This window comes from Lepidochelys olivacea, assembly GCF_965140295.1.
Source record: "Lepidochelys olivacea isolate rLepOli2 genome assembly, chromosome: 5".
NCBI lineage: Eukaryota > Metazoa > Chordata > Testudines > Cheloniidae > Lepidochelys > Lepidochelys olivacea.
The window spans coordinates 121,834,548-121,978,224 of NC_140415.1; the positions used below are offsets into that span (position 1 = coordinate 121,834,548).

General features: G+C 44.4%; 1 protein-coding gene across 7 annotated transcripts; it reads right to left on the reverse strand.

The window, feature by feature from the left end:
- Positions 1-15,784: 15,784 nt before the first annotated feature.
- On the reverse strand, positions 15,785-121,197 carry SUSD1 (sushi domain containing 1). Of its 7 annotated transcripts, none has more exons than XM_084628425.1 (21): positions 120,990-121,197; positions 109,468-109,599; positions 107,935-108,090; positions 107,018-107,170; positions 103,445-103,624; positions 97,712-97,891; positions 95,994-96,173; positions 93,270-93,449; positions 79,840-79,934; positions 78,155-78,341; positions 77,009-77,103; positions 76,609-76,795; positions 74,765-74,859; positions 72,697-72,886; positions 57,030-57,124; positions 54,468-54,654; positions 39,391-39,484; positions 37,902-38,151; positions 34,617-34,656; positions 25,654-25,747; positions 15,785-16,993 (listed from the first exon to the last, which is right to left on the reverse strand). In XM_084628425.1, exons 1-21 carry the CDS (start codon positions 121,120-121,122, stop codon positions 16,873-16,875), a joined length of 3,024 nt encoding a protein of 1,007 aa, XP_084484551.1. In that variant the 5' UTR covers positions 121,123-121,197; the 3' UTR covers positions 15,785-16,872. The 7 variants fall into 7 exon arrangements, 6 of the variants coding, with proteins under 6 accessions (XP_084484551.1, XP_084484550.1, XP_084484553.1 ...); XM_084628424.1 differs by having other exon boundaries at positions 15,785-17,008; positions 120,990-121,195; XM_084628427.1 differs by lacking the exon at positions 103,445-103,624 and having other exon boundaries at positions 15,785-17,008; positions 120,990-121,195.
- Between the last annotated feature and the right edge of the window lie 22,480 nt (positions 121,198-143,677).

The window sequence follows — 143,677 nt, forward strand, 5'->3', positions numbered from 1 at the left end:
CACTAGGGCTTCCAGGGTTGTTACCACCATTGGTAGCAATGTTGGGAAACGTTTGCAAGGCTACAAACAAGGGCTGCTTTGCAAGCAGTGAGGGAACCCCCCAGAGCTGAACCAACTGGCCCATAAACTCCCAGGAAAACACTCATCTTTGTTTTCCAAGCCTCTGGGAAGGAAGACCCTAACCATTCTGGTTGCCATTTCACCTGTTGCTGTGGTTCCTGTGACGGTTGTGGCTTTCTCTTGCCAGCAAAGGGCAGCTGCCTCATACTAAATGAACTTGCTGGGGGTCTCCGAAGGAGAGGATTTTTTTTCTTCTGCTGAGCCTCTTCTTTGCTTTAAACGATGCTTGCAACTGCCAGTAGCAAAACCGAGCAGGTCTCTGTTTCTTGATGGCACAATACCCAGGCTCCTCTCCCAAATGCAATTCATTACAAACCATGGGACTCAACATACACCCACATTTAGCTCCGGCCCACAACAATGTGCTACACTCTTGTTTGTCTGTTAATTTATTTCTGCTAAACCTTGCGGTTTTCAAAAGGCACCTAATGGATTCAGGAGCAAAGTCAATGGGGCTTTTGCTCCTCAACCCATTAGCAGATTTTGAAAATTTTCCTCCATCATAATGACAGATCAGCAAATGTTGCTTAGGACATGAATGCCAAATCTTGAAACCTGAGATTATTAAAAACCAACACGTGTGCAAAACAGATTCCTCTATCATCATCATCCAAAGCTTCTTCCTCCTCTCCTTGTCAATCGGGTCTCCTATTTGGGATTTTGGCTCCCATCTGAAAGCCAGGGGTCACTGATTTAGGCTTTGGCAGGTTGCGAGCTCTGTGAACAGGAATGACCCTGCTCTTGGCTCCATGTCCCAGGTGCTGATCCTTAGGTTAAAGCCTTGTTGGAAAAGCTTATCTCAAAATCCAATAGTGGGTGAAGTCCTGCCTGGCAATATGGCTCAAACCGGATAAATGGACTGCAAGGATCATCATCCCAGAGCAGGGGGTTCATGGGCGACAGGTAAACTGACAAGAAAACGCCATCGAGAAATGCCAGGACTAAGTAAAAGGCAACTTCCATTTGTCAGTTAGACTTATGAAAGATACATCCTTGTCTCCAAGGTCATGTGTATGCACAGGGGCAAATGTATATACAGATCCCAAGCATGCTGGGGGGAAGGAAGATAAAGACTCAAAGCCAGGCTGTGGGAAGTGTCTCATCTTTCCACCTCCTGTGTTTCTTTTTTCAGTGTAAAAGCTCTTTGGAACTGAAGTTTTCCTGGTGAATGACAGGAGATTCCTAGGTTTGAGAGAGAGAGAGAGCACACATGTATTTGTATACACATGTCCTCATGCAGCTGTGCATATAAATATATGGCTCTTCTGCAACTCAATAAATCTTATTTTAAATCCCAAAGGAGCATAGGAAAGCACAAGGACCAGAGCAGGGGCTGCCAAAGACCTTATATGCCTCTCTGACTGGGAGACCTTCTGAATATGAAATGTACCATGGCGCATGGGTTTAATCTATGAAAAGCTAGATTCCCCACACAGCCTGCTGTCGCTACAATGGATAGGAGAGTGGAGGGACACAGCCAGGAGTTATGATGGGATGTTTACTGCATTGTTAAGGGGACAAGGGAAAGAATAAAAAAGTCAGCATAAAATGGACAAACTGGATAAAGAAGTGAGAATTGGAAAGTCTGAACCAATTATAGTGATTTCTGCTCTGAGATGGCAGGGGGAATTGATCCTACAGTTCTTAGGACTCCCTTTATAAGGTGCAATTCCCTACTGGTTAGTAGCCATATTTGTAACAGCTGCAACCTTTGAGGAACGCGAACCCTGAAACTGGGATTTTTCCCAGGTTACTCATTGCTCATGAAAAGGCATCAAAGGTTTGCTGGTGACAATAATTGCAGGCCTTGGGATTTAAATTATACACAACAAAATTAATGACCAACTGTGACAGCCAGGAGCTTGGTGTTTCCGAATCCAGCAGAAGCTGCAGGTCTCTGATGAAGTTTCAGAGTTGGTATCTGAGAACTCAGTATTGGAAATAGAATGATGGGCACAGACTGCCTCATTCTAAACATGGCACAAAGAGAGGAAAGAAAATGGCCCTGTGGCTTTCTTTGCCTTTATGATGCATAAAGAGGACCTGAAAGGTTATTCACACACACGCACTTGTTTTTTTAACCTTAGAAATACTCAGAACGTCGAGCAAGTTTTGCTGGAGGTCTTTTTTGGAGGCTCCAGAGACTGTGTGAAATTTTCAGAAACTCTCAGCATTGGCCTAACTCTGCTCCCATTTCTGACAATGGAAGTTTTACCGTTAACTTCAACGGGAGCAGAGCTGGGCCAATGAGAATGACTTCGAAAATCCCACACTAAGTACTCTCTCCGGCCTGGTCTACACCCAGATTTCACATCAGCGTAAACATTACAAGTGGGATGTGATTTTTTTAACTGATACATTTATACCAGTGTGGATGCAGTTTTATTGGTATAAAGCTGCTCATAATGTATAGCTTACTATGCTCGCATCAGCACCTCTATACAGGCATACCAGTCTACACTCCAGGGATTGTACCACTGTAACTATAATTAGTGAAGGTGGCACAACTTGTGTGTCAACAAGCCCTGACCTTTTAAGGGGCCGGGTGTTTGATTCTCTTACAAATGAGTTTTTCTTCCAACTGTTCGTTCAGCTGTTTGAGTTAAATAGGTGATACAAAAACAAGCTAAAAGAAAGAGCATTTAAACAGGCTGAATAAAAATCATGTCCTCTCTCAGTTAATCAGGTTTCACTTCCACGATGTCATTAACCTGCCAGTTTTCCAATTGCCCATAGAGTCTTCCAGGAAAAACAGAAAATAGGGTAGGACAGAGTCTGAATTCCTAATTTAAAAAAACAAACAAAAAAAACAGTTGAGCTCCTCTCTGACCCCCTTAAAACAAAACAAAAAACACTTTAGATCTTCTGTATATGCCACAGAGACGAAAAAAGGCACACATTAATTTTTCCCTCTTTGCAGGTCTCCTTTAAGAGTCTACAGTAAAAGCAAATTCTGACAACAAGATCATTTTGCTTTCCTGATGACTTGTCTGAACACTGTCTTGCTTTGGAGTTAACATCACTAGCATTAGTACATAGTTTCACTGTATTCTGATTTATGTGTATTGGACTGCAATGGCAGGACCGTCTTGTTTATCCATGTGAGTTCTGAGAGACTTGGTTTTTAAACCTGGGGTGTGTGCTTTCATTGGAACTGCTGGACCAACACGTCACTTTATGGTTCCTGAACTGGGTTCACCTTGCAGCAGTGCATGGTATAGAAATGGTATTTCCGCTTCATCTTCCATCAGGCTGAGGCAGCAAGGCCATAGATAAACTCGTGCCTCTAGGGAAACATGAGGTCTGTCTGGATTTCTGACTTGCAGCTCAATGTGAGAACCAGATTTGGCCTCTGAACTCTGCCGAGGGGGTGAGCTACATAAGCAAATCTTCAGCTGGTGCAAACGGCTGAATAGCTCGGTTGACTTCCTGCTTCTCTGTCCTAAAGACTCTCCACAGGGAACTGGTCCCTCAACAGTGTCCATCTACGGACTCTCAACAAACGCAGCTCTCAGCCATCGCCAGGGTATGTGAGAGAACCAAATGCTATTGCAGCCATAGAAGGATTTATGGATTATATCCAACACCTTGAATTGCCCTGTGCACTGCTAAATCCTCTTTTAATCCTTTGGGACTTTGTGTCATTGCCCATTGCTTTATCAGCAAATGCACATTTCCTGCTACATTTGGTATTGTTTTCCTTCCCACTCCATTGAGATTGTCTATTGTAATGTGAAAGGCATAGCCTCTGAGAATTGTTTAGATGTTGATGCGGTCAGATTTGAGACCTGGTGCAAGTGGGAACACTTGTATTAACAAGCTGCACCTAATTATTCAGGGCCTGAATTTACCTTATAATTTGTATTTTGTTTTCTTGTTAACCTCTGAGAGGTGGATTAATAAAATGTTACTTCTCATTTCCAGAACATCCCTCTCCTTTGATTCACCAGTTTTCTGAGTCTGGAAAGCCATCGGTGTGTTACACCCCCTTGTTTATCTATGATAGTTTTCATAAATCAATAAAATGTAACTGAAAATTAAGAGAAAAATTGTTCTCAAATAATTTGCATCTGAATGCAAAGGATGGACTGCTATACCGCTGAAAGAGTTTCAGATAAAACAGTGAGAAAGTGCTAACACAGGGGGAACTGTTTACACAACAGTCAGTCCAATAATACAAATGTACTCAAGGGACTTTGCTCTTGCAAAACCTTATGCATGCGCTTAACGTTAGCACCTCCACAAGTAAGAGTTTGCAGGACTTTAGAGAGAGATTATTTCAACTGTTTCAAATTTCAAAGATACAGGCCAATATTTTCAAAAGCGATGAGTTATTTTGGATGCCCCAACCGGAGACAACTTAAAAAGGAGCCTGATTTGCATAGAGCAGATGCTTGGGCCTTTCTGCAAATCAGGCCCCCTTAAAGTGTCAGGCTGGACACCCAAAAACGGAGGCACCCAAAATCACACGTCACTTTCTAAAATCATAGACATTAGACATATGGCTGAGCAAATCCTAATCTTCCTGGATATAGAGCCTTCAACTGATATAGAAAGGTGTACTTTGGATCCGATTAAATACATTTCCCAAGAGAAACTAGAAGCAGTTATTCAATAGCAAGCCAAGTTATATGGCTAAGACGTTGGGAGTAAGTGAAAGCATCTTTATGCAGAATCTGTAGTAGCAAAAACTGGCCTGGGTGGAAAGGTTTTCACTACCGTGCTAATTTAGTATCGACTGGGACTCATTTCTAGATCTGTGCTGTGGTGTGCTGGCTTTTAGGGGCTTAAGATTAAAATTGCATTACTCCTAGAGTTAGAATGGGATTGTCACTTGTTGAGGGAATCTACCAAATATTATTTTTGTGTGAAGTGGTTGTGTGTATACAGGATATTGCCTATTTTCAAACTATGGAATAGACTTTTTAAATCAATAAAATCTCATGCAAATGGAACATTTCAGCTACAGTGTGAATTTAGGACTTGTCTACACAGGGACACCCAGGAAAATTAATCCAAATTAACTAAAAGGTGTGAATATCAAGTGGATTAGTTAAACTGCATTAAACTCCTGTTGCAGTAATGCTTCCAGTACAAGAATGCCTCATTATTACATTAGATATTTGTCATGCTTCACCACTGATGTTTTGGTTTTCCATTGCAAAATACCCAAAGCCTGTAACTAATAAGCAAAAATGTGTTTAAATATTTCAGACTGTTTGACTCATTCATATTGCAACAATTATTGGCAAAGATGCGGTATGAAGAAATCCTTCATTCCTGCACAGTATTCCCAAAAGACCCAGCAGAAATGCACAATAGATCTGATCTGACGTGGGGGTTGCAAATCAAATGCAACATGAGATACCCCGTTTGGTCTTTTAGTAACACTGCTGGGTTTACTATGGAGTGCGTCTTTAAGGGGAGGTGGGAGCAGAAACTGCATCTTCTGGCGGCAACCAGATGCATCACAGATACCCATTAGAAAACAGTGTTCCTTTGATTACTAAACTACAACATGGCAGAGTGGACTGATCACACAACTGGAGGACAGGAATCCTCTCAACTTCTAATTGTGGCTCTTCATTTTGCTGTGTGTTCTTGGGCAAGTCACCTAGGCTGGGATTCAAAGGAGCCCAAGGAAATACGGTGCCTTTATTTTCCACATCTGCAAAGTGCAGCTGATATTACTAATCTACCTCACACTGGTTTTGTGAAAGCTAATTAACGTTTGCACAGACCTTCATATTTTCAAAGAACTTCACAAGCATTAAGGGCCAAATTCTACTCTTATGTATCCCTCTAATTCTCATATACTTCACTATTATAATTAGATACCACAGTGAAATAGGAACATCTGGAACATCACAGGTAAAAAGAAACCTTCAACCTTCAGAAATCTGAACTTGGGGGACGACTATTACAGAGCGGTTCTCACTGAATTCTCAAACCTATTTCAGTAGCCAGCAAACAAATGGAACAGGAGCAGCAGCTTCCTAAACAAGCCACAGAACAACCTCTGCTAACAAAGGCTCCCCCTTGCCTGAAAGGTTACGTCTCCTAATGTCCATCAATGACCTGAGAACTCCCTCCAATATTGCAAACCTCAGTTATCAGAATTGATTTTAAGTCCAACCAAAACTACAACATATAGGTAAATAATGGCCGAATTAATGAATTCCGTGCATAAGTATTGGGAAATATTCATAACGTTAACTTTTTTAGTGCTGTTGTGTTTAATATCTCAGTGCAAGTGCATGATGTGTCCTGTCTCTCTCAGGGTATTTGTCTTAAGTAAAAATATAATGGTTGATTTTCATCTGGTGTAAGTTAGCAACATTCTGTTGACTTAAATGGAATAATACTGATTTTACACTGAGAATCTGGCCCAGAATTGTAAGAAAAACTTTTCTAAAGACACGAAGATACGGAGCAGAGGCTTATATTATACAGCACTGAAATCCTGCATTTACAGGAAAGTTACTTGAAATCCTGGGACAAGTTTGCCTACATTTAGTACCAATTTTGTTACAATTAAAAAAAACTCTTGCAAAGTAAATAGCATGTAACCAGGATGGTAGTAAAATATTGATGTGGTGTTAAATGCAATCTGATCATATCCAGACCTTCTAAATGCAGTTTATGTTCTCTGTTGTTTTAATCACATAAAAGGATTGGTGCATCTGTTTGTCTCTGTGGCATCTGGTATACTGGGGAAGTATTGAAATATTGCTGAAGCATAATTTTGCCGTCCATTGGCAGATTTTCTTAATTGCCATTCACTTGCATCACAGACAGGGTTGGTTCAGGTTTTATTTATGCTTGTGTGTGTGTTTCAGGCAATTGAAAAGGAATTGTAAATTTCACATCTGGCATTAAAATGCCTACGATGACTTTGTATTGGTGGCACATTAGAAACACACTGCAGAATGGAATTTCATATGGTTTGTTGATTGGCTATAAACTTGTTTAAAAGGCAAATCAGAGAATTTGATAAAGTATAGCCTGATCTTTGGATTTTGGGAAAGGTTTATAAGATTGATTGATGCTGATTTATGCCCCCCTGTCTGGTCCCCCAGGCCACTCTTCTCATTCAGGTTTCTCCTTGGGGCTCATCTCCTCCATAGTGCCCACAACAGGAAAATCATCTCTGATATAAACCATCATAAAAATCAAAACATCCTGGAGTAAGTTACAAGGAGATGTTCAAAGGCATGAAGTGAAATCCAGTGAAGTCAGGTGTCCAAAGCCCATTTGTGCCTTTGAAAATCTCCCCCGGAATCACCACGTGCTCGCCCCCCAACCCAAATGACCATGATCTTGTTGCTTTACCCTTCCTTACCCAATCCCATCTGCACTTGTCATTTCCATGTCTAACATTAGATGGTCCCTGCCCCAAGGGGTTTACAGCCTCTCTGTGCTGTGTGTTGCCTAGCACACCTTTGGGCACCTGTACAATAATAAGATGGGGATAACAGCACAATGTATTTCAGATTTGTGTTTTTCCCCCAAAATTAAATCACCAGGGGATATAAAGTATGAACAACTGCAGCTGAAATGTTTAGACTATGCTGCCTTGGACTTAGAAAGTCCCAGTAAAAAGTCCCCTTTGCTTGCTCAGTTTAGAACCTGCATGAAACATTTACTGAAAACAAGTAACATGAATTTGGAAAGTAGGTCTGGCCCAGAGAGTGACTGTTTGTTCATGATGGTGCAAGGTGCCAAATTTCATAACCCTAAAAAGGGAACCCCTTGGCCTGTCTCCAGATGGGTACTGCATGAGTGGTGTTAGCACAAGCTTCCTCCTCACACTCCACCAACCCGGTTCTGGAAGGACCATCAGAGCAAAGCGGCTATTTCCATTTCCGTGTTGTTCCGAGCATCACAGCTCACGTTGCCAAGAAGGGTGCCAATGGTGTAGGTGGTTTTTGTGATGCAGACACCTGCTCCTGTCCAGCAGGAAGAACAGTGAAGTCACCAACTAATTTCATGGAGTCTGTTCAGATGCCTTCCAAAGATGAGGTTGCCTTTGAAAACTGTCTGAGCATCATACCACATTTAGGTTAATCATAAATGGTATGGCACAGAGACTTTTATAATTTCCCAGCAATGCCGTGACCAGGAATACAGTAGAACCTCAGAGTTACGAACACCTTGGGAATGGAGGTTTGTAATTCTGAACAAAATGTTACAGTTGTTCTTTCAAAAGTTCACAGCTTTGAAACTTTACTATGCAGAAGAAAAATGCTGCCGTTAGCCATCTTCATTTAAATGAAACAAGCACAGAAACAGTTTCCTTACTTTGTCAAATCTTTTTTTAAAATTTCTCCTTATTTTTTAGTAATTAATGTTTAACACAGCACTATACTGTATTTACTTTTTGTTTGTTTGTTTCTGGTGCTGCCTGATTGCGTACTTCCAGTTCCAAATGAGGCTTGTGGTTGACCAGTCAGTTCGTAACTCTGGTGTTCTTAACTCTGACATTCTACTGTAGAAAGATTTCTAGCTAGGGCAGAGTTCATAATCCCAGAATTATCTGTACCTCTGCCTTGAGCAACCCAGCCTTGAGCTCCCATCCAGACAGCCAAGTCAAATAAGGTGAGGATTACTGAAAGTCTTGTTCATCATGTGTAAAGTTCTACCAATCCCAAGGGATTGGACACATTGCCCACCAGGTCAAGGAATATTTCAGATCTTACCCACACACATGCTTTGCAGCCAATTCTTATTAATTAAACTAAGTTTTATTAAAAAGAAAAGAGAGAGTACTGTGATTAAAAGATCATTAGACATAGTAATATAAATAAAGTTTGTAGGTCAGTTTCATAGTAGAGACAGTGAGCTGCCAAGTTGCAAAAAGTTCTTTCCAAAATCAGTTCTTCAGGTTATAGTCCAAATAGGCAGTCCATATAAATTATTCCATGAGAAACAGCAGGGTAATCCAGACTGGTACTGGCGACCTCAATCATGTGACTCAAGCATCTCCCGTCCACACTTAAGCAGATCTGAGATGTAGGACTGGGACCCTAGAGTTCTTTTACAGATCTCTGGCACGCTACTATAGCATCTTGACAGTACTCAACACAGCAGACATTTCTTGAATGAAGAAGAGGTAAATCACATCGTTGCTTTGGAGTAAAAATCCCTGTTTCCTGTGTATACACAGGTAAACTAAACTATCCGTTCAAACTATCAAGGTATTTCAATAGGGCACAGATAATTTAAGCTGAAGGTAATGTAAGTAATATTATTTTCTGCAAGATCTTACATCTTTGACCTTAAGGTTGACTGACCCATCCACAAGCATACTATAAGGTAATTAAGACATGAAAGTGAATGAGCATCCACAAGCTAATGTGGTTGCATGGTTAACATCTAATGAGATTCAAGTAAACACATATGAATGCAATTAGTTCTAATTCTCTAACACAGGTTTGCATTTCAAAGCTTTAAGTCTGTCTAGCATGGCGTTGTTAGCTATTTATAAGGAATGGCCCTAATGACCATTTATCTACTTTTCTAATATGGCTTTAAAAGTTGAATTTGGGTCATTTAGCCTGCTAGTTGTTTGCCCCTTTCTGCTCAGTGTCACAGGCAGCAAATTACACTGAAACTTATGGAAACTGTACCCTGGCATCTGTTATGGTGGGGTGTTGGGTGTTACTGCAGTAGTCTAGATTTGGGGGATATTGATGTAACTCATAAGACTTTATACCATTTTTTACTATCTCCACTAATTCTAGTCACCAAGATAATGCCTAACTTGAATTTAGAGACAGGGCTGAATTAATCCTCCAGTGCACAAATTTGAGGGGAGTTTGAACTCTGAAATTGGATTTGAATTTTGGTGGCTGTCTCTGAAACAAAGTAACGCAAAAACTCTGCAGCTGCTTGTGGGATACCTGTGGGTGAAATCTGCCAGGCATGCTGTCACACACCAGGGCTTCTCAAACTTCCTTGGTTTTTAATAAAAAAAAAAAAAAAAAACCAAAAAACCAGGTGACCCACTGTATCACACTGTTCTTTGCTGTTGCACAGGATTATGGGATTTTGATCATGACAAGAAACAAGGGGTGTGTTTTGGGTGCTGGGGCTTGTGGATGCCAGTGGAGGATGGTGAGGGGAGTAAACCTAGCCTGATGTGTTGGAGAGAGCATGCTGGCTGCTTAGATGACATGTGGTTGAGGAATTAATGGTTGTGGGATAGAGGGGCTGTCTGGCTGCTGGAATTGGGGAGAGTTGTTGGTTGCTGTGTGGAGGGCTACTGGCATAGGGGTCAGGAACTTATGCTGGAGCTCAGCTAGAGTCCACTCTATACATTATGGCCCAAGGTGAGAATGGAAGCCAGGAAATCTCAAGATCTGGTACAGAGACAAACAATGTCTCTTGGATAATGCTTGTGTAAAGCAGAGGTTAGCTGAAAACCCATGCTTCCCAAGACATCATAGAACGTACTTACTTCCACAACTTTCCACCGATGTAAACCTCCTTTTCCTCAGAATGCAGTATCTTTAACCGGCAAAGCTGTATTTAGTAGTAGCACCCCAAGTATAGCTGAGACCTTCCAGACTTTTCTATGTCTCTGAATTGTTGGCTCTGTTACACCTATAATAAAGAAACCCAACTCACAGGCATGCCAGTGAGTTATGGCAGAAAGTATTAAACTTGAATCACTGAGTTATGATCTGACATTTAGTCACAATAGCTCACATCAATGCTAAAGTTTTACAACAGCCCACACGAGATGCCTCTCACATAGAGAAGACAGAAATAAGGTAACAGGGTAACTACAAACCATTTGTTATTTGCAGCTTATGACGAAGAGGCAATACCTTATTTAAAATACTCTTGCAGTGATGCAAGCATATGCACTGCAGCTATACCAAGCATCTTCTTAAAACACGGTAATGGAGTTTTAGAAAGGAGTGTTGTAATCAGGGTGATCTCAATGGGCTTTAATCTAATTGGGATCCAAGATTATAGCACATGGCCTTAATGAATAGGAGAGTGGAGCTCATATCCTGAGTATCAGATCAAGAGATTAATTTAAAAAGATGTGGCAAAAAAAAACATTAAGCATTAAACATTGGCAAAAGATAGTGAAGAACCGATGGGAACCACAGCACTGTGGCATATGGAATTATTTCAGGGCTATCTTTGGGGCTATCATTTCCTTTTTTAAAAATACCAAATATTCAGCTAAAACTACTTAATTGGAAGGTTAAAGATCAAATTTCTGATTAAATATTTGTCAGTGTAAGAGCACAAACCCACTTAATGGAAGCCTAATTGAGCTAGCCTTCAGCTATCATTAGCACCTTACCCAGATCAGACTTGCTTCACTCAGCGTGGCTATTTTTACAACACACAGAAGAGTAAATATGTTGACTCCAGATTCACATGACTGTATCTGGCAGACAATGGTCCTTCTCGGTGGACCTTTTTCAAACTTATTTTTAGTATGTATCTCATCATTTATTTTATATTTTGGCTAAGCAGAATTAAATATAATTTTTCAGGTTTAAAAGGTTAAGAAAACTTTAGAGCAATTTAAAAATGTTCATGAAAGAAATTCTCCAAAATCAGAAGGGATTTATGAATGTATGGAAAACTGTCCAACAAGGACAAGGGCTAAATTTTGATCTTATTTATCTGCCCCCCCCCCGCCCCTCCAAGTTTAGGTGAAGTTTCAGTAGAACAGAAGTGAGAAGCATTTACAGGAATGAAGAACCGTTGCTCTATCCACCAAAGGAGCTTTATAAAATTCTTGCCAGCTCCAAGTAATTTCTTTTCGGCATACAAGTAAAACAACATTTGTTTTCTCATTATCTAGCCTCATGGTAAAAGACAGATGAGCAGATTTTGTACTTGGTCTAGGAAATGGTCATGCCAGTTATGCAAAGCTGAATTAAAGAGCACATTGCTTCCATCTGATAGACGTTTTAACCTTTGCTATAGTGACTGAAAATTATTTTAGTGTGTCTGGTTGATTTTACCCCTCATACTTCTACAAAAGGGTAATGTGTGGCTATTCCCTTTGAGATTCGCCACCAGATGCATGGACAGGTGCCAGTCAATAAACCTGTCTCCCCTTGGGAAGCCCCAATGCCACCCAAGGGCAGGGTAGCGGAACCCACTAGGTGAAAGAAATGTCCCCAGAGTAGTGGATGAGCCACACTATTGGGACCACATCCATCTTGAAAAGGCGCAATTGTGCACATGATAAGGTGGGTGCTTCCTTCAACTCAAAGTGGGGTTCTGGCTAGAAGCTGCAGCAGGCCTGTTCGAATGGTCTTGACCTTTGTCTTGCAGTTGGAGTTCTGTAGTCCCTGCTGACAGAAAATGTGGAGGGCCTATGGCAACCCCTTCCTTCTTTGTTTTGCCTCAGCGTACATGTGGAAGGTCTGTGCTGGATGATCACTCGTCCTGGTGGGGAAGGACCCAGGTGTTCGGTAGCAGCTCAGATGTCCAAGCAGCCCTATTTAGGGGTGGCCTGCTTACCCCAATTCCGGGAAGGCTGTAGAAAAGGTGGCTAAAAAGCTCCCTTCCAACTTCTTCATCTTACCTCACGTGTCTGGAACAACAAGCTGCTAACCCTGAACACAAAGGTGTCTGTTTATGAGGCTTGTCTCCTAAGTACCCTCCTTTCCTGCTGTGAAACTCCAAGCAGGAGTGGAGACTGAACAGCTTCCACCTTTGCTATCTCAGAAAAATCCTTGAAGTCACTTGGGACCAATGGATCACAAACAACAAGATCCTTGAGAGAACTGGCCTGCAGACTATGCAGGCTACGCTGGATACTCCCAGGCTTCGCTGGCAGGGACACATGGAGCATATGCCTCAAGATCCTCCGCCGAAGGCTGTGCTTTATGGCCAACCCAAGGACTGCCAGCAATGCAGACGAAGGACAAAACTCCGATACAAGGTCAAGCAAGGTCTCAGGAAATTCAGCATTCCCACTGACAACTGGGAGAGCTCTGCCCACAACTCGTCAGTCTGGAGAAGCTGGGTGAAGGCTGGTGCAGTTATCACGGAGAGTCATCAGAGAGCCCAGGCTGAGGCCCGCAGGCGAGCCAGGAAGCAGTGTGTGCTCCAATCTCCATCTGGCAAGTGGACCTGTAGCCACTGTGGGAAGGTCTGCCACTCGCGCATTAGGCTCTTCTCTCACACTACTGTCAAGCACCATTGATTGACTGACTTTGTCGTATTTCCTTTCATCTGTCACAATGTTGGATGGCTATACATACAAAAGGGCAAAAACCATGAGATTTTTCCTTCTTTCAACAGATATTCTATGGATGGAACATGCTTCCAGCCTTGTTGCACTCTGGTTATTAGCAGGAGTAACAGGCCCCAATCCTGTGAATTGCTATGTTCCCACTTCTGCAGTAAGAAGTCATGATGATTTCAGGCTGTGCGGCACCTTACATGACCAAGCCTATAGAAACTGGTTTATTCCTCGATTATAAATATTTACCATTTGCATGACAGTAGTGCCTCATCAACAGATCAGGGCCCCATTGTGCTATGTACTGTTCAAACACAACGTGAGAGACAGTCCCTGCCTTGAACTGTTTAAACTTTAAATAGACAGAGAGGTGACATGACTTGTCCAAAGTCACATGGGAGGCTAGTGGCAGGTCTCCTGATTCCCAGTCCAGTGCCCTATCCACTGGACCATACTGCCTCTATGTTCCTGATTCTGCACCAATGAAGTCAATGTTAATTTATCTGTTGACTTCAACAGAAGGATGCACGGTTTTTTTCACAGTGCACTCCGGGTCTTTTGGGAGCCTAATCTGTGACAGGCTGTTCCGTGAACTCCCACTGACTTCACTATGAGTTATGGATGCTCCAGCACCTCCCACAGGATTGGGACCATGGTGAAACAAAGCAGAATTTATACACATACTTTATGTAGTATATATTTTCATTCATTTTGTTCTTAATTATCTTCAGTAATGGAAAAGATCTCTAGGGTTTGAGTTAAATTTAAACAAAATGCAAAATGAAGTAACAATAATGCAACAAGAATAATTAAGCTCTTCTGTTCTTAATTAGTGAAGGAACAAATTACCAGCTCCTAATCTGTGGCACAGTAAAGGAGTTCTTATTGAGTTGCTGATGGTTGGAGACTTGTTACTATAAGGGCAGATTTTGAAATGTTTAGAGATCTTTAGTTAAAAAGGTGCTACCAAAGTATTGCTATTGCAGGTGTGAACTGATCTGAAAATGTTTACTGCTGGGGGAATTCTGCACCACTGCACATGCACAGAATTTATGTCACCCGCAGATTTCTTTGCTTCCCCACAGAAAAATGACTTTCTGACGGGGAAGCAAAGGGAAGCCACAATAGCCGTCATGCGACCCTCCCCAGCAATATGTTTTGGGGGCCCAGGGCAGCCAGCAGAGAAGTAAATCACTGTGGGACAGGGGGTGGGACTGGGGAAGACCTGGCTGGTGGCTCCTACCCTGCCCTGGGCTCAGTTGTTAGTCGTGGCTGGGCTGGGGAGGACTGGACTTCCTCTTCCCCTGCACGGCATCCGGGGCCAGGTCAGACCCACCCCCAGATTTCTCCCCCAGCTGCAGGATACTCTGCAAACTCCCTCTCCCTACACCCATCACTCCTTAGCTGCAAGGGGAGGGATCCCTGTACAGGGAACTACTCCCCCATCCGTCCAGCCCCCGTGCATCTAGACCCCCTCATGCCCAGATCCTCCCACAGAGCCTCATCCCACATGCACTTAGAACCCACTCCCATGAGCCCCATTTCCTCTGCGCCTGGACCCCCCACTGAACCCCCCATACCCAGACCCCTGCCAAGCTTTATCCCCCCATACCCAGACATTCCCCCCGCTGAGCTCCAACCACTTTCACATTGATCCCCCTGCAGAGTCCCATTACCATTGCACCCAGAACCCCCCCAACAAGCCTCTGCACATCCAGATCTCCCCCACACCCAGATTCTCCACTGAGCTGCCCGCACCCAGCTTGCCCCACACAGAACCCTCTCAACCCACACCTGAATCCCCCCACACTAAACCCATCCACACTAGGATCCTGTCTTGCTGAGCCTGCCTGCTCACACCTGGTGCATGTGGCATGGAGGGGCAGGGCCCTGGGGTGTTTCTGGGGCAGGCCTGATCTTTGTGCTGTATCAGGATTGGGTGCTGAGTCCATGTCCTGGGGTCGGGAGCTGCATAGTGATCTCCCATCTTTGTGCAGCCAGTGGCCTGTGCTCCCCAATGCCATGCTGGAGCCTCCACATTTATTTGACAAATAAAATTTGCAGAATTTTAAAATATTTTGCCCAGAATTTTTAATTTTTTGGCGCAGAATGCCCGCAGGAGTAGAAAATGCACCACTATCCACAAGCTGAGAATAAAAAGGTTCCCATGTCATTTTCAATTGCAGTTTGCCTCAGCCAGTAGCAACAGACTCCTGAAGTCTGTAATACTTTACATTTTAAAATAACCTCTTTTAGTGCTAAAAAACAGCACAAGCAAAATTGGAGATAGTGTGACTAAACATAAAACAACCTGCAAAGAATGGCCAGAAACATATGAAAACAAACAAAAAGATTAATGTACACCCTGATACAGAGTACGGAAGCAAACATCAACCAAAAACAGTCATAACTTGGAAAAACAAGACAACACAGGGCTAAAAACCAAGATCTTTTTATTTCACTAGTTAGCATGATTTTGCTATCATTCTGGAGTGACTACTGAACAGGAACTGAAGTAAAACCAAAAGTACTTGAAACTTTCTTATACAGGAAAAATTCACTAATCCTGAACACATCGCAGCAAATTGGCTAATTTTATCCATATCAGGTTACATTAACCAGATGTTACATTAAACAACATGTGATCTTCATGATTCTCCACAGCTGTAAATTATGACAGAAGTGTAGACATGAAATAAATTATAGCTGAAGGCATGTAGCTCCTTATTTAAAAAAACCCCACAAACCAGTAACGTTGCCCGGTTGATTAGCACACTGCACTTATGTCAATGTTTTATAGGTGCATGCAGCATTTTGTAGGCTATTTGCAGTCATCCATAAAACCTCCTGAACACACCTGTTTGGTCACACACATTTAAGCGCAACTATTCAACTCTAGAACACTTTAAAGCTTTTTACTGAAGCTAAACTTACTTTTAATTGATTGAGCTTTCTATTTGGTCATGCAACAGCTGCTTTTTGGTTTTATCTTGTGGGGGATGGGGCTAGTGTTCTCTCACTAAAACAGATTATGGACCTAATTCATTTTCAGATACCAATTTGCTCCTTGAGTAATCCCATTGAAATCAATGGGACCATTCATGGAGTAAAGTTTACTCATTGGAAGGGTATCAGAACACTGTCTGGCCTTAAAAGAATTTTGTTCTTTCATTTGAACTATATATTACTAACTACAACAACATGCTCCAAGACAGCTGTTATACCAGGAACCCACATTTCTAGGAGGGTTAAAAGCCTTTGGCCTGTACCTAGAGGCTTGGAAATGTCCTTGTGTGTTTTTTCTGACATACACACCTTGGTGAAAGTCCTAAACTGCGCTAAAAGTAATGAAGAAAAATCAAGGAATGTCTGAGCGTCTCACTTTCCACTTCAAACGCCACCTGTTCATGTAGTCGTTGGTGTAGGGTGTGCAGATACAGTAAATGGCAGTGCAGTATTGATGTAACAAACAGATTCTAGATTCTCTCTCCTTCTGTCTTCCAGGCAAATGGGGGATGAATGCATTACAGAAGAGACACACTTTCAATCTCTAGGAAAGATGATGCAATCCCCACTCCTGCAGCATCCATGGTAGTCTCATAGGATACTCCTTTGGCCAGTGCAGCTGGAGGTACCTGAACTGTGCTGTGGAGATAAGAACTGGTGAGGGAGAAAGGAAAAAAAAATCTAGGTAAACAAATATGCAAATAAGAATTGAAGCACAGAACTTACAGGAGAACTAGTTTCTATTTAGAAGATAAACAGGCAAGAAGGTTTCTATACAGCTCTGAAGATGGGAGGCACTATATAAATGCTAAACTTTCCTACTATTGCATAGTATTAGAAGGAGCGTACTCTAAGCGTGGAAATGTCCTGTAAAGAGCACGGCCCTAGTTTAGCCTTGGCACCGACAGAGCTCAGGTACAAATCCAGCTTACAGGAGTGCTGCAGTCTTGCCACTGAACGTCTATGTCCGTATGGGAAGCCCAATGTCAGGAGTGAGTAACAGATGGAGGTGAGGGAAGTACAGGAAATTCTATTAAGCAAATTTGGGCGAATGCATATTTTAAAGTTATTTTTGAAAAAATAAGGTATATATTCTCTATGGCTGTAAAACACCCCAGAGTTCAAGGTCTCTTCCTGAGCCAGATTTGGAAAGCATTTACTGCCACGGGTGAGAAGTTATTCAGATGAACAGCCCCAGTCAAGTCAATAAGCAGCTTTCAATATGAATTCAAAACCTGGTCCGCTGTCATTCGGTCATTCAGACACCCAAGCCACTCAGCACTTACATGATGATGCTGGCCTACATTAAAAGGGAGCTCTCTCTGGTGTTAGAAGCCACAGAAATAATAACCCAACTGGTGGGATTCCCTCTGACACCATTTCCAGAACCCCTTGTCCAGTTCTGGGAGAACACTTCAGTTCCACTCTGGATTTAGTCACTCGGGTTCCTTTATTTGGCACACAGCAAAGTTATGCTGAGTTGATCAGACTCAAGGGGGATAGGTATACGGGGTACCACACATCCAAATTTACACAAACTCTTCCTTTATGTATATTTACACATCAAATTGCATTTGCAATTCTTTACACCACACACATTTTTGGCTTGGCTTGGTTACTTGCAGCCTGTACAGCATGCTCTGTCCATGTGCTGTTCACATGTTATATTCTGTGTTTATCTTGCCAACAGTCCCTAACATCCAGGTGTTGCTGCTTATTTTAGCTAGCACAGACATCCTCACTCCAGCATATTGTTTGTCAAGCCCCTGTTTACAACTTAACCTTCCTACAAATAACCTTCTCAATTACACCCACTAAGAAATGACGCAAGTTACTTATGTCAAGCCAGGCCTACACCAACATCAAATGAAGGCTAGCGACAGAAAAAAAAAATCACACAAAACGCTCATTTGCTATATGAAATTAGCCAGCCCTGGTATGCTTTCACTGCTTCTATTGCTGCACGGACAGCAAAATACAAGGGTTACAGCTGTGGCAGACTCTCTCTGCCTCAAGCTGACCTGCTCCGTCTTAGCAGAGAGGAAGGACCAAGCATTCGACGGCAATTGTTGAAAAAACGATTACCTGCCTTTCGTAACTGTTGTTCTTCGAGATGTGTTGCTCGTGTCCATTCCATTCTAGGTGTCTGCGCGGCCATCGGAGATTTTTCCCTTAGTGGTCCCCGTAGGGCCAGCTGTGGTGCCCTCTAGCCTGCTGCATTCACACCGCGGTTTATCAGGCACCGCCGACCCACGCCCTCTCAGTTCCTTCTTGCCGACAACCCCAAGAGAGGGGCAGGAGGGTGGGTAATGGAATGGAGATGAGCCACACATCGTGAAGAACAGTTACGAAAGGTAGGTAACCGTTTTTCCTTCTTCGAGTGCTTGCTCATGTCGATTCCATTCGAGGTGGTTCGCGAGCCACATCAATGGAGGCGGCCTCGGAGTTCACCGTCACGCAGCTTGCAGCACAGCTCTGCCGAAGCCGGCGTCGTCTCCCGCCCGCTGGGTCAGCGCATAGGGCGACGCGAACGTATGGACCGAGGACTAGGTGGCGGCCTCTAGTGCAATGAGCCGTCATGATCACTGGCGGGGGCACTGTTGCCAACTCGTAGCAATGGCAGATGCACGCCGTGAGTCAAGACAAAATTCTCTGGGCAGACACCACGCAGCCCTTCATCCTGTCCACGACAGCAACGAACGATTGCGTTGACTTACGGAACGGCCATATTCTATCGACGCAGAAGGCCAGCGCCCGTCTGACGTCCAGCATATGCAGCCTGCACTCCTGCCGGATGTGGGTGCATCTGGACCTTGTCCTTGTAGAAGACCATATAAGGTGGCTCTGACGTGAGTGCCCTGATCTCGGACACCTGCCGGGCCGACGTTATAGCGACCGAGGAGGACACCTTCCAGGAAAGGAACAGGAGGGAGCAGGAAGCTAGGGGTTCAAAAGGAGGGCCCATGAGCTTTGACAGCACCAGATTCAGGCCCTATGGGGGAACTGGGTCTCGGGTTGAGGCGCTCTAGCCTGTTCAGGAACCACACTGTCCTGGGATGGGCAAAGACTGACTTGCCATGAAACGGAGAGTGGAACACAGAAATGGCAGCCAGGTGTACCTTGACTGAAGACAGCGACAAGCCCTGGAGCTTCAGATGCAGCAAATAGTCCAGGATGTCCTGCAGCGAGGCCTCCTCAGGAAGAACGCTTTTGTCCAAGGTCCAACATGCGAAGCGCTTCCACTTTGCCACCTAGGTGGCCCTGGTGGAAAACTTCCTGCAGCCCAGCAGGACCTGTTGGACTGTCGCGGAGCACTCCCGCTCGTCCGTGCTTAGCCACGGAGCACCCATGCCGTCAGGTGCAGCAGATTGCTGTGGTTCTGGGATAGCAGATCCAGTCAGAGAGGTAACTGCAGTGGGTCGGCCACTGAAAAAGACTCAGCAGCATGCCAAACCAGAGCTGGCAAGGCCGCACCGGGGCTATGAAAATGACCAATGCTTTGTCTTGCTTCACCATTAGCAGGACTCTGTGGATAAGCGGCACCGGCGGGAAGGCGAACAGCAGCGTTCCTGACCACAGGATCAGGAAGTCGTCTGACAGGGAACCCTTGTCCCTGCTGTATGGGGAACAGAACATGCCTTGATGCAAACAGGTCCACCTGGGGGGGTTCCCCACCGTTGGAAGATCAGGCTGCCCACCTCTGGATGGAGGGACCACTCGTGGTGAGAGGAGAAGGCCCTACTGAGGCGATCTGCCAGGACGTTTCTGGCTCCAGGTAGGTGAGCGGCCACCAGGTGGATGGCGTTCTGCACACAAAGGTCCCAGAGGCTGAGTGCCTCTTGACACAGGGCCGAGGACCTGGTGCCGCCCTGCCTGTTGATATAATACATCGTGGCTGTGTTGTCTGTGAGGATCTGCTCCACCTTGCCTTTCAGGTGGGGGCAAAAACGCCTGGCAGGCCAGGCGCATCACCTTGAGCTCTCTGACATTGATCTGAAGAGTTATGTCTTGCTGCATTCAGTGACCTGGGGGGCTGAGCTCGCCCAGGTGGGCTCCCCAGCCCAGATCGGACACGTCCGAGACCAGGGTGAGCAACAGTGATGGGGACACAAAGGGAACTCCCCGCAGCACTGACTTGGGGTCTAGCCACCAGTTCAAGGATGAGAGGACGCAGTCCAGCACCGTGACCATTCGGTCCAGGGGCTGCCTGCTGGGAAGGTAGACCGTTGCCAGCAACGTTTGCAGGGGTCATAGATGAAGCCAGGCATGCCTGACCACGTATGTGCACGCTGCCATGTGGCCCATCAGGTGCAGGCAAGTGTGGGCTGTGGTGATCGGATGTCTCTTCATGTGAGCTCACATGGAATCAAGAACCACACCGATAGACTCTATGCACTGGACCGGCATTAACGTGGACTTTTCTGTGTCTATTAACAGGCCCAGATCATGCAGGTGCAGCGTACCAGATTGAGACCTCTCTGCACCTGTCCCAGAGACCTGCCCTTGATGAGCCAGTCGTCGAGATATGGAAAGATCTGGACCCCCGCGACATCTGAGATAAGCAGCTACCAGTGCCACACATTCCGTGAACATCCTGGGGGCCGAGGACAGGCCAAAAGGTAGCGCCGGGAACTGGAAGTGGTGCCCTGCCACGATGAAACACAGGAACCGTCTGTGTCCTGGGAATATGTATACATGGAAGTAAGCATCCTTTAAGTCGAGAACCGCGTACCAGTCCCCCGGATCCAGAGAGGGGATAATGGAGGCCGGGGAGGTCATTCAGAACTTCAACTTCTTGAGAGACCTGTTGAGGCCATGCAGGTCCAGGATGGATCTGAGGCCCCCCTTGGCCTTGGGGATTAGGAAGTATTGGGAGTAGAATCCTCTGCCTTTCATGTCCCGAGGAACTGCCTCTACAGCCCCCAACTGCAGGAGTTTGTCGACCTCCTGGACCAGGAGTTGCTCGTGAGAAGGGTCCCTGAAAAGGGACGGGGAAGCAGGGGGGCGGGAATGAGGGGTACCCAAAAACTGCAGTGTTTCGCCCCAAGCTACTATGTCCAGGACCCAGCGGTCTGAGGTAAGCCGCGACCAGACTGAGCGGTACAGAGAAAAGGCGGTTGAGGAAAGGATGGGCAGGATCTGTCCGGATGACTGGGGCATCGCTCTTGAACGCACCCTCAAAACGATCGCTTTTAGTCCCCAAGGTTCTTAGCAGGTCCGGGCTGGGCTGGCGAGTGAGAGGAAGTAGGGCGGCGATGGCTAAACCCAGCAGTGTCCCTTCTCCTTGCAGATCCCTGCTGGGCTTGCCAAGGCCGCGATGGGGGCGGAGGCCAGAATGGTTTTCTGGCAGACTGCAGGGTGTGCATGCCCAACCAGCGAAGGGTAGCCTGAATGTGCATCTCCTGGGAGAGGCCTGCTGTTTGGAGCCAAGAGCTGCGTCACATAACCACTGCCGATGCGACCACCCTTGCTGCCGAGTCTGCCACATCCCATGCCATTTGCAGGGAGCATCTGGCTACAGCTGTACCTTCCTCTACCAGAGTGCCAAACCCCTGAGCCTGACCCTGAGGAAGGGAGTCCTGGACCTTCTGGAGGCTCTCCCAGAGGTTAAAATTATAGCAGCCCAGCAGGGACTGATGGTTCGTCACCAGGAATTGTAAACTGGCTGTTGAATACATTTTTCTGCCAAATATATCAAGTTTTTTGGCTTCTTTGTTCTTGGGGCAGAGGCGGTGGGGACCCGCTTGTCCTAATCGTTGGCCGCCAACACCACCAGCAAGCCTGGGGGAGAGTGGGTATACAGGTACTCAAAACCTCTGGCCGGCACAAAGTACTTTTTCTTGGCCCATTTCAGGGTGGGCGGGATGGAGGATGGGATCTGCCACAGATCCTTAGCAATCTTAAGGACCCCGTCATGTACAGGTAGGGCAATCTGGGCAGGTGTGGAAGCAGAGATGACATTGAAAAGGGTGACCTCCTGCTTCGCCATCTCCTGTACTTCCAGGCCCAAGTTCTTAGCCACCCGCCTGAGAAGGGCTTGATGTTCCTTAAAGTTACCCAGGGGGCTGGCCCTGGAAGGTCCTGCAACCGACTCATCCAGGGAAGAGGCCGTGGCTGCTGGTGGAGGTGCTGAGGGCTTGGCAGCCGCTGGAGAGGGAGGTTTGGGTGTGGGCACTGGATCCTCCACCCTGACCTCAGAGCGAGCTTCCAGTACTGGGTCCGTGGGGCCGTCGATCTCTGCTCCGAAGTGGCTACTGAAGCGTGCTGCAAAGGGGGCATTGCCATCACCAGAATGCCCCATGCTCCCCAATACAGCCTCTGTGTTGGCCACTGGCCTTGCTGCCACTGCGGTACTGTGGACGGCAGAGAAGTTTCTGGTGCCCAATCCCGTTGTGGAGACTGAGGCGATGGGCTGAATTGGGCCTCCATGCCAGAGGAACCACCCTCCAGCAACCAGGCAGGAGCCGTCAATGCCTGGGTTTGCTTGCTGGTCATGGCTACTGGCGAGTGCCAGGAAGTAAGTGACCAGGAGTACGTGACCAACGGCTATTCTGAGGAGAATGGTCCCAGTGCCGGGGAGATTGGTGTCGGGGGGAATGATGCCACAGAGACCGGTAACACAAGGGGGAGGAGTCCCACAGCGCCGGCAACCCAGACCGACACCTAGACGCAGATCGGGAAGAGGGAGAACGATGTCAGTCATAATATGGGAAGCGTCAACCCCGAACTGGGGAATAACGTCTCAGTGGCCGGGGAGAGAGTTTGGGCAACTTATGACATGGTTGTGACCTGCCACAGGATTGCTTATCCAGCGACTGATGGCTCTCCCCACCCCTGCAGGGATCTTAACGGCTGGCTTGCCCTCTCAGGGAGCCTTAGCCTGGTCCTGTGCACCAGAGACATCACTGGAGCAGGTGGAGACCTGTGCTCTCTCTGCGCCTGGGCTTGGGATGACAACAGTGTAGGCAGGATCGTGGGTCCCATACCACCCACCAGAGCCAGTGACAGACCTTTAAGAGGGCTAATAGCCCCAGTCGCAGAGGCACGCTCGCGCTGCTCCAGAGAAAGCTGGCAGGCAGGCCCGGGTCCTCTACCAGATGACCCCTGGGCCTTCTTGCTCAGTGCCAGCGAGCGCTTCTTCACCTCCGGAGACAGGCTGCGCACGGAGGCTGAAGTACTTGGGCTCGGAAGCCGGGCAGAGAGTGGACTACAACAGGAGGACCCTGAGGCGAACGTCCGTCTCCTTCTGGGTGCGAGGCCGAAAGTTCTTACAGATCCGGCAATGCGCCTTGATGTGTGACTCGCTCAAGCACTTAAGGCAGCTGTCGTGGGGGTCACTCACAGGCATAGGCCTGCCACAGACAGAGCAGGGCTTAAACCTGGGAGCTCTGGGCATGCCTCATTTGTGGCAAAGTCCTTGCTGGGACCTTAGCTATCGGTCAACTAGCATTTAACAACTACTTAACACTAACAACAATCAAACAGAGGCCCGAAGGCCTGAAGTCCAATGGAAGAAACCGCTAGCTCTTGCCAAGCAAGAAAGGCACTCTGATGACCACCACGGGGGTAAGAAGGAACTGAGAGGGCATGTGCCGGCGGCATCTGATATACCGTGGCATGAGCACGGCAGGCTGGAGGGCACCACAGCTGGCCCTACGGGTACCTCTAAGGCAAAAATCTCTGACAGCGTGCCCACCTAGAATGGAATCAACATAAGCAAGCACTCAAAGTAGAAACTTCGTTACTGTGCCCAATCCTAGTGTTTGATTTTCTCCCAGGAGATAGACAATGTAGTAGACAGATACTTACAAAAAGTAGGGATATTTGGTACCCATGAACATGGGGACTGTTATACCCAGAGGTGGGGAGGGTATCCAGGACAGAAGGGATATGGGGTTTCCACTCTCTGTCCCTCTCAGACATTCCTTTGGGAAAGGGCCAGCCTCAACCTCTGCCAGGGGCCTCACAAAAACAGGCTGCTCAGGGAACGTCAGGGGAGTCTCCAGCTCCCTTGACCTACTCTGGTCCACTGCCCCGGTGGAGAGACACCTGCTGACTCCTCGTTCTGCCTCAACACCGCTTGGGTTGACTCTCTGCTGCAAGTGGCCCCGCTGTCAGAAGGCAGCACAGATCCTGGAAATGATTCTAGCCCAGTTTACCTGGAAGATTGGTTTAGGCCCAACACCCTTTTCCAAAAACATTAAAAAACCTGCAGTGAAGTTCATCATAATGCTTTGCTGCCAAGGGAACGTAGCTATCGCTTTTCTCCTGAAATACTGCCAAGAGCACAGCCAGGCTTTGGAACCTTTGCTGTGGAATTTAGATCATAAGAATCTAATTAAAACGTAGCCAACCCCAAATAATCCCTCTCCCTTCTGCTCCCCATCTCTTTATGAAATGAAATTCTCTCTCATGCCATTCTATTTCTGAATGCCAAATAAGCAGCTTAATTGATCAGAGCGCTGTATCTCACCACACAGAAATTGCCGGCAACTGGCCTCTCATGTGATACGTAAGTGAGAAGAATGGCAAATTCCAGAGAGAAAAAGGTTTGGGCAAAGATATATTTAGAGCTACAATTAAATTTTTATTAAGGAGCATTTTATCCATAAACCTCCCCCTGCCCCACAGGATTACAGAACAAAATAATGTGTTTTGCCTTGGAAGAAGGGCAGTTTTAACGCTACTGTACCTGCATGAAAGCCCATCTCCAGCCCATGTTCCAAGCAACCACTTTAACAATCTCCCAAGATTTTACCATAATTTTTGTTCAACCTTTCATTACAGGCCCACCTCTAATAAGCAACTGAGTTTTACTATTCCTTTGGATGGTTCCTTACAACAAAATCAGGATGTTTTTAATGGTGACGGCTGTAGGTGTACCAATAGGCCATAGGTATGGAAGGGGCAGCAGTGTTTCCATGAAGCATGGCTACTTCATTCTCAGAACAGCACCATTTATCTATCCGCCATTCAGCTGACACTGCTCTGATCTTAATCTTTGATGAGAACTGCTTTCCCATTCCCTCTTCTAGTTAGATGAAACCCCATTTTTGCTGATGCTCCCCGCAAAACTTTGAGGATAAACAGGCTTGGGCTTGTACTTTATCAGCTAGTCTGTTCAATGAAAGGATCTCTCACAGCACAGGGAAGGTGGGGAACTCCTCATGTAGCTTCTCACCCCCTGATAAGCCCTAAACAAAGGAGGCTGGTTGAGAAAGACTGGTTGATAAACAAAACATGTAACCCCTCCCCGCCAAAAGAGCTACAAATTTAAGTTAATAGTTAACGTAACATACCGTGCTGCCAAGAAGGACAAGAACAGTATAAGGCAGATAGCAGTGACTGACCCTAATCCAGCAAGAGTCATATGTTGCAGAGTGGGTGATAAATCTGAAAAGAAAACATCAAACAGTTCAAGACAACAAATACCAAAAATGTTACCATGGTGCAGCAGTGTCTTGTGATTCACTACCTAAATCAAAGTTAAACTCTTACTCTGGATTTATTGCTCCATCAAACTGTAATTGAGCTGAACATCCAATGGCCAGCAGCCAGCTGAAGAAATTAGATTAATGGTATATTTCTCAAAAGAGATTACATTTTCCTGTCTATTACTTTCCTGCTCTCCACCTCCCCTTTTTTTAAAGCTTTTGACAGTCAAAGTAAATCAAGATCCTTTTCCTCTAACATCATCATCTGTTTCAGTCAAAGTCATAAGACTAGGGTGGCTCTGGTGCTAATAACCAATCCGTCATCAAATGGCTCAACTCCTCTCTTCCAAATTCTTGCAATCTGGGTACTATTTCCTTTTTTAGGATGGTAACTACAGCAATATGAACACCTCGGAATCACACCTGGGGAGAACAGACTGCTGCAGCATATGAAGAAATCCCTCAAATATTTGTGTTCCTGAGAACTGGGAGAGGAGGGTAAACTAAAAATGGTATGTGTCTGAGGAGAAGAGGAATGAATAATCTGCATATAAATACATAAATGACTGGCCTGCAAAGTTTTCAGTCAGGATAAGAGTAAGCCATTTCCCCACCATGGTATTTCAGAAGAAAGAAGTGTGAAGGAGCGGTCATTTGTTACCAAACTTTTCAGGAGTCAACTCTGTCCAAATGATGCAAATAACTCTTTGCTCTGACTGCATGAGCCACTTCTTATTTTCTAGACATGCACAAGAAACAACAATATGCACCTCATGAATTATGGCCCTGGTGCTGAAAACACTTAGGTGTAGGAATAATTTTATGCACATTCGCAGTTCCATTTACTCACATGTGTGACTGCAAGGTCAGGGTCTGCAGTCATAGTGTTTACTTGTAGTCATGGAAAATAACTACCAGTGATAATTTCAGAATCAGGGTTTTAAGATCTTATGTGCAGTATTTGATCAGCCTCCATACATGTTCAATTTTGGTCAGAACTTAAGAAAATACATAAACCTTTACTTCATCACAAACCAGTTTTCATATATAAAAATCAAAAATCCATGGAACAGACTAACACGACAAAAAAAAAAATCTTTTCACCCCTTTGTATTATTATATTTTAGTTAAAATCACTACATTCTGATTTGATTCAGACCACTTTTAATTATAAGGCTGGAAGCCTATTTCCATCATTACTCTAGCACTCTTTATTACAGCAATTTATCGGATGATAATCAAAGCCTCACTAGAAGGCCTCTGCCAGAGAGAAATCTGGTCTAAATAGCCGTGGTTTTATTGAATGTCTAGATCTTCCTCTGTTTTGCAAATGGAATGAAGAAGCACTCCTTAAAGAACTCAGCTTCTCAAAAATTCTCACAGCCTTTCAAGTTGTACAAGATCCAGGAAGGCCATGGAAGACTGACCTATCTAGGGGGAAGTGGAGTCAGAGTGGAAATACAAGCCCCATTCCCACACCCATCTTCCAATTCTCCTTTGCCCCCTCCCAAAGAGAAAAATCCAGCTGCACGCCAGAGGGTTGTAGCAGTATTCTAGGAGTGGACAGAAGACAGAGATATGAGAAAGGGGTAGTTTTCTGTGGTTGCATAGGTATTTTTAGGATTTAGCAGGAACCAGATTTCCATGTCATGGGAAATTCCACAATTTCAAAAAACTGTCCCCATTGTGAAATAGTAGAAAAAGAAGCCATTCTGAAATTTCCCATGAAACAAAATTTAAAAAAAAAAAAAAAGTTTTGGTAGCAGCATTTTGTTTTGATCTTAATCTTTTAAAAATTAATATTTTAATGTAAAAATCTATTAATTTAATTTCAAAAAGTTTGTTTAGAAACAAACAAATAGAAACATTCCAGTCAAAAACGGGACGTTTCAATGTTGCTGAAACACTTCATTTTAGGTTTTTTCCCCTAAACAAAATTATCAAAACAAGACAGGTTTTTCTACACATTTTGATTAACACAGAATTTTTCATCAAAAAACCTTTTTGGTGCAAAAGCTTCTGCTATCTCTAGTTATTTTGCAGCTCTTACCAACAGGAAAAATACTCTTTCGAAAAACAGGCAGCCGCCACAGCTGCCATATCCCTGAAGCTGGCTGAGTTTCTGAGAGCCAGAACTGCAGAGGCTATTGCTGGCCTGCAGAGGATCTTAAGCCCTGGTCTACACTAGGACTTTAGGTCGAATTTAGCAGCGTTAAATCGATTTAAACCTGCACCCGTCCACACAATGAAGCCCTTTATTTCGACTTAAAGGGCTCTTAAAATCGATTTCCTTACTCCACCCCTGACAAGTGGATTAGCGCTTAAATCGACGTTGCCGGCTCGAATTTGGGGTACTGTGGACACAATTCGATGGTATTGGCCTCCGGGAGCTATCCCAGAGTGCTCCATTCTGACCGCTCTGGACAGCAGTCTCAACTCAGATGCACTGGCCAGGTAGACAGGAAAAGAACCGCGAACTTTTGAATCTCATTTCCTGTTTGGCCAGCGTGGCAAGCTGCAGGTGACCATGCAGAGCTCATCAGCACAGGTGACCATGATGGAGTCCCAGAATCGCAAAAGAGCTCCAGCATGGACCGAATGGGAGGTACGGGATCTGATCGCTGTTTGGGGAGAGGAATCCGTGCTATCAGAACTCCGTTCCAGTTTTCGAAATGCCAAAACCTTTGTCAAAATCTCCCAGGGCATGAAGGACAGAGGCCATAACAGGGACCCGAAGCAGTGCCGCGTGAAACTGAAGGAGCTGAGGCAAGCCTACCAGAAAACCAGAGAGGCGAACAGCCGCTCTGGGTCAGAGCCCCAAACATGCCGCTTCTATGATGAGCTGCATGCCATTTTAGTGGGTTCAGCCACCACTACCCCAGCCGTGTTGTTTGACTCCTTCAATGGAGATGGAGGCAATACGGAAGTAGGTTTTGGGGACGAAGAAGATGATGAGGAGGAGGAGGTTGTAGATACCTCACAGCAAGCAAGCGGAGAAACCGGTTTTCCCGACAGCCAGGAACTGTTTCTCACCCTAGACCTGGAGCCAGTACCCCCCGAACCCACCCAAGGCTGCCTCCTGGACCCAGCAGGCGGAGAAGGGACCTCTGGTGAGTGTACCTTTTAAAATGCTATACATGGTTTAAAAGCAAGCATGTGAAAGGATTACTTTGCCCTGGCATTTGCGGTTCTCCTAGATGTAGTCCTAAAGCCTTTGCAAAAGGTTTCTGGGGAGGGCAGCCTTATTTCGTCCTTCATGGTAGGACACTTTACCACTCCAGGCCAGTAACACGTACTTGGGAATCACTGTAGAACAAAGCATTGCAGTGTATGTTTGCTGGCATTCAACCAAAATCCGTTCTTTATCTCTCTGTGTTATCCTCAGGAGAGTGAGATATAATTCATGGTCACCTGGTTGAAATAGAGTGCTTTTCTTCAGGGGATACTCAGAGGAGCCCATTCCTGCTGGGCTGTTTGCCTGTGGTTAACAGAAATGTTCCCCGCTGTTTGCCACAGGGAGGGGGGAAGGTTGAGGGGGTAGTCACGCGGTGGGAGGAGGCAAAATGCGACCTTGTAACGAAAGCACATGTGCTATGTATGTAATGTTAACAGCAAGGTTTACCCTGAAAGAGTGTAGCGACTGTTTTATAAAATGTGTCTTTTTAAATACCGCTGTCCCTTTTTTTTTCTCCACCAGCTGCATGTGTTTCAATGATCACAGGATCTTCTCCTTCCCAGAGGCTAGTGAAGCTTAGAAAGAAAAAAAAACGCACTCGCGATGAAATGTTCTCCGAGCTCATGCTGTCCTCCCACACTGACAGAGCACAGACGAATGCGTGGAGGCAAATAATGTCAGAGTGCAGGAAAGCACAAAATGACCGGGAGGAGAGGTGGCGGGCTGAAGAGAGTAAGTGGCGGGCTGAAGACAGGGCTGAAGCTCAAATGTGGCGGCAGCGTGATGAGAGGAGGCAGGATTCAATGCTGAGGCTGCTGCAGGACCAAACCAGTATGCTCCAGTGTATGGTTGAGCTGCAGCAAAGGCAGCTGGAGCACAGACTGCCACTGTTGCCCCTCTGTAACCAACCGCCCTCCTCCCCAAGTTCCATAGCCTCCACACCCAGACGCCCAAGAACGCGGTGGGGGGGCCTCCGGCCAACCAGCCACTCCACCACAGAGGATTGCCCAAAAAAAAGAAGGCTGTCATTCAATAAATTTTAAAGTTGTAAACTTTTAAAGTGCTGTGCTTAAAGTGCTGTGTGGCATTTTCCTTCCCTCCTCCACCACCCCTCCTGGGATACCTTGGTAGTCATCTCCCTATTTGTGTGATGAATGAATAACGAATGCATGACTGTGAAGCAGCAATGACTTTATTGCCTCTGCAAGCAATGATTAAAGGGAGGAGGGGAGGGTGGTTAGCTTACAGGGAAGTAGAGTGAACCAAGGGGCGGGGGGTTTCATCAAGGAGAAACAAACAGAACTTTCACACCATAGCCTGGCCAGTCATGAAACTGGTTTTCAAAGCTTCTCTGATGCGTACCGCGCCCTCCTGTGCTCTTCTAACCGCCCTGGTGTCTGGCTGCGCGTAACCAGCAGCCAGGCGATTTGCCTCAGCCTCCCACCCCGCCATAAACGTCTCCCCCTTACTCTCACAGATATTGTGGAGCACACAGCAAGCAGTAATAACAGTGGGAATATTGGTTTCGCTGAGGTCTAAGCGAGTCAGTAAACTGCGCCAGCGCGCCTTTAAACGTCCAAATGCACATTCTACCACCAGTCTGCACTTGCTCAGCCTGTAGTTGAACAGCTCCTGACTACTGTCCAGGCTGCCTGTGTACGGCTTCATGAGCCATGGCGTTAAGGGGTAGGCTGGGACCCCAAGGATAAATATAGGCATTTCAACATCCCCAACAGTTATTTTCTGGTCTGGGAATAAAGTCCCTTCCTGCAGCTTTTGAAACAGACCAGAGTTCCTGAAGATGCGAGCATCATGCACCTTTCCCGGCCATCCCACGTTGATGTTGGTGAAACGTCCCTTGTGATCCACCAGAGCTTGCAGCACTATCGAAAAGTACCCCTTGCGGTTTATGTACTCGGCGGCTTGGTGCTCCGGTGCCAAGATAGGGATATGGGTTCCATCTATAGCCCCACCACAGTTAGGGAATCCCATTGCAGCAAAGCCATCCACTATGATCTGCACATTTCCCAGGGTCACTACCCTTGATATCAGCAGATCTTTGATTGCGTGGGCTACTTGCATCACAGCAGCCCCAACAGTAGATTTGCCCACTCCAAATTGATTCCCAACTGACCGGTAGCTGTCTGGTGTTGCAAGCTTCCACAGGACTATCGCCACTCGCTTCTCAACTGTGAGGGCTGCTCTCATCTTGGTATTCATGCGCTTCAGGGCAGGGGAAAGCAAGTCACAAAGTTCCATGAAAGTGCCCCTACGCATGCGAAAGTTTCGCAGCCACTGGGAATCGTCCCAGACCTGCAACACTATGCGGTCCCACCAGTCTGTGCTTGTTTCCCGAGCCCAGAATCGGCGTTCCACAGCATGAACCTGCCCCATTAGCACCATGATGCATGCATTGTCAGGGCCCATGCTTTCAGAGAAATCTGTGTCCATGTCCTGATCACTCACGGGACCGCGCTGACGTCGCCTCCTTGCCCGGTATCGCGTTGCCATGTTCTGGTGCTGCATATACTGCTGGATAATGCGTGTGGTGGTTAATGTGCTCCTAATTGCCAAAATGAGCTCAGCGGCCTCCATGCTTGCCTTGGTATGGCGTCCGCACAGAAAAAAGGCGCGGAACGATTGTCTGCCGTTGCTCTGACGGAGGGAGGGGCGACTGACGACACGGCTTACAGGGTTGGCTTCAGGGAGCTAAAATCAACAAAGGGTGTGCCTGTACATCAAGGAATATTTCAGGCAGGACTGCACGGAGGGTTCCAATAAGAAATGGTGCACCTAAGTTATCGTTGTTATTGGAACAAGGAGGTTAGCCTGGCCTCTGATTGATACATGGCTAGATTTACCTCGCTGCACCTTCTCTGTGAGTGACTGCAGTGTGATCTAGACAAGGGAGGAGGCAAATGAGTACAAAACAAATCTGGTCTATTTCTTGTTCTGACCCACTCCATCTATCTTTTACATCTTTGCCTGGCAGCAGACGGTGCAGAAGGACTGCATGCCATCCACATCTCATGGCTGCTCAGCAGAAGATGGTACAGTACGACTGCTAGCCATCTTCATCTCTTGCCTGCCTGGCATAAGATGGTACAATACGACTGCTAGCAATCCTCATCTCTTGCCTGCCTGGCAGAAGATGGTACAGTACGACTGCTAGCAGTCCGTATCGCCTGCCCGCTCACCATAAGACGGTTCAATAGGACTGCAGGACTAAAGAGAATGACCTGGTCAAGTCACTCCAAATTTAGTCCCTGCGCCCATGTCTGCCCAGGCGCTCCCAGCCGACGTGGCCAGGAGCACCTCGGACACGACGAGGACGACTACCAATCGTATTGCACCGTCTGCTGCCAGAAGGCAATGGGTTGCTGCTACTGTGCAGCAAAGCCGTACCGCGTCTGCCAGCACCCAGGAGACATAGGGTGACGGTTACCTGAGCTGGCTCCATGCTTGCCGTGGTATGGCGTCTGCACAGGTAACTCAGGAAAAAAGGCGCGAAATGTTGTCTGCCCTTGCTTTCACGGAGGGAGGGAGGGAACGGGGGCCTGACGATATGTACCCAGAACCACCCGCGACAATGTTTTAGCCTCATCAGGCATTGGGATCTCAACCCAGAATTCCAATGGGCAGCGGAGACTGCGGGAACTGTGGGATAGCTACCCACAGTGCAACGCTCCGGAAGTCGACGCTTGCCTCGGTACTGTGGAAGCGCTCCACCGAGTTAATGCACTTAATGCACTTAGAGCATTTTCTGTGGGGACACACACACTCGAATATATAAAACCGATTTCTAAAAAACCGACTTCTATAAATTCGACCTAATTTCGTAGTGTAGACATACCCTAAGTGTGGCAAGAAAGAATTCCTTCAAGAAGAGAAGTGAGAAAAGGTAAAAGTGTCCAAGACAAAAACAAACAAACAAACATATGATGCCCCTGAAAATACAGTATTTTTAGAAATAGAATCATTGTGAAGGGGCCTGACTAAAAGGAAGAAAATGGAAATTTTATCCTGTCTAAAAATTGGGTTTTAGCAGTGTCACTCCAGCAATGAGAGAAGAGCTCTGTGTAAGCTCAAAAGCTTGTCTCTCTCACCAGCAGAAGTCCAATAAAAGATATTACCTCACCCACTTTGTCTCTCTAATATCCGGGGACCAACATGGCTACAACTCTGCATTCTCCAGCAATAATTCTGTCTTACTAGGTACTGACAGACCAAAACCACCAGTCAGAATTTTTGGGATATTTCTGCCTCTTAGATTCTACTCTACACCAGGCATAAAAGCTTTCATACTTCACAAAATATAGTTTTCCCTGGACAAAGTACACCAGAGAAGAATGAGAATTCCAGAGCTTTAGCGACTCATTTAGTTAAATAATTTGTCTGCATTAAAATTCCCTGATTAATCTTCTACCAAGAAGGCAAGTGAGGAACTCAAATCCTCCTCCCTCAATTTCAGAGCGAGAGAAGGAAGAAACAAGTTTGCTTTGCTTTTCTGAATTCCTTTTACCCAAAGAGATTTCTCGTTTGGAGAATCCAGAGACAAGTAAGTATTCTTTTATTTTCTTTGCTTTTCTCCTTAACAGCACTGGCTGCTTGAGACGCAACAGACAAGAAACAGCCATATCATCAAGTAGCTGGAGGAGGAGGCCTGAATCTCCTCAGGGCAGAGACTGCTTTTACAGGCACTCAAACAACAGGTGATGCCAGTCACCATCTCTCCGTAGCATTTGCTACTAGCCTGCCCTTTCATTCCTGGGAGATAGGACTATGAGGATAATTTCCTTGTTTCATACTTTAACATAAACTGGAGAAACAGGCCAGTTCAGCAGTAACTGTACTGGAGAAACAGTAATTGAAGGGTTCAGACATTTTGAAGAGCAGAAAATACACTATTTTATGTTTCTTGTTTGGTGTTTTCATTTTCACCAGTTTGTTCAATGCACTAATGTTGTCCAACATAGCCCACCCGTATAGCTGCTGAGAATTCCAGCAATGTTCTCCCCATCTATTGGCCTGAGTAGGAGGTCAGTAGATTGGAGCAGCTGGAGCAGGCCCATTTGTAAAATGTTTATGGCCTGTCGCGACCCAGTAAATAGTCTGAGGGTGAAGGTCCTGGGGTGGTTTTGGTTGGGCCCGGCCCCCCCCCCCCAAGCTGGCTGGGCTTGGCTCTCTGCTTCAGGCGATGGAGCCTCCAGGTTGCAGCGCCACGCAGATTTGGCCCCGCCCCCCTGACTGGACCAAATTTGTGTGAGTGGAGTTGTGATCTGGCTCATGGGGTTGCATTGCCACTCACTCAACTTTGGCCTACTTGGACTCCCATCATCATCATGATGGCTGGGCCAAACCTGAGTGGCGCTAGGACCCCAGAGTTTGCAGTGCCTGGAGAAGGGAGGTGAGCCCAGCCAGCCCTGTGGGACAGCAGCTGCCACACGACCCTTTGAAACATTCTGGCAACCCAATTTTGCGTCCTGACCCAGAAGTTGAGAAACCCTGATCTAACCTTTGTAATGCTCCACTGGACTTCATTGCTAGCAGGGAATTAAACAAAAGCCACAGAAATTGTTAGTTTTATGCCAAGATATAGCCAGGCAATGCAACGACAACTTCTGTTTTCTCATTAGATGAAAAACTGCCTTACCTTCAATTTGTGCCCAAACTGCACAAGATTGTGTCCTCACCTGGAAGGGAAAACATAACCAGTGTCACTATTTTCCCAGGAGATGTATTTTATCAACAAGCCTACACCATCAGCAAAGGCATTCAGACAAGAAACATTTAAATGTATTACAGTGGGAATGGATTCCTATGGTTTTGCTAGATCACCAAGCTTTCCTGAGAAGGCTCCAGGCTATAAAGATAAGATTAAAGAGAAAGGTTTGAGGAAAGTCTAGCTCTCATCTTTTGGACAGAAAAGAATGGATACCTAAAAACCCTACAGGGCGAGGGCTATAAAGTTGCATGGTTAAGCTTTCAAAAAGTTGGGAAATACCAAAGTTAGCGTTGCATTTGCAGTCTTAACTCTGCCCCCTATTCGCATATACAGATTCCTATACAGTGTTTAATTACATGGTCACTCACTGTGTCTCGAATAATATAGTACACAGTGTTTTCTCCACCCTTGAATACATATTTAGCACCTTAAAATTTTTAAAGAAACTTTAATACAGTACTTACACTAGTTTAATTTTCACAATGATCCAAACTATCATTATGGACAGACTTTTTATAAATTCTTATTTAATCAGTTTTCCTCTTTTTTGATGTGTTCTCGTTTCTGTTTTCTTTTTCTGCATCTCACACCCTCAAACATACATATACATTTTAAGTATAGTACTGCTCTATGGTGTATACTTAATATGAAGTATGTTATATTGGCATGGTTTAACATGTACTTTACATATAAATGACTTACATGGACTCTGGTATTTACATATATTTTATTGAAGGTTTTAGACAAAAAAGTATACTATTGCAGTGGATAAATGGTATGTTATCATGTAATTAAAGACTAAGTCATGATGCATCTGCACAAAGGGACAATCTTCGTTTGGGGCTTTATTTTGAGCTTCTATACAACCTCAATGATACTTAATATAGTCTTTGCTATGGGATTTTCTAGCTGTTTAAAAGGATAAAAGATAGGGTAAAGAATGAACAAAAACAGACCTACAGGACTTCGCTCTGTCTGAGGCAACCTCCCCTAATATCATGCACCTAACAAGGTCCCCTGGGATTGAGCCAAGAGATCCCAATGGAGTCCTTGCTTCAGCCTACCTACTGCCCTTTTCACTATGTAGATAAGTCAGTCATGCACACACAGACAGCGTAGCCTTCCACAGCTGTGCACTTTCCATGTCTAGGAGAGAAAACACGAGCAATGTACTGTACATGCGCGCACACCATGACTTTTCCAAGACCAGTTGGCAGAACAGTTAAAGGCATTTTCCCCTCAATTAGGGTTCCTTATTTTCCAAATTTCAACTTTCTACCCCTAGCCATTTTGATGCCTGTGCTACATACTACAAAATACTCTAACTGGAAAACCAAATTTACCTCCCTCCCTCGCAGACTTACTGTGGCTTTATTACATATTCACTCCACAAATGCTGAATGATGAAACTGGGGTTGTAGGCGGCTTTATTTATGCTAAAGAAATGAATCCCACATCATTTTAAGCTCCAAGCACTATTATTTTCGAAGTATCTTTCATTTTGGGCCTTGGCAGGTTGAGAGGTATGGAATCCATAAAGCAATCAGTGGAGACTGAAACAGGCACCAGATGGGTTGGAGCTAATTAAATAACACCACTCTCTCACTGAGGAGACATCCAGGGATGGACAATTTGTTCTGCTTAATGGAGGTTTTCATGATAGTGCCAGGCAATCTGTAGCTATTTCCCAAGCCCCCTCTCTCTCCAGAATTCCCACTTCTCACCTGCCAAATTTATCATTAGGAAAAATGATACTCATCCATTATCTCAGCTTTCCTAGCTCCTTCCCTGATGCTCTCCCAGCTCCTTCCCTGATGCTCTCCCAGCATTCCCTGTTGCGGATCAGGCGGCATGACATTTGGCTAGTGTAAGTGGATGTCCCTCACAGTTCCCTCAGTCTTTCGCATTTCACTCAGCTTGTACAGGTGCATACGTTGCAATTTTATTAAAAGCCATTTTCATTTTTTGGTTCTCATTTGTACAATGCTATGGGGCTTGGGTTTCCAGAACTGTAGGAGAATATTTAAAGGTGACCTGCAAAAGGAAAAGAATGGGATTGTACCCTTTTTGGTTACTTTATGATGTATAAAGAAGACGTGAAAGTTCTGTTTTGTGAAACTTCAGGTCATGTATTACCCGGAATACTCTATGGCCTGGTCTACACTAAAAAAATTACCCATTGCTGACATCCGTTGTCAGGAACAAGTAATTTGTCTAGTGTAGACCAGGTGTATGATGCTGAAATGACGACTCCACAAGAACAATAATGTGGAAGTTGAGCAATTTAGGAATTTAGTCACATTATTTAAAATTCTTTGGTCTGGTGTTTGCTTATAACTATTTAATATAAAGTGAGCGCTGTACTCTTTGTACTCTGTGTTGTAATTGAAATCAATATATTTGAAAATGTAGAAAAACATCGACAAATATTCATAATAAATGTCAATTCGTATTTTATTATTAACACTGCGATTAAAACTGCGATTAATCACAAATAATTTTTTTAATCTTGTGATTAATTTTTTAAATCGCTTGACAGCCCTATTTAACTACAATGACTAATAAATAAAGGCTTCCTTCTCCTCAAATGTTAAAAATTCAACAATCCTGCCCCTTCAATAAAGGTATGAGTGTCAATATACACCCTCTCAATAAGTCTTCCCGCAAAACCAGGGGTGCCCAGAGTTGACATCCCCTGTTATTTATAAGGCTAAAATGCAAATAAAACAAAAAACTCCATTAAAGAAGGTCTGGTTATCTTGTAGTGTCACTTGGAAGAACAGAATACCTTAGAGTAAAAGCACTTGACTCAAAAGAAAGAATCATATGTTGATGTTGAGTGACTTTCAGATACTAACACTCCCTATGGCTAAATTATGGCCTCTGTAAATTATAGGCACCTGTAATTACCTACGAATCAGTGGGGTTTGTGCACCCATCCATTAAGGCAGAAGTTGGCACTAAATCCCTAATCCTTTCCTTTGTTTATATTTCAGCATCCAGAATCGCTTCTGCATTACAATTACTGCAAGCAATTAAAATGTCTACTTCAGGACCTTTCAATTTAAGTTTTATATCATCAACTTCTTGTCTCTGACAATATCATCAAAACAGAACAAAAAACTGAAAATGTTCCCTGGTTTTCCAATCAAAACTTCTTTCATTCAACAAAGACTCAGAGAAAAGTTTTTTTTTTAAAAAAATACCCATTACCTTATTCCATTGGCTTATAATTCTCAGTACCACACAGTAATCTTTCCCCTGCTTTAAGGGAGCATTATAGAATGCCCCATAGTAATGTCGGTCTCCAAGAGAGATCAGCATGTTGTCAGCAACATCCTTGGCCAGGAATTCAGCTGCCACATAACCCTCAGTGGCATTGCTAAAGAAAGTCACAGCAGCCAGGGAATCACAAGTAAATGTGCTTTGCAAGGCCAAGGGAAGCACAATCACTTGATAAAAACTAGAATGAAACAGAAAAGCAACCATCAGCATTCATTTGCATGCACTAAACACCAGAGATAAATCATATTTGCATTTAGTTCTTTATATATTTTGGCCCTTTGTTTAATAGTTTTCAAATCACTAACATCTCAGGTGAACTCTTTCCATGTGTGGGTGAAATAGTTCCCTTTATATATGTGCTATTTATTGCCTTTGTTTAAAACAGACTATACATGCCTATTATAAGGCTGATTTTCCAAATTGCACACACAGATTTAACATGATTGCGCATGCTAATTTAGTATTTTCATATGAGAATTGCCAACTATGAATCTCTACAAACTGCCTGTTTGCTCAATTCATCCAACGCACAACTTTCTCCTTGAAGCCAAAGTGGAGCTGAAAGATATTATCAACCTATGAAAAACTATTTGTTCCTGATTTCCCAGAAAGATGCTGTTTCCAGTATCAAGAAAGTGATGAGAGCTCCCATCTATTGGACTTTAATTGGAAACTTGCCCTTTGAGTTCACTAAAAGTTCAGAGTGTGATGTCCTCCCATAAAAAAGAGCAACTCTCAGAGTACATGTACTGTACTGTTGCTACACTATCCTTTGGCTCCTGCACTAGGTTTTCGCTTCCAAATATTTCCTGCTTTACTGTAACGTGAGTTCCAGTAACTCGTCTCTCTCATTTCCCAGGCACTTACCACCAGACGTCAGCAGAGTTAAAACTCACTACTCCAAAGAGTATTTATCATTTTTGGTACCCATAAATTAATATGGTGTTGCTGTTTATCAGGATTTGGAGAAAAGACCTTTTTCAACTTCCTCTTGGTTTTCTCTAGTAACTAACTCTAGTAACTGGTTTTCTCTAGTAACTAGAGAATTTCCTGCTAGCTGCATAATGTGGTCTGCACATAAAAATTATAAACTGCTCTTAGTTACACCAATGAATATCTGGGGTAGCTCCACTGAGCCAATGAAGTTACACCAGCATAAATTCAGAGTAATTGAGGACAGAATTGTGGTCCAAAAAGGAGAGATTAAACTGAAGCAAAACTCCAGATCTGAACAATCACAAACTACAGTGAAGATGGGACCTGGATTCAAACATTGTGGTTTGGTCCCACCTCTAATAAAATTATCTAATTGAATACAGTCTAAAATAAACAAACATCTAAATGATCAGTACTTTAAAAATATATTTTGAGAGAATCAGGAGCATGTAAGGAAGGACAGAAAAAAAACAACACAGACCTGATAGGTCCATTTCTATCTTCTGCTTTCCGTAGGCTGAGCGCTGGCACAGGACCGTGTACTGTTACAAACTCTATTTCTGGGAATGGAGGATCTAAAAAGCAAACAGTATCAGTACTTTAGAAAAGTTTGAGGAATAATCCAAGTCTGAGGGTAGTAAGCGTTTTCTCACACAGCACAGTAACTAAAATGCTAACCCTAAAAGCTAGAGCTGTGCTTTAGAATCAAATCTGAACACAAGATACCTTAAAATGTACAGACGACGTTTTTGGTTAACAAATATTGGAGATGGTTTTTATTTCGATCGAACTGCATATCAGCAGGCTCAACCTAAGAAAGCCAATATGTGCGATCTGAACCTTACTTTTTGTAGACCTTGAATGCCTCCGTCAAATATTTTAAAGCTGTCATCAGAGACTTTCAGCAAGTGCTTCCCTGAACTTTCAAGAGCCCCCTCGAATCCTGGAGAACTCAGAGGGAGGAAAATAAATGCTGTTGCAGTGGCTTTCTTTGATTCCTATTTTGTACCCTCACCTTCCTCTGACATTCAGCACAGTCAAGAGAAGCTTTAATTCAGTTTTCTGCCTGGAGAAAATATTCAGGATTTTTATATTTTTTTAATCCTAGTCAGAATGCACAAGGCCTAAAATGTCTAACCAATCTGAGCTTTGTATTAAATTTCAGATGGGCAGTGTAAAGGGAAAAACAGCTTTAGGGCACTTACCAGTACCTGCCAGGCCTAGCATGTGGCTTGAAGAGTTGCAAATCTGCAAGCCACAAGTGCCTTTAAAGTTGGGGTCTTTGCCACATTGGGCAACTGGTCAGACTGCCCTAATAAGATGTAAAGCCGCAACAATCCAAAATTTAAAATTAGTTTCATTCTCACCCCAGGAAACAGGAGGACTCTATGATGAAGTTCTTCCATATGCAGTATTTGGCAGCCAGGACATTAAGAAAAATGCACGTTGCCAGAACGTTAATGCGTGCCAAAAATAAGTCAACTACCATGCCTGCAGATCATCAAAATTTAACAATCCCTGTGGGAAAAATAAAGCCTTCAGACCACCTTCATAAAGTCGGCAACAATAGCAGCACCTAATGCAGAGCAGCCATTGTGTGGGAAAATTCCTGATCAAGAGTGAAAAGCTGCCACCCCAAATTCAGCGGTTTGCCATTAACATCTATCCCTCTTGGTCTTCAGGTAAATTACTATAAAAACAAACATTCTCCCAGGATTACAGGCCACCAGTTTGAAGCAGTATCCTTCAAACTTCACAGTGACACAAACCTAAAAGTGCCAGTATCTACCCGTCTTCAACTAAACCCCGCTCCAAATACCCCTCTCAGAATCAGTGCTGGGTAGGCCAGGAATTTGGTACTTTACCATGGGTTTCATTTTTATGGCAAGAATATTTGAGCTGGGTCACAGTGTTAGCTGAAAGCCAAAATATAGCAGACAGAACATGTAATAGCATTGCAAGTGAAATAGGAAAACAGCACAGATCTTGAGGCTATACCTCCTGGAAATGACAAGATGGGACACTTGTCCACATCACGTTCAATGGTTTTGGAAGACTCCGCATTCGCACTGTGGCAAATCCTTGATTCCCCATTTGTGCATCAGGTGCACACATCTTCCATGTAATGTCCTAATATGGTTGATGGTCATCCACTATCTTCGGCAGAGCAAGAAACCAGGTCGTTCAACGGTGCGATCATCTACAAGGTGCTTGTTGTTTATGTCAGAGCCTGCCCATTGTATCCGCCAGGGGTTTTCTGAGTTGAAGCTGGGTGACAGAAGAGCTTCTCCAAGCACCCAGAATGGCCAGCAGGATTTAAGGCAAGCGCAAGATGGGTGAACAAAGCTATCATGGAGTGGGAGTTTTGGATTAGCAAGAATTGTCTTGTACTAGTGCAACATAGCCATCTCTCACCAGATAATTGGAGAAAGTATGTTTGCGAGGACTAGAATCCAAGGCAGCGGTGTGGCCTTCAGGGTGCCACTTACAAGTCTCAGAGCCACATTTAGTTGGATGTCGTTGAGGTCTGTGTGCGAGCTTCTTCCCCAAACCGGTGCATAGCTCTCTGCCATGGAATAAACTAAAGCCAGCGTTGCTGTCCATACCATTTGAGCACCACAGCCCCAGCTCAAACTTGCTAGCTTTTGGATGATATTGATGCGACTCACCTGTTTGTTCTCAAGTAGATATTTCACACAGGAATGGCCTGAATTTTTAAAAAACATTAAGATTCCTAATTTACTTGTCCCTGGTTTAAATCTCAGAGACCTCTGACTTTTTACAGACACAGTTTACAACTGAAGCCTTAGGACTGCACAGACTATTCACTACACGTGTGATGAACAGTGTCACTTTCAGTAGGAATCCTTAAGGTCTTTCTGATTAGCTGATCTTTTGCACTCCACCAATACTATATGACTAGGACAGCACTGTAATTTACTTTACTATACATACTACAGTCATAATGACTCAATTTAAAAAGATATTATTTTCTTTATGTCTCTTTTTAAATATGCCTCTATTTAAAATGAACATATGCGTATGGCCAGTCAATCATTTAGCTTACCACCCTTTTAGAAATCCTTCATTTGGTGCACTAGAGCAGCCCTGTTTGAGTTTCTCTGCTTTTCTAGAAGCCATTCTCTGCTGATGATAATGCTTTAAAAATAGTGATGCCCCTGAGCAACAAGGTTTGCATCCAGATGGTATCTTTTCTCAAGTTCAGGGAAGTCAAATCAAGGGTTCTAGTTCAGACAATTCTCTGCTGAAATAATGCCATTTTCCTAACTGACATTTCTTGAAAACACATTGTTTGCAAATGTTTATCACAGAATCATAGAATATTAGGGTTGGAAGAGACCTCAGAATGTTAACTAGTCCAACCCCCTGCTCAAAGCAAGACCAACACCAACTAAATTATCCCAGCCAGGGCTTTGTCAAGCAGGCCTTAAAAACCTCTAAGGATAGAGATTCCACCACCTCCCTAGGTAACCCATTCCAGTGTTTCACCACCCTCCTAGGGAAATAGTGTTTCCTAATATCCAACCTAGACCTCCCCCATTGCAACTTGAGACCATTGCTTCTCGAGACCATTGCCACCACTGAGAACAGCAGAGCTCCATCCTCTTTGGAAGCCCCCTTCAGGAGTTGAAGGCTGCTATCAAATCCCCCCTCACTCTTCTCTTCTGCAGACTAAACAAGCCAAGTTCCCTGAGCCTTTCCTCATAAGTCACATGCCCCAGCCCCCAATCGTTTTTGCTGCCCTCCTCTGGACTCTCTCCAGTTTGTCCACAGCCGTTCTGTACTTGGGGGACCAAAACTGGACACAATAGTCCAGGTGTGGCCTCACCAGTGCTGAAGAGAGGGGAATAATCACTTCCCTCGATCTGCTGGCAACATTCCTACTAATACAGCCCAATATGCCATTGGCCTTCTTGGCAACAAGGTCACACTGCTGACTCATATCCAGCTTCTTGTTCACTGTAATCCCCAGGTCCATTTCTGCAGAACTGCTGCTTAGCCAGTCAGTCCCCAGCCTGTAGCGGTGCATGGGATTCTTCCTTCCTAAGTGCAGGACTCTGCACTTGTCCTTGTTGAACCTCATCAGATTTCTTTTGGCCCAATCTTCCTATTTGTTTAGTCACTCTGGACCCTATCCCTACACTCCAGCGTATCTACCTCTCCCCGCATCTTAGTGTCATCCGCAAACTTGCTGAGGGTGCAATCCATCCCGTCATCCAGATCATTAATAAAGATGTTGTACAAAACCAGCCCCAGGACTGATCCCTGGGGTACTCCGCTTGATACCAGCTGCCAACTAGACATCGAGATGTTGAGCCCTATCTGTTGAGCCCGACAATCTAGCCAGCTTTCTATCCACCTTATAGTCCATTCAACCAATCCATACTTCTTTAACTTGCTAGCAAGGATACCATGGGAGACTTTATCAACAGCTTTGCTAAAGTCGAGAAATATCACAACCACCGCTTTTCCCATATCCACAGAGCCAATTATCTCATCACAGAAGACAATCAGGTTGGTCAGACGTGACTTGACCTTGGTGAATCCATGTTGACTGTTCCTGATCACCTTCCTCTCCTCCAAGTGTTTCAAAATGGAGAGCTTCTCCCACAAGTGAGGGGAAAAATCACAGATTTTGCAATCACTGGTTGCAAATTTTTTTTAAAATTGAAAATCAAGACCGGAAAATCATTTGCATAACAAATGCAGGGGTCCCATGTGTGAAACGCTGGGTAAGGCAGGGTTAGGCTGTGGAGACCTTAAAAGTGAAGACAAGTAGTTTGTGTCTGATGCAGACAAGAAGGTGAAGCCGGTGGAAAGGTGCAAGAGGGAAGAGATGTAATCAAAGTCACAAGTCAGGAAAATGCTCCAGGCAGCAGAATTTGTCAAGGCCAGAGAAGACACCATTGAAGCAGTTGAGACATGAAAGTTTTTGATTCCAATGACATCTCTGGTGACCAGATGAGAGTTTTAGTTGTGCGGACAGAGAGGAAAGGTCATATCTTAAGAGATGTTATGCAGGAAGAAATGCAAAGATTTAGGTGTGGCCTGGAAGTGGAGATCTAGAGAGGGCCAAGTGAAAGAAAATGCCCAGGCTATGGGCCCAGGCAAAAGGGAGGATGGTGATGGTGTCCTGGAGGACTGGAGAGAATGATTAAGAGTTCTGCTTTGGCCAGGTTGTGTTTAAGATGAAGGTTGGACATCCATGGGGAGATGTCAGAAAAATAAACTGAGATTTTGGTTCGGCCAGGGGGAGACAGGTCAGGCATGCAGAAGTAAATCTTCAAGTTATCAGCATAATGGTGGCAGCTGGAGTTGTATTTGTGAATGTGACTGCCCAGAGACAGGATATAAAAGGAGAAATGGAAGGGGCCAAAAAAAGAGACCTGTAGAAATCCCAAAATTCACTGGAAGGAGATTAAGTTTATATATAGAGGAAGGATTTCACATACAACCTCTCATAGACAATTGCATTGGGCTAGTTTATGGCGCCGATCCTGTCAACAGTTACCCTTGTGCCTAAATTTTATTCATGCAAGCAGTCCCATTATCTTCAATAGGGCTACTCACATATATAAAATTAAATACATCACACATAAATATTTGCAAGATTGGAGACTAAATTCCTGTCACATAAAAACATACATTTATATTACTGGCTGTCATCAATCCCCCTGTCTGCTTCACTGAAACAGAAAATCATTTCTCTGTAATTCTTGTTGTAACTCATCACCCCCTTTAGGTCTGTCAGGATAGCAGAAATATCAGGGAATATCCACAGTAAATCCACATGTCTCCTACAGTCCCTTCCTCCCTCAGTGGAAGGCGGAAATTTTTAACATTTGAAAAAAGAAAAAGAAATGAAAGATCCCCCAACCACGAGGGGAGTTAGGTGAGTTAGCCTAACTTTATTCCTACTTGCACATGAACGGAACAATGGTAAGCTGTTTTATTTTCCCCTAAGGTTATGGAATTCCATTTGGGATGCAATGTGTGACAAAAACCCAGAATGAGAGGGGCACCACAAAACTATTCATGGAGGAAACATAATGCTGTGGAATTCATTCCCTTAGGGCAAATAACTCTTTCTAGACCTTCAGTTTCATGATTATTCATTTCTGATGTAAATAATTTTTAATAAGAAGAGTGAGGGGTCACTACCTTTGTGTGCCTCGGTCTTCACAGACAAGGTCAGCTCCCAGACTGCTGCGCTGGGCAGCACAGTATGGGGGGAGCTGAGAAGCCCTCAGTGGTGAAAGAACAGGTTAAGGACTATTTAGAAAAGCTGGACATGCGCAAGTCCATGGGGCCAGATGCAATGCATCCTAGGGTGCTAAGGGAGTTGGCTGATGTGATTGCAGAGCCATTGGGCTTATTTAGTCTGCAGAAGAGAAGAGTGAGGGGGGGATTTGATAGCAGCCTTCAATTACCTGAAGGGGGGTTCCAAAGAGGATGGAACTCGGCTGTTCTCAGTGGTGGCAGATGACAGAACAAGGAGCAGTGGTCTCAAGTTGCAATGGGGGAGGTCTCGGTTGGATATTAGGAAAAACTATTTCCCTAGGAGGGTGGTGAAGCACTGGAATGGGTTACCTAGGGAGGTGGTGGAATCTCCATCATTAGAGGTTTTTAAGGCCCGTTTTGACAAAGCCTGGGATGATTTAGTTGGAGTTAGTTCTGCTTTGAGCCGGGGGTTGGACTAGATGACCTCCTGAGGTCTCTTCCAACCCTAATCTTCTATGATGCATATCCTTGCTGTGGCTTATTCATTTAAGACCAGTATTTATTAAATTCTTCCTAGCCATTTCTCAAATGCCAGTGAGTGTTTATTAAAAAAAAAAAAAAAAAAAAGACATTTCTTCAATTCAGAAATAGTCAGCGACAATGTTTTACCTAGGATATCTTCTTCACGAATGATCTATAAAAGAGAAGAACACATTTGGGACTATACACCATCAGTAACTCTGACAGAGAAATAAGAAACAGTACAACCTTAATAGCCCTTTTTGGGGAGGGGTAATGGAGGGGAGCAGGAGAAACAGTCACAAACTGTCCTTCTTGCCAAAACACAGAAAGCTCACATCACCAATCTTTTAATATTGATTGGGCAATGACTGCTCTACCATTTCTCATGACTCAGGCTCCTATCTTATGTGAGCACATGGTAAGAACTCTTATGCAAGCTGGGAAGGCAGAAAAGGCAGCCTAAGGAGGACACTGCTGGGAATATGAAAGGAACAGAATTTCAATGCTCTATGAACCACTCAATAGAACATCTTTACTGGCCAGGAGACAAGAACAATCACATGCTCATCACAGAATTATTTAAAAAGGAATCTGCTTGCCAGGCTGACTGTGGTAAGGAAAGTAGCAAGCTGCTGAATTCCAATTTTTGTGTAAACACACATCCCATTATGGGCATAATGAATCATCTCATTCAGGATATCTGAAGCCAGGGTAGGTTTCCTGACAGACATTCATCAACGCTGTAGATTCTCTCTCTTTTTTCTGTCTGAGCACAAAGCAACCTTTCATTAATAGGGAACTATACGGCACAGGTTCACACTAAATACGCTCTCTACCCTTATTAATTTCCTCCATAGAGGAACATGGTCACCATGGAATGATGTGCCTCTGTAAGAGGGCATCTAGCATTACAGAATCTATGGGCCGGGTCCTCAACTGCAGTAAACTGGAGTAGCTCTATTGAAGTTAATGAGGTATGGGAATTTATACCAGCTGAAGTTGTGATCCTATGTTCTGAAATGTAAATCCATGACTCACCAGGAACATTTGTTAACTGTGGGTAAATTGAGGGCCATACCTTCATAGTCCTGGTCTACAGTAGTACTTTAGGTCGAATTTAGCAGCGTTAAATCTATGTAAACCTGCACCCGTCCACACGATGAAGCCCTTTATTTCGATTTAAAGGACTCTTAAAATCGATTTCCTTACTCCACCCCTGACAAGTGGATTAGCGCTTAAATCGGCCTTGCCAGGTTGAATTTGGGGTACTGTGGACACAATTCGACGGTATTGGCCTCCGGGAGCTATCCCAGAGTGCTCCATTCTGACCGCTCTGGACAGCACTCTCAACTCAGATGCACTGGCCAGGTAGACAGGAAAAGAACTGCGAACTTTTGAATCTCATTTCCTGTTTGGCCAGCGTGGCTAGCTGCAGGTGACCATGCAGAGCTCATCAGCAGAGGTGACCATGATGGAGTCCCAGAATCGCAAAAGAGCTCCAGCATGGACTGAACGGGAGGTACGGGATCTGAACGCTGTATGGGGAGAGGAATCCGTGCTATCAGAACTCCGTTCCAGTTTTCGAAATGCCAAAACCTTTGTCAAAATCTCCCAGGGCATGAAGGACAGAGGCCATAACAGGGACCCGAAGCAGTGCCGCATGAAACTTAAGGAACTGAGGCAAGCCTACCAGAAAACCAGAGAGGCGAACGGCCGCTCCGGGTCAGAGCCCCAAACATGCCGCTTCTATGATGAGCTGCATGCCATTTTAGGGGGTTCAGCCACCACTACCCCAGCCGTGTTGTTTGACGCCTTCAATGGAGATGGAGGCAACACAGAAGCAGGTTTTGGGGATGAAGAAGATGATGATGATGGTTGTAGATAGCTCACAGCAAGCAAGCAGAGAAACCGCTTTTCCCGACCTCCGGTGAGTGTACCTTTTAAAATACTATACATGGTTTAAAGCAAGCATGTGAAAGGATTACTTTGCCCTGGCATTCGCGGCTCTCCTGGATGTACTCCCAAAGCCTTTGCAAAAGGTTTCTGGGGAGGGCAGCCTTATTGTGTCCTTCGTGGTAGGACACTTTACCACTCCAGGCCAGTAATACATACTCGGGAATCATTGTACAACAAAGCATTGCAGTGTATGTTTGCTGGCGTTCAAACAACATCCATTCTTTATCTCTCTGTGTTATCCTCAGGAGAGTGAGATATCATTCATGGTCACCTGATTGAAATAGGGTGCTTTTCTTCAGGGGAGACTCAGAGGAGCCCGTTCCTGGTGGGCTGTTTGCCTGTGGCTGAACAGAAACGTTCCCCGCTGTTAGCCACGGGGAGCGGGTAGGGTTGAAGGGGTAGCCACGCGGTGGCGGGAGGCAAAATGCGACCTTGTAATGAAAGCACATGTGCTATGTATGTAATGTTAACAGCAAGGTTTACCCTGAAAGAGTGTAGCCACTGTTTTATAAAATGTGTCTTTTTAAATACCGCTGTCCCTTTTTTTTTCTCCACCAGCTGCATGTGTTTCAATGATCACAGGATCTTCTCCTTCCCAGAGGCTAGTGAAGATTAGAAAGAAAAAAAAAAACGCACTCGTGATGAAATGTTCTCTGAGCTCATGCTGTCCTCCCACACTGACAGAGCACAGACGAATGCGTGGAGGCAAATAATGTCAGAGTGCAGGAAAGCACAAAACGACCGGGAGGAGAGGTGGCGGGCTGAAGAGAGTAAGTGGCGGGCTGAAGACAGGGCTGAAGCTCAAATGTGGCGGCAGCGTGATGAGAGGAGGCACGATTCAATGCTGAGGCTGCTGGAGGACCAAACCAGTATGCTCCAGTGTATGGCTGAGCTGCAGCAAAGGCAGCTGGAGCACAGACTGCCACTACAGCCCCTGTGTAACCAACCGCCCTCCTCCCCAAGTTCCATAGCCTCCACACCCAGACGCCCAAGAACGCGGTGGGGGGGGCCACCGGCCAACCAGCCACTCCGCCACAGAGGAGTGCCCAAAAAAAAGAAGGCTGGCATTCAATAAATTTTAAAGTTGTACACTTTTAAAGTGCTGTGTGGCATTTTCCTTCCCTCCTCCACCACCCCTCCTGGGCTACCTTGGTAGTCATCCCCCTATTTGTGTGATGAATGAATAAAGAATGCATGAATGTGAAGCAACAATGACTTTATTGCCTCTGCAAGTGGTGATCGAAGGGAGGAGGGGAGGGTGGTTAGCTTACAGGGAAGTAGAGTGAACCAAGGGGCAGGGGGTTTCATCAAGGAGAAACAAACAGAACTTTCACACCGTAGCGTGGCCAGTCATGAAACTGGTTTTCAAAGCTTCTCTGATGCGTACTGCGCCCTCCTGTGCTCTTCTAACCGCCCTGGTGTCTGGCTGCGCGTAACCAGCAGCCAGGCGATTTGCCTCAACCTCCCACCCCGTCATAAACGTCTCCCCCTTACTCTCACAGATATTGTGGAGCGCACAGCAAGCAGTAATAACAGTGGGAATATTGGTTTCGCTGAGGTCTAAGCGAGTCAGTAAACTGCGCCAGCGCGCCTTTAAACGTCCAAATGCACATTCTACCACCAGTCTGCACTTGCTCAGCCTGTAGTTGAACAGCTCCTGACTACTGTCCAGGCTGCCTATGTACGGCTTCATGAGCCATGGCATTAAGGGGTAGGCTGGGTCCCCAAGGATACATATAGGCATTTCAACATCCCCAACAGTTATTTTCTGGTCTGGGAATAAAGTCCCTTCCTGCAGCTTTTGAAACAGACCAGAGTTCCTGAAGATGCGAGCATCATGTACCTTTCCTGGCCATCCCACGTTGATGTTGGTGAAATGTCCCTTGTGATCCACCAGAGCTTGCAGCACTATTGAAAAGTACCCCTTGCGGTTTATGTACTCGCCGGCTTGGTGCTCCGGTGCCAAGATAGGGATATGGGTTCCGTCTATGGCCCCACCACAGTTAGGGAATCCCATTGCAGCAAAGCCATCCACTATGACCTGCACGTTTCCCAGGGTCACTACCCTTGATATCAGCAGATCTTTGATTGCGTGGGCTACTTGCATCGCAGCAGCCCCCACAGTAGATTTGCCCACTCCAAATTGATTCCCAACTGACCAATAGCTGTCTGGCGTTGCAAGCTTCCACAGGGCTATCGCTACTCGCTTCTCAACTGTGAGGGCTGCTCTCATTTTGGTATTCATGCACTTCAGGGCAGGGGAAAGCAAGTCACAAAGTTCCATGAAAGTGCCCTTACGCATGTGAAAGTTTCGCAGCCACTGGGAATTGTCCCAGACCTGCAACACTATGCGGTCCCACCAGCCTGTGCTTGTTTCCCGAGCCCAGAATCGGCGTTCCACAGCATGAACCTGCCCCATTAGCACCATGATGCATGCATTGTCAGGGCCCATGCTTTGAGAGAAATCTGTGTCCATGTCCTGATCACTCACGGGACCGCGCTGACGTCGCCTCCTCGCCTGGTATTGCTCTGCCAGGTTCTGGTGCTGCATATACTGCTGGATAATGCGTGTGGTGTTTAATGTGCTCCTAATTGCCAAAGTGAGCTGAGCGGCCTCCATGCTTGTCTTGGTATGGCGTCCGCACAGAAAAAAGGCGCAGAACGATTGTCTGCTGTTGCTCTGACAGAGGGAGGAGCGACTGACGACACGGCTTACAGGGTTGGCTTCAGGGAGCTAAAATCAACAAAGGGGGTGGCTTTACATCAAGGAGTATTTCAGGCAGGACTTCACGGAGGGTTCCAATAAGAAATGGTGCACCTAAGTTATTGTTCTTATTGGAACAAGGAGGTTAGTCTGGCCTCTGATTGATACATGGCTAGATTTACCTCGCTGCACCTTCTCTGTGAGTGACTGCAGTGTGACCTAGAGGAATGAGTCCCCTAGACGGGGGAGGGAGGGGAAGCAAATGAGTACAAAACAAATCTGGTCTATTTCTTGTTTTGATCCACTCCATCTATCTTTTACATCTTTGGCTGGCAGCAGATGGTGCAGAAGGACTGCATGCCATCCACATCTCATGGCTGCCCAGCAGAAGATGATGCAATAGGACTGCTAGCAATCCATATCGCCTGCCTGCTCACCATAAGACGGTTCAATAGGACTGACTGCAGGACTAAAGAGAATGACCTGGTCAAGTCATTCCAAATTTAGTCCCTGCGCCCATGTCTGCCCAGGCGCTCCTGGCCGACGTGGCCAGGAGCACCTCGAACATGATGATGATGGCTACCAGTCGTACTGTACTGTCTGCTGCCACAAGGCAAGTGGTTGATGCTGCTGTGTAGCAATGCAGTACCATGTCTGCCAGCACCCAGGAGACATAGGGTGACGGTTACCTGAGCAGGCTCCATGCTTGCTGTGGTATGGCGTCTGCACAGGTAACTCAGGAAAAAAGGCGCGAAACGATTGTCTGCCCTTGCTTTCACGGAGGGGGGGAGGGAACAGGGGCTTGATGATATGTACCCAGAACCACCCGCGACAATGTTTTAGCCCCATCAGGCATTGGGATCTCAACCCAGAATTCCAATGGGCAGCGGAGACTGCGGGAACTGTGGGATAGCTACCCACAGTGCAACACTCCGGAAGTCTACTCTTGCCTCGGTACTGTGGAAGCACTCCGCCGAGTTAATGCACTTAATGCACTTAGAGCATTTTCTGTGGGGACACACACACTCCAATATATAAAACCGATTTCTAAAAAACCGACTTCTATAAATTCGACCTAATTCCGTAGTGTAGACATACCCTTACACTTCCCCCAAAGAGATCAGCACGCAACCTCAAGCAGCTATATCACCCGATAACAAAGGTTAGGCCAGTTACAGTACATCCGCAGTAAAACATTTGTTTCAGTCTTTCAGCTTCCTTAGAGCATTTGATCTTCTGAAGTATCTTACATTTATATAGGACTTTTGATCCCAAAGGGCCACAAAGCACTTTAACAAGCTTAAAGTGGCATACAAATTAGGATAACTCCACCACCACCAAAGTACAGCCATCTGAGGGCTTGTCTACATTACTGGCCGGATTGATGGGCAGCAATCAATCCAGTAGGGGTCAATTTATCATGTCTAGTACAGTTTTATTAATCCTAAATTCTGTAATTTTATAAAATTTAAATGTGGGAGGTAAATCGAAAGTGACTCAAACCCCATTACTCTTATAAAAAAGTGAAATGGGCCTTTTAATGAGATCTTGCTTGATAAGCAGACAGGACCAAATTTTTATGCCTCTCCACCAAATACCTACAGCCCTGTGCGAATACAAATTTATATCTGTAACCATAGAATCATAGAATATCAGGGTTGGAAGGGACCCCAGAAGGTCATCTAGTCCAACCCCCTGCTCAAAGCAGGACCAATTCCCAGTTAAATCATCCCTGCCAGGGCTTTGTCAAGCCTGACCTTAAAAACCTCTAAGGAAGGAGATTCTACCACCTCCCTAGGTAACGCATTCCAGTGTTTCACCACCCTCTTAGTGAAAAAGTTTTTCCTAATATCCAATCTAAACCTCCCCCACTGCAACTTGAGACCATTACTCCTCGTTCTGTCATCTGCTACCATTGAGAACAGTCTAGAGCCATCCTCTTTGGAACCCCCTTTCAGGTAGTTGAAAGCAGCTATCAAATCCCCCCTCATTCTTCTCTTCTGCAGACTAAACAATCCCAGTTCCCTCAGCCTCTCCTCATAAGTCATGTGTTCCAGTCCCCTAATCATTTTTGTTGCCCTTCGCTGGACTCTCTCCAATTTATCCACATCCTTCTTGAAGTGTGGGGCCCAAAACTGGACACAGTACTCCAGATGAGGCCTCACCAATGTCGAATAGAGGGGAACGATCACGTCCCTCAATCTGCTCGCTATGCCCCTACTTATACAGCCCAAAATGCCATTGGCCTTCTTGGCAACAAGGGCACACTGTTGACTCACATCCAGCTTCTCGTCCACTGTCACCCCTAGGTCCTTTTCCGCAGAACTGCTGCCTAGCCATTCGGTCCCTAGTCTGTAGCTGTGCATTGGGTTCTTCCGTCCCAAGTGCAGGACCCTGCACTTATCCTTATTGAACCTCATCAGATTTCTTTTGGCCCAATCCTCCAATTTGTCTAGGTCTTTCTGTATCCTATCCCTCCCCTCCAGCGTATCTACCACTCCTCCCAGTTTAGTATCATCCGCAAATTTGCTGAGAGTGCAATCCACACCATCCTCCAGATCATTTATGAAGATATTAAACAAAACCGGCCCCAGGACCGACCCTTGGGGTACTCCACTTGATACTGGCTGCCAACTAGATATGGAGCCATTGATCACTACCCGTTGAGCCCGACAATCTAGCCAGCTAGATTGATAGATAGATATCCATTTGTATCCACACAGGGCTCTACAGATACCTCACCCAGGACTATGCTGGCGCATTTATTCAGTACTAACTCAGCTCAAAGAGAAGCATGCCAGGTACCAAATCATCAACACCACCTCATGCAGCACCTGCTAGAAAGTATTCCGTACAGGTCTTCTGAACAAGTAATGAACTGCTCCACTCTTGCATAGCCTGTGAACTCTTACAGGGTGACAATGTAAAGTGGAATGCCTACAGGTTATAACTGTGGGTATTCAAAAGCATCTCAAGCAATCAAATTCCAGGATATGCTTTGTTTTAAAAAGACACATGAACAGATACAACAATTCACTACTTCTGAATGACAGCTAGGCAATTTCCAAGCAAAAAATCGTCCAATAATTGCTGTACTTCGCTAAAGTGATCCAGAACACTGTGTGCCTTACACAAGAACTTTCGCACTCAAGGAAGAGATTTTTTCCCCCCTTCTATGACATCTTAAAAGCTAAGATTTACTATTAATAAAGTACTGAAGTATTAATGATTTGGAAAATACCACATAAACAACTCCCTAGTTCTTCATTGGGCATCCAGCAGATAAACAGCTGCACCTAGTGGCTGAACATAGTTACAAAATTCAAAGAGCTTGCTAGGTTTCATCTGTCTGCTGCCAACACCAAAGCTAGTGTTTCACCGTGTTGTTGGTATTTTTAAATCTAACCCAGAAGCTTTTCAGCATAGAAACAGTACAAAAATGTCCTAATTTAAACCAGTTTAACTGGAATCAAAATGAGCTCAAAGGCTGAAGATTTTTATTAGAGCAGTTTTCTTTATGGAACAAAAATTCTGGAAGCAAATGACAATTAAAATAAAAGCATAACATGCTCTTTCTCCTCCTCTACCAACCATGCCATTTTTCTGGAATACCTTTTAATGTCACCATTGGTAGCACTAACTGTCTGTGGTACTCATAGAGCACCTGTTACCATAGTATGAGTACCTCACAATCTTTCAACCCCTGTGAGGCAGGGCAGTGCCATTATCCCCATTGTACAGATAGGGAAGTGAGGCACACAGAGACTAAGTGACTTGCCCAAGGTCATACAGGAAGTCTATGGCAGAGCAGGGGATTGAACTAGGTCTCCAGAGTTCCAGGCTAGAGTCCCAATCACTGGCCCATCCTTCCTCTCCAGTTACCCTGTGATGCTGAACTGACATTTAAAAACACATGACAGCCATTGTCCCGATGCTTTGGGATTTGCTGACTCAACAAGAAACAGCATGAAATCTGTAACAATTAGATTACCGTTTTTGAGCACAAGGCAGGAGTTTTTCAACAATCTACACTGAGACACTAAGTTCAAATCAGTTGTCAATATTACCATTTAGGCGAAGCACTCACACTCAAGTGGTCATCTTGTTAAAAAAAAACAAACAGCAGGACGTACCAATAATTGGAGTTGTCATGGAAACTAACACAGAAAGATCCAAAGCTGCCGTGGAAATATTCACAGTGTAATTGGTGCCTGGGTGCAAATCAAGACACACCTCTGGAGTCTGTCCGTAAATGGTGAGGTTAAAGGCCCTTTCATGAAAGAATTCCTTCTGATACCAACGTCGACCTTGTATGTGAAACTGTAATGAAACAATCACAGTGCTGAAAATGGAAGGCTTTGACACTTCGTCTGGGTTCAATTTGTGGGATTCTCTAACTAAACCATTCATCATAAACTTTATGAAGTAGTAATTGACCATATCCTTGTTGAAAATCTACATGTGCATACAAACATACTGTATTAAATTTGTTGAGCGTTACTATAATCAAAACATTTCCAGGTTTTATGAAGACACATCATGCTTGTGGCTAAACTTTAACAACGCTATAACAAAGCTAGTTCTTGCACTTCGTTTCTCTCCCCCCTCGTCCTCTTTTTTTTTTTTTTTTTTGGTAAAGGAAGCCCAGCCCCAAACCGGTTGTTTGCCAGCCAACAGAAACCAGCAGCCTACTCATGTATCTTCATTGCAGAAACAGTACATTTACAAAAGCGAACCCACGTGCATGCTGTGCAGTTATCACTTGATCCTGAAAGGTGTTCATTACTATCAAATCCTACTGAAGTCAACATAAGAACAGCCGTACTGGGTCAGACCAATGGTCCATCTATCCCACTACCCTGTCTTCTGACAGTGGCCACTGCCAGGTGCTTCAGAGGGAATGAACAGAACAGGGCAATCATTGCGTGATCCATCCCATCATCCCCTCCCAGCTTCTGACAGTCAGAGGCTAGGGACACTCAGATCATGTGGTTGCACCGCTGACCACCTTGGCTAATAGCCAATGATTGACCTACCCTTGAAGAACTAATCTAATTTTCTTTTGAACTCTGTGCCTTCACAACATCCCCTGGCAACAAGTTCCACAGGGTGACTGTGCATTGCGAGAAGAAGTATTTCCTTTTGTTTGTTTTAAACCTGTTGCCTGTTAGTTTCATTGGACGACCCCTGATTCTTGTGTTATGAGAAGGAGTAAATAACACTTCCTTATTCACTTTCTCCATACCAGTCAAGATTTTATAGATCGCTATGATATCCTAAGTGGAAAAGTCCCCCAGTCTTTTTAATCCCTCCTCATACGGAAGCTGTTCCATACCCGTAATCATTTTTCAGAGTAGCAGCCGGGTTAGTCTGTATTCGCAAAAAGAAAAGGAGTCCTTGTGGCACCTTAGAGACTAACCAATTTATCTGAGCATAAGCTTTCGTGAGCTACAGCTCACTTTATCGGATGCATAAAGTGGAATGTGTGTATATATAAAATCTGCTCACTGTACTTTCCACTTTATGCATCCGATGAAGTGAGCTGTAGCTCACGAAAGCTTATGCTCAAATAAATTGGTTAGTCTCTAAGGTGCCACAAGTACTCCTTTTCTTTTCTAATCATTTTTGTTGCTCTTCTCTGTGCTTTTTGCAGTTCTAATATATCCTTTTTTAGATGGGGTGATCAGAACTGCATGCAGTATTCAAGGTATGGGCGTACCTGGATTTAAATAGAAGCATTATGACATTTTCTGTTTTATTATCTATCCCTTTCCTAATGGTTCCTAAAATGGTTAGCTTTTTTGACTGCTGGTGCACATTGAGAGGATTTTTTCAAAGAACTATCCACGATTGCAAGATCTCTTTCCTGAGTGGTAATAGCCAATTTGAACCCTCTTTTTTTGGATGCGTAGTTGGGATTATGTTTTCTAATTGGCACAACTTGGCATTTATCAACATTGAATTTCATCTGCAATTTTATTGCCCAGTCACCCAGTTTTGAGAGATCCCTTTGTAATTCTTCGCAGTCTGCTTTGGACTGAACTATATTGAGTAATTTTGTATCGTCTGCAAAATTTGCCACTTCTCTCTCCTTCCAGATCATTTATGAATATGTTGAACAGCACTGGTCCCAGTACAGAACCCTGGGGGGACACCACTATTTACCTCTCTCTCCCCTGAAAATTGGCCATTTATTCCTACCCTTTGTTTCCTGTCTTTTAACCAGTTACTGATCCATGAGAGGATCTTCCCCTTTTCCTTTGCGTGCTTAGTTTGCTTAAGAGCCATTGGTGAGGGACCTTGCCAAAGGCTCTCTGAAAGTCCAAGTATGCTACATCCACATGAAATGAGAATGCCCAGTCCCTCACAGAACCAAGTTATAGACAGCTGGGCTTGTACGTATGCTTGTAGTCATGCGTATTTTCCACTGCTCTGGTCTCAAATAGTCGTAATGTTAATAACTCCAAAGAAACAATTTCACACCTATCAATTCTCAGTTATTTGAGTAAGAAAAAAACAGACTGCATGCTCTGTTTAATTCTCACAGGCCGTCCCTCAGCTAGAGGGATGCAATAAACTCTGGATAATTTCTAACTGCGGGAAACTTTAGATAAAAGCAGCCAGTCCCGGGCCCACCACAGACAGCTTCAGTGGAGGTTCCACAGTGGAGGATACACAAAATATGTATCACTTACTGAATAGATTTCTTTCCTATCAGCGCCCCTTATGCTTCGCCTCCATGTCAAGCAGGTGTCGTTAAGTATCCGCATATTACTGAAGGCTTCCTTTACTGCAGAGAGAGTGAGACAGGGGAAAGCCTCATAACTAAAAACATTTTAAAAAAATCTTCCTGTAACATTATTGATCATGACTGGCTTTAAATGATAAGGTCTGAGTCTGTTTTTACTTTAGAGGATCCAGTGTTATTAGGAGGGAGTGGAACCTCATTCCTTTTTGAGTGCCCAAATATTGTAAATCAGGTATAAAATTTTTAAATGAAATTACAGTTATAAAAAAACCAAACATAGTACTAAAGGGAATTTTAAAGCCTCCCCACAAATTAAGGTAAACTTCAGATGCCTAAGGTCCAGGAGAGGATGCACTTTTAGAAGGGCGACTTGGCTCTCTCCTTTTACAATCAAAATAATAGCGGTAAGCAACAGCTTTGGGGAAACAGCGTTTTCCACTCATCAAATATTTCTGTTTTAAAACCTGCTCCCTGCTACGTACAGGCCAAAAAGACACAGACAATAGGAGCAGTTCTCATCAAACCAGTAGTAGGGAAGGATGGGCACCTGGCTTCTTGTCAAATTACACCAGGGCTTTTGTGGCACTTCCAAAAGGAATCGCTATTGACAGTGGTAAATTCTATGTGTGTTACTGCAGAGCTGAAAGTGCCAATTGGCTGTTGCTGTGGTACAAGTGCATTGGTTGCTGGAGATACCTTCCCAGAGGAGCAATGCGGTAGGTACTGGAGTGCAATGGGTATTTTGCTTTCAGCTCATCTCAACTCTTTGCACCACTAATGCAGATGACAAACATTATGAGCCAGATTTTCAAGACTGCTCATCACTCACAAGTGGGGTCATATTTTCAAAAGTGCTCAGTACCCAACTATGCCCAGTATTCCCACATCTTAAAAACCTGGCCACTTGTGCAAGTGCCTAAGTGAGAGCTGATGGGTGATAAGCAATTTTGAAAATCTGGCTTTACATTTTCATAAAATGTGGAGTTGGGGGCAGAGATTCCTCAAACTACTTATATTCCAAAAAAGCCTCTTCCTTTCCGTGAATAAACAAAATATTAAACATCAAATGTTTCAGGCTTTGATGAGCCAAAAACAACATACACAAACTTTGTTTAGGAACTAAGACCTACCTTTCCACTGAAAGAACAGTAGTATTCATATAGGTTACATTCCTCAAAAACAGTATCTCAAAAACACTTAGCACATGGAGTATCAGCTTATCAGGAAGGTATTTTAAAATATTCATTACTTCACAATCACACTCAAAAACACTTAGATTTCTGAGGGTACCATTTGGACAAACAAGGGCAAAGAAATTCCGATACAGTATCCTTAGTGTATACAGTTATGCTTAGCCATTGCAGCACATCCACAATGAAAAAAAATGGTGCACCATTGCAATTCTTAAGCATAAAGATGTGCGTGAAGGGAACAACGCCAGTCGCAGTAGAACCTCAGAGTTACGAACACCTCGGGAATGGAGGTGGTTTGTAACTCTGAACAAAACGTTATGGGGGTTCTTTCAAAAGTTTACAACTGAACATTGACTTAATACAGCTTTGAAATTTTACTATTGTGACAGGGTCCGGCCGGATGGCTACAGGAGAGTGATAGAAGGCTGATATATTAGCCCCAGGTTAAGTAGGTCCCTGTTCCCTGGGTAAGGTAACAGGGAAGGTGGTTTGTTTTTTTTTTGAAACAGAAAAGAATTTTATTTGTAACACTTACAAAGAATTACCAAAGAAACAAAACAAACTATGCAACAAAACAACGCGAACAGAAGGTATAACACAGCAGCTTTCAGGAGGAAGAAGTGTTCAGGCTAGCCTGGGCCCAGAGCGGGGGGGCTTCCTCGACACTTGTGGTCTTCCACCCTCCTGAGTTACCTGGTGGCCTAGAGCGGAGGGGCTTCCTCGACACTCGTGGTCTTCCACCCCCTCGAGTTACCTAGTGCCGCGCCCAGTGTCACCAATTATCCCTCTTCTGAGAGTGCCCGGCAAGATGGGCACGGCTGCGGGGTGGGCGGTTTACGGGTGGGGGGGGTAGACACCCATGTATTATAGGACCCCTCCTAGATGACAGTAATGATGGTATCCACAGCGGCAACGGCTGGGGCTGGCGTCTCTCGCTCTTCCCCTCAATCAAAGGGTCAGACAGAGGGAACCGGACGGGGTCACCGAGCAGAAAACCCCGGACAGCGCCCACCGCTCCTCGAAGGCGTCAAGGGAGTCTGTGGACGCAGACCAGAGGAACTCCGCCCGGATACGTGAATGTACTAAGGATCGGAAAAAGGCCCTACAATCGCAGGACGCTTCATGGGCCAACCTCCCCTCTCTGGTTTTATAGATGCCTATTTTAGCCAAGGCTAGGAGGAGGTTAACCAGGAGGTCTCGTGATTTTGTGGGGCCACGGATGGGGAGTGTATAGATAAAAAGGTGAGGGGAGAAATGAAGCCAAAAGCGCAATAGAATATTTGTGAGGAGCCGGAAAAGGGGCTGCAATCTGGCACACTCTAGATATATGTGCGCCAGGGTTTCCCTCATATTACAAAAAGGGCAAGTATCCAGGATGGGGGTAAACCGTGTCAGAAACACGCCCGTGCTCACAGCTCCGTGAAGGAGCCGCCAACTGATGTCCCCGATGGGCCTCAGGACCAAGGTGGAATACAGGCTGGCCCACCGAGGTTGCTCACCCTCCAAGGGTGGCAGGAGGTCCCGCCACTTTGTATCAGGGTGGGACACCAGGGTGTGGGCGTGAAGGGTGTGAAGCGTGAGTGTGTATAAATAATTCCGTGGTGCGATTTGAAAACTGACCGTCTGCAGTTCATGCAGCCGGCTTGCAGTGAAAGGGTGAGGGGTTTGTTGGGATCGGCAGGGTATGGGCCCAATGGAAAGGTCCAGCGGGCCTGGGGTAGAGGATGGGCGGGGTGCGCCCTCGCGCAAGGCTCGGTTGACATAAGCCCGAGCAGCGGGGGTCAAGGCGGCCTTCACCTCCTGACGTACGCGCCGGGGGGTACGAGGGCTGGAGAGCCCCATGCGCCGAGTGAGCGTCAGGGGATCCAGCCAGTCTCTCCGATCGTAGTCCAGGAGGTCTCCGACCCTCGTGACTTCCGCCAGGACCAACCTCTGGCGCACCGAGCGGGACTCCGCCACCTGCACACGGAGTTGGGGATTGTGTAGCAGGGGCTCCGTGAGGAGATCTGCTCCCACGGTGGCCGCCACGGACCTGGTCGTTAGAAACAGTTTCCAGGTCCGGAGGAGGTCCTGGTAGAAGACCGGCAGCCCAGAGAGGTCTCGCGGAAAACCTCTCAGACAAAGATAAAAGAGCTGTCGGTCGTATCGGAGCCCTTGGAAGCGGTGCAGGAAGGACCTGCACTATAAAGGAGCCTCTGAGGGCCTGGAGGCGGAAAACGCGGACCTGAGTGTACAGACACTTCAGGCCCTGCCCTCCTTCCTTCAGGGGTAAATGAAGAACTCCAACAGGGGCCCAGTGCATTCCTGACCAAAAGAACACTAGAATCAATCTCCAGAGGTGGGTCAGGAAACCCGGGGCCGGGGCCAGGGTGTTGAGCCGGTACCAGAGCATGGACAGGACTAGTTGGTTAAGCACCAGTGCCTTCCCTCGGAGGGAGAAACATCGGAGTAGCCTCGTCCATTTCCGGATCCGCTCTATCACCCCGCCCTCTAAATTTTGCCAGTTCTCCGGCGGGGAAGGGTGCGTGGCGGAAAGGTAAACGCCGAGATAGAGCAGTGGACCCGCACTCCACCGGATGGTCTGAAGTGCGGGTGGGAGGGAGCTTACCTGCCGCCAGTCCCCCACCGCCAAGCCAAAGCTCTTGACCCAGTTGACTCGGGCAGAGGAGGCTGCCAAATAGATGGCCTTGCATGCCTCCACTCGCGCCAAGTCGCCCGGGTCCTGGACCACGAGGAGTACGTCATCGGCGTACGCCGACAGGACCAGCCGCAGCTCCGGCTCCCGCAGCACCAACCCTGTCAACCTCCTGCAGAGGAGACAGAGGAAAGGCTCGATCGCCAGAGCGTACAGCTGGCCCAAGAGGGGGCACCCCTGCCGCACTTCTCGCCCAAAGCTGACCGGTTCGGTCAGGGTCCAGTTGAGCCTAACCAAACACTCCGCGGAGGCGTACAGCACCCGGAGAAAACTCGCAAACTGAGGTCCGAATCCAAACGCCTGCAGAGTGCTCAGGAGGTACCCATGGTCTACTCTATCGAACGCCTTCTCCTGATCAAGAGACAGGAGGGCAAACGACAGACCATCTCTCCGCCCAAGTTCCAAAAAGTCTCGGGCTAGAAATAGGTTGTCAAAAATGCTGCAACCCGGGACAGTATAGGTCTGGGCGGATCACGTCTGCCATCACAGACCCTAGCCGCAGCGAGATTGCTTTCGCTATGATTTTGTAATCCGTGCTAAGGAGTGAGACGGGACGCCAGTTTCGTAAATCACGGAGGTCCCTCTTCTTCGGCAACAAGGCGAGCACTGCTCGCCTGCACGACAGAGGGAGGACCCCGCTCTCCAAGGACCCAGCCCAGACAGTGACTAGGTCTGGGCTGAGGATGTCCCAGAACGCGCGGTAAAACTCCACGGTCAGCCCGTCCATGCCCGGAGATTATTGGTGGGCATGCGACGGAGGGCTTCCGAGAACTCGGCCAGGGTGAGAGGGAGCTCTAGCTGGTCTCGGTCGCCCATGCTGACTGTGGGGAGTTCCTCCCAGAGCACCCCACAAGCTCCAGGATCGGTCGGATCCGGGAAGAAAAGGCTTGTGTGTAGAAGTCACGGGCCCTCCCACACATCTCCTCCGGATCCGTGAGGGGGGTTCCGTCTTCCGCAAGAAGGCAGGTGACATGTTTCTTGGCTCCCCCTCGTTTTCTCCAGGGCATAGAAGAAGCGGGAGCCGCGGTCCATCTCCCGAAGAAGGCGGATGCAGGACCGAACAAAGGCACCTCGGGCCCGGTGGTCCTCAAGGGCCCGGAGCTCCTCCCGCTTCTCCCGGCACGCTCCGCAGAGGGACGGGTCCTCGGGATCGGCGGCCAGGCGCCTCTCCATCTCTAAGACCTCCCGTTCCAACTGCTCTATCGCCGCATTTCTCCGTCGGCTGGTGCTCCGGGTGTAGTCACGGCAGAAGAGCTTGGCGCGCACCCTCCCGAGATCCCACCATCGCCGCACCGAGGGAAAGGCACGCCACTGCTCTCGCCAGGCCAGCCAAAACTCCCGGAAGGACGTCACGAAGCTCTCGTCCTCCAACAGGCTGTTGTTAAAGTGCCAATAGGCCGGCCCCGGTCTCTCTGCATGGAGGGAGACCGTTATGGTGGCTAAATGATGGTCGGAGAATGGGGCCGGCCAAATGGTGGAGGAGTGGGCCTGTGAAAGATGGAAACGGGATAAGTAAATACGGTCCAACCAAGAGTGGTGTGACCGATGGGCCTCCACCCGGACAAAGGTGAACGTGGAAGTGTCATCTGGGTGATGGTCACGTCAGACATCCACTAGGGAGTGATGTTTGACTATTCCTCGGAGAACGTTCGCGGTGGCTGGGCTTGGCTCGGCCCCTGAGCGGTCCCGTTCCTCGAGGGTGGTGTTAAAGTCTCCTCCCAGGACCAGGCACTCGTGCGAATCTAGGGTGCTGAGGAAGTCGGACACCCGCTGATAGAATTGTGGCCACTTTGGGCTCGTTTGCGGGGCATAAATGTTAACAAGGTTGACCACGAGCCCCTCCATACGGACTCGAAGGTGCAGCAGGTGGCCCGGCACAGCCTCAGTGACCCCTAGCACCTCGGGCCATAGGGTGGGGGAGAACAGGGTCACCACTCCAGCTTGCCAAGTCGTGAAGTGGCTAAAGTATACTCCGTCCCCCCACTTCAGCCGCCACCTGTCCTCGACGGTCGGGTCCGTATGGGTCTCCTGCAGGAAAGCTACAGAGTACCCCCCCTTCCCGAAGGTAAGAGAGCACCTGGGACCTGCGGAGAACCATTCTACAGCCCCTGGTGTTCAAGGTTGCAATAATAAGAGGCGTCATGCGGAGGGCTGGGGGGGTGGGGGTTTCTTATTGGTGGGGGTGTTCGTGGCCCCTGGTGGGTTGCGCAGCAACTCGTGACCCATCCCGTGGATGAGTAGATCTTTTCGGAAGCTGCAGGCCCGCTCGTAGGCCGCAGCACCACGCTTTCCTTGCCCCCTGCCCTCCTTTATAAGGGCCCTTGTGGCCTGAAGAATTTGATCAAAGTCCCCCCATAGCTGAAGAGCCAGCTGTACCCTATTGCGGGCGCCACGGGTGTGTTCTAGGAACTTCCGTAGTGCATGCCGCAGTTCATGGGGAGGTGGGGTTACGATTTCCAGGGTGTTCCCTGGTGGGGCTCTTAATGCAGCCTCATGGTCCGCTAAGGTGGGTAGGCAGGGTGCAGACCATCGACAGGGCATCTGACAGGCTGGGGTTATTAAATCCATTTGACGCCTTGGGGTGGAAGGGGATGACGGGGGAAAAATTGCAACTCCTAATGGGTCGGGTGGTATCCAGGCAGAAGGAGCTTCCTCAGGGGTCTCGGAGGGGAGGGGCTCTCGTGGAGGGGGGATTTTGCCCTCCAATGCCAGTCTGTCTTCCCCTCCCGACACCAGCGGATGGATCTCACTCATGGCCGTAGCGGAAGGCTCGATATCAGTGCTTCCCTTCCTGGTCTTCCGGGGGGCTTCCGCATCGGATGGGTGCAGCAGAGCTCGAGCCTTTCACTTGCCTCGCTTCCCCTGGACTAGGGTCCAGCCCTCCATAGCGTCGTCTGGGGGTTGGTTAGCAGGGGTCGTGTCGGGGGGCGAAGGCGATGGTTCAGGGGTTCGGGGGGGTGACGGTGAGGCAGCATGAGGGGTGGGGGGTTCTCCTTGGGGCGGGCCTTCTCCTATACCCGGTAATATCTTTACCACACCCTCCTCCATAGGCTCTGCCGAGTTGGTAGTAGCAAGGGTGGGACTCCCTTGCTCGCCTGGGCGTTGTAGGGAAGGTGTGTCTTGGGCCCAGATGGGAGCAGCGGCGGGTCGAGTAGGAGGAGAGTTGGTTTCAGGTGCCGGGCGTCCAGGGGCGTTGGCAACGACGGGGCCGATGTCCTGCCGGGTCTCGGGTGCCCCTCCCCCCTGGGCCAAAGGGCAGTCTCTGTGGACATGCCCCACTGAGTGGCAGAGGTAGCACCGGGCCTCTCCCGTGGAGTAGTAGACCCGATAGCGGACTCCTTGGTAAGGGACTAGGAAGGACCCCTCGAGCGCCTCTCCATCACGCGCCGCCGGCGGTGGTAGAAGGTGCACTTGTCGGCGAAACGAGAGGACATGACGGAGGGTGGGGTCCTTGCAGCCCAACGGGAGAGGGCTGATGACAGAGACAAGTTTCCCCAGCGTGGAGAGAGCGGGTAACAGGGCGGCATTGGGTAGAAAGGGAGGGACGGAGGTGAGGACGAGGCGAACGCCCAGGTCTTCTAGCGGCTCTAGGGGGACAAAACCCCCCCCACCGCCAGGCCCTTCTCCACCGCCTCCTGGGCGGCAGCCTCCGAACCTAAGAAAAAAACGACCTTCCCATACATTTTGGAGGCCGCCACAATAGCCGTGGGTCCTACCACCTTCGCCAGCACCTGCACGTACGTCTCCATGTGGGGCGAGGCGGGCACCAGGAGGCAACGGACACCGTGCCTCCTGGTCAAGGTGGGGAAAGGGGCCCTGGCCGCTGGTGGTGATAGCGGAGGCAGTGGGTGGGCGAGATGATGAGGCGGCAGGCGGGGGGAGCCTGCCATTGCCTGGGCATACGTCCTGGGGACCGGGGGTGGGACGTTCGCAGAGCTGGTGGAGGGAACAGCAGGGAGGGACGCCATGGTCGATGATGAGGCCACAGCGGTGGGGGCAGCCCCTGCCATGGAGGGCCTAGTGGTTTTAGCGGGGCCCTTTCCTTTCTTCCCGCCCTGGCCTTTCCGGCCAACTGGAGGGGGGTTCCTAGAGTCTGGGGGGGGCGGTGGACGTAGCAGCGGCAGTAATCGCCCCGGTGCCTCCTGCTGCCGGTGCCCCAGCGGGGGCAGTGGCAGGTGTTTTGACAGTGGGGGGGTGGGGGAGGGCTTAGGGGCTGGGCAGGGGGGTAGGTGAGGGAGGGACAACTGATGTTGTTGACCGCTATCGGGTCTCATTCCCCGCCCTTGTGAGCGGGGAGAGACGGGGAGATACCAAAAGGAGGAGGGGGGAGGGGGAAATAGATTAACCGCTCCTCCCTGCTGGGCTGCAGGCGGGGAGGGGGGGTACCAAATGGATTGGACTGGAAGAGGGGGAAAAACAAAAATCGGGGTCCGGTAATAGGGGCAAACTGTGGAATAAACAATCCGGGGTGGGGGGGTGTGGACCCACGCACGTTTGTCCAAAGAGTCTCGTTTGGTCGGCTGTTATGTCCGGTCCGAAAGGCAAAGTTCAAAGCAAACAGCTGGATTCGAAGGCAGATGGCAGGTTGCCAGCAGGGATGGATGGCGGGGGGCCGTGACAGTTGTAATAATGTTGGGGGGGGGCACCGATGGATCGGGGGGCATCTCCGTGCCACATCCCCTGTGCCACCACAAACGCAATTAAACCACAGTCAAACTCCCCCCCACTAGAGTATAATTCAAAAAAATTACTCAGTCTTACGGCCCCCTCCACGATGATTTGTAGCTTCCCTGGGTGGTTTCTCTGCTCTCCAGCTTGTTGGCTGTGTACCAAGGCTTCCGGCAGGCCGAGAATGTTGCAGAGATAAGAAGAAGAAATTCCAGGCTGACAGCAAAACGGCTGGGTCCGGGGGCTCCACTCCCCCCTCCAGGTAGCAGGTCGGCAATCTTCCCTCCCTCCTCTGGGGATTTCAGCTAAGGCAAATAACTGCGCCCGAGAGCAGGTGTGTGGGGGGGTGCTGGCGGCAAGTTGGCAGCCGACCAGCACTCAACGGCAGCAAAGAAAAACGGCAAAAAAACAAAACAAAACAAAAAAGCGTCTGGCCCAGTCGGGGGGAGGGGGGGCGAGGACACTAAGGCAGGGTGAAAAAGTAAGAAACATCCAGGCCAGGGAGCTTTAGGAAAGAATAGAAAGCAGATAGCTGAGGAGCAAGCGAGTGAGGTCCCGTTTCCCAACAGGGAAGGTTCCAGAACAATCAGGAACTTTCTGGAAACAATTAAGACAGACAGGCTGATTAGAACACCTGCAGCCAATCAAGAAGCTGCTAGAATCAATTAAGGCAGGCTAATCAGGGCACCGGGGTTTAAAAAGGAGCTCACTTCAGTTTGAGGTGCACGTGTGAGGAGCTGGGAGCAAGAGGCTCTAGGAGCCGAGAGTGAGAACGCGGACTGTTGGAGGACTGAGGTGTACAAGCATTATCAGACACCAGGAGGAAGGTCCTATGGTGAGGATAAAGAAGGTGTTGGGAGGAGGCCAGGGGGAAGTAGCCCAGGGAGTTGTAGCTGTCACACAGCTGTTCCAAGAGGCACCCTAGACCGCTGCATTCCACAGGGCGCTAGGCTGGAACCCGGAGTAGAGGGCAGGCCCGGGTTCCCTCCAAATCCTCCCAACTCCTGGTCAGACGCAGGAGGAGTCAACCTGGACTGTGAATTCAGAAAAACGGCCAAGCTGACAGCTGCCGTGAATCTCCAAGGCAAGCAAATCCGCCAATAAGTGCAAGACCCACCAAGGTAGAGGAGGAACTTTGTCACACTCTGAAGAAGAAAATAGCTGCTTTTAACCATTTTAATATAAATGAAACAAGCACAGAACCAGTTTTCTTACCTTGTCAAAAAAAATTTAAAACATTCCCTTTATATTTTTGGTAGTCTACGCTTAACACAGTACTGTACTGTATTTGCTTTTTTTCCCCCTTCTGCTGCTGCCTGATTGCAAACTTGCAGTTCCAAATGAGATGTGTGATTGACTGGTCAGTTCATAACTCTGGTGTTCATAACTCTGAGGTCCTACTGTACCTCCCTTTTGATTACTTATGCCAGGCAGCTTAAAAATATGGCAATAATGTGTGGGTGTACACAAATTTATTGATGTTCAAGTACCACACAAGGTATTTTTGGCCATTTCTGCTACACCCTCAGAAGCTTCTGTTACATCTTTCAGCACACAGGTTAGCTGAATGGGACAAAGAACAATCTAATTCCACAGTGTCCCCAACTGCTGATAGAGAGAAGCCATTGCATAACCACCTGTCCCAGACCTGAGAAAATGTGCAGGAGGGAAAACACATGAGGCTCTTCCCTCCACCCGGCTGCTAAAGATGGCTGAGTGTAACCTCCCTAGAAATAGAGCAGCAGACAAGCTAAATGTTTAATGAGGCCAAAGCATCACAAATTGGTTATCTGGCTTTAGAACACCACTCCCGCTCCAACCCATGACTGATGAACGGCTGCCAGAGAACAGCTCATCCCTCATTAAATATAAGGATATTATCAGCAATGCTCATCTCACTACAGGACTGCATATGGTTGAGCAGCAAAGAGCACTTCCACAAGCAGGCAGATAATCAGTGCAGGGCATGGAAACCAACGAGCTCTCAGCCACAAATTGAAATTATGCCAGTTGGTCTCCCTATACCAGTCCTGCCTAAATCAGAGCCCAAACCTGAGGGGAAGCAGTTTTGCTGAGTCTTTCAGAAAGGCACTGGTACTTGCCACAGCTGTCAGTACACTCCCGAGTCCAGCAAGGGCAGGTGAGAGCACAAGAGAACGTGCTCTCAGGAAAAAAGGGCATCTTTTCTGAGTTCAGTATTACTCGTGGGATGCTATATCTCAGGGGTGGCCAACCTGTGGCTCCGGAGCCACATGTGGCTCTTCAGAAGTTTATATGCGGCTCCTTGTATAGGCACCGACTATACCCTTCCCCTTTCCCGCCCCCCAGAGCCTCCTGCACGCCACAAAACAGCTGATCAGGAGGTGCGGGGAGGGTGGGGGAGGCGCTGATTGGCGGGGCTGCTGGTGGCTGGGAGGCAGTGGGTGTGGGGAGCTGATGTGGAGGACTGCTGTCATATTACTGTGGCTCTTTGGCAATGTACATTGGTAAATTCTGGCTCCTTCTCAGGCTCAGGTTGGCCACCCCTGCTGTATCTGATAATTTCAAGGGGAAAGGGTCCTATTCTGACTAATTATTCCAAATAATTAACTCTTCTAGTTCTCTTGGAAATGCTAACAGATTTAACACAACCAGAAGACAAGTATACATATGTGGGCTTTCTAGGTGATTTCAGGTCTTACAAAAGTTGTAGGAGTTACTTGCAGGCCACATACCTCCAAACCATGGTGCTAAAAAGCTAAAATCCAGTAGGAATTAGTCACTGTTCATTTTGTCAGTTCTCTCCTTTTCCAAACCAACCTCCCTACTAGAAACCATAACCCTAAAAGCCCCAGGGGGAAGGTCAGGTTATACAGTACCTCTCAGACTCAAACAGATAATCAAGAGAGAAAGGACAAAGGACTGAGTAGACATGGATTCTCTATTCCCAGCTTTGCCATTGACTTGAGTCATTTATTTGCTCAGTGCCACAGTTTCCCCCTCTAAAATTGAAAATAATGCTGCTCACCTTGCAGGCATTGTATTAGTAGGTTAATGTCTGCAAAGCACTTTGAGCTCCTCAGATGGAAGGCGCTATAAAACTATTATCTAACGGATCCTGAATGTTATGAGATGGTTCTGCTGCTCACCTAAAAGTGACAGCAAAGCAGTTTTCTGCCTGCTCCCACTGTATCCCAAGGGATCTGAGATGCTTGGCTTCTCCTTTGAGCCTATATCATATTAGGATATGGCCATACTCAAGTTTCACATGTAGCCTTTGAAACTTTCAGATTTGTGGGCAGGGTAATGGCTTATGATTAGGCTTTCTGCTGGGGGATGCGTCCCCATAGCTGAGTTCATGCATCCACACCACCACATTTATACTGGGGCAGCCTTGACTTTTGGGAACTCATTTTTGTATCTGTACAACAGGACTTTCACCTTGGCATTTCAGGGCTAACTCTTCCCAGATGTCCAGTTGTACATGGACGCTTCTGGAGGCCTAGATTTCAGCACATATTTCATCAGTGTCTGGAACACTCAAGGGATGGCTTGTGCTCTGGATTGCACAGGGCTTCATTCAATGTATTATTTTTCTGGAATATTTTTCCCATTCCAGTGTCCATTTAATTATTTTTCCCCTTGAGACTGGAGTGGAGGAAATACCCAGGAGACTAAAAGGACGGTCTTTTAGAGGGCTAGACTATCATCCATACCATCAACCATGGAACAGTTCCCCCTACAGCATGATAAAGGTTTCATGGTCAAAAAGCCAATTAAGGGTATGTACACCCAGCACTCAGGAATGAACATCACCCTCTGCTTTTCACACACTAGCCAGTATCATGGCTACCTTTTACAAGGTAACAGGGTAACAAACTCTGCCACCAAGGACCTTCTTGGCTGCATGGATTCCTTTGCATCCTGCAGAGTTAGATAACTGTCTGCTGGGCCAACTTCCCACTTGCTTGTTGCCCCTGAAAGACCTCAGCCCCTGCCTAATGGTTTCCATTTGCACCTCTGTTTTTCAAAAACATGTCAGTGCATTCTGGGATCCCCTGGCATAAGGTGTCCAGTAACACATCCTGTCCAACTACTACTTTCAAAGATTACCACCCACAGTTCCCCTCAAGTGAAGGGTCTCTTGCCTCTCCATGTGGACACAACTCGAGTCACTCAATACCAGCACCTGGCTTTACTGTGCACTTCAGGATTAAATATTTCCATATTGGTGAGCTAAGTCTTCTACTCTTACTAGACTCCTGGATAGCAAGTTTCAGGCCTTGAGAAGATGGCAGCTTGCTTACTTTCAGATCCATGTTAAGCTTGAAAGGAAATCCGTGCTCCAATGCAAGCTTGTGTCCCCTCCTTACTGAGTTTTGTTTTAAATGCTCTTGTGTCTGCCTTCATCTCTCTTGTTCTTCCCCAACAATATGGTTCACAGGTATTTCGGTGTCATCTGCACCCTTATATCTGGCTATATGGTTCCGGCACCATAATATTGTGGATACAAATATGCAGTTGGAAAAACCCATGGTTTTCAATTCCACTACCATGGAACAAGACATGGCTCAACTGATCTAGGCATGAAAGATGATCATCTTATGTTCCTTGCTTACAGGCATTACAGTGCATTTTGATGTAAACATTGTGCACATTGCTATCTGATTAGACACTGCAGCTGGACTGATCTGGTGAAAGGCAACTGGTCTAAATTCAGGCGTTTATTCCTGTCATCAGGCTCATCTGGCCAACAGTGAGGATAAAGTTCAGGGCCATCACACATGGGTTGCTTGGCTTGTTGCATCCCAAAAGTTTGCACCTCTTGGACCTATTGACTGGGCTGGGGTCTACTGGATAGGAAGACCAGTTAAGCACAAAGTTAGTAGTATCTGTGGTGGTTGATCCCGACTGCAGGATGAAGTACTTCCCTCCCATGCCGCTAAAAAGGTTTTTAATCAGTTGGAGAAGCAAGGCTGGGATCTGGTGGGTGTGACCCCATCTCATAGACTTGGCACCAATCCACCGTCCCCATGCTGATAGGGGTCAGCCTATGGGAATTCCCATTTCCTCAGGGTGAGATAGGGCTACAGCTTTGCTTAGCAGCCTGTTGGGAGTGAAGGCCTGATCAGGAGATCCTATATGTGACTGGAAACATTCATTATTGTGAGCACAGAAATTCAGGGGAGGCCAGTAACTGCATTAAAAGTATCTCTCCAAAAACAAGACGGGGGGGGGGAGCCTGATAACAGTCTTCCAATATGTTAAGGGCTGTTATAAAAAGAACTGTGATCAATTGTTCTCTATGACTACTGAATGTAGGGGAAGAAGTAATGGGCTTATTCTTCAGCAAGGGAGACTTAAAAAGTTTTTCCTAATGTCTAACCTAACTATAAGGGTAGTTAAACACTGGATAGGTTACTGAGGGAGGCTGTGGAATCCCCATCATTGGAGGTTTTTAGGAACAAGTTGGACAAACACCCATTAGGGGATGGTCTAGGTTTACTTGGTCCTGCCTCAGTGCAGTGGGCTGGATTTGATCACCTCATGGTCTCTTCCAGCCCTACATTTCTAGATTCCATGATTCCCCCACTTCCCTTTCAAGACAGATGCCTTGTACACCTTTCCTTTGGGGATTATTTTATTTCATTAATGAAATTAAGGCCTTTTTCACCAATTTAAACACTAACACTCAAGTCTGTCCTCACGGACATCGGTCTCCAGCAGCAAGACAAAACATGATGTTCAAACAGCTATTTTTTAAAAGGCTTCAGCTCTCTCCAGAGCAGCTTCAAAAGGACTGCTGATGAGGAGAGAGTAAGATGTGAAATTCAGCTTAAAATAACAAAAAATGTTCAACATTTTACCCTGATTTCTTTTTTTGCACTCTGATTGGTATAGTCATATGATGGAAGCCGACATGGCAAACAAGTTCCAAGCTCTGAGCTATAAGGTCATGGCCAGAAAATTTTGGTACATCTGCACAGGGATAAAAGACCCATGGCACGGCCGCAGCTGGCCCAGGTCAGCTGACTCAAGCTCATGAGCTCAGGCAGTGGGTCTAAAAATTGCTGTGTGGATATTCGGGCTTGGGATGGACCCTAAGCTTTGGGACCCTCCATCCTCACAACCCTAAGTCAGCTGACCCAGGCCAGCCATGGGGTTTTTATTGCATGGCCTTTTGCTGTGTAGGCATGGCCAGTTGGCAGGTTTCAATCTTTCCACCTTATTTTCTCTTTTCTAAAGATCAAGTGGGGGCACAAGGTATGTTTCTTTATGGGCTTGTCTATGTTGTGCATTAGACGACACCAGAGAGGTATAAATTCTCGTATGCACTAGCATATTCTGCACTAACTGGCCTGTGTATTTGTGCACACTAAAAAGTTCCCGAGCGTGCACTGATGTAGTCTGTAGGGAACTCTTAGTGCACACCAGCAGGGTCCACATGGGCCAGTTAGCGTGCAGCACATTGTGTGTGCTAGAATTTACTCTCCTCTGGTGTGGGTTATTGCATCATATAGACAAGCCCCACATCTGCAGAAAGTCTTGGAAGCTTACAAATACTAAAGCCTTCTGAGTTTGCACTGTCCCTCCCCCCACCACACAAATATTTCTCCAAGAGTTAGGTGTGTTAATGCAACAGGCTAAACTTTCCTGTTTCAGTCTCTTGGTGAAAAGGAATGATCCTGTGATTAAAACACAGAGCAAGGAGTAAGGAGATCTCTTCATTATTTTCCAAGTGTTTTGATGCCCCTGATTACACAGTGTTTTATAAGTGCCATGTATGTTCAATAGTAATTATTTACATCAGAAGCACAAGGTTGTAAAGAGTGTGATTTTTGTTCATGGATTTAATCTCATTTAATTTTAAGCTTCCTGGACCATTCACATTTCATTTTAATTTTAGTCTTTGTCCAACATTTGCACCTCACATTTGGGCCTCAAGAGTTTGAGAGGTACAATGTATGAGAAAGCAAGAGAAAATGTTTTCTGATCCACCTAGGGTCCAAAAAATGAAATGAGACTCGCACACTGACTTACTTCTATGAGTTATAAAGGTTCCAAAGCATCATACCTACCTTCTGTCTTAATTGCTATAGTAATTAGGGCTGAGGTCCCCTTAGAGGATGCTGTAGTAATGTTCACCATGTAGTTAGCACCGTAGTTCAGCTCTAAACACACCTCTGGAGTCTCTTCACCTGTTGTGAAGTTAAATATCATTTCACGAGAGAATTCCTTCTGGTACCATCTTCGTCCCAATATACGAAACTGTTGTGGGATTTTTTTTAAAAAATTAGATGATTAAATTAGCAGTGGAATTCCAAAATTTAGAATGCTGGTTCACTAAAGTCACGGCAGCCTACTTATCTCTGCTTTAATGGGACAGAAGTATGTGCTGAAGAGCTTTGCTGAGCAGAGAGGGTTGACTCAGAGCCTTAATTTGTTCCCACCTACTGAAACTATTATTAAAATAATTAGCACTTGTCCTAGGCACTACCACAATACAAATCAGAATAAGCCACTCTCCACCAATGCTAACGCTATTATATCTGCTGTTAATTTTCCTGTACTTTTGCATATTTTTCTCCGCGGTCCACAAAAGCATCAACAGTTGGTGAACAACAGTGAACTAGAAGCTTCCATCTCATCTGACCTGCCTGGTGCAGTGAAATGAATGGCCAGGGTTTGTTTGAGATTAGGGCATGGATGAGGGTGATCTGATGGAGACTCAACATAGACAAGACTGCAGACCCTGTTACGCTTAACTATGCCTTTGTCACCTCCAGACTAAACTACTAAGAAGTGCTCTAAATGAAGCTGTTTGGAAGCTGAATTTAGTGCAAAATGGAACTGCTCAGTTACGTGCAGGAAGCACATTATCCCAGTGGTCTTTAGTTTGCACTCACTGCCTATTACCTGTTCAGTACAGATTCAAGGAATTGGTTTGGACCTGTAAAACCCTGATTTCAGGCAAGACTACTTTGTACACTGCCTCTTCCCCACCTCAGTTGTGAGCAACAAATGCATTCAAGCTAATGGTTCTTGTGGTGTATAAGAGAGGAGGATAGTGGCAGGTCATTTTCCAGGAATGGTCCCCAACTTTGGGATTTATTCCCAGTCTGGTCTGCTAGAGCTGGGAATTTTTAACCATCTGAACATGCTGTAAAAGTCAACTTTTTCTCTGGGCTTTTCACTGGGATATCACCATTGCCTGAATGTGGGAATTATCAGCATCGAATTATTAGTTTAAATTATCCAGGTTGGGCAATTCATTTCTATGCCTTTATATTTCACATTTTATTCTTATTTTTGCATATTTAAATATTTACAGAAGTACCTAGAGCTAAAGACAGGCCCTTTCAAAAAGTCACATAAATAAAATGAATCACACTAAAACAAGTTCTTTAGATTAATCTATTGAACTGGATGAGAGGTTTCAGTATATTCCTTCATTGCTCAAAACAAAAGTTCCCAACATCCGTGTGGGGCAGGAAATATGATCTGGTGCTCAGAGCCATGGACTGTGAATTAGAAGACATGGGTTCTGTTCCTGGCTCTGCCACAAATTTGTTGTGTGACCTTAGACAAGCCACTTTGCCTCTCAGTGACTTCAATGAGACGTAAGCATGTGTATAAGTGCTCTGCTGAATATGGATAATTTCCTGAACCAGAGCCTTAATTTCTTCCCACTTACTAAAATGATCAAAATTATTGTCATATGTTTGTACAGCTCCTAGCACAATGGGGCCCTGGTCCATGACTGGGTCCCCTAGGCACTTCTGCAACACAAAATATACAACAAACGACTCTCTCCCAACACTGTAGTATCTAACGGTACTATACCTGCTGTTAATTTCCCTGTAGCTTTTCATATTTCAACAGAGGTGTGCTCAAGCATTAGGGCCTCAGTCAAAGTTTGGTGAACCCTTTACCCAACCTGATGACGGGGATGTATTTTTTCCCCTCAGTCATTTACCCAGCCTCACTGAAAGTGCTATATGGTTCTTACTAGAATGAAAGAGCAATTTACCCTTTATTCAACACTATAGCAGACCCAGCTAAACAAATCTTCAAAACTGTTCAACTGCCCAGATTAGTTCCAAAATTCCCCCTCACATGCACACACAGAAATTGTGTCTCACTTACTGTGTATGTTTCCTTTGTCCCAGCTCTTGCAACTTTTCTCTGCCACTTCACGCAGGTTTCATTAAATATGGACACATTGCTGAGCAATTCCTCTTCTGCATGCAGAAAAAGAAACACCGAAGGGAAATTTCTGCTGTTATCTTTACAATAAGCTCTAAGTACCATTCATCTCACCCTCTCTAATGTGCTCTGTGATGTGCCGCTTACAAGGGATAAAATAGGGCATGCAAAAATAGAAGGGATGTTTTAATTCCACTCTGTAGACTCCTGAAGTTATGAATATGAGATCAAAGTGAAGGAGCAAGTACAGCTCTAGAGATTATTTTGCTGAGTACCAATCTGGCACAGAATGCCATGAATAATGAAAACAAAAACAAAGCTAGTTAGGTTTTGGTTTTTAGTGTATGACAGTTTCACTTCCACTGGCTGGAAAGTCCTGAAAAAGGACATGAAAGTCTATTCGTATCACAAGAAGACGACACTACTTCTATCTAGGCATTTACACCATGCTCATCTAAATGGCATCTTGTTTTAGGATTCTCCATTCACACTTGATCCTTCTTATATTGGTGGCCAATCCAGTATGAACAGGCTTTGGGAAGAAGTCTAGTTCTGCCTTGAGCACTCCGGCTAGTGCAGTATGTATGCCATTTGCATACTATGCTGGAATGAGCAAGTGTTTCTATATTCAGGGTAACGCACTTCACTAATGTGTGGGTGTACATGTAACAACACTGTCCTCTAGAAGCTGGAAAGCAAGAACAAATGTGTCTGATCTATAACTACTGACACCCACCAGAGAGATGCTCTCTGAGCTCAAGCTGCAGAGTGACTATTTTTGGATCTCACAAGACTGACTGGTTTATGGATCTTTAAATTGGTGTATGAAGCAGCTCTACAATATGAGGACTGCATCAGTTAACACAAATTATATGGCAATAAAAAAGGGAAACTGGATTAGGAAATGGTGCATTCCCAACGAACATTTGCAAAAAGGGAAAAAAAGAGGCCTATGAAACTTTAAAGAAAACAACTTTTAAGAAATCACTTTAGGAAGGTTCACAGGATGATGTCTAGACTTGAAACAGTGCTTGCGGTCTGGGTTCATTCATTCTTGATTGTTTTTTAAAGCATCCTTTTTATCTTTCTTCCCACAAGGCTATATACTTAGTGACGCGTTGTTATTAACAGTCACACTTCTACAGCATTGTAAATTCACAGGATATTTTGCATATCATGTAAAAAGAGATGTTTTATACCCCAAAGAAAATGCAAATCAAAAAGAACAAATCTTCCAGTACTTTGTCAAGCAAATCTCTCACGGCTGTCAATGGGCATTTTGCCAGAATACAGACCATACGGTATTTATCCCTGATTTAGACAAGACAATTAGATATCCTCTTAATGCCCCTGCACATCTTCCAATAACTCTGATGAGTTTTGAGAAGGAGCAATAAGAGAGGAACTTACTCCCTTAACGTGAATATTTAAGACTGATTGTCTCCTAGATTTGCTCCTCTACATGTCTTCTTCAAACCTCAAATGTGTCTCATTGGAACAGTCAGAATTCAAACCAAGTAAGCCTGTTATTATACACAGTCACTGCTCTAGAAACTTAACCTACTACTCTTATTATTATAATTTATTTGTATGATTATGGCACCTAGGAGCCCCAGGACCAGGACTCCCTTGTGATCGGTGCTGTACAAACACAGAACTAAAGTCAGTCTCTGCCCCCGAAGAGTTTACAATTCAAGTAAAAGACAAGAAACACCTGATGCATACCAGACAGGCGGAAGAGTACAAGGGAACAATGAGACAATGTTCAGGAGAACAGCACTTACCAGTTGCTGGGAGCGTTATGGGGATTTGTAACACAAGCTTGGTAGATGCCTCAGTGATAGTCAGAGTGTAGTTTACACCCAGCGGGAGAGGCAGGCACACCTCTGGGTTCTCTTCCTCTGTGGTGAAGTTAATCATCGTTTCATGGGAGGACTTCAACAAGTATCCCTGTTGTTCCTGTATGTGAAACTATCACAGAAATAAACCAAACAAACTTTCAATAAGATCCTCAGAAAAACTCAGAGCTTCACACAGCTGTTTAAAAATCACGTCAAATTACTAACTTTTTTCACAGCAATTTTTTTTTTTTTTTTTAGGATTATTAAAACTTCCACTAAAATCTTTCAGCCCAAACCTTATTTTTCTTTCCAGCTATTAATAAAAATTACATGTCTCACTCACGAGGTAGGTTTCCTTCACCCCAATTCTTCCAGAACGTCTCCTCCATTTCAAACAGGTATCATTAAATACTGAAACATTGCCGAATCCTTCCTCTTCTACAGAACAGAAGAAAAGAAAAAGTCATAGGCTCTCAAAAAACATTGCCCCTACACCGAGGTACAATTCCTCCTTATTGCATTTAAAAGCTAAACTGATGTTCTTGTTGTTTATAATTGATTATTTGCAGTAGCAGTTAGAAGCTCCTCTGTGCTATGCATGGTACTAACTAACACACTATACGAGGGCGCTCCTGCACTGAAGAGATGACAATCCAAACAGACAAGACAGATGAAGGGCCGGAGGGGAAAGTGAAGCTCTAAGCAGCAAAGTAACAAGGTCACACAGCAGGTCAATGGCAGGGCTGGGTCCCAGACCTGCACTCTCTCCAGTGGGTCACGTTGCCTCTATAGTCTCTAAATGTTCCCCTCAGACCTGTATGGTGGATTTCAACTCTGATATTCTGCTCTGGTTTTATGCACTTATGTCTCACTATTAAGAATAGGAGAGCCAAGTACACACAGAGAGAACAATGTTGGACCCAAACTACACCTTGCTATTCTAAGTTATTTTTTTTCCCTTAAATGAATTGCATTTTATCTTGTTTTTTAAAATCTTTTTAAAAATATATGTTTATACCAGAAAATATTTTCCAGTAGTATCATCTTCTGCATTCGTATTTGCATTCAATGTACAGTTACCAATACAAAAACACGGCAAGTTTCATTTAAGCAATAAAACACACCACAGACAATGTATTTCTGTACACCTCGGATGATGCCCAACAGTGGAAAACTGAAGTTCTGACCATATACCTCTTGGTCCCTCCCACACAGCTTCCCTCCAGCAACTAACTGGCCTGACCATATCTCATGGTCCTTCCTTTCAAGGCCTACTTGGCCTGACCATACTTTATGGTCCTTCTCTCCAGCAACCATGTCATCTAGATTCCTCTAGAGCTTTGAATCCAGTAAATGCGTTACTCCCCACATTGGCAATCCCTCACCCACTTGACTACAGCCAGAATGAATCAGCCACATGAGCATATTTACTTTGAGCTGCCTTCCCTTAACGCTAACAGCTAGGTATATCAAACAGCATGCCACTAACCAACTGTCTTGATTGTGACAGTGACTGGTCTTGAGGGCTCAGGAGACACTACAGTGATGTTCACAGTGTAGTTCATGCCTGCCTGTAGGTCTAGACACAGCTCTGGAGTCTCTTCCTCTGCTGTGAAGTTAAACACTGCTTCATGAAAAAATGCCTCCTGATGCCATCTTCGCCCTTGTATGTGAAACTTTTGAAGGAAAAGAAAGCCAACATTTCAGTTCTATAGCACTTGCTGTGTATTTTATGAATGAGAGTATTGCAGTCAGCATGTGTGTTTTCTGTAACGCCATGCAACCACCAGCATATTCTCTCATATTATCATCTCTCGCCATCCTATCACCTTACCCTATGCAATGCAAATCTCTACTCCACCAACAAGCCCCTACTCTACTCATGGATTCGATTCTGTATTTGCAACTACATTCGTCTTGGCGTATTGATTGCTTTTTTATTACGTTAATCCATTTGTTCCTTATATTCTGTTGCATTAACCATTGTGCAACCCTGTTAACAGATTCTCTGCTATTTTCATTAAGTTGTTGCTCTATTCTCTATCATTTTCACACTGACATGAACCTGCTGGCCTGTTACCAGACACTGTGTGGACACGCAAGGCAAAATTCAGCCAGCAGGACTCTGGAGAAAGGGAGCCGGAGTCCATCTGGGAGCAAGAGCTAGAGGCAACAGCCTGGAGCTGACCGTGGAGAGAAGGCCAAGCAGTTTAGGGACTGGCGGGTTGACAGCTGATCTCAGAAGCAGCCTATCACTGGTAAGGGGGCCACCAGTGGTAGCAGTGGATGGTGGATAACCAGGAGTGGGCTGTGGGGATGGACCTGAGCAAGATTACAGGAGCTGGATAAAAGGACTGAACTCTGGCTGGGGGGGATCTGCAGGCTAGTGCATGATTATCTCTGGCAGAGGGGCGACCTGGGGGGAGATTTCCTGAACTAGGCTTGAGGAGCACCAACTTGATGCTCCTGTACTGCACTGCCCTTAGGGGCTTGACTGGGACCTGTTGTGTGTTACAAATAAAAAATGACAAATGTATCTTAAAGCCAGGAGTAACTGCACTGTTTATCTATGGCAAAAAATAATAATAATAATAAAAAGCACATATAAGGCAAAAAATAAAGTCTGCAAGTGTTTACTGAAACCCACCAAAGCCTAATACCTGAAGCACTTGGCGCACCTATGGCTCTTGCACTGAGTGTGTGGTATACCCAGAACACTACCAAACCCCTCAGGGACCGGGTGTCGCAGCACTCAAAATGACTCCCTATGTTGGGGTCCATTACAGTATGTTTGTTGCCATATTAATTCATTGGCTTCTGCTTCACAGGAGTCCTCCTGCTGCAAACGTTTCAGTAACTTCACCAAATAATTACTGCCAGAACTCCCATCAAATAATTACGGACTTTGAAGGCCACACTTTCAAGGGGCCCTCTAACACTGGAGCCACTCATTCTCTGCCTGTGGAGTTTCCGCCCATCTGATCTCCTTTCATCACTGCACTCAAATGAGCACAAAAAGGACACTTTTTGGAAGGAGGAAATAGCGCAAACTGGGGACTACGTGGGAGGAAGTCAACAGAATGCAGTGTGGAAAATACCATTTTCAGCCAAACTGCCAATGTACCAAGGGATAGTCCTGTAATGGAGAAACCCCGATCATCCTGTCTTGCTTACCAAATACACCATCTTCAAGTTGGTTTCTCTAGTGCTCCTTCTCCACTTCACACAGGTTTGATTAAATATAGACACATTCCCAATGGCTGCCTTCACTGTAGGGGGAAGAGGGAAAATGAAAGTCATGCTAGATAAACTGAAAAGATACAGAAATAACAAATAACCAAAGTTAATATACACTACATTTGGAACCTCACCACATTAATTACCAGTGGTGTGTACTGAGGACATGGGAAACTAGCTCAGAAATACAAGCATTTGGGTAAAGAAAATCTCATCATCACAGGGAAAAAAGGCAGGTTAGAAAAAGATAAGTGAAATCAGTCTATAATAATCTACATAGAGAACCAAGGTATAAAAAGAACCATTAATGCAATTCACATTAAGCAAGACATGTATTTAGGGGTAATATGTTCTCCCATCCCTAGTGATGCATAGCCCTGAAACTGAGAGTTTAGGATGGGACCTTTTTCCTCCCTTAAATTCAGATTAGATCTTTGCATGGGGATGCTGTGAAGGCCAAAACTAGAACTGGGTTTAAAAAAACAAAAAGTTCATGGAGGCTAGGTCCATCAATGGCTATTAGTCAAGACAGTCAGGAAAACAACCCCATGCACTGAATGTCCCTAAGCCTCTGACTGCCAGATGCTGGGACTGGATTACGGGGACTGGATCACTCAAATTGCCCTGTTTTGTTCATTCCCTCTGAAACATCTGGAATCAGCCACTGTCGGAAGACAGGTTTCAGAGTAGCAGCCGTGTTAGTCTGTATCCACAAAAAGAAAAGGAGGACTTGTGGCACCTTAGAGACTAACAAATAAATCTGTTAGTCTCTAAGGTGCCACAAGTCCTCCTTTTCTTTTTGTCGGAAGACAGGATACTGAGCTAGACACACCACTGGTCTGACCCAGTATGGTCATTCTTATGTTATGTTATCATTGAGCCACACTTCGCTTAGATCATCCAGCATTGAGTTCCACAGGTTAGTTATTCACCGTGTAGTAAAGTGTTTCCTTTTAATTGTTTGCTGCCATTTCACAAAGAATAATTAATTATTTTATTTAAAAAAATGAAATTCCCTGTATTTTAAAGATGCTGGGATGACAGCCCAGGAAATAGTAGTCCTCTCTTTAAGCCACAGACTGGCCTGAGCATAGGACAGCATGAGCAGCAGTAATGCAAGTTTCCCCACCAGTATACTCTTCCCCCCAATAACTCTATAACTAAGGTTATGTCTACACTACAAAATTAGGTCAATTTTATAGAAGTCGATTTTTAGAATTTGATTTTATACAGTTGATTGTGTATGTCCACACTAAGAGCATTAAGTCGGTGGCATGCATCCTCACTACTGTGGCTAGCATCGACTTACGGAGCGGTGCACTGTGGGTAGCTATCCCACAGTTCCCGCAGTCTCCGCTGCCCATTGGAATTCTGAGTTAAGCTCCCAATGCCTGATGGGGAAAAAACCTTGTCACGGATGGTTTTGGGTACATGTCAGTCAGTCACCCCTCCCTCCATGAAAGCAACGGCAAACAATCTTTTCGTGCCTTTTTTCATGGGTTACCCATGCAGACGCCATACCATGGCAAGCATGGAGCCCTCTCAGCTCACCGTCACCACTGCTGTTGCAGCAGACAGTGCAATAGGACTGATAGCCATCCTCGTCGGACATGTAGCTTGGCCATCTTCTCTGCCCAGCTCCTAGCAACTTCCAGGGCATGGTATACGGCTCCACTGCTTCTGCTGCAACTCTGCTCTCCTGTGAGCTAGAGGCTTCTGCCTCAGGCTGCTCTCCCAGCCAGCAGCACCGCGCGATCGCGCCTACCCCTTGCTCCCATGGCTCATGAAGCCTGGACTTTAGTAAGGAGCAGTACAACTATAGGCTGAGCAAGTGCAGAATGGTGGTAGAATGTGCATTTGGACATTTAAAAGCGCGCTGGCGCTGTTAGTCAGACCTCAGTGCAACCAACATTCCCATTGTTATTGCTGCTTGCTGTGTGCTCCATAATATCTGTGAGAGTAAGGGGGAAAACGTTTATGGTGGGGTGGGAGGTTGAGGCAAATTGCCTGGCATCCGATTTTGAGCAGCCAGACACCAGGGCAATTAGAAGACCACAGCAAGGCGCGCTGCGCATCAGAGAGACTTTGAAAACCAGTTTCATGACTGGCCAGGCTTCGGTGCGACAGTTGTTTGTATTTCTCCTTGATGCAAACCCACCCCCTTTGTTGATTTTAATTCCCTGTAAGTCAACCACCCTCCCCCCTTCGAAATAAAGTAACTATTGTTTTGAACCCATGCATTCTTTCTTTATTAATTAAAAAAAATGAGATAACTGACAAGGTAGCCCCGGTGGGGTGGGGGAGGAGGGAAGGACAAGGCCACATTGCTTATTGAAGCCACACTAAAAATCAAACTGTTCGAGTGACAGCCTTCTGTTGCTTGGGGCCATCCTCTGGAGTGGAGTGGCTGGGTGCCCGGAGCCTCCCCCCCGCCGCGTTCTTGGGCATCTGGGTGAGGAGGCTATGGAACATGGGGAGGAGGGTTGGCAGTTATACAGGGGTCTGTGCTCTTGTTGGCTTTCCTGCAGCTCCAACAGACCCTTCATCATGTCCATTTGCTCCAACAGACACTTCATCATGTCCATTTGCTACCCATTAGCCTCAGCATCACGTCCTGCCTCTGTTCTTCGTGCTCACTTAATTATTTCCTGGCCTCTGCCACTGAATGCCTCCATGCATTAAGCTGTGCCATATCAGTGCGAGAGGACTGCATGAGCTCAGAAAACATGTCATCGCGAGTGCATTTTTTTCGCCTTCTAATCTGCGATAACCTCAGGGACGGAGATGATAGGGGGAGCGCAGAAACATTCTACGCGCTACGATTCTGGGGGGACTGCATGGTCCACCTGTGCTGCTGAGTTTGCCACGCTGACCAAACAGGAAATTAAATACGAAAGTTCCCGGGGCTTTTCCTGTGTATCTGGCTAGTGCATCGGAGTTCAAAGTGCTGTCCAGAGCAGTCACAATGGAGCAGTCTGGGATAGCTTCCGGAGGCCAATACCGTTGATTTGCGTCCGCACTACCCCAAATTCGACCCAGCAAGGTCAATTTTACTGCTATTCCGCTCGTCGGGCAGGAGTACAGAAGTCAATTTTAAGAGCCCTTTAAGTCGACAGAATGGGGTTGGTTGCGTGGACGCAGTCATTTTTAAATCTACCTAACGTGGCTAAATTTGACCTAACCCTGTAGTGTAGACCAGGGCTAAGATGGAACAGCAATTTAGTCTCCATGCCTATTCAAGCTTTGGCCTCTTTGCTAAATTGGAGACAAATTTGTCATTCCATGCATTGCAAGGAGCATATCAATCCAAGCAGCAAATCTTGGTCACTACCAACCTCAGCCAGGCTCAAACCAGTGATTTAGAGCTGAAAGGTTCTGCATCCCATTACTACAGATGGTCCAGAATTGGACCCACTTAGCTGAACGTCCGTTGCCCAACTCCTAGCCCCAGATTTAGAGGTTCAGATAGATGGGTACTGAGATCCTAAGTCCATACCTGGTTTTTGTTTTGACGAAGTAGTTCCCTGAGCCGTGCAGTCCCCTCAATACATTCTTTTATAATTTTGTACATCCCCTTGTTTCTCTCTTATGCAAGAGCTTAAACACAAGTGTCTGAATAGCCTTTATTATACCAATTTGTTATTTTTATATTCCTCTACTAAATCTCCTCATCCATTTCTTCTTTTCAGATTAAATAATCCCTTCTTTTAAAATCTCTCCTTGTATAGAAGTTACTGCTTTTGTCTGCTCTGAAAACACCCAACCCATTAGCCACGGTCATTTCCCTTTATTGAGCGTTTTCTATTTGTGATGTCTTTTTTAGATAAGGTGACTGAAATTCTCTGAAAAACTAACCAAACATTAGGCAGGAAACCTTTTTATGTAGCTGTATTCAAGTATAATTTTATCCAAAAGATCATAACAAGCCATAGAAAATCCAACCCCTATTCTAATTCAGCAATAAATAACCAAATTGTATATGCTTTCAAAAGACAGTATTTTTCATCTCTTTCTCTTGTATACTGCAGGTGCTCTCTTAATGGCCATCTTGTTTCTGTGCAACTATACAAGAACTGATGTTTAATCAGTGTAAGAAATATACTATCCAGTACCATGCGATACGAAGGCATCTACTCTCTTGTCTAATGTACACTAGGTATGTACTGTGATTAATAAACATAGCTGGCTGTAGCATGTAAGTAAGGACTGAACATGCTTAATATCCACTTCAACTCAAGACTCCCATATGAAATAGGAGAAGTTGAAAGGAATTATTTCCTTTAGTTTAAGAAAAGGAACTTGAACTTGTCCTTAATGTAGAAGGCCACCGGATGACACTGTTGTTCCATAAAATTCAAGTTCAAAAGCAAAGCTGGTACTGTAAACCTCTTAATATCTACTGCATCCAGCCCAACATCCACCTCAAGTGGAAGATTTCGGAAAACAGGAGGTAAAGGGATGGGGACCAGGGCAAGGGCATGGAGGGAAGTGCTGGAGGAGTCAGCGGTCATGAGAGAATGCAGGAAGAGGGAAAAGAGGGGAAGTGTCACAAAGGCTGGTAAAAGTCAGGGAAGGGAGCTGGTGGGAAGAGATAAGAGGGAGAAAAACAAAAGGAAAGAGAAAAATGACCTGAAGATGAAATTGGGAGCTAGAAGAAAAAAAATGGGGTGAGAACAAGAGAAACAAAGAAGGAAATGACTCTAAGGCTAGGATCTTATCTATTCATTTTCCAGCACTTATTAAATTCTCTGGCAGAAAGCAGAGAGCTCACTTTAAACCAGCGCACAGGGAGGAACTTTCATACCGAATATGGTCAACCCAGGCATAGGTGCTGGAACTAGGAGTGCTGCCACACCCATGGGTGGTGGGTGGAGCTTCCAGCTCCGCCCCTTTCACCCATGCCCTCCTCATGGCTGGAGCCACGAGACCCCCTGCCTCCCCTCCCACGGCCAGACCCCAAGCCTCCTGCCCCCGCCGCCCAGAGGAGCCCCAGGCTGGACCAGCCGAAGCCCGAGCCGCCCCTGTCCGGAGAAGCCCGGGGCTGGCTGCAGTCTTGGCATGCCTCCCCTCCCTGGACCCAACCCACCCACTGCCCAGGGGAAAAGCATCTGTAGAAGACGTTTTGATATGCCCCAGGCAGGTTCTGGGGTGGCTGAGGAGGCGGCATGTGCTACTCAGCCACCCCGGAACTTGCATGGGGCATAATAAAGCAAAAACTTCGCCGCCAAACCCCACAACTGGACCCAAACCCCGCTGAGCCTCCTCTGGCCTATTATACCTGCCACCCATGGCCGCATCCTCTGGCTTGAAGTGGTTTCCATCATACACAGGGTTTACAATTTGGTTCAATGGCTCTCAGCACCCCCACTATACGAACTGTTCCAGCACCCCTGAACGCAGTGGAAAGGCTGAGTCTTCAGACAGATAAACGTCCACATTGTCTGGGCACATCAGCATTCTCTCCACTCGCCTACTTTCAACTCAAACACTACCCGCACCTACAGGGCAAGTATAGTGCCAGTGTAACCACCTCAGCTGCCATGCTCTAAAACAGGGGTTCTCAAACTGTGGGTCGGGACCCCAAAGTGGGTTGCAACCCCACCAGGGCGGGTGTTAGCTCTGGGCCCCAGCAAGTCTGAAGCCCATGCCCAAACCGTACCACCCATTGCTCTGGCCCCACAGCCTGGGGTGGCAGGGCTCAGGGGGGCTCAGTCTTCAGCCCCCCCTCCTGGAGTTGTGTAGTAATTTTTGTTGTCAGAAGGGGGTCATGGTGCAATGAAGTTTGAGAACCACTGCTCTAAGGGGACCACTTTTATAGCTGAGGGTAGTTCAGTTTCCCTGATCAATGCAATCCTTGAGTTCTCTGCCTGCTAAGACCATCAATGACACTGCCAACTGGTGCCATTCATAGTGACTGATGGTTTTGTGATGCAGAGAACAGTCTACCAGGAACATACCTAAGACCACCAGCTCCTTTCATATGTGTCACCAACCAGCCCTCAGATGGTAGCGACTTAGGGCCATGACTGACCTGAGCCAGATCAGAATCTGTGGCTTAGCGGTAAAAGATTCTGTAGCCCATTGCAGCCAGAAACACCTGCACAAAACAAACTCCACTTCCATTACATTCCCTTCTAAAAAATAGCTAAAAGAACATCCATACACTCAATTCACGCATAAAGACAGCTTTCCCTCAGCCACTTCCACACATTCACAGGATTTAGGACAGAGAGGAAAAACAAATACTTTCTTCTCCTTTTCTTCTCTTTTGCTTTTTTCATTGCAGCAACATATGCAAATGATACACAACAGATGCTATCTGCTACTACCTTGTAGAACACACGTTCAGGAAAGATAATCAGAATTACAGAAAACAGTGTTTCAGTGATAGCATCTATCCAAGCTTTTCTAATGCACCTATTACCATAGAACCTAGACACTTTCTTCTCCATAGTTCTCTCCTCTTTTATGGAGTGGGCGGTGTTTATGGACAGTATTTATTTGACAAGGATACAGCCTATATATTCTCCATAACTTTTTATAGTATATTATGGGAAGTGTTTATGAGCATTTTCATGTTTAATTAATTATTGCTTATAAAGTTTCAACAGAACCCTAACTATGAAGCTGCAAGGGGACTTCCACAATTCAGCTTAACTTCTCCCTCCACAAACTAAATGTGCAGATAGCTCACAGACAAATTGCAAAGTTATAGGCAGTCATGTAGGAAGGAACAGAGGGAGAGCTAATGATTTACTACTTCCTTCAGTCTAAAAACGTTACCAGGATACAACAGGGGCAAAGTAATTCATAGGTTGGAGCAAAGTGACCAAAAACAGGAGTAGGAGATGCAATTGTGATCATGTTCACAATGGAAAGATATATTAATTATACAAAAAGTAATGGCGTCAGAATGGACTGGATTAGGTGGGCTGGATTAGGTGGATTAGGTGGGCCTACCATGCCTGGCCTCCCCCCACCTGAAAGAGATTTCTGAATTAAGAATTGATATCTGCAATCAGAAATTCTGTAATTATTAACTTGGTTTCAAACATAAAAAGCTAAAGTAGCCTGCTGAACAAAAAGATAAGACTGTTTTGTTTTTTGTTATAGCTGGATCCTATCTCTTTGATCTAAGAAACAATGGCTCCTATAAACGCAGATTCCACCTGTGATTTTCCAGGCCACTAAAGAAGTTATCAGATTATCAACTGTCTGGATTTAATGTTTCACATTAGCCCTTTATGAGAACTTGGACCAATCAGATCCTTTTAATCTCTCACTATTATTATTCTAAGTGTTTGACGGGGGTCGGACTCCCAGAAAGCTGGGGGTGTCGAATCAGTGCCCTCAGGTCTGAGCGACACCTTTTCTAATTAGATTCCGTACTGATGAGGATGAATTATTTACACACAGCTGGGACTAAAAATTAGGTGTGCAGCAAGAGGCTCACAGAAGCATCTGAATAGGAATATGGAAAACTAACCCCTTCGTTGTGGGTTAGAAACCGCTGACAACAGCCTTGCGAAATTGTCATGAAAATAGACCACATTTACACACCAGCCCTTTGCTATAATGATAGAGGCAAACATACAATTAGTGATATTTTACTCAGTCTTTAAAATGTAACTCACCCTGTGACCAGGAATAGACATAGCAGATATTTAAGGATTCCAGCAGTCAGGCAAACCCGCAGGTGAGAATGGTGAGAGTAGCTGGGCTGTTAGGGTGCAGCGGGGAGGCCGGGGGAGAGAACACCTACCTGCAGTTTAAGAGGGTGTAGGCTTACAGCTAGGACCAAAGACTTTGCCTGGCTACCAGGGAGCATGTGAGGCCATCAAAAGTGGGTACACAGGAGGAAACTGTGAGGGAAGGAAAGCCTGGTTCAGGGATCAAAGAAGATTCTGATGGTGTCCTATTGCGGGAAGTGACACAGTTAGTGAAGCTGTCTCTGTTGGAAGGGAAAATCCAAGGTAAAATGCTGATTATGTTTGACAGATTCCAAAATGGATGACTCATAGGTGATACACAGGCATGGCCACACCAACAGGACAACGCGCTTTTGTCAAATCATAGCAGCCCCTTGCTCTGGCAGGGACAAAGGTTTTTATTTAAGAAACAACCCGTACAAATGAAATGCTTTGTCTCTCTGTTTGAATTCTCACTATTGATAACGCCGGTTAAAGTTTTCCCATTAAAAAAGAGGGTTTAGTAAAAATGTTCACAGGGAAATGTGATTTTTGTCAACATGTTTCAACTTCACATTGTGAAATTTCATAACAAAACAAAAATTTCTGTTCACTTTGAAATTTTTGTTTTAGTTTTCAAAAACTAAAACATTTTTGAAATTTCAAACATTTGTTTTTCCCTTTCTCCCCCTTTTTTGCCACTGAATAGACTAGAAGGAATTATGTCTAGGATTGATTTTTATATGAATCTTTTCCTTTTATATCCTTTTCCCTTTTCTTACTTTGTAACTTTTCTAAACTTCCTCAAATCTGATCATGCTTTCTGCCCTCTACGTGGATACGAGTGTTTTTTCCCCGTGGCAATGTGTCTGTTCCCTTCCGGCACAGTGTTTTATCCTACGTACAATACAGATAGCATGAAATATTTTTCCCTGAAAGGATCCATCAGACAACTACCCTCTCTCCTGCAAATCCTTCAAAACAAATTTTTGTTTCAATGCCTACAAGAAATGGCATTATTATGTGGCATTTGGTTGCAGCTCATATTTATTTATGTAATAAAACATTTTAAAAAAGAAAAAATATATTTGTTCATAATAATCCCTATATTCTGAGAAATATGCCCTTCTACTCCTCCCTTTGTATGTTGGCTTAGATTGCAAGTTCTCTGTGGCAAGGCCCAATTTCATCTCTGTGTTTGTGCAGTGCCTTGCACAACAGTCCTGAGGCAGGAGTCTATGGGTGATATACCAATATATATTTATCTCTCGTGTATCTGTTTTACTCCCATTCCTGTAATATCTGAGCTTCTCATAAGCTTTAGTGTATTCATCATCACTGCTTCCCCGTAAGGTAAGGAAGTGCTATGATCCCATTTTATAGATTGGAAACTGAGGCACAGAGAGGCTAAGTAATATGTCCAAGATCACAAAGGGAGTCTCTGGCCAAGCAAGGAACTGACCTCAGGTCTCTAAAGTTCCAGGCTAACACCCTAACCACTGGGCCATCCTTTCTTTCAACATTCCAGACGCAAAGGGCCTGTGCCCTGCTTACTGTCCTACGAGACTATGCCACTATTTTGAAACGTTTTGTCACAAAGTTGCAGTGAAACAATCTGAGGTGCACCTTAAAAGAGACCATTAAAAGGACAGTCAGCTCAAAACTCACATCACTATTATTACCATCAACATCCTAGAGCTCTAAAAATCACAAGAGCAAAGAACAAACTGTATTTCCTCTAGTTTTTCAGTTCACTGTCTGCGCTCCGCAACGCTTTGCATATGGCGATTTTCTCCTCTGTGTTACTAGTCAGATTTACTTCCTAGTAGCAGGACCTCAGCTTTTTTATGCACTGCTCTGGGAGCCCACACGCACACTTTCCCCTGTACAAGAACAATGAATGTAACAGTGCAGCCAAGGATTCATAGATTTTCATAGATTCTGTCTCAGAGGTTGCTTGCTTTACTGCCAACCAATTACTTCTCATTTTATATACAACTGTTTAATTTATGAATTTCTAAGTAATATAATATTAATCGTTGTCAAATGAAATGTCTAGCGTTTTGAGACCTACTGATGAAAAGCACCTATGTAAGGGCTAACTATCAATCATCGTTATTATTAAAATTCTGATAAGATCTTATTTTTAGTGGACACTTCACTTAGATTTTGTTTTCTCTGGATAAAGACAAGTAAATTGATTAAGATGGGAGGAATCCATAATTTTTGGATTTATACAAATATCAAATAGTAATGATCAGTACCAGTCTAAGTCCCCCCTAAGCTGCACCGCCGCAAAGCACACTATCAAGGGCCACACAGACAGGGAGAGGCATCCCTCCCCTGGCCCAGCCCAGCCCAAACTGCCACAGCCAGGCAGAGGCACCCTTCCCTCGGCCCGGCACAGCCCAGCCCTGCCGCGGCTGTGGAGAGGCGGCCCTCCCCCAAGCTGCTGCGGCGAGAGAGAGCTGGAGGGAATCCACTCTCCCCACAGCAATGCTGGGGCAGCCTGCACCCCAAACCCCTCATCCCCAACCCCACCCCAGAGCCCCCACCCCCAGCTGGACCACTCACCCCCACACACTTTAACCCTCTTCCCAAACCCTGAGCCCCCTCCCACACCCCAAACCCGTCATCACCGGTCCCACCCCAGAGCCTTCACCCCCAGCCAGAACCATCACCCCCCCCTTGCACCCCAACCCTCTGTCCCAGCCCTGAGCCCCCTCCTACACTCCAATCCCCTCACCTCCATATTGGTGCACATAAACAAAATACACATGCATGTAAAAAATTAGAGGGAACACTGGTACCAGCAGATGCCAAATATGGTCTCTGGATATTCATAACAGCTATCTAGGAGAGAGAGATGCAGGAGTTCTCTGGGACCAGGGTGAAGGGAGACGGCCAGACCAGAAGGCGTTATGGGGGCGTGTCTTGGTATTGTGACCAGGGTTGCAGAAAGGATATGGTAGCATACCAGGTCTCTGGTGAGCAAGTGACAGGAAGCAATGTAATGGAAAGTCTCTGGGGCTGGGACCGGGGTAGCAGGAGGGAACGAAGGAGTGGTATGAAACAGAATGGCAGGAGGGGGGATTCTGAGAACAAGATCATGAGTAGGACCCTACCCAATTCACGGCCATGAAAAATGTATCAGGGACTGTGAAATCTGGTCTTTTTTGTGCTTTTTACCCTATATTATACAGATTTCATGGGGCACACCAGCATTTCTCAGACTGGAGGTCCTGACCCAAAAGGGAGTTGCAGGAGGGTCACAAGGTTATTTTGGGCGGGGGGTGGTCACAGTATTGCCACCCTTACTTCTGTGCTGCCTTCAGAGCTGGGCTGACGGAGTGCAGCAGCTGTTGGCTGGGCACCCAGCTCTGAAGGCAGCACCCCGCCAGCAGCAGCACAGAAGTGAGGGTGTCAACACTATAACATGTCACCCTTACTTCTGCGCTGCTGCTGGTGACAGCTCTGCCTTCAGAGCTGGGATCCCGGCAGCAGCCGCCGCTCTCCAGTTGCCCAGCTCTGAAGGCAGCAGCACTGAAGTAAGAGTAGCAGTACCTCAACCCCCATCCCTACAATAACCTCCTTTTTGGGTCAGGAGCCCCACAATTACAACACCGTGAAATTTTAGATTTAAATAGCTGAAATCATGAAATTTATGATTTTTAAAATCTTATGACCGTGAAATTGACCAAAATAGACTGTGAATTCGGCAGGGCCTTAATCATGAGTGAACTCAGCAGCTGATGGTAAGTCACTGGGTGCATGGGCAGGGGGGCAGGACCCCCCTCCCTCCAACCACTCCCTCCCAATTCTTCCCCAAGTCTGGAAAAGAACAATAGGAACAGAAGGGACACCTCTTCACAACACACGCACACACACCCTCTCCTCTCCACAAAATGCGTGTGCACACACACCCCTCCACAAACCCTTTTACAGAGATTGGAAACAAATACTAATTTTAAAAAGGAGTAACGGAGCAGTTCCATTCTCACTTCGCTTGCAAACTGGGACGACGTTTAACTTCGGCTGCTTGTAACAAATTCAGCGGGTTAAAAATATCCCATTTTTGATTGTCCAAAAAAGCAAAAGGTGAAAGCAGCACTGTGAAGCCCAGCTGAAAGCCGGAGCCATGCAAAGAAGAGGGTGACTGTGCATCCGGAGAGGATGTCCAAGGAGACTGGAAACAAAGTATGCTGGGTGACTTAAACATGGTGGTACATTTCTAACACACATACACACTGTGAATGAAAATGCTTTCTACTCTGTTCCTTCTTGCTCTTTTACTTTTTAAATATTGGTCATCAATCAATGAAAGAGAAAAACAAAGCATTTTAAGTTTTAGTTTAAAATATCCAATGGGTCCTTTCCCCACCCTTCACAAAAGATACATTTTTAGGGCCCTTTGTTTTCAGTTTTTATTTGATGTAATTTTTCCCGGGAATGTATCAGTGTTTATTACCACAACAACAAAAACAGTGCAAAACACTATTAATAATTTTTCTGGCTAAATATTGGGGTTTATTTTGGTGGACAGAAAGATAGGAGAAAAAAGCATCCAGTAAATTAATGCTCTGAATTCCGTTCATCAATGTGGTTTGCTGCGGAACTAAAACCGAACTCAAAACACAACGCCACCTCTGAGTTTAAGAAAACAATAGATCTTTAATCTCCAAATAATACTTTTCATTTAAACAAACAGTTTACTGTTGGAGACTTAGAACTATTAGCCTATAAATATTTACATTTAATAATTGGGCCACACCATTTGCAGCGCATACCCTCAACTTCATCCTTTTCTCCTGTTTATGTTTTTTTAAAACTTTCGAATACTTCCTCGTGTTCTGAAATGTATTCTGACGCAGATTTTCATTTTCTTTCTATTTGAGTGTGTCAAATCTTTAAATCATTATCTGCTAACAGCTTGAAATGTGTATGTGGTGGGGGTGAGATTCATCAGTACGTTCAGATGCACACGCACTTCAGTGCTTGTGTGCGGACCTGTTTGTTTATTGTGTCTAATCTTCTAGACTAATACACAGCCTTACTTCAAAGGCAGCTTTGCGTATACACAGACTAATGTATTACTGTCATACATGTATCTCATGTAACATATTGTATTTTCCTAATAAAACAAGTTATATTTTTATATATTTGAATGATACCAAAATAGAGTGAAAATCAGAAAAAGCAATAATATTTTTTGTAAAACCCGGGAATTTTTTGGTAAAAACTGTTTAAACTGAAAACAAAGGGGCTTATACATTTCATAGTGTTAATAACACTACATGACATGCATTATTATACTGTACCATTTTCTTGTATGGTTTAAAGTAATGCATCTGAGATATGCAAGTATGGATCAATACACTTTCTGTTCTACCTTATAGCAGCTAGAGTGCAACAAAAGAATCTGTGGAACCCTCTCAACAAGAAGGAAACAGATTGGTGAGGGTGTTATTTCACTCTTTTCCACCTTATTAAAAATAAACCTTTCTAAGTCTTTCCAAACTACTGTGTGTCATATTCTGGGCCCACAAACAATAATTTAGATCTGATGAAGGGCGGAAGAGAGATTTTCACAGAATAAAGCTCAGGTTTGATACTTTCTTCTCCTTATTCTGCTACTAAATAAAAATAAAGTTTTGGTTCTTAGAGTAGCTCACACTCTACCTGTGCACGTTAAAGTGCTTTTTACCCAAACACCTTCTTCTGTGCAAACTGAAATATTGTTTCCACCAGCATATTCAAATCCCTTCTGACATGAATACTGCACCACACTCCCAGGACTCGAACTGGGATTCGACATTAGCTCAGCATGTTGTATTGGTGGAGGAATGCCACAGTCTACTTCTGCAATGAAAAACAACAGGAAGTTAACATATTCATATTCCTTGGGAAAGAACCCATTTTCAAATAAGTCACTCTACACTAACTTGTGACAAATTTACATTTAATTAAGGGTGATGCTCTTTTCAAAAAGGAGACATAAGCGCAACTGTATGCCTATATTTGCATATGTAGCGTGACATAATGCACATGCAAATGGCTGATTTGTCATCTGCTCTCTGTCAGTGGATTTGTGCATGTAGATAGAAGGACCAGAATGGGATGACTACACCCAGTGAAAAAGGAGACGGGCCAAAGGATCACACCTTTAGAGTCAATGTAAAGCCAGCTATCGGCAGAAGCTTATCGCTCTGGCCTAATCCTGAGAGATGCTCAGCACCAATGGCTCCCAATAATGTCAGTTATAATTATTTTAACAGAGTTTTTGTATTTAATTACCTCTCTCATTCAATTTAAAAAAATTTGGTAATAGGGATTTCAACAGACTGACAATGCAAATAAAGGGAGCGTCACTGCAATTGCAACAAGAAAAATGGGGGAAAGTGGTTATTTATCAAAGAGCACAGTCTCAAAGGGTATTTCTTAACCTCCCTCTCAGTTCTAATTAGGTTATTCATTCCATGAAGTCCACTTCCCCTTAAGGCAATTGAAAATGGAAAGAAATAACAGAAATTTTGTAGCTGTGCATGGATTTTTCCTCATTTTAATGGGAATTATTAATTACATGGAACCTTAAGATCATATTCATCTGAAAGGCATCATTACTGAAACAGACATTTCATTTCCTCTGAAAGTCATCAGTAACCTCAAATGAGTGTTAAAACGCGTTAGTGAAATATCTTTAAGCTTTGCATTGTTTCTTTTTTTCTAGCTCAGCCAATGCTATCAGAGCTGTTTCTTTAAAAATTCCCCATTATTCTAATTATCCTTGTGCATTCCAGAGAAAGGCTTTTTTATTTAAATTCTCTGGAACTACTAGGGTTAAATTCTGCCCTTTTGCCTCCCATTGAAAACTCCCACTGGCCAGCTTGCCTGAGGGTGGACTACAGATTCAGGTCCCTTCGCTGTGGATGATCACAGGTAAGATCTTGATCCTGCAAAGATGTATACACCTCATTAACTTTACACACCGTGAGTAGTCGTACGGACGTCAGTGCAACTACCCAAAGCGTGTGAAATTAAGCAAGTATGTACCTCTCTGCAGGATGGAGGCCTGTGAAGCTGTAGCAGTTCCAGTCTTTAGGGAAACCATGCTGACATTATAAGGTAGAAGAACATCATCATCTGCAACAGACAGTAAATAATGGTGCACAATCTTAGAGATGCTTTGTGACACGTCTTTCCCAATGGCACAAAAGAGTGCGATGTTCAATACAAAAGCTGAAGTCTAAAACATCTGTTAATCTTGCTTTATATTACTACAAAGGTAGTCTCTCAATCTAGATGATGATGCTGATTATAAGCATCTCTTTTTGAGGCAATTCTTTGATAGAGAAAATCCCTCCAGGCTGGCACAAAGGGTCTAGAAGTCTGTTGTGGCTTTTAGTTACAAGTGCACAACACAGGTTGTGATTCTACTGTCCTTATTCTTCTGGGAGTAAAGTTGGCAGGATCAGGCCCATTCAAAAGGTTTCTTTCTGATCTTCTGTATCCTAAAAAAAAATTCCTTGGCTTTTAAAATTAAATTTTGCAGGTCATAAATTCATTGGGCAGACTCGGTAGTTTTGCCAATTTCTTTTTAAAATGAAAAATGAAACTAACACGAAGGTAAAAGAAGAATGTGGCCAAGACACCTTGCTGCAAGTTAGCCTGGTGCTTTACATTTTTTAGAACTGCCTTTTGTGCATCATGTAAGCCTGACATCCCAACCTGTGGTGGATTAACACCTACGAAGTAAACTAAAACAGGCTTTTTTTGGCCTTCTACCTATCCTAGTTTCAGGACACAAGTTTTACTCCTGAGGGCATTCTGCACCAAAAAAAAATTAAAATTCAGTGCACAATATTTTTAAATTCTGCAGCGAATTTTATTGGTCAAATAAATGTGGAGGCTCCAGCATGGCATTGGGGAGCACAGGCCACTGGCTACACAGAGGAGGGAGATCACTGTGCAGCTCCCGTCACCCAACACCACAAGGCACGGATTCAGTGGTGAGGCTGAACCCAACCCTGACACAGTACAAGGACCATGCCTGCCCCCAAAACACCCCAGAGCCATGCCATTCCATACTAGATGCACAAGGGATGGGCAGGCAGGCTCAGCAAGGCAGGATCCAAGTGTAGAGGGAATCCAGGTGTGGGTTACTTCTCTGTCGGCTGCCCTGGGCACCTGAAATATACTGCTGGGGGGAAGTCACATGACCGCTCTTGTGGCTTCCCTTTGCTTCCCGGTCAGAAAGTCATTTTTCTGTAGGGAAGCAAAGAAATCTGCGGGGTACATAAATTCTGCGCAGGCACAGTGGTGAAGAATTTCCCCAGGAGTAAAGTTTGAAGCTGAATTTAAAACACATCTACAAATAAAAGGCAGAGGTTTTCATTACACTCCTACCTTTACATATTATAGCTGGAATTTCCCAGGATCCATTATAAATACAACGTGACATATTCCTCCCATTTATGCTGCGGAATCCCTTCTTACATTGGTAGTGCACTGAACTCCCCAGCTGGGAAATGTTGTTCCAAATCATGTCTGTGTTGGGGATTGAAGGAGGTCTGCCACAGTCCGTTACTGAAAAAGATCAAAAACAATTTTCATGAAAAAATGTTTGCTAGTCAGTGTTAAGAAATTAGTTAATGTAGTCACTGAAAGTGAACCCTTAGGAGAATGTGAAATATAAAATCCATTAGGAAAGACAAAACTGTACTGTAAAAATGACATTATGGGATTCTTCTCAATGACTCCTTTTAACCAAAAAACATTTTTTTACTTCTAAACCAAGCAACTGCTAGCCTTGCACATTCAATGTTGGATCTGAAAGTCAACCTGGGTTCTTTCCTTCTAGTTCATAACCACAAACAGTACAGATTCTGCACGTCGCCTTCTGCCTTTGCAACAGGACCCTGCCATTGAAACCACATGAACAAGTCTGTTGATATGTGAGCCAAAAAAGAATCCAGTTTCTTGTCCCACAGCTGTTTAGGTTCTGAAGTCAGACCCAGAGCAAAAAGTAGTAAAACAAAATCTTATTTTAGCTGTAATGTCAGCAGATACGGACTTGAGGATATTCAGGAGAAAGATCTATTTCGGAATAAAATTCAATTATTAGTAGGGTTGGAAGGATTAGATTTGTACTGGTAAATGTCAGTAAACGTCAATTTCACTGTACACCCACAAACCAAAGAAAAATATTTCCATCAATAATAATTGATATTCAAAGATAGAAAAAGTAAGAAAAATGCCACTTGAGAACTTAGTAGAGTCAAAATCCAGGGATTCAGACTTTTGAATTAGGTTTGTTACAAACAGACTAGAGCAGTGACTCTCAACCTCTCCAGACTACTGTACCCCCTTCAGGAGTCTAATCTGTCTTGTGTACCCCAAGTTTCACCTCACTTAAAAACTACTTGCTTACAAAATCAGATATAGAAATACAAAAGTGTTCACAGCACACTATTACTGAAAAATTCCTTACTTTCTCATTTTTATCATGTGAATTACAAAATAAATCAACTGGAATGTAAAAATTGCACTTATTAGATCAGTACAAAGAAGTCACTGTCTGTATGAAATTTTAGTTTATACTGACTTTGCTAGTGCTTTTTATGTAGCCTGTTGTAAAACTAGGCAAATATCTAGATGAGTTGATGTACCCCTGGAAGACCTCTGCGTACCCCCAGGGATACATGTACCACTGATTGAGAACCATTGGACTAGAGAATGAATAGTAAAAACAGGTATGATTTGTTGATTTGAGGATATTTACTTTGTATACTTTGACATGTGATATTAATAATTTGTGTTTTAACAGCGTACAAATCTTTAACTTTTTGAATCTCAACATCTGTCATTAAATAATTGTCTGGCCCTCCCATAACTTCCCAGAGTCATGAACATTTAAATCAATAAAAATCTAAAAAAAAACCAAAAACACTTAAAAAAAATCAACGTTGACATTATTGTCAAGATTAACTGAATTCTGCCAAGCCTAATTATTAGTCACTTTTCAGAATAAAATCATACTTTAAGAAACTCTTGTTTGAATTTGCGATGAAGGGTCTTTAAATCTGATGGGAAAAGAACATAAACCTGCACTGAAACATATCTACCTTCACATGCACCCGCGATATTTTCCCATTTCTGAATTATTGTGCATTGTGAAAAATTCTTCTCTCCACTAAAATGAAACCCTTCACTACATTTATAGTACACCATGCTTCCTAGAGTTGTGGAGTTGTCCCAGATCATTTCTGCGTGTGGAATCCACAAAGGTCTGCCACAGTCTATTTCTGAGGGAAAAAAATAGAGAAGTAAAATTGACAACGGAAACAAGCCAAGACTAGTCACAGGGTTTAAAGAAGAGATACTTATTGTTATCATTATTATTAGGGCTATTGATTAATCGCAGGTAACTCATGCGATCAACTCAAAATAATTAATCACACTTAATCACACTTTTAAACAATAGCTGAAACTTATTAAATATTTTTGGATGTTTTTCTAAATTTTCAAATATATTGATTTCTTTTATAACACAGAATACAAAGTGTACAGTGCTCACTTTATATTATTATTATTACAAATATTTGCACTGTAAAAATGATAAACAAAAGAAATACCTTATACAAGTACTGTAGTGCAATCTCTTTATCTATTTAGATTTTTTTTTTGGTTACATAACTGCACTCAAAAACAATCCAATGTAAAACTTTAGAGCCTACAAGTCCATTCAGTCCTACTTCTTGTTCAGCCAATCACTAAGACAAACAAGTTTGTTTACATTTATGAGAGATAATGCTGCCTGCTTCTTATTTACAATGTCACCTGAAAGTGAGAAGAGACATTCGCATGGCACTTTTGAAGCCAGCGTTGCAAGATATTTACGTACCAGATATGCTAAACATTCATATGCCCTTTCATGCTTTGGCCACCATTCCAGAAGACATGCTTCCATGCTGATGATGTTCGTTAAAAAAAGAACGTGTTAATTAAATTTGTGACTGAACTCCTTGGGAGAGAATTGTATGTCCCCTGCTCTGTTTTACCTGCATTTCATGTTATAGCAGTCGCAGATGATGACCCAGCACATGTTCGTTTTAAGAACATTTTCACAATAGATTTGACAAAACGCAAAGAAGGTACCGATGTGAGATTACTAAAAATAGCTACAGCATTCAACCCAAGGTTTAAGAATCTGCAGTGTCGTCCAAAATCTGAGAGGGATGAGGTGTGGAGCATGCTTTCAGAAGTCTTAAAAGAGCAACACTCAGATGCAAAAACTACAGAACCCAAACCACCAAAAAAGAAAATCAACCTTCTGCTCAGTGGCTTGAGCATTGGCCTGCTAAACCCAGGGTTGTGAATTCAATCCCTGAGAGGGCCATTTAGGAAGCTAGGGCAAAAATTGGGGATTGGTCCTGCTTTGAGCAGGGGTTGGACTAGATGACCTTCTGAGGTCCCTTCCAACTCTGATATTCTATATTCTATGATTCTGCTGATGACATCTGACTCAGATAATGAAAATGAACATGCGTCGGTCCGCACTGCTTTGGATCGTTATTGAGCAGAACCAGTCATTGACATGAATGCATGTCCTTTGGAATGGTGGCTGAAGCATGAAGGGACATATGAATCTTTAGCGCATCTGGCACGTAAATATCTTGCGACGGCGGCTACAACAATGCCATGTGAATGTCTGTTCTCGCTTTCAGGTGACATTGTAAACAAGAAGCGGGGAGCATTATCTCCTGCAAATTGTAACCAAAATTGTTTGTCTGAGTGACTGGCTGAACAAGAAGTAGGAATGAGTGGACTTGTAGGCTCTAGAGTTTTCCATTGTTTTATTTTTGCATGAAGTTATTTTTTGTACATAATTCTACATTTATATGTTCATCTTTCATGATAAAGAGATTATACTACAGTACTTGTATGAGGTGAACTAAAAATACTATTTCTTTTGTTTTTTACAGTGCAAATATTTGTAATAAAAAATAAATATAAAATGGACACTGTACACTTTGTATACTGTGTTGCAATTGAAATCAATATATTTGAAAATGTAGAAAACATCCAAAACATTTAAATAAATGGTATTCTATTTTTGTTTAACAGCGCAATTAACAGCAATTAATATTTTTAATCACTTGACAGCCCTAATTATCATTATTTCTTTGTATTACCACAGTGCTTAAGAGCCCCAGGACCAGGACCTCTCTGTGCTTGATGCTGTACAGATACAGACAAACAACAGCATCAGCATTTGGGATGCAGGAATGTAGTTTGTACAGTTCCTAGCACACTGGGCCCTAAGCCTCGATTAGGGCTCCTAGGTGCTATTGCAATACACATAATAAGTAGCAATACAGTATTCCACAGTGGACTAGAAATGACAGGACATAGGTGTTGTAATGATGCTCATTTTGTAAAATAACACCTGGTTAAAGAGAGAGAGCTGATGACTCTATTCCTGTATAATGTCTCTCTAAAGAAAAGCTCACTGTTGTAATGATGATTGTTTTGTTTCTGATATTTACCAAGGATTTGTAAACCTGTTGATTACTCTCTTTTTATTTAGGAGGTAAGAAAAAAAACCTATCCCATGATGGAATAACAGGGGAAGGTAAGTAGAACTGCTTTAGACCAGGACAAGAAGAAATCACGTAGGAAAATTTCTATGTGTTATTCAAACCTCTATGGAGATGATTAGAAAATAAATGTGGTAATAACTTGAAATTGGTTCACTTACTCAGCAATTTTGTGGAGTTTCTAAGAAAATTATGGAATTAAAATAATAAAAGAGAAAAGATCAAGTTAATGGAAGAATATAATTTGAAGCTAAAGTACAATGTGAAATCCAGAGTGAATCCAACACTACTATTCAGGATTATGCCTTACTTTGTTAAAAAATGAACGATGCAACGCTATATTAAGAATTAAACCATATTTTTCCTAGGGCTCACAGATGGAGGCAAGGAGAAAGCTTGAATTATTAGTTGAAAAGTGGGCTTAAAGTAATTTTGAAGTTGTAGCCAGAAACAGATAAATAGAAAAATTTGACAAAGTTGAACAACTTACAGTATAAAACCTTTAAGTGAAAATTTTAAAAGAAATATGTAGCAATGGAAAACAACCCCACTAGGATAGTTATCTTTCTGTCTCTACCTTGGAAAGCATGTATATGCTGTGAAACGTTAGAATAAGCTTCTCTTCCAGAATTACTGAATTATAAGCAAATATTCAACCTCAGAGCCTTCAGTTTGAGACTACCTTATTGAAGCAGAATGATATGTGACACGGATTTTTTTTTAGAAGACTAAGTGAGGATTTGGACAGGAGGAACTATAAGCAAGCCTTGCCTCAAGCCATCCCCTCCCACTGTTATCCGCCATCCCCAGCAAGATTGAAATGTAGAAGTGAGAGAGTGGTGTTTTCTGTCTATGTAATCAATCAAATGCTTTTTAGGCATCTGAACCCTGAATTAAAACAAAGATATTGGGGCAGATTCCAAAAATAGAGGCACTTTTAGACAGTAAGGCTGAAATACTGGCTAAGCACATTCTATTTAGGCATAGACTAAACTTGATACCAAAGAACAGAAGAATTAGCCATGCAGAATCAGTTCCATGAGACATTAATCATGCAACTGTGCCAAGTTAAAGATGGAGTAAAGATGATAATTAAGCATAAGGGAATATTAGTTAATAATAAGAATTAATAAAGACCCTCTGAGTGGCTCTATACTGGAATTCTGTCAGATAACTTCTTTTTTGTTTACTCTTGTTTTTCACCTTAATATGAAGTTGACAGGCCACATCCCTCCATTCATAAAAAACAAAGGGCTTTATGGTTTATGTCAAATAATGAATAATAAAATGCTCAAGTAGTTAGTGTTAGCAGCTGACAACAGTCTAGACCTGTGACTTTTAAAAGGATCATAAGTGATAGTAATGCTTAAATTTCTAAACAGTATCAGCATCAGTGTCAAACTGGGCCAGAAGAGTGAGCAATAACCCCAGACTGGAGCTGCAACGCCTTCCAGGTGGCAGCCTACTTAAGAGGGCTGCTGTTGGTCAATCTTAGAGCCTCCATGGATGCCTCGAAGGATGTGTCTACACAGCAATTAAACACCCACAGCTGGCCAGGATCAGCTGACTTGGGCTCCCTGGCCACAGGGCTGTAAAACTGCTGCATATACATGAGAGGAGGGCCCCGGAGCCCAGACTCTGGCCCGAGCCTGTACGTCTACATAGCAATTTTTAGCCTTTTATTCCAGTGCAGATGTACCCTAAGGCTACATCTTAAATGGCAAAGAGGTGTATTCTTACATTGAAGGACTCGTCTCAATGTAAAATTCTAGTGGTGACAAAGCAGAGTTTTATCTTGATGCAGCTACTCAAGTTCATGACCTCAATTAGCTACATCAAGGTAAAACTATGTGCCTTGTCTACCTCCAGTAGGGTTTGACATTGAGATAGCTACTGGAAGGGGGGGGGGGGGGAGGAAGAGGAGCTAACAGTGAAGACATAGCGGAAGAGGTGCCAGGATTGGCTAGAGGGAGGCAGGGCGCTTCCCTTTAACAGAGTGATGGGTGGAGGTGATAGGATATCAAAGTAATTCCTGGTTTACAACCAGATCTTGCAAACGCTGAGGCATGAGCATAGCTTCACTCACATTGACAAACCTATGTAAGTCAATGGGACTACTCACGTGAGTAACTTTACTCACATACATAAGCTGTTACAAGATCTGGCTCTAAGCCACATCAGACCCTTAGTTTGTATTAAACCAGAGAAATATTTTCCTGCATCTTCCATTAAAACAGCGTTTATTTTAAATATTTAACTTTAGCAAATCCAAACAAAAACAACAATGTTTAAGTGCCAAAGAATCAAAAAGTGAAATAGACTAGCCTAGTTTCATTACCAAGCCAAACAAAATACAAAAAAAGGAAACAAAAAACAGCAGCAAAAGCAGATTCAGGCCCAGATTTTAATGGTATTTAGGCACTGCTGTGCTCAGCTTTGCAAAACTTAACTCATTTGGGAGCCTATATCTCATTTTCAAAAAGGACCTAGGCACTTAGGAATCTAAATTCCATTGATAGTAGGATTTAGACCCTTAAGTACCTAAATCCTTTTGATAATGAAATGTAGGCTCCTAATTCCATTAGCAGTTGTGACACTGAGCGCAGCAACACCTAAATAACTTTAAAAAAAACTGGGCCACAGTGCCAGATCCTAAAAAGGTGTAAATCAGTGAAGATTTCTGGAGCTACAGAGATTTACACCCGTTGAGAAATTGACACTTAGTTTTTAAAGTCGTTTAGTTTTTATATTTTATGGTCTTATAAACAACACACACAAGAAAACTAATTTATGTCTTTTATGTTGTGAGTGTCCTGTAAATGCTGCTAGAGTCTACAGGTGGAATTCTCAACCAGGCAATGGGGAATTCTCATTGATCATCTCTAAGGTTATGTCTTCACTACCTGCCGGATCGGGCGGGCAGCGATCGATCCAGCGGAGATCGATTTATCGAATCTAGTCTAGACGCAATAAATCGATCCCCGAGCGCTCTCCCGTCGACTCCTGTACTCCAGCTCTGCGAGAGGTGCAGGCGGAGTCGACAAGGGAGCGGCAACAGTCAACTCCCCGCGGTGAAGACACCACGGTAAATCAATCTAAGTATGTCGACTTCAGCTTTGTTATTCACACAGCTGAAGTTGCGTAACTCAGATCGATCCCCCCACTAGTGTAGACCAGGGCTTAGGTGGTGACCGCTACTGCTGGTTATTTCTGAAATAATTTCTATCATCCAGAAATCTGTATGTATATTTTCTTTACCTTTGCACACCAGATCAGCACCTTCCCATTGTCCTTTGGCATTACAAACTGCAGTCTGGTTACCACTTTCCATAACATAACCATGTAGGCAAATATAAGCAACTTCACTTCCATAGGTGGTCCTCCTTAGAGGAGCTGAATGTGCATTCAAGACAGAAGGTGGGACCCCACAATCCACAGCTACAAGCAAAGATGGAAGGGGGGGGGGGAGAAAAACCACATGAGGTCATTAGAAATGGGAGAACATAAGAGGTTCATGGCTACAGCATGAGGACTTTCCATTTAAAACAAGAATCTAAATGAGTTCACATTTATAGAAACATGCTCTGCTACACATTGTTTGAAGTGTAAAACAACTCCATTGTACTGAATCTGCATTACACAAAGGCATAAAATACAGCAGAAGATGGCACAAAAGAGTCCATCTCTTTGATCCAATGCCCAGCACTTATTTGTTTTTAGCGTAAGCCTTAAAAAAAAAAGGGGGGGGGGGGAAGGAGACCACCATATTTAGGTTTCCATCTGTTAGAGAGTCCTCATTTCTTCCTAGACGCTCCCACCATGCACAAAAATGCCCCCTACCCTCACAGAACTATGCTGTAATTTGAAATCAATCCTGATCATTAACTCCAAAAGGAAGTTACAGGCTTCCAAGACAAATTACATCCTCATCCACATGTTTAAATCAGAAAAGAACAAAGGACATGTGCCATTTAAAATATCCTGATGTGAAACTTGGTTCTGTGTTTGTACAGCACCTTGCACAATGGAGTACTGGTCTATTACTAGGGCTCCTAGACATTACGGTAATACAAATAATTAGTAATAAAATAATAGCAGTAGCAGCAGCATGAGATCACAGCCTGGTGTGAGATCTGGCGAAGTTGAACTAACACGCACTGTAAAGTCATCATATGAAAATACCAGTACTTTGAAATCTAGTTTTGGAATAAAATGTGTGTATTCTTGGTCTTCCTGAGCAGGAACAGACTGCAAACAGTTGGGGAAATATTTCATACCTGAGATGGTAAGAGAGTCACCTGTGGAGTTGTAAGGGCCTAAAGAATATTTTAAATGGCTCCATTACTAATAAGGAAGAAGCCAGGGCTGCTATTCACAGACTTGCTGATTTGTCTAACAAAAAATTCTTCCTGGCAGTTCAGGAAGGGACAATTGCAATAAAAAAGGTGAAATAGTACATCTTTTCAGATTTTGAACAGTTATGTCAGGAGAAGGCAGCTCTTGCTAGTGAAACTAGCTTTTATCAAGAAATGGACACCACACATTTGTATTCCATGGATAGACTAAATGGAAAACAATTTATTTTGGGGAGGGCAGGAGACATGTCAGAAACGTACTGGATAAAATCATCTTCTGAGGAAGCGGGAAGGAGCTCAGCTGGCATATGTTAATAGGAGTAATAAGTACATTTTGCACAGAGTTACATGCCCTTTATTGCTTTAGGCTCCAACCTGGCAATGAGCACTTTGTGGGTGGCAGGAGAACACCAGCACAGAGCTTCATTGCAGAATCAGGGCCTTAAAATGTATCCTGAAGATATTCAACTTTCTCTCTTATTCAGGTTCTCAGTGATTAGCTCTCAGTTGTTGTAGTGCTTATCTTATTTCAATTGATCCTTAGGCATTAACCCCACCCTGAGCTGGTATTCTGCTAGACTCAAGTAACTGACAAAAAAAAAAGACTTGAGACTGAAAGCAAGATACAAGATGGGTCAAAAACGCAGTTCAAAGGTGTTAAAAAAGCCAAATGCACTGGCATTTCACTAGAGCTGCCTCCACAAATGGGGATTTCTTTGAGTAGATTGTAATACAGGACCAGTGAATGCCATTTTCTTCTTTTTTGTTGAAGCTCACTCTTTACTTTGCTTTGAAAAAAATTCTGACCGTGATTAAAGATTTCCCATGTGATACCATTGCCTCACTTTTTGTTACTTATAACAATCAAGCCCAATTTTATCTTCAATTTCCTGTAGTTCTTTTTCTGTCCTATGAATTACCTTCGGTGTTTATACCTAACCTTTTCCATGTCATTACTGTTAGCATCTTTATTCTTAAGATGCCAACAAGTTGCCCCAGAAAACAAAATGCAGATCAGAAATTGAAACCTGCTGTTTTGAGGTAAAAATCTCACCTACATTAACTGACTTCTTAGGAACTGAGCCTTCTGCTTCCTCCTAGCTGCTGCCAATGAGCACTTCAAGTTTTACATACTCAATGAAAGGATGCCCAAGTTATCCCAGGAAATACAGAATTCTGCATTAGTAAGTAATGATATTTTAGTGTGAAATCTGATGGAGCTGGTTATTCTGTCACCAATGCCAAGTGGAAAAGTTACTGAATTACATGAGATGCCATTTGTTAGCAGGATCTGATGACAGCCCAGTCCCAACAGAAATCTTTTGTAGGAGGTTGCTCATAGTCTTTTTCCATCCTGGAGATAGTGGAGCTATTGGGGGAGATCACAGATGGCCTGACACTCTATTAAGAGCTGCAGGGATGCTGAGAAGAAGCCCCCACATAGCTTAAGAAAAACTGATGGCTTCCCATTAAGTCAATGACACCTTCTCATTTGATAGGCTTTTCCACAGACAAGAACATTTGTGATGCATGTGTGCAAAATGCCACAGAAATCTTGAATACTTTCTGAGCTATAGACCACAGAAGCAGTTATATAGTCAATTAATTTATTTAAGTTATTCAGACAGGGTGCCAGTGAAGTCAACGAGATATGCAGGTGATCAGCACCTCTGAAAATTAGGTGACTTATTGAGGTGCCTAACTTGAAAAACTCAAGTAGGAAATTTTAGCCTAACTCAATACACTACAAGTGTACGCTTAACTGCCAAAGTGTTGCAATACTATGTAAATGAGAGAACTATGTAGTGGCAAGTTAGTTCTGTAATCACTAGCTGTTCACTTCACCTTGGATACATGTGTGCATGACAGTTATATTGAGGACTGCTAGTGTTGTGTGTGTCTGTCTCAGATATGGAGCTGCAATTTTAATTGATACTGGAGAAAAGAAGAAGAGGGAAGACAAAGTAGCATTTATTTCAAGTTCAGATTAATTTCTGTTTATGGCCAAAAAAACCCAAATAAACCCAGAGTAGTTTATTCTTGCATACAGCACAGTATGTTATCAAATGGCTAATTTATTATTTTATTCCTCTTTCCTAGGCTTATTTTATTCACTTGATCTTATTCACCAGCTATTAATCCCGCTCTTCCTTTCCCCTTGAGGCAATCTGACTATGCAAATAGGATGTGGCAAATTTCTTCTTTACTCAGAAACGAGCTAGATCACGCTCCTGGCATTTCACTTCACTGACCTTGCACACTCACCCCACTGCTGAGAGCCTATAGTGATCTATAGCCACTGTCAACCTTATCATCCAAGCATCAATGAGACATGTTGAATTTGCAAAAACAAAAAGAAACACCTAGAGAGGGCTACAACCCAGGAAACTCAGAACTGTAGGTCAGTGCAGATACCATGATATGGTGATAGATTTGATTGTATCTGTTAGCATGAATAACATCCATAGGCTCTCACCTTTGCACGAAACAGTGTTCCCAGCTGGATGAAAAAATTCTGTTCCATTTTCTGGTCTATATCCTTCCATACAGTAGCAGCTGTAGCTTCCAATAGTGTTCACACATCGTCCCCCAACACCACACAGACCTGACACCTGGCACTCATCTATATCTAGAAACCCAGATCAAACATTACAATCTTTTTAAGTGCTTTTATTTTTAGGGCCCAATCCTGCAATGTACCAAGTGTATCCTAGAAGATGTAAAATGCCCTCAACTCCTGCTAGCCTCACTGGGAGATGCAGGGGCTCATCAACTTCCAGGATGTGCTCAGCACCATAGAAGACTGGGCCCTTACGCACAACAATCTATAACTTTACTATCAGTTTTAGTTACTACATGGCAAACAGACATTATCGTCTCCAGTCTATTTCATACTACTGACCAGGAAATACCCAGCAGTATCTGTATTTTTGATCAATTAAAACTGAACAGTCATTGTGCCATGGAAGTCCACACTTCAGCTGAAGGAGAATATTCCACAGTAAACAAAAAAATAATAAACTGACATGCAAGGAAAAATAGGGAAATGGAAAGAAGGAATATCATCCTATTGTCTTAATTTCTGGTTTCATTTTGCCAGCAAGGCTTTTGTACAAACTGAGCTTTATATCAATAATTCATTTTAACAGAACAAGAATGAGTGTAAGACAGCAGACCACGTAATGGGACTAACTTGCACTAATGAGAGCAAGATATGGTTGCAAGTGTTTGCAAGTTTGGGATGTACATTAGGTGCACGTGTCCAATAACTACTTTTATGTACTTTCAAAAATAAAATCTTAATGTGATTGCAAAGAAACAGCCATGTTTGTCACAGAAAATAGATTATGAAGCCCCAGATCCCTAGCATGTGAGCCTAGTTGTTGTATTTACCTGTACAATATGTGCCATCATTGGGAATAAATATCTTGTTGTTGTTAGAGGGATGGTATCCTTCAAGACAAATGCAGTAAAAACTTCCATGTGTATTGTGACATGATGTATGCTCGCCACAGATCTTGCTAGCTCCAATCTGGCATTCATCTTTATCTGTAGGTATATTCAAAACACGTCAGAGATTAAAAATCAAATCAAACCTGTCATTGTCAAGCAGTCAGACTTCTCCTTACGAGGTTTTTTTCTAATTTGTTAGCTCTGTAAATAATCACCCGTCAGCTACAGTACTTTGTAACTGTTGTTCTAATACAGGGTATTGTCATGGTCACTGGACGTCACCGGTTCACTTACTGCTCCATCCACGTGTGATACACAATATTAAAAGGGAGCCAACGTGAGCGAGGTAATATCTTTTATTGGCCCAACTTCTGTTGTGGAGAGAGACAAGCTTTCCAGCAGCACAGAGCTCTTCTTCAGGTCTGTACAGCTCAAAAGCTTGTCTCCTTCACCAACAGAAGTTGGTCTGATAAAAGATAGTATCCTACCAACCTTGTCTCTCTAATATCCAGGGACCAACACGGCTACAACAACCCTGCAAGTATTAAAGAGACTGTGCCAACTTAATAATTATATATTGGAAACAAACAACATATGTTATGAACACTACCTATGAATATGAGAACTGGAAGAATTTTAAAAATCATCATCCAAGATGAGAGAACTGGAAAAATCAGTAAAATCCATCTCAATTTTGTTTATAGTCAGTTTCATTTTCTGGTTCTCAGTAATGATTGGGATGCTAATGCTGAATGGGAGTATTTGTTTTTAAATTTCCACTGGAATTATTTTTTTAAAAACAATCACGTAAACATTTATAATGTTTAAGGTTTTGTGGGGAAAAAAAATTTTTTTTTTCAAAACAGATTTTGGATCAAGTTTAAGTGGACTGTCTCTGAGTCAAACGTCTTAGAATTTGAAAAAAACACAAGGTAAACGCACTATCACCAGTATTTGTTTGGATAGTTTACCAGCTACAAATCATCACTTATTTTAAATGCAATTGATGAAATCCAGCCCAACATTCCCCACCCCTGCCACTGTTAACAGTTTTGAAAAAAGCATCTGTCGGCATTCTTGGTTTTGGAGTGACTGTCAGGTATGAACATAGGTCTCAGACTAAGAACTTGGTGCCATTATCCAGGACCAAATATTTTGATAAGGGCTTGTCTACACTGTTTGTTCACGTTTGGCAACCCAGAGTTTAAACCTACAGCACTTTAGCCTCTGCACATTCCCTGGCCTTGTCGACCATGCTGCCACACCCAGAAAGTTTCCCAGTGCACTTTGACTGCAGTGCCAAAATGCACTGCAGAACATTTAGTGCCTTGTAGCAGAGTCCACCCAGGCACTTGGTGGGGGGCCGGCCAGAGCGTTGTAGATTCATACATCTGGCTTGCTGCGCAGCAACAGACCATATAGACAAGCCCTAAGATTGTTAGCAATGGCACACATTCACAAATCATAGCCTACCTTGACAATGAGTCCTCCCATTACCCACAAATCCATAGTTACAGATGCAGACGTTTTTGCCTTCTTTTTGCTGACACGTGGCGTTAGCATGGCAAGTGGCACAGACATCTGGGACTGAACTATTTGTTGCAGCTTAAAGAAAATAAAGATAGTTTCAAAAAAATGCCAAAAATTTAGTTTGTGGATCAGCTCAGTGCACAGGGAAGGCAGCATTTAGAGTTTAATAAATAGATGAAACTTTAGATTGAATCCTTTGAATTGAAATCAAGTCCCATATCATACCCTGGTTTGAAGCAAAACTTTAGCCCATTATAAACAGCCCAGACTAAGGAAACTGGGAGAAACGAAAATGAACTGAACATCACAGCACAAGGAACATGGCATTATGTAGTCATTGCTAAATGAGACTAGTTAGCACAATCCAGTTAATAATGTTTATGAGTTTCAAATTTAAACCAAGTTGTGCAAACCAGTCGTGTTACACAATTAATCCACAGAGTTGTATTACTTTTTGTTTCAGAAGGTGGAAAAGTTAACCAGGGGCACAGTCATTTTAGACTTGATTCTGACTAACAAGGAAGGATTGGTTACCAATCTGAAGATTGACGGCAATTTGGGTGAAAGTGATAATAAAACGACAGATTTCATGAACTAAGGAAAGAAAGGAGTGAGAGCAGCAAAATAAGAACAAAGGACTTCAAAAAAACTGACTTTAACAAACTCAGAGAACTGGTAGATAAGGCAGACGTTCAAGAGAGCTGGCAGATCTCAGAGACAATATTAAAGGCAAACTATCCCGATGGGAAGGAAAGATAGTAAGAGGGCAATATGGATTCACCGGCAGCTCCTTAATAACCTGAAAAATCAAAAAGAAATCCTAAAAAAAAGTGGAAACACAGAGAAATAGCTAAGGAGTGCAAAAAAATATTACAAGCATATAGGAACAAAATCAGAAAGGATAAGGTACAAAATGAGTTACGCCTAGTTGGGAACATAAAAGGCAATGAGAAGAGGTTTTATAAACAGATTAGGAGAAAGAGAAAGACAAAGGAAAATACAAGTCGGTCTTTTACTTAGTGGGGAAGGAGAACTAGTAACGGATGAACCCGAAGGCTAAGTTGTTTAACACCTATTTTACTTCCATCTTCACTAAAAAAGTAAATTGTGACCAGATACCTAACACAATATTAACAATAAGGGGGAAGAAATATACGCCAAAATAGGGAAAGAGCAGGTTAAAGAATATTTAAGTAAATTAGATGTATACAAGTCAGCAGGGTCTGATGAAATTTACCACAGGATACGTAAGAAAATAGCTGAAGCAATCTCGGAACGATTACATACCACCCACCATACTGGGTCAGACCAAAGGTCCTTCTAGCCCAGTATCCTGTCTTCTGACAGTGGCCACTGACAGGTGCCCCAGGGGGAATGAACAGAACAGGTAACCACCGAGTCCTGAAGGGCAACACCTGGCATCAGTAGCGGCTGTGGTCTAACAGAATCCTCCAAAAGTGCCTGTGTACCAGGTGAATCACAGTGTGGAAGTACATATCCTTGAGGTCAAGAGCAGCATACCAGGCTTTCTGATCCAAGGAGGGAAATGATGGACCCAAGGGAAACCGACTTGAACTTGAGCTTCTTGACAGACGTTCAGTCCTCAGAGGGGTCCAGTACTGGTCAAAGCCTCCTCCCGCATCCTCAAGCCAGTTTACTTAGGGCTAAGAAAGTAATGTGAATAGAACCCTCTTCACCTCTATGGAGAGGGAATGTTCTCTATATCACTGAAAGTGAGGATGGTCTGCACCTCCTGTCAAAGCAAATTCTTGGGAAAAGTCCCTGAAGGGGATGTGGAGGAGGGATAGTTAGGGGGAAGGAAGAGAAACACAATGGTGTAAACTCTCTGGGCCACCTCCAGGGCCCAATGATCTGAGGTGAAACTAGACCAGGCCTGTCGGAAGGTGCCAGATGGTTGCTAAATAGAGGGGAGGTCTGAAATCGCAGGCACAGTGGTGTGCTGTCCACAGACACGATGTCAGCTGCCCGGTCAGCACCAATGCAGAGTGGTGCGACTGGGAAGTAGATCCTGTGGCGGGATTCCTCCCTGAGGATCTCTGCCTGCAGCTGCATGGCTCAGGCTGTGTGAAATGTGAGAACGGCCGTTGGTGCTGCTGCTAAGAGTGGAACCTGAAGTGCCTCCTTTGGGAGCCTGTGGCAAACATCCCCAATGATCTGAGGGTGGATGAAGAGTCTTGTAGGGACTTCATTACCTCACATCTCCTCTCGTGAAAGAGTGAGCAGCCCTCAACGGATAAGTCTTCAGGTGTTGCCTGCAGCTCTCTAGTGATGGCTGCTTGGTGATTGCTGTTGCCTTTGCCCCGGAAGCCATATCTGTGGCATCCAGTGCTGCTGGTAGAACTGTTCTAGCTACCACGTGCCCCTCCACAAGAATCATCTGGAACTGGAACCCGCCCCTGCAGTCCTGTGGTATCTTGTCAATAAATTATTACAACACATTTCAGTTGATGTAATCATAGTTTACTAGGACTGCCTGATAACTGGAGAGCCTCATCTGAAGGCTTACCGTAGAGTATGCCTTTTCGCTGAGCAAGACAAGGCATTTAATCTCCTTGCCCTTTGAAGTCAACTTCTGGTGGCCCTGGCGAGTTCTCTTGTTAGCCGCCACCACCACCAGGGACCCCAGTGCTGGGTGGGACTAGAACTGTTCAGATCCAATCACTGGGGTCTGGTCCCTCCTATCTGCTCATTTCAGTGTTGTTGCCACTGATGCTGAAGCCTGCTAGAGGACCCTTTTAGATTCCAAAAGGCCCTCACTGATTGAGATTGCAACATGCCCTGAAACTGACAAGCGTAAAGTGTCCAGGCATTTGTGCGGCACGTTTCGCAGCCCCTCTGTGGATATCTCCAAGGCTCCTGCCACCCACCTCATGAGGTCACGGAAAATCTTATAGTCCTTGGGTGTAGTGGTCGACCGGTCCGGTGCCAAACTATTGGCCAGGACTTTGTCGTCTCCGGACAGGATCTCACTCTGGTCATCTTGAGCCAGCACAGTGGCTGCTGTCTCCTGGCTGCACGCACAAATCCACAGCAGAGATGAATCCAGTGCTTGGTGCAGTGGCGACATTCTGCGCCTTGTGGGCTGGGCCAGGATAAAATTGCAGCCCCCATAGGGGCCACGTGCGCCACATGCTATAATCACAGGGTGCAAGGGTCCATAGCAGTGGGAATCACTGGTATCAGCACTGGGTCAAACCTGTGCCATCCTGCATCCTCGGTCATGGGTAGGTACTCCAAGTCCCCTTTGGAGACCCTGAGAATGCCGAGTCCTGGGACCTGCCTGGGAAAGACTGACCGCTGCCCTGGAAAACGGATGATGAGAAGGCAGAGTTTTCTGATGGGGTGGTTCTCACTCCGTAAGTGTACGGGGGGCTTGATCAGAGAGCAGGAAGGAAGCCTCAGAGTGACCATGGCTCTCACAGCTGAAAGATTGCCAGTACTATGATCCAAAGAGGGGGAGCACATACCAGGTGATGCCACAGGGACTGTCCGGGCACTGGAGTCGGAGGTAATCAGGCAGCCAGTGTTGGAGTGAGGCTCCTACTGGTACCACCTCAGACAGTGACTGCTCCCTGCCTCAATACCAAAAGGCTAACATGGACACTGCTGTGATGTATGTGACCTCCCTTACGGTGGGGTCTGCTAGCCTGGTACCGGCTTCAGTACTCAGGGAGCTTCTCTGAAGCTTTGGGGGCACCTTTCACGTTCAGCAGCCTGGTAGTCCTCTGAAGCCTTGCAGCCAGGTCCCAGGAGGGCAAGCTTCACCTCTTCTCTTTGGAGGCGTTGCACTCAGAGTCCGACTTGTCCTTATGCTTCGCAGAAGAGGAAGCTACTGGCATAAGTGACCGCTTAGCCACTGCAGACGCCAGGGCTGACCTCGACTGCTAGTAGTCTCCCAAGGGCCCTCACTCTTGGAACGTGGGGTCAGAGTCCAGCCTCATGCCTGCTCCACCAGAAGTTCCAATAGTTCATGGGTTAGGGACCCAATCTTATGGGGGTCCAGGGGCTTCTGTATAGATTATTTAGGTTAATCTTTCTATCTACCCAACGGGACTCAGTGCTCAGTCTAGAAGGTACCATCAGAGATGCTTAGTTTTGCAGTTCTCAAACTGTGGATTTGTGTCTCCAGAGATAACATTCTTGTTAGCAGAAAAAAATGTTTTAAAATAAATAATAAATATATAGAGGTGAGAAATAACAGACCTCAACCCTATTGTCCCTCTGCAAATTTGTGTGTACACAGAGCCAATTCCTTACCTCTCCCTAAAAGTGCAAAGTTTCAAAAAGTTCAGTGAATAGAAGATTGTTGGGGGCGGAATAGATCTGGACAAGGAGAAGAAGTCTGGAGATAAATGTAATGTTTAAGAAAAGTTTTGTAAATGTCTGCCACTGGATGTTCACTAAACCTGTCGTGTCACTATAGCAAGCTTCTCATGTCCACTAGCTCCTAGCTAGCGGAGTTCATTTGCCTGAACATACAGATACTTCTTTGACCATAAATAGGGAAAAATATGAACTCAGAAAGATACTCCAAATAGTCCCTCTTAGCCCTCTCTAGCTGCATGGTGGCTTAAGCTTCTTCTGAAGATCCAGAGTGTTTTATTCATCTGTTATGTGTTGTGTGTATTACAGAAGCACCTCATAATATTACTGTTTAGTGGCTCGTATTCGAAAATTCTACTGGGCTACTTGCTCAGGACAAGTCATTTTCTTTTGACAGGTCAATAAACTGTTTTCCCCCCACTATCATCGTGGTACAGAACAGAGGTTAGTCAATTTCTGTTTCAGTTTTGCAAGAGTGAGCTAAATCATGGCATTTGTATTCTGTGTGAGGTTCTGAACAATACCATAATGAAGACTTTTATACAGCTTCAGCATTAGTTTGACTTGCCTGAACATCAGACTGACAAAAGCTCCTTTACTACAGTAAAATAAAAATGTAAAACAGCTCCTGAAGATCATCCAGTCTGTTCTATACTAAAACAATTAGGCAAGATTCTTCAAGAGACCTCTAATACCTCTATGGCATCACACAACCCCCAACACAGAACGCAACACAAGCCTGAAGGATCTTTCTGACAGTGATTCAGTATGACTATATCATATGCAGATGGGTAATTTTAAAAATATATTTTCTATGATATCTTGATGGACCTTCATTCCAGGGCACGGAAGTTTAACAGTATCCACCATATACACTGGGATCTGACTGAGTCTCCTGTACATGCTGTCATGAAAACCTACTCCACAGAATTAGCAGGGAAGCTCAAAGGAATTATATTTGCTCACATCTGTGACAAACCCCTTTGAATTCTAGTTGTGTTCTAATCTAGGCAATACCGCCCAACTTTCTGGGCTTCCCATTACAGCCCTTCGATGGTCACTTAGTTCTATTCTGACAGGCAACAGACTATACTGACTACATGAAAGTCCTAGATCATATCAAGTACTGATTCCCTTATAGAGTTAGCAACACTTGCAAAATATACCTGTGACGGGTTTGGTCACAGAGACCCCCTTGGGACTGTGACCTGATGTGCTGAAATTACCTCGGAGCCTGTTTTCCCTGCCAGCTTAGGACTCCAGAACCCTGCCTTGTTGAGCCAGACACGCTAGCCTGCTGCAACACAGACTCAGGGTCTGGGTAATACAAGTTTATATTTTATTCTCCTAACTCCAGACATAGAAATAATACATGCAAACAAAAAGGATGAACACACTGAGTAGATTATAAGCTTTGTAATGATACCTTACAAGAAACCTTTTGCATAAAGCATATTCCAGTAAAACCTTTTGCATAAAGCATATTCTACATTTATAAGCATATTTTCATAAAGCATATGGAGTGCAATGTCACAACACCTTTTTGAGAGCCAGTAAACTGCAGGTCTAAGTATAGATCTAATAGCCCATATATGCAGACCAAAAGCAGAAAACTTTCCACATGGTTAACCATCACTTTTACACTGAATAGGTTATACCAGCCATTAGTACGTAAGCAGCTCCCATACAAACCTACAGTACTTTGTGTTGCTGACCAACTCTGAATGGACTAGTACATTAGTTCTATCTCATAGTATTTCCTTTTTGTGATTATTTTCTTACCTCCTTTCCTACATTCTGCCTATTTATTTTTTGTTTCTCAGGCATGCCTATACATACCTTCAAAAGGGTGTTCTAACAACATAACATATACGTTGTAATATTCTTAAATCTTCATTTGGGGGGAGAGATAGCTCAGTGGTTTGAGCATTGGCCTGCTAAACCCAGGGTTGTGAGTTCAATCCTTGAGGGGGCCATTTAGGGATCTGGGGCAAAAATTGGGGATTGGTCCTGCTTTGAGCAGGGGGTTGGACTAGATGATCTCCTGAGGTCCCTTCCAACCCCAATATTCTATGATTCTATGATTTGAATGTAGATGGCCGGAATGTTTGTTAAACTATATATATTTCTGTATACTGAATATGTAAATATTTATTATAAATGTTGTTCATAAAAATAACGTTAAGAATACTGCCCTTAGGAAAATGGCTTGTAATAAAACCATTTCAGAAATGTGGTCATAACTTCTGAATCATCTAGATGGCTCAGAGGTACAGGACATATACTATTTATCATAATTCAATAGGAACTTTATATATATTAGAACCTAGAATTGTGTAATTCGTTCCCATACCTTTTCTTTTATTCATAACAATTTTGCTTTGTGTTTCTCTTTTTTGCATGACTGGTTCAATATATTTTGCATGACTTGTTCAAAATTGAATTGGTTTTCTATTTGATTAAAATCATAACAAACAGGTTGTACAGACACATATAGTTCATGTATACACGTTTAACATTTTTAAAATAACTCCTGAGGAGTGTAGAAGTTGACATTTTCTCAAGATACTGTTAATACACTGAAAGCTTAATTATATTTACTTATTAGATACATGAGATTAACTTTGCTGTTAGGGATGGTATAGTTCTTATGAAAGGATGAACTGAATGTGTAGTTAAGTAATTTCAAACATCTCTTATTAAGTTTTCTGTGTATTTCTGAGTACAGTTTCTAAACATATAAAGATAGCTACAAGGGGAAGGCAGATGGAAAAATGTAACCATTTTTTTAAGTGTTTTCTACACTGCAATATCATGACATACAAAAAGTGCCTCTTAGTTGCAGTGTTTTGTTTTTTTTACCCAGTGCATTTCAAGAACATTTTAAATTCTTTTGAAATACCACAAAATTCCTACTTCTAAGATGCTGCCTTTATTTAAAAAAAAAAAAAACTTAACTAAATAATTTAACTAAATGAGCATGGGAAGCAAAAACATATTAATGTGCATTAGAAAACTAAATTAAGTTAGAAACAGCTATAGCAAAACCTAACCCATAACATCTCAATCTGCTGATAAGAAACAGGGAGTTTTTTCCTCTGTTTGCTGTCACAGTAGATAAAACTGCTTATTTTCTCATTCTCTGTATCAAATAATAAAGTTTTATCACTTGCTCACCCCTTACAATGTCCATATACACTCTCAGAAAAAAAAATCACCTTTCCACTTCAATCTAGTCAATGACCTCCATTGAAAGCCGCTAGATACAGAACTTAATCCAGTCCCCACTGAAGTCAATAAGAAGATTCCCATTGGCTTCAGTGGGAGCTAGATCAGGACCATAAAGATCTGGAACACAATCATATCAACAAAATATACTTGAACATCATTAGGAGCCCACCTCCCATGAACATATACAATTAGCTGTCCTAAGGTGAAACATATACAGTTCACTATATATATTTAAAAAAAAAAAAATCAAGGAAGTACTGCTATGAAACACATTACAAACTAAAACACATGTCTATTGATGTTCATTTATTGCCCATCTCTGAAAAGAGGTGTACTTCACCACATGGAATGAAGAACCTCACAAGGACTGGGAGCATGGTTTTAAAGTAACACAGCTCTCTTCACACTTTAAAAACTACGGAGGCTTTTCAATGGTCTGTACTGAAACCCCGGAGTCCAGGCTGTTCAAAAGTCATAGATCAGGCAAACTGAAAAACTGGAACAGCCACTACACCCAGAAAAATGTAAAGATGGGCCAAGTATAGACCAGGTGTAAGGACATGCCCTTGATGGAATTAGGACTATTTACACCAGGCCTGATTTTGGCCCTGTGTTGTAATACATAATTACACATAGCAGATGGCCTCTATATGCATTTTCATTGTTTTGAAATAAATCCTTTATTGTCAATGTCCCAAGTCCTCCAATTCAAATATCCATCCCTAGGTTAATTTATCTAAGACCACTTTCTTCTGGAAGGGGAAATCTGGCCACCCCACTTCACCTTTCTCAACTGTCTGTATCACGTGAACAGCATAGTACAAGTTGTTTTATCTTCAGTAGAACTATCATTCCATTAAAAGCTTTGTATTAGCATTGCAGTCAATGCTGAGAAATTTCTCATGTAAATATCATAACATTTGAGTTTTAGCTGCAGGAATCCTAGTAACCTCAGCTGTCCTCCATGCAGGAGTAAGTTCCGAAAGGAACTGTGGTTACCAAAAACATCCTTGATACAAATGGAAACGTTTCAATGCCGAAAAATGTTAGCACAAAGCTATTATTATTTTTCTTCTAAAACAAAGAAAAAGACAATGGAAGCAGAAGTATGTAGAGCCAGCACAACCAATTCAAAATTATAACTGTGACATCAGAAAGTAACACACATGCTTTCATGGCTGAGAGTGAAAGTCCTACTAAAGGAGCCAACAGAAAGACAATGAGTTGGAAACAATGAGTGAAGGAGAAAAATTAGGTCTCTTTCCCCTAAATAAATATCGTAACTTAGTTTTAAAAAACAACATCCTTTTACTTGTAGTGAAACCACCTGAAAACTGTTGCCTGCAGCGTTTTGTGGAAGTGGGGAGAGAATATTAATAGGTCCTGCCATACTAGATCAAAGCAGTGGTCCATCTCATCTAGCATCCCGTCTCCAGCAGTGCTCAGTACCAGATGCTTCAGAAAAAGATGTAAGAAACCCTAAAGTGAGCAATTACAGAATTCTTTCGGGTGGGGCGGGGGGGGAGGGGAGGAATTTCTTCTTAACTTCCTTGGCTAGAAGGGGTCTTCGGCCATGAAGCGTGAAGGTTTATATCCCTGTCAAACTTTGGGGGTTATTTATTTTGATAACCCTATTTAACATATATGCAGAGGTGCTCATTACCCATATAAGTATACAGGGTTTGTTTGTTTTTTAATATTGCTAAGCTATTTCAGAAGATTCCTTCATCCCCCTCTCTCTCCCAAAAAGTAATTAAAAGGGAGTTACGGGTTTTTTTTAAATATGCAACTGAAATGAAAATTTGCCTGACACTGAAAAAATATTTTCGTACAAAAACAGAATTTACACTTATCTTGATTATGACTGTTGTCTATTACCCAAGTAAGGGGCTAAGTGCATTAAGATCTATGGTTGAAGAAAGCAGCTGAGCATTGTTATTACAATACCACCAGCCTGTGTCTTCACTAGCTTGGTGGGGATTCTATTATTTGACCTCATCCTCTCCACCACATAAACTCTCACAAACAACCACGGCAAAACAACCACGGCAAGCTGAACAAGCAATGTACATGTTAGAAATGCTCTGGGGGCAGAGGAATAATTATAGTTAAGAGGTTCAGAGTAGAAGCCGTGTTAGTCTGTATTCGCAAAAAGGAGGACTTGTGGCACCTTAGAGACTAACCAATTTATTTGAGCGTAAGCTTTTGTGAGCTGTAGTTAAGAGTTGTGATCGAAAGTTTGGAAGCAGTTTCATTTCTTATGACCACAACTTTGTGTATGAATGCCTGACAAATACAGGAGGGAGAGTCTCTTTTTATACTTAACTTATACAAACGTTAGTAATCACGACCATATAGAGTATTAGGCAAATTAAACTGAGTCGTGCGGTGTGCATACAAGTGTATAGTTGTTACGAAGAGCATGAATAACAAGCATATATATCTGGAGCATGTGTACCATGACCTACGCAGTGCGTACGAAGATTGGGGGTGGGGGGACGACTGAATAGAGAGGTGTATGAGGTTGTGTATCAAGGGAGGTGGTGTATCAATGAGGTTTCTACAGGGTTGAGTAGGGGCTATGTATAGGGTGTGTGGAAGGATTTTCATTGAGGGGAAAGGGTCTATGGTTGAGTCGGCGGTATATATCAGAGGGGCTGGAAGAGTGTGTATATTGAGGGAAGAATCTATAGGGTAGGTATGAAATGGACCCCAAAAGGGCAGGGAAAGAGAGAGGTGGGTGTGCATTGGAGAGTTCAGAGGGGCCCAGAGGACATGGGTAACAGCAGGGGTAGGTGTGCACCGGGCCCAGGACGGGGGGGGGGCGCGCGCGGGGGAGCCCCGTAGGGGGCGGGCCCAGGACGGGGGGGGGGGCGCGCGCGGGGGAGCCCCGTAGGGGGCGGGCCCAGGACGGGGGGGGGGGGCGCGCGCGGGGGAGCCCCGTAGGGGGCGGGCCCAGGACGGGGGGGGGGGGGCGCGCGCGGGGGAGCCCCGTAGGGGGCGGGCCCAGGACGGGGGGGGGGGGGCGCGCGCGGGGGAGCCCCGTAGGGGGCGGGCCCAGGACGGGGGGGGGGGGGCGCGCGCGGGGGAGCCCCGTAGGGGGCGGGCCCAGGACGGGGGGGGGGGGGGGCGCGCGCGGGGGAGCCCCGTAGGGGGCGGGCCCAGGACGGGGGGGGGGGGGGCGCGCGCGGGGGAGCCCCGTAGGGGGCGGGCCCAGGACGGGGGGGGGGGGGGCGCGCGCGGGGGAGCCCCGTAGGGGGCGGGCCCAGGACGGGGGGGGGGGGGCGCGCGCGGGGGAGCCCCGTAGGGGGCGGGCCCAGGACGGGGGGGGGGGGGGGGCGCGCGCGGGGGAGCCCCGTAGGGGGCGGGCCCAGGACGGGGGGGGGGGGGGGGGCGCGCGCGGGGGAGCCCCGTAGGGGGCGGGCCCAGGACGGGGGGGGGGGGGGCGCGCGGGGGAGCCCCGTAGGGGGCGGGCCCAGGACGGGGGGGGGGGGCGCGCGCGGGGGAGCCCCGTAGGGGGCGGGCCCAGGACGGGGGGGGGGGGGGCGCGCGCGGGGGAGCCCCGTAGGGGGCGGGCCCAGGACGGGGGGGGGGGGGGCGCGCGCGGGGGAGCCCCGTAGGGGGCGGGCCCAGGACGGGGGGGGGGGGGGGCGCGCGCGGGGGAGCCCCGTAGGGGGCGGGCCCAGGACGGGGGGGGGGGGCGCGCGCGGGGGAGCCCCGTAGGGGGCGGGCCCAGGACGGGGGGGGGGGCGCGCGCGGGGGAGCCCCGTAGGGGGCGGGCCCAGGACGGGGGGGGGGGGGCGCGCGCGGGGGAGCCCCGTAGGGGGCGGGCCCAGGACGGGGGGGGGCGCGCGCGGGGGAGCCCAGAGCCCCCTCCCCGTCCCACTTACCCCGCTGCCCCTGCGCAGGGCGGGCGGCGTGCAGCCAGAGCAGCCAGAGCAGCCGCCAGAGCAGGGGGAGGCGGAGGCGCCGCGGCCGCCGGGCTGCGAGGCCGCCGCCCGCTGCGGTGCCCGGCGGGCTCATGTCCCTCCCGGCCGCTCCCCGCACGGCCTGCGGGAGTCCTGCTGCGCCCGGCCGCGCTCTCCCGGGCGTGCGCTACAGCGGCCCATATAAGGCGGCCCCGCCCGGGGCCCGCCCACACCCCGACCCGCCGGCCCCACCTCAGCCGGCCCGGCAGCTTCTGTGCCCGACCCCCAGCCCTCACCTCGCCTCCCACCTCAGCGGGCTCCTCGGCCCCCCCAGCCCTCACCCCCCAACGGCTCCTCTGCCTCCCCCTCCCCGCCCCCCAGCCCTCACATCTGCACCTCGAGGGCTGCTGTGCCATCCCCCCTCAGCCCTCACCCCCCGCCCCCCCCATGGCTCCTCGGCTTCCCCGCCCCCCCCCATCGCCCCATGGCTCCTCTGCCTGCCCACCCCAGCCCTCACATCTGCACCTCGAGGGCTGCTGTGCCATCCCCCCTCAGCCCTCACCCCCCCGCCACCCCATGGCTCCTCTGCCTGCCCACCGCAGCCCCCACATCTGCCCGGCCAGGGCTGCTCTGCCCACCCCATCCCTCACATCCCCGGCCCTAGGGCTCCTCTGCTCCCCCAGCCCTCCACACCCTCACCTCTAGGACACCTCTGCCCCCCAACACACTTCTCCTTTCCACCTCCTCTCCAGCCCCCCATAGGCCTCTTTCCTCCCTGACCCCGCCCGCCCCAGCACCCAAATACAGCAGCTCCCACAACGCTCACCGTCCTGGCTTCCCTCCACCCCTTTCCCTGCTGCATGGCCTGTGTCCCACTGTGGCACAAATGGCCCAGCTGATAAGGGCTATATTTGGACTGACTGGTGTAGTGTCAAAGAGATTATTTGTTACTGGCACAGGCAGGGGGGTTGAGAATAATGCTTGTTTTATGTACAATTGTAGACAGCAGGTCATTGCACCCGTTAGACTGTCTGGCTTTGGCTTCTGTCACCCCTTCCGCAGATGATGCTGGAAACCGCATACATCGTCATTGACACAGGGGAGCTACATAATGCAAAAGGCCCCAGAACGTTCCAGAGAGAGGGCTAGCACAGAATGACTGTTAGGGGAACGGCAGGTCTCATATTTTCGGCCCCAATTCAGCAAAGCACTGAAGCCTATGCTTAGTGTTTTGAGACTTATGTGCATGCTACTTCAGTTGAGCTTAAGCACACACTTAACTCCAGGCATTTGCCTTGGTGAAATGGGGTCTTACTTTGTAAAACAGTGTCAGTCAGTCTTATTAAGTGGATCACTCACAATTTATTACTTTAAAAATACTTACAATAAACTTATTTTTCTGGGTTCTTTCAGCTCAAAACACAACCTCTGTATTAAATTAGCTGGTACCCACGAAATTCACTAGTTGATGGAATTGTCAGAGACAAAAGTCATACTTCCTCCTTAAACTCCTTTAGACCCTCTTGTTCAGCATGAATCCATAGGTCTTAAGGACACTTTCTAAAAATTTCCCACTGATGCTAATATAATTGTGGGAATTTTTTAGTACCCTTCCCTGTTTTATAGTCCTTTGGCCTAAAACATACCTAAAACTTGTTTTGCACCTCTACAAGATACTGGCTTTCCAATGCTACCTACCATCAGCAATGCTGAAGAAAGGGCAGCCTGAGTTGGGAAGTCATATAACAGATGTAGGAACTCTGCTTTTGTCCACTAACTTTCTTAAAGGAGTTGCTCAAATTCCAAACACTTTACTGTTAAAGCATCTGAACAAAGCCAATGTCATCAAATCTACCATTACTTTTCAGTTCAAGTGACATAACCTAGCTCCAGTCTCCGCTCTGCTCTCACAACCAAATATTTTTGTAATAGTGAAGACTGCATTTCAATTGAACCCAAATTGTTCAAAGAAAATCCAGTTTTCCAAAACAAACAGGCTGTTTATTGGTTTGATTTACTGCTGAATGTCTGTAAATATAGAAAGAAAGAAATAGAAAGAAATAAAAGAAAAGGAGCTCTTGTGGCATCTTAGAGACTAACAAATTTATTTGAGCATCAGCTTTCATGAGCCAATATAGTAGTAATACAAAATTGTGTAACATGTTAACTTAATTATTGAAACGGTCAATAAGCTGTTGATATTCCATTGTATAGGATCACATTCTGCTGCCCTTACCTCACCTTGAATAGTACCTTACCTCCCCAGGACTAGTTGCAGAATAAGGTGCTACTCAAGTTGTGAGTCTGACAATCAGGCCCATCATTATGTTTTAACATCAGCTCCCTGAGAGGTAACAATGTTTTCTGCATTTTGTACAGTGCTGAGCAATATATCTGCATAATAAATACTGAAAACCATTGAAAACATTCACAAAAAGAAAAGGAGTACTTGTGGCACCTTAGAGACTAACCAATTTATTTGAGCATAAGCTTTCGTGAGCTACAGCTCACTTCATCGGATGCATACTGTGGAAAATACAGAAGATGTTTGTTTTTATACACGCAAATCATGAAAAAATGGGTGTTTATCACTACAAAAGGTTTTCTCTCCTCCCACCCCACTCTCCTGCTGGTAATAGCTATGTAAAGTGATCACTCTCCTTACAATGTGTATGATAATCAAGGTGGGCCATTCCAGCATTTTAACAGAACTGTTCTGCCTAATTAGATTAAAGTGTTAGTTGCAAGTTGTCCCCCCTCCCCTTGTATTTATGCAGGATGCAAGCGTATCTCTTGCACCAATAACAGTCTCCACCTTTTCCTTCTTAAAAATGGCTAGATCTATTGAGAGAGTGAAATTAGAAACAGTCTAGCAAACAGGGGAAAATATTGTTCGCCAGGAAATCAGCAAAACTATAAACCTATTTGTTGTCATCACACATTTTCCTCTTTACTTTCTGCGAATAATCTCCAAAGAAATTCAATGAAACATTATTTTAGTGAACAGCCAAGCCAGGAATAACGCTCAGTGGGGATTGAATAGGTGGTAGGATGTAATTTGCTTCAGGATAGTGAAACTATGTGGGGGGCACCTACTTTAGATTAGATCTGTGATCCAACCATGGGCAAACTCTAAGCAGAAATGCACAGGTAATTCATACAGACTGGGTTTACTTGGTCCTGGCTCAGAGGGCTGGACTAGATGGCTTCTCAAGGTCCCTTCCAGCCTTACATTTCTGTGTTCTTTGTCTCAGGACTCTTACCTTGCTCCCACTCCTAGCTGGGGGAACATCAAAGTTCAGGTTGATTCAGATCCTGTATAGCTTAAAATCCATCTCTACAGCTCTTGAACAACAGTTCAGAAAAACATCTGCATGGATTTTCTGATCTGGAAAGGATAAGGATTTTATTTTTTCACTATCATATTTAAAAGGATCCAATTTGTAAAATACATTTCCATTTATTCCTAATAGCATTAAATCCCACTACACAGAAGGCATCTGCACCTCTTCCCTGTGATCAGAAAACAGTCATGATGGTCAGAGTAATTAAATTCATTCTGAGACACTCTTGGAACTTCTTCGTTCAGCCTCCTTGCAGCTTTCCGAATGGAGTTTAAGTGAAACTCAAAAAGGCACGCAGGAGTAAACACATCCTAAGCAGTTTATGTTCAGTTTTCATTTCCTTCCCAGAAAGAAATTGTCACTTAATGTATAAATCAGATTATTTCTGTAAGAATGCCTTGCAGTGATTATTCTATCTATTTTGACATTTGAAGACCTAAAATATTAAATGGATTCTGATGATTGCAGCAAATTTTTTGTAATCCATGGCAAATATTTGAACAAATGTAATTCACCTTTGAGAATGGATCATTCACCCATTCATGATGCCTTTTATACTTCCTGCTATCAAATCATTGCTTTGCGAGTGGCTGAGAAGAACTATAACCCGATGGCTGGCAAGCTGCACATCTGACATGGAGACCAAGTGGTGCCTTTCTGCTCTATTCAAAATCAGCTTAATTAAGAATTGCCTTCTGGCTCGCCCTTTAGTTACCAGGGTAAGCAATAACGCTTGTTGAACCGAAGTAACAACTCAAAAACAGTTGGCCCTTCAGCGTCTAATCAAAATGCTTCAGTGATTATTGTGAAGTGGAAAGTGGTTTTCTTGTGTCATAACTTTCACTCCAGAGGAAATATCACCACTTACGTTTGCTGTGTTTCTGTTCCATGCTCTGAGATGCAATTTTCTGTAGTTGTCTGCATTCCCTCTGCCTGTCAGCTACTGACAAATGAAGTCATGATGGAAAAAAATGAAACACCTCTGCAGAGAGAGTAGGAGTGAATTAGAAATTTATAAATCTGATTAACCCCCTTCGCTTCTCAATTCTTGTGCAACATATTCCTACAGTTAAAGAGGACATTAGAATATGCCTGGAACATACATCCTACCCTATAAGCATTCTGGGTGATCATGCTTGGTAACGATTGCTGTTAATCAGAGGGAAATGTTCCACAAAGCAGGAAAGAACTGCTATCTACTGGTTGTAACACAGGATGAGGTGGCTGAACGCCTGCTCTGCCAATGATCCACTGCAACCTTAGATAAGATAACCTATCTGTGCCTCAGTTTACCCATTTGTGAAATGAGGATCATTTATAGTTCTCATATGGGTGTTTTCATGCCTCGTGTTTGCAGAATAATGCAGCATGACCAAAACAAAATATTTTAAATAAGGTTCAAGTGTCAGTGTAAAAATGCGACTTAGGGAAGTCCCTTTCTTAAACGGTGTAAGTGAAGGGCATAAGTCTTGACATCAATTGTTTCTGTGTGGGCAGCACCCAGAAATGGTCAGGTCTGAGCATAGTTTAAGAGAACAGCTTCAACACTATCACTTTTGACTGTTTCTTTTGGTTATTCCCAATTTATGTAAATATTCTTAATGCTACACTGCTGTCTCATCACACGGTGCTGTTAGGGCCATTGCACGTCTATAACAAGGACAAAAAATGAGCGTGCTGGACCTTTGCAAACTCTGACCGTGACTGCCATGCCAGAGTCCTACTTTCCTGAACACCGGCCTTCATGCCAGTCCATAAGGCGACTAACTGCTTCTCCCCAAGCCTGGCTATACCATGATGCCCACAAAAAATTGCCAACTAATAGCAGCCAGGACAAGGGCCAGTTGGTGATAATTTGATACCTATGGGGTGGGAGGGAACATCCATTGCATCTCTTATCCCTCTCCTACTTTTTTATTCTCGTTTTCTTTAGGAGTTACTCATAGACATTAAGGTCAGAAGGGACCGTTATGATCAACTAGTCCGACCTCCTGCACAACGCAGGCCACCGAATCTCACCCACCCACTCCTGCGATAAACCTCTCACCTATGTCTCAGCTATTGAAGTCCTCAAATTGTGATTTAAAGACTTCAAGATGCAGAGAATCCTCCAGCAAGTAACCCGTGCCCCATGCTGCAGAGGAAGGCGAAAAAACCCCAGGGCCTCTTCCAATCTGCCCTGGAGGAAAATTCCTTTCTGACCCCAAATATGGCGATCAGCTGAACCCTGAGCATGTGGGCAAGATTCACCAGCCAGATACCCAGGAAAGAATTCTCTGTAGTAACTCAGATCCCACCTCATCTAACATCCCATCACAGGCCATTGGGCCTATTTACCATGAATAGTTAAAGATCAATTAATTGCCAAAATCATGTTATCCCACCATACTAGTTCTTTGGGGTGGGGCCTTTACTGATGTGTGGAGAGCCCTGGCACATCTAGGCACCCCTTGGCAGGTGATAAAATCATTAAAAAGAGAGGAAGACGGTATTCCTGTGTCATGGGAGCTCCGCAACCATGTTGCCTGTGCGGATCCATAGCTGCACAGACAATTAAAAGCAAAATCATCAATATCAAGACTGAACAGCTTTTACCTGTATCTTGGGCTGTTTAGCTAACGAAGAGCCCTTTCCCCATCCTGTTCCCTTCCCTACGGGACAGTGAGGTTGTCATCACTGGGGTAACTCTCATATTTGCTTTACATTTTAAAAAAAACAACAAAACTGTGATAGAATCCCAATCTCTAGTTCCTATTTAGTTCTGAAACACAACATAAAGAAAAGTAACAGCGGTTATGAGAGGAAAAGGGAACCAGCAGAGGACTTGAGTGTCCTGGACTCATTTGCCTGCTCTGCCACAAACTTCCTGTGTGATCTTGGTCAAGTCACTTAGCTTCTTTGTGGCTCAGTTCCCCATGTGGAACATGGGGTTAATAGCAATTTCCTATCTCACAGGGGTGTTGTGAAGATAAATACATTAAAAGATTGTGGACTCCTTTGAGAGCTACTGAAGAAAAGCACTGTATAGGCAATGGGTACTATTATTAGGGGAGGAACCCCCCACTGACTTTCTGGGAAAGGGGGAGAAGAGAAGACAGACAGATAAGGGAGGGAGGGAAAGTATTTTACATTAACTCTGTAATACTCATATCCTGAAATGATAAAACTCTGACCTTTGGTGGCAGAGTTTATGTGCTGCGTAAACAGCTCAGCCTTCACCCTCAGTTTATTCAGCCCAGGATACAGTTATTACCTCTCAAAGAGAAAAGTACCCCTCTACTTGTTATTCTGTTAGACTGATTCTGCACATAGTGTTAGCCAGAAGGCTGAGCAGAGGGCTCAGCTTCCTAAGATCACACATTTATTTTTTGTAGCGAGACAGCTGCCTTTGTTTGGCTGGATGATTACAAATAAAGCACAAGCTCTGTGGAGTGTGCGCTTTGGTCTTTTCAAATTCAATTACATATAACTATATTATTTATACATTTACTGGTAATCAGAAGAGGAGATTGTGGGTGATGACATTCATACCCAATAAGGAGTTACAAGACACAAGACTGATGTTTCCAGCTAAAGAAAAGGTCACCCGGTCTTCTTTTGATATTAATTGCAATGCTGACAACACTGCTTATCTTCAAATAGTTTACAGCATTCCCACAAGACTCTTCACTTCTGTCAACAGTGGGTCTATCTATAATGGCAGGAAGAGAAAAAGCAGAGTGGTAATGTGAGAGAGTTTTCCACACTCATTAGAAACTGAAAGGTTTTCTAGTATTGAACAATTGCTTTCTCGCTGAGCAGATGCATAGAATAATAGAAGATTAGGGTTGGAAGAGACCTCAGGAGGTCATCTAGCCCAACCCCTGCTCAAAGCAGGACCAACCCCAACTAAATCATCCCAGCCAGGGTTTTGTCAAGACAAGCCTTAAAAACCTCTAATAATGGAGATTCCACCACCTCCCTAGGGAACCCATTCCAGTGCTTCAGCACCCTCCCAGGGAAAGAGTTTTTCCTAATATCCAACCGAGAACTCCCCCATTGCAACTTGAGACCACTGCTCCTTGTTCTGTCATCTGCCACCACTGAGAACAGCCGAGTTCCATCCTCTTTGGAACCCCCCTTCAGGTAGTTGAAGGCTGCTATCAAATCCCCCCTCACTCTTCTCTTCTACAGACTAAATAAGCCCAGTTCCCTCAGCCTCTCCTCTTAAGTCATTTGCCCCACCCCCTAACCGTTTTCACTGCCCTCCGCTGGATTCTGTCCAGTTTGTCCACATCCGTTCTGTAGTGGGGGGCGCAAAACTGGATGCAATACTCCAGAAGTGGCCTCACTAGTGCTGAATAGAGGGGAATAATGACTTCCCTTGATCTGCTGGCAGTGCTCCTACTAATGCAGCCCAATATTCAATTAGCCTTCTTGGTAACAAGGGCACACTGTTGACTCATATCCAGCTTCTCGTCCACTAATCCCCAGCTCCTTTTCTGCAGAACTGCTGCTTAGCCAGTCGGTCCCCAGCCTGTAGCAGTGCATGGGATTCTTCGTTCCTCAGTGCAGGACTCTGCATTTGTCCTTGTTGAACCGCATTAGATTTATTTTGGCTCAATCCTCCAATTTGTCAAGGTCACTCTGGACCCTATCCCTATCCTCCAGCGTATCTGCCTCTCCCCCCAGCTTAGTGTCATCCGCAAACTTGCTGAGGGTGCAATCCATCCCATCATCCAGATCATTAATGAAGATGTTGAACAAAATTGGCCCCAAGACCGACCCCTGGGGCATTCTGCTTGATACCGGCTGCCAACTAGACATCGAGCCATTGATCACCACCCATTGAGCCTGACGATCTAGGCAGCTTTCTATCCACCTTATGGTCCATTCATCCAATCCATACTACTTTAACTTTCTGGCAAGAATACTGTGGGAGACTGTACCAAAAGCTTTGCTAAAGTCAAGATATACCACATCCACTGCTTTCCACATATCCACAGAGCCAGTTATCTCATCATATAAGTAATCAGGCTGGTCAGGCATGACTTGCCCTTGGTGAATCCACGTTGACTGTTCCTGATCACATTCCTCTGCTCCAAGGGCTTAAAAATGGACTCTTTGAGGACTTGCTCCATGATTTTTCCAGGAACGGAGGTGAGGCTGATTGGTCTGTAGTTCCCCGGATTCTCCTTCTTTCCTTTTTTAAAGATGGGCACTATATTTGCCTTTTGCCAATAATCCGGGACCTCCCCCAGTCACCTTGAGTTTTCAAAGATAACGGCCAATGGCTCTGCAATCACATCAGCCAACTCCTTCAGCACCCTTGGATGCGTTGCCTCCGGCTCCATGGGCTTGTGCATGTCCAACTCTTCCAAATAGTCCTTAACCTGTTCTTTCACCACTGAGGGCTGCTTACCTTCTCCCCTTACTATGCTTCCCAGCGCAGCAGTCTGGGAGCTGACCTTGTCTGTGAAGATCGAGGCAAAAAAAGCATTGAGTACTTCAGCATTTTCCACATCATCTGTCACTAGTTTGCCTCCCCCATTCAGTAAGGGTCCCACACTTTCCGCGACTACCTTCTTGTTGCTAACGTACCTGTAGAAACCCTTCTCGTTACCCTTCCTTGTTAGCTGCAACTCCAGTTGTGCTTTGGCCTTCCTGATTACACCCCTGCATGCAAACAATATTTTTATATTCCTCCCTAGTCATCTGTCCAAGTTTGCATTTCTGTAAGCTTCCTTTTTGGGTTTAAACTCACTGAAGATTTCTCTGTTAAGCCAAGCTGGTCGCCTGCCATATTTGCTGTTTTCTGCCCATCAGGATGGTTTGTTCTTGTGCCCTCAATAAAGCTTCTTTAAAATACACAATTGTTTAATGGCAGAATCACTGGCCTTTGCAGATTCACATATATAAATATTTTTCCAGTACTTGCCTCCTCCCACCAGGTGAATATGGTCTAGGTTGAAAGGTAGGAACCAAACAAAATGGTCCCAGGAGAGGGTCAAAAGGGAAAGCTATCAGTATTAATGGGCAAAATGTGTAGTGCTTTGCTCAAAAACATGGGGCTCATTTGACATTTGAGGTCTAGATCAGCCAGTTCAGGCTGAACTCACTATTTTCCCCATGTTCAGAATGAATGCAAAATAGATTAATTTATAATACATATTAATTTAGAATTTATTAGATTTATAATACATATGATCAGACATTTCAGTGTAGAAATATATACAAATATATCCATTATACATAGATCATGGCATACTTTGCAACACATGTATGGTGTATCCTTGTAAAAATGGTTAGTTTTTTTGTATCTGTGCACCTAGGGGCTCTGATATTTGCAGTAAGAGGTTTTAGAGAATGGTTTAAAATATGAAATATTAAAGAAATAGACTTTGGAAATATTTTGAAGTTTTCCAGCCTAACTTTGATTTGCGACTGTACAGGCAGAAAAGTTACACTCTATGTTTTTTATTTGTTTCCATAATAGGCATCAAGAGGAAGCTTCTCTTTTATTATATGCAGTGTTGGTGTAACCGTGCTGGTCCTAGGATATGAGAGAGACAAGGTGGGTGAGGTAATATCTTTTAATGGACCAACTTCTGTTGGTGAGAGACAAGCATTCGAGCTTACACGGAGCTCTTCAAGAGTTTCCCAGATCTGAAGGAGAGCTCCATATAAGCTCAAAAGCATGTCTCTCTCACCAATAGAAGTTGGTCCAATAAAAGATATCATCTCACCCACCTTGTCTCTCTTTTATTAGGCATGTTCTATACATAGGTTCAGTTATAGACACAGCCACAAAAGTGGGACCCTCCCTCCAATTGTGGAATTTCACTTGTCAAGGTAAATTTCTATTTGGTTCTGAAAAAGTTGAAGAACCACCAGCAGAAACCCTGGAAAAGTTTCACCTTCCAACAAGATGAACATTCTAGAAAATATGCTAAAGACAGTCTCATAGCACTGCTCATTCCTTATGGGCCCTGCCTTTGGGGAAAGGTGCTACCACACTCCCAGGGCGGGTGATGTGGTTGGGTGCAAGAAGGAAGAATGATGTGAAAATGATTTTGCTGTGACTGACAGTCCATAGCGAAACAACTGATTCAGAGACAAACGTCGTGGGGGAGAAAAAAAGTTTAGAGTTGGCTAACTACTAGATGTATGGAAGGTTTTCCAGCCAATATTAACTTCATCATGATCAAGGAGAATTACATATGTTCTTGGATGCATAAGAGATGGAGCTGAGGCATTGATTCCTACCCTCCTTGTGCAACTACTTGATGAATGCCATTCTTTAAAAACATACATTTTCAGAGAGAGGAACAAAAATAGGACAGCTTAGTTTTGCTTTTTCTGAAGATCTTTGAATTACACATTGACTTGAACCAAAACTATGGATCAGAATCTCTCCCAAACTTCAAGGCTTGGAAGCTCAGGCCTACTGTTACTTACGTGGGCCTGGTTCTCATTTGTACGAACACTGTTTTACTGACCACCCTCACATCACTATACAAACATGAATGAATCCTCAAAACTCCGGAAAAGGTATTAGAAGGGGACATTGAGAGATTAAGCACCTTGTGCAAGAAAATAGGCTTTAGGCCAGAAAAAAGGCCAGGCTAATTAAGAAAAGTAGAGACCCATCTTGGTGAGGTAGGGCCAGCCAGGTAGCTAAATTTGTGAAGGTCAATGGATCAAATGATAGACAAGTGAAGCCTAGATGCTTTAACTTGTCATTAATCAAAGATGTAACTAGATTGAGCAATGCAAGCCGTAGTAGTACTAGACAGCAGCAGCAAACAATAAGCATCTACTATCCAACCCTTTACGTCTTTGAGCTGCCTCATTAAGAAGACCAATATCTAAGCCGTGCACAATCACTCTGCATTGCTGCCAAATGGACATGTACTATTTGATAACCTTGTGATCTTCTTGAAACAAAGACAGCGGTCCTCACTTTCATTATGCCAACTCATGCTTTCATGGTTTCCTTCTGCTTTTGTCACCTTTCAAAAAAGATTCGCTTTGTATAGGCCAGATCCACTGCTGGTGTAAATGGGTTGAAATCCATTGAGCCAATGGATCTGCTCCCACTTTCACCAATGGTGGATCTGGGATACCTCTTCACTCCTTGCTAAATCCTGCTGCATGTCATATTGTCACAATGGCGGTTTCTTTTTGATAGTATATTTTAAGTGGTACTTCAGTCACAGTTAAGACTCTTTTAAAGTGGTGAGCTTTTTGCAATCTGATGTGGCTGTACAATATATATTAGATAACACACCCAATTTCCTTTTAAGGAGAAACTAGAAAAATCTCTAAAGCAAAATTAGGCTGAAGGGAAACATGCCGTGTGCTGGACATGGAGTCATTTAAACAGGGATCTAGGTACATTTAGGTTTAGTAATACAGTTATCCAGACTGGGGGCCCAGATCCTGCAAGGTGCTCCCATCTAGCTCAATGGAAGTCAACATTATTCAGAATCAGGCCCATTACTTCTAGAGTATTCAACAAATTTCATACAAACCTATTAGCTATTTTTCAGTTTGTCTATAAAGGAAGTTAAGTGGTTGAAATATCCCAGGGCAAAACAGGATGTTCATTGCTAAATACCTGATGCTGGTGCCAAACTTTTCAGAAATAATTTACTGTGTAGTCATTGTTGCATCATATTGAAAACATAGGTGGAGGGCCTTTCACACGGTTTGTTTTGTTCTCTCTCTCTAATTCTACCACTATCAGAGCTGTATTTAATAATTGTGCAAGAAACATTAACAATTAATAAAGGTGAGAAGGTGTAATCCTGGTTGATACTTAAAAAAATAGAATAATTGCATAAAGGAGCTTTTGTTTGTATATGTTTTCTCCCTAATGCTTTTACCCCAAGAATAAATATTTTGTGAAGGCTGGTTGCACCCCTGGAGGAAGATTAACCAGAGGTGTTGAACCTTGGTCAGACCTGGTGGGGAAATCACAGGTGCAGAGGGAGAACAAGTCCAAACCCTGGTCTGGAGGGAAACACACACAGGTCTCTCCCATGAGAGTGCTGATGACTGGGAGCCTGAAATCTTAAGTGGATGCCCTTGAGGAAGACAATGGGTAGGGGTCAAAAGAGTAGTTAATCCTGAAACTGAGAATGTGCAAAGTTGCTGGCTGCATTTTGTTTGCTAAACGAGAAATGAAGTGCAGCAGCTTCTCCTTCCTAGAATTTCTCCCTTTGTCTATTTTTATCCTTTTAGACTGATCTGAGAGGTGGGCACTGAACACTCAAGACAGACAGGAGCTTGGGTGAATTTGCAGGAACTGGGAGATAAGTCAGAGCAGCTCTGGACATGGAAGGGAAGATTTCTGATGCACAAATGGGAATTAGGTGCCCAGCTGCTCTTCGTTCTTTTTACAGTCTTTCAGGGGGTTGGGCGGGAACCCAAGACTTCAATGCAAATGGACTGTCACAGAAGATGCATTAAAACCACCTACTCACATTGAGAAAATGCAAATAGAGGGAACATTTCCCCTCAGATGCATAATGCCACCAGGCTTTGACCACAAGGATGCCAATTTCCATTACTTCCTTAATATTCCTGCCTTAACACATCAGCAAGATAACTGGCATACTGGGATAAGAACTTCAAGGGAGAGTATTTTAGAATCCGCTGCACACTCAAACAGCAGAGCTACTTTCATGGTTTACAAGTTAAATTAGGAACCTTAATTGCATCATTTAGAAAGTGTTTCGAAAGGAGACAATTACAGGGGAAGCAGTTGTGTACAACTTTGCATAGATGGGATGACATTTTGCTAGAGATTCCGTTGTGGCCTCCGATACTCATACTCCTGTTAAGGGCTTGACCGTAGACAGGAGTTTGCTGATAAAAGGAAAGCTAGTTAGAAATGCTGAGAACCAGCAAGTGATGTAAATATGGGTTCTCTGATAAGTTCCTATCTTCCCCACTTAGGGCTTGTGGTTACCATTTCCCCCTACACACCCTAAACTGATCCTTAAGTAAAAAATGTTTTACCAAAAGGCTCCCAGTGACCATGCTTAAGGTGGCTAAAAAGAAAAGGTTTAGGGAGATTCTTATCTACAAGCTAACTGTGGAGTAATGTGCTCTACAGAGGTGTGATTTCGAAAGCACACACCTGTGTTGCACATTGTTGTGTGTAGATCCTACCAGTGTGCACTAAAGGTTCCCAAGTGTGCTTTAACACAGTGCTTTTTTAAAAAGTTACACCGACCAATTAATGTACAGAACATTAGTGCACTTTAGAAATACCCACCCCCATAGAGCACATTACCCCACTGTTTAGACAAGCCTCACATTAGATGCTGTAGCATTGCTTTTCGCATATCTTGCAGATGGTATTTACAGCTCTTGCTAGAGGGAAATGTTAAAAAACAAACAAACAACTACTCTAGGTTAGTTCCAAGACAACTCTAAGAAATTACATTTTACTGTGGCCAGAGAATTCCTATTTAAAAATAAATCTCCATTCCTCTAACTTTAAAAAGGGGACAGTAATACTTGTCTACTAAACTAGTGTTTGTGAAGTGCTATAAATGCAGTATGCTAGGACTGACAATAGCAAGGCACTCAAGAATGCCTGGCTCCAAGATCTGGGTGCTTAATCCACTAAATCATGTTTTAAAGGGCACCACCACCAAGTAGTCCTCTTCTTTCAAAATTTATAAGCATGAATCTGAGTAAAAATGGCTTTTTGGGGTGATGTGATTACCGAGATAGTGAAAAATATTTCACAGGAGATCTCAGCAAAAAAAGTTTTAAAACTGTTCCTGTGTCATGGAAGTTTTGTGCACACCCAAGAAGATAAATGTACTTACCCATAAGTGGAGTTCTCCAAATATTTTGCTTCTACGGAGACACACTGTAGAAGAGAGGCACCTTGCTTTCTGAGCTGTATCACTTTTTGAATAGCAAATTCATTGGGGAACACCACACATGCTACTCTCACTAGAAGTTGGAATATAAGACTTGTCTAAATGTTCCTCAGTTCCTCTTCCTCACAAGTGAGGTAAGATGGGCAGAAGATAAAAATAGCAGTTGGGAGGGTTAGTTTGGAACTGTAGACAACATATTTGGAAAATTCTTTTTACTGGTAAATAAACCTTTGAAATGACCTCTGCAGATCCATAGTAACAAGCAGGGTCTATCCTCAACAGGGGAGCAGAGGAAGACTAATTCAAGAGACTGAAGCACTGTTCTTGTGTTCAGAGTCCTTTCAGAATTAAGAGATTAATACTTCATAAAAGTGTGAATTGAATTCCAAGTGGTAGGTTTTCAGATTTCAGCCAGAAACACAATGAAGGCAGGCCATGCACTGAAGCTGCAATTCACCCTTCTGGTACTGAAACCCTGGCTAAATCCCGTTAGTCTGCTGAAACGGCATTCTACTCTCTCAGAGCTACCTGGGAACATATTGGTTCCATTATCCTCAGATGATGGACCATGAAAAGGGAGGTTCTTCCCATTAGCTAACTCTTCTACTGTCTAGACACCAGAAGAATCTATTCTGTACCACAGCAAGCCCAAGCCCAATATACATAGAATATAATCAACTTAGGCATGCTTTACCACAAAGTGCAGACCTAGAGAGGTTACCATCATAAGGCTTAGGGAGCTTTGAACCTGTGGAACCCTAATAGATAAGGCATTACTCATCAAGCATGTCTACATTTTCAAATAAAAAACCACATACATTTGACCAGAACTGGCTTCATCAGACTAAACTCTTTGTGGTATAGCTACACTGCAAACCAAGGTGTGATTGTAGCATAGGTAGGCGAACCCATACTAGCTTTAATTGACCTAGCACGGCTAACAGTAGCAGTGAAGTCATGGTGGCACAAGCTAGCAACCAGAGTACAAGCCTGCTGAGATTCCTGGGCGCATACTCAGTTTGTTAGCCTGTGCTGAAGCCCATGCCACCATGTCTACACTAGCATCGCCACATGTGCTAGCCACATTAAAGCTAGCACAAATACGCCTGTGTGCGCTAGCTAGACTAAAGGTAGTCTTGGAAGGATTAGATTTTTATTGGTAAATGTTGGTAAACGTCCATTTCACTATACACGCACAAAACAGATTAAAAAATATTTCCATCAAGGACGACAGAAATTTAGACAGGCAAAGAAAAACGTGGCTTGAAAACGTACAAGTTGATTTAAGGATATTGACTGTGTATATCTTGACACGGGACGTTGACAATTTGTATTTTAATGGTGATAAAGCTTTAACTTTCTGAATCTCAACATTTCACGGTAATTAAATAATTGACACTCCCATAATTTTACCCAGTTGTGAAATTTAAACAGATAAAATACAAAACATGCTTCAAAGCAAACACTGATCGCTGTCAAAATTATTTTAAAAAAAGCATCAAATTCTGCCAAGCCTAACTAAACCAGCTCGGGTTTGCCTACTCCTGCTATCAACACACCTTCACTTGCAGCGCAGACACGCTCCTACGGGCAGGGATTTTTTGTGTGTGCACGCAGGCCCAGTGAAGCCTATATCTTGATTGGGGCCTGTGGATGTTGCATTATGTATCATAAAGTACTTCCAATCTTTACTTCCCCAGTTCTTGTAGATAATTCAGGGTTTAATGAGAAACAGAAGCTATTTTACAATTCACTTTCACCATCAGACTCAATTCAGTGGCTCTAATAAACGTACACATACAACAATGGAGCAGGGTATTGTCTCAGACGCTGGTTTTTAACTTGTCTGATCACAGAACAGGTCAGAAGCAAAGAAGGGCACATTCATTACCACACATGCCTTACAAACCAGTAACAATGGGGAAAGAAATACAGAAAGCCATTGCCCAATTATGACAGTGCCCACGGAAGACAGATCTCCCTCCTAGGATGGGGTGGGTCCCTTAGTTTTCTAATTTCCTTTTAGAAACCCTTACTTTAAATTTACTGCCCTCCTTGGTCCAATTCAGCCAGTTCTGCCTTTCACCAATGAAAGCTTTGTAATGGAAGGAAACCATTACAATACTAAGAGAAACAAGGATTTATTTATTTGGTCCCACAGCAGCTATATAAGCAGAGCCTGTACCCATGAATTTAACACTGACTATTAAATCCTTAAACCAACTGCCCCACCAAATATTCTGCTGCATGGGCAATACCCCTCCCCACTCTATGTCCTGTCCCAAATCCAACTCAGGTAAATTACAAATCTGCTGATCTAAATTCCTCCCTCAATTTCAGCGGGATATAGTATTCAATTCCTGTCCTCTGTCCCGACCAGGTCCATAACATTGCTCTGCACTGTTAAATTGGCCTGGTGCAGCTGTGGTGGACGAGTGCTTTAAGCTGGGGCCGGGGAACGTAACAATTGTTTCGTAGGATGTTGAAGAGGCTGGCTCTTATGAGAAGCTCTCAAATACTAACAGAATAAACCACAAATTAGTCTAATGATTAGGAGCTGACATAGGGGCTGTGAAAGTCTTGCTAATGTGGTGCAGGCTACACTGTCCTCATTGGAAGATCTTGATTTGATTGGGAAGAATGGACTTCAGCAAGTTTACCCACCCCACTGCATTGTACTGCACACTCTCAAAACTCCATCCACTGCAGTAGCTCCTACAGCATATAGTTATCTGAAACATTCCGATAAATAACTCTGATAAAGGTCTTCAGCGATGAGGCACTCGGGGCTTGAAGGCACATCAGGAGAAGAACGGTCCAAAAGCTCTAGCTACAACTAATGAATTTGTATGCAAAAGATCCTTCCAACACTTGAGTAGCTGCAAATGTTCACAATAGTTTAATAGTCATACACTATTTATGTTTGAAAGTAAAGATGAGTTACATGTTATAAGAAGAAGAGTTACATGAGATTAGTTAAGTCTACCTTCTGGTGAAGAAGCATTTCACTCCAGGGAAGTGCAATACACCCCTAGAAACTTCTAGGTGAAAATCTGGATATTTCTCAGAGGGAGTTGCTAGGTAATGGTTTTAACGAGAGCTGGGGAGGTGTGCACAGGATGTCTGGCAGCTTGGGGAAGGGACAGAAAAGAGGCTGCTCACTCCTCTTGTTTACTTTAGCCTTCTCTCTCTCCTTCCACGCTGCTCTCACTCCTACTCTTTTCCACACTTGTTTATTCCATTACATAAACTTTCATGCCTTGATTCCCCATCCCAGTGCTCACCTCTGGTGTGTAGAAAGTGGCTTGGACCCACACTTCTGGTGCTCAGCCTGGGTCAGTAGCTGCCTGTATATGGTGGTGCAATTGAGCTACCGGTAGGCTTGCCACATGGAGCACAGCTCAGTCTCCAACTGTGTTGGAGAGGGGTAACTAAGGGTGGTGCTCGTAGAGAGCAGTGCAGTAACGTTACATTATGACAATCCTGGGGGTGGTCCCTGAGGCACACATGTTTACACACCAGCTGGTAAGCGTATAAGCAGTGACTGCCCAGTTCACTGTTATTTACAAAACCCACTGAAAATCACAGTGATACCAAGGACAGGCTTTCTTGTTTATCAGCAGGGATATTCCTGATTTTCAGGAACACATGGCTACCCTACAACTTGGGGAAAGAAAGTGTACTATTCCTTTCTGTGACTATATTGTGGGAAGTGCAATCGTGATGGGAGTGCTATCTTGGTGGACAAGGATCAAGGGTTTTTGAGGGGGGAGTAGGAATGGTAGCAGAATGTCTTGAAGCCCTAGTAAAAAACGTGAAGGCTGGCTGCTAGTCCTCCAAAATCAGTACTTTTTCCAAAGGGCTCATGACTGTAGCATCTAAGGGCTGCGTACAAAATTAAGAGTTACATGAGATTCGTTAAGTCTACCCACTGGTCAAGAAGCATTTTACTCTAGAAACGCAACACACCTCAAGCTGAATTAGTTAGATTATTGTCACCCTGGGGGATAGCTTACAATGTATCAGGAATCACTGTTAGAGAGCTGTAGCTCACGAAAGCTTATGCTCAAATAAATTTGTTAGTATCCAAGGTGCCACAAGTCCTCCTTTTCTGTTAGGATTACTTACATTAGACATCACTACTACTGCCATATGTCCTCTTAGCAGTAGATGTCTGATATTTGTAGTGGTATTTTAGTGACACTTTATAATTGATTTAAAATTAGACGACTACACTTGCTTGCTTAGACTCAGTGGTTAAAACAGACAAACAGGCTGAGCACTCACCAGACTAGACAAGTATTCCTTTTAGTACAGAAAAGGGAAATGCACTCCCCTAGACTTCCCCTTACTTTGGTGTCTACTTAAACTCATGCCCGATTACCAATGTGTAATTTAGGGCTTGTCCACATAGGGAAAAAGTCCAGAATAGCTAGCTTGGAATAGCAATTGCTGAATAGCTATTTTACACTAATACCCTATTTAGACACTTATTCTGCACTAAGAGTGGCTTTTTTTAATGGTTAAGGATTAACAAACTGCACAAAGCCCATTTTAGTGTGTAATGAGAGTGTCCATGTGGGATGTTATTTCACAATAGCTTTTGTGCTTTGAGTTCACACCCTACCTCTTTTACACTAACTTCCCTGTGTAGACAAACCCTTACACATCATCTCTGAATTCAGCCTGTGTCAGAGTGAGTCTAATGCAAGCGTAACACACACTGAGGGGCTAGCAGGGAAGAGCACAGTGAGAAAAGGAACTAACAGGAGGATTTAGAAAGGAATAAGTTAAAGCAGGCCACCTAATACAATACCTAAAGTTACACAGTTTGGAACCTTGCCATGTAAGTTACACCAACATGGTCACTCTTATCACTAAGTGCGTGAAAGTAGATATAAGGGAGTCCAAGGCCTGGTCTACCCTTAACAGTTAGGTCAGCATAGCTACAGCCCCTAAGGGTGCAAAAAATTCACACCCCTGAGAGCTGTTGCTATGCTGACCTAACCCCAGGTGAAGATATGGCTAGGTCAATGGAAGAATGCTTCCACTGATGCGGCTACCACCACTGGCAGATGTCGAGATCAACGACGAAAAAACCCCTTCTGTTGGTGTAGGAAACATCTACACTATGCTACACTACCTTTGCCACTTCGTGCCTATTGCTTAGACATGGCCCATGACACCACCAAGCATTTCCCTCAAGGTGCCCTTAGGGTTGATTTTCTCTCTCTCTCTCTCTCCTATAATGAAGCAGCCCCCAAATACAACACCCATTCTGAGTTACAACGTGCTTTTCCAGTCTAATGGAAACAGGGTGCTTCACCCCTCTTCTGTGTAAATGTCACAATGTTCCTACAGAATAAGTACGCCCTCTTTGAAAACACGCACTGATCCTATTAAATACTTTTTAAATAAACAGGTTAAGTTTAGATGGCCAAAATAGGCTATGGAAAAAAAGAAAAAAAAATGAAAATAAGACATTAGCTTTACAATTAAAAGACAAGGGGAAATCCAAAGCAATAGACAAGAACGCAGAAAAATTTAAGAGAGCACAGATGTAATGACATTTATTAAAAGGCATGCTACAACAACTAGAGTTGTTAGGAAAAGAGTTAAGTATAGATACTCAAGTAATAATCAGCAAATACACAAACTTAAAAGAAATGGAATATACTGTATGTACACATGTTCAAATTAACCATGCACTACGCAGTTAGAAAATAGGTTTTTTAATATTTCATCTTCTTTGCATTTATAACATAAGTCATCTCAACAGACATGGAATCCTGTCCCTCCAATGCCACAAGCTGCTTTACAAATGAAAGCTGGTACTTTTGCATATCAAAATATACAAGACAATTGATGTTTATATAAAAACCATTTTATACTTTAACTTGTTCCCAAAAACCTTTTTTGCCAGGTAAAAAAAGTTGTTACAAATATTTACAGCATTTTCTTCTGTTAGATGAACATTCTTACAAGCTGAAAAAGGGACCTTTTTGAACAGATTGTGTAAAATGAGCGAATGTCAGTGACTCCGAGCTATTTTTTCTTGAATACAGTACTAAAAATAGTCCATTAACCACTTGCCTTATCTCACACCATTTGGTTCACATTAAAATCCCATTTTCCACTAAGTGGTCCATTCACCAATAGTAGATTCAAATAAAAGGTCACTTTGCACTGGGTCTTGTTTCAGAGAGGAGCTTGAGAGAAAAGACAAGTTTTCACAAAATGTCTCAGTAAAACCAGAACAGACAGTCTTTGGTCAGAGCAATGAGGTGACATTCTGATGCAAGAATTTGCTTGGTCAGCAACTTTTATGACTTGTGCTGCTGTGGGTCTGGGATGAACTTCTGCAGAAACTAAGTAACATGCCAAAAAGAATTTGAATGTGGTTTAAAAAGACTAATCATAAATATGTAGGTGATTAGACTTCCACTAGTACCACACCGTGCAGAGATCCAAGAACTGAAAAACTGTTTGCGGTGCTGATATTAGCTTGCTAAGGTACAAACTTTCCTTCACCTCTGCTATTATCAAGGGCTTTCAGCTACACAAGCATCCCCATTTCTCAGGGACTTCCCAGGTACAAGTTGTCATCACCACCACAAGCAGATTTTTGGATTCCTGAATACTGCAGTACAATAAATATTGCAATGGTAAAGGCAGAGGGATAACTGAAACCTTATTGAAACAGTTGCAATTAATTGCATGTATGGACAATCAGTGGGACAACATTCATTTTTAACTATATAAATACACATTTTCCTGAAAACAAGAGTATTGATTCCACTTAAGACTGAAATAGATAAGAAAAAAAAAAACTTCAATTAAGACTACTGAAGGCACATAAACTTTGGTCCCATTTTGGTTTTTTCCTCCGTAAAACCTGAAATTAAGAATTTTGGAAATTTTCAATTATTCTGAAATAATTCACAATTCCTAATGGTTACAATTTGCTCTGAAAAAAGATTGAGAACAGTCTTGTATATAACACACAGATCTTTAAACTACAATAGGAGTTAAAGTTCATTTAAAGAAAAAGCCCTGTGCAATCTCAAATGCTTTGTTTCAGCACAATAGTAAAATATTTTAAGTCTGGCAGTTTTGCTCTCGTTAACAACAGACCAAGACAAAAGGTAAAGGCAAACAAAAATGGCTTTAAATGCAGTTGCACTTTCTTTCTTTCTAGTTTAAAAAAACAGCAGTACATGTTAGTAGGAATACTAGAAGATAAAATAGCAAGTCTCAGAGACTCTTAGAAGAAAGGTCCACACTTCCTTCTGCCTAATTAAATGTGTAGCAGAGGGAATAGACTTACTGATCATACAAACTCCAAAGTGGTATACCTTTTCCAGCTGCAGCAAGTATTTACTTCTGCACACAAACAGATGTTTTCAATCTGAAGAACAGGAAATGCCAGGTAGGAAACTCTTCTAAGAAGGTGACCTTTTTCAACATGTAGGCAAAGAATGGGTCTCAGTGTAACAGTGCACAAGGAATAGTGCTACTGAGGGGGCAAACATACAAGATGAAGTCAAATTAAGAAAAAGCATACAAATTTAAAAAGTTTAAAAGTTTCAGAAGTTTCTGTGAGGTTCAGCTAATTTACAAAATACGTGGACTGGCAGAAAACATGCTCTCAGCATCTCGGAGCATAACACCACTGGCGGAGAAGTTCTGTTCTGGTTAGTCCCTGCAGTATGGCCTTCATTTATTAAAATTTCTTTGTGCTTAAGCCAAAATGGAAAAACAAAATTCTGCATCTGAACGTTTTTGGTACTTGTATTCAGGATCTGACCAATAAAAATAAATTTGAATATTCTGCATTACAATTTTGGGATTTAAATTAACTTGTAATGAAGAGTCTATATTTTAAAGATCACAATCTCTCATAAGCCTTGATCATGCAAGGAACTCTGCATCTATGCAAGCGGTCTGCCTACACAGAGCTACTTAGGGTGCGAACCTTTCAGGATTGTCCTGGAGTCTCCAGGAATTCAACATTAATCTTTAATTAAAAAGTATATCATGTGATGAAACCTCCAGGAATACGTCCAGCCAAAATTGGCAACCTTAGAGCTGCTCTTTGTCAAATTAAGGATTTAGCTGTGTAGGTAAATTTCTCCATTTTGGCCTGATCTCTCCCTAAAGAAATATCTTACTAAGTGAGGGACTATTTTTGTTTGTTTTGAAATATACAAGGAAACAAATTGTATTTGATAGAGCTTTAACCAGAACTCTCAATTTAAAAGCAAATTAAAATGTACTGCTATTTTTGAAATCTGTGATATGTCTGCACCTCATGTAAAAGAGTCCTCCCACAGAGACATAATCCTTAACAAGTACACAAACCTAAAAATAAGTTGGTAGGGATAACACACTACAGATCAATAGCAAAAATGAACTACTGAAAATATAGGATAAATGTATGACA

Bases quoted from the DNA above. Each gene is read 5' to 3' on its own strand.
- SUSD1 (XM_084628424.1), bottom strand. From the start codon at position 121,122: ATGAGCCCGCCGGGCACCGCAGCGGGCGGCGGCCTCGCAGCCCGGCGG. The intron at 96,174-97,711 runs GTAGATATGTTT...GATCTTTTTCAG, and splicing joins TATCGCGGGTGCATGTGAAG to TAACGGACTGTGGCAGACCT. The intron at 74,860-76,608 runs GTAAGTGCTGTT...TTCTGCATGCAG, and splicing joins CATAACGCTCCCAGCAACTG to AAGAGGAATTGCTCAGCAAT.